Source organism: Macrotis lagotis, chromosome X, assembly GCF_037893015.1.
Source record: "Macrotis lagotis isolate mMagLag1 chromosome X, bilby.v1.9.chrom.fasta, whole genome shotgun sequence".
Lineage (NCBI taxonomy): Eukaryota > Metazoa > Chordata > Mammalia > Peramelemorphia > Peramelidae > Macrotis > Macrotis lagotis.
The window spans coordinates 691,441,638-691,563,533 of NC_133666.1; the positions used below are offsets into that span (position 1 = coordinate 691,441,638).

Here is a 121,896-nt window from a genome sequence, read left to right on the forward strand (position 1 = left end):
TTATGTGCCCACACAAATCTGTCTAGACATGACTCTCAGGGAGTCATAAATAGACATCTCTTGTATCTCCTTCCTCCAATCTTCTCCAAGGAAGACTTGGATTCCTGGAAGGAGGGAAAGCAGGAGGTTGGAATCAGAGGTTGGCTAATCTGCTGTCCTCAGAAGGAGGGGATACCACACTAGAATTATATCTATTCACTTCCATAAAAACTATTAATCCAGGGAAAATAATTTCAGGTTCAAGCAACGCTCTTGTTCACTAATGCTTAATGGAAAGGAAGACCTCAAGTTATAAATCCAATGCTTGATCCTCTTCCTATAGGTGCCAGTTCCATAATGAACACCCGAAGCAAATATCAAGCAAACTCATTTATTGAAACAGATAGGAAAGTAGAAATCAGAGAAAGTAAACATAGGAGACTATATACCAGACAATACTGAGAGAAAGAACTCTTCAGTTGAACACAAGATAATTCCAAGCAATAGAGACTCATGTTACACAAAGGGAAATTCCTCAGAGTCACTACTGTAGTAAATTGGGGAAAGAGACATGATATCCATCTCCTCCATGTTATCTCCTTCCCAGAGTTTTTCTCTCTTTTCAGGTACCTGAAGACAGTTTGGAATTGTATATCTTCTCTCAGGGTTGGAAGGCCCACAAGCAGGATCATTCTTCAGTCCATCACTCACTAATTCCCTTGCTCATGCAGGCAAGGGGCATTGCGTAATCAATCTTTGCTAATTAGAAAAGAGTCACAAAATTGACTCTTTAAATCAAAGGCAACGCATTTAAAATAATATTTCTAATCACTATTAAGAAAAAGGCATCTAGGGGTGGCTAAGTGGCGCAGTGGATAGAGCACTGGTCCTGGGGTCAGGAGGACCTGGGTTCCAGTCTGGCCTCAGACACTTAATAATTACCTAACTGTGTGGCCTTGGGCAAGCCACTTAACCCCATTTGCCTTGCAAAAAAACCCCTAAAAAATGCACCTCATAAAACTTTAGGTCTTAATCTCACATCCAGGAAATTGGGAAAACTGATTTAACAAAAGGAATAGTTAATAATGGAAGGGTTGTGAAAAGACTAGCATACAATGAATTGCTATCAGAGTTTTGAATTGATCCTATCATTCTACAAAGTAATTTGGAATTATTTGAAGAGTGTGACTAAAATGATGAAATCCTTTGACCTAGAAATTCCACTGCTAGGCATATACTCCCAGTGAGGTCTGTTACAAAGAGAAAGGCCTCATAGACATCAAAATATTTGTGGTTGTATTTTTTAATGGTAAAGAATCAGAAACAAGGAAAATTTCCATGTATTATTGAATAGCTAAATAAATTGTAGTTTATACTATTGCACCATAAGAAAATTAATATTTTTAATCCAAATAATAATGGGAAGAAATATGAATTGATGCACAATAAAGTAAAAGAACTGGGAAAACGATAATACACAGTGATTAAAGCAAAGAAAATGGAAATATCTACAAAACAATAAAAACGAATACTTTTAAATTATAATATCCAAGCTTAGATCAAAGGAGAGCTATGAAAAGACACCAGTCCTCATTTTTTACTTTGGGGAGGGAGAAACACTGCATAAGACTTTTTTTATATATATATTGGTTAATCTTTTTTTTTTTTTTTTTTTTTTAGTTTTTGCTAGGCAATGGGGTTAAGTGGCTTGCCCAAGGCCACACAGCGAGGTAATTATTAAGTGTCTGAGGCCGAATTTGAACTCAGGTCCTCCTGACTCCAAGGCGAGTGCTCTATCTACTGTGCCACCTAGCTGCCCTCCCTGATAGTTTTTAAATGGTATGGAAGATATCTTGAGAGTATCTAGGTGGGAGCAGAGGTAGTACCCAGCTATTGAGTCTTCTTTACATTCCCATTTGACCACCATGTGGATATAAATGTATGTCTCCTCTGTTTCTTTTGCCTCTTTGTGATTATTCTTTCCTGATCTTAGATGAATGAATAATAGAAATGGAATAGACTTGGCTATGACTGAATTTCAGTAAGTTAGAAGAGTTATCAAAAGTCTTTTCAGCAACCTGAGTCAGTAACTAAATAACAACCTCCTTGCCCAGCCCAGCAGAGTCTTACTCTGCCAGATCTGCCATACCATATTCTTCAAGGTGTGTGGGATGTCCAGGGGAACTAATATCTGTCCATCCATCCATCATCCATTCATCCATCAAACTATTTATTCACCTATCTTTATAGCTATTCATTAATTTCTCTATCCATTCATCTATCTATCGCTACATTCATTAATCTACCTATCCATTCATCTGGTGGGTATATGAGTATTCAAAGAAGACTACCCCCTCTGATGTGAAGGCTTGCTGAGCCCTTTTCAGGGTTGTATATCCACCATTAGCGTCCACCTGCTACCCAACTTCCAACCGTGACTGGGCTGATTGTGAAGATTAGAATAATTTTTTCCAATGGACCATGAAGGTGACTGAAGCAGGCTCTATGAAATGCTTACAGCTTGGTCATTGAAGACACCAAGGTCATCCAGTGGGTCATTGTCCATCATCTCGGCTTTTGCCTTGCCACTGGACTCTAGAAGAGTTCGACTCTGTCTCACTTAAATTCAACTCACACACAAGTCAAAACATCACCTTTGATGTCATTTGTCCTCTTCAAAATCAAAGGATGGGGGTGGCTAGGTGGCACAGTGGATAGAGCACCAGCCCTGGAGTCAGGAGTCCCTGAGTTCAGATCTGGCCTCAGACACTTAATCATTGCCCAACTGTGTGGCCTTGGGCAAGCCACTTAACCCCATTGCCTTGCAAAAAAACAAAACAAAACTAAAAAAAACATCAAAGGATGGATAACAATAACATGCCGTCCAAGCTAGGAGTAACATATCCATCTGCCTTGCCACACCCTAAAATGACCTTGGCTGGGGAAGCATCGAGCAACAACCGCAAGTTCAACTCTTCCCTACCCTGGACAAAATATGTAGAAGAGACAATATCCCGCCATCTTGGGACATTACTAAACTGTGTGAAATGAACAGAATGATAGCGGCAAAAACTTGCGTGAGTTTAGATGAGCAGAACTAGGAAAGCAAGGTATACAATAATAGTAACACCATGAAGCACAGTGAGGCTTGTATTTCCAGGCGCTACCGATGCAAATTGGGGGGTTAACTCTATTTTTTAACAGATTTTCTTTTTCTTCTATAGAAAAGGGGAGAATTGAAAAAAATTCAAGTCAAGTAGTCACGTAGCAGTGCAATGCTAACAGGGACACAGAAAAGCAATGCAATAGTAATAATAATAATAATAATAATACCTCCTCTCAAGGCACGCATGGTCTAATAGGCTGAAGCGAACAGCATGAAAACAATATGCAACTACGTCTAAACAAGATATATGCAAGATAAATTACAGATAATCATAAAGGAAGGGCACTCGTTTCAAGGAGGAATGGGAAGACTTCTGCAGAAGATAGACTATAGCTGGGACCTGAAGGAAGACAGGGAAGGGATCACAGAAGAAAGAACTGATAACCAAGGGTGGGACATTCACAAAGGCAGGTTTAGGATCCAAACATGGAAATTTATCCCAGCATGGAATGGGCTGCTTCAGAAGGTAGTGGCTTCTTCTAATTGGAGATGTGTGAGTAGAAGCTGCATTGCAGACAGAACAAACTGGAGGCAAGAAGTCAACTTATAGGGGCGGCTAGGTGGTGCAGTGGATAGAGCACCAGCCCTGGAGTCAGGAGGACCTGAGTTCAAATCCAGCCTCAGACACTTAATAATGACCTAGCTGTGTGGTCTTGGGAAAGTCACTTAACCCCATTGCCTTGCCAAAAAAAAATTAAAAATAAAAAAAAAGAAGTCAACTTATAGTGGTCTACACAAGAGGCAATGAGGACTTGGACTAGGAGTGGTGACTGTGTGAAGGTAGGGAAAGGAGTGGAGGTGAGGCATTGTGGAAGCACAAACTAACAAGATTTGGTAACTGATAGTTAAAGGATGTGTGAAGGAGTGATGATGGAGGATAGGTCCAAAATGGTAAACTTGAGTGGTGGAAAATATGGTGGTGTCCTCACCAGAAATATGGAAGCTCAGAGAAGGGTAGGTCTGGAGAGAAGCTGATGACCCAACAGTCCACCTGTCACTTGTGCCAACACAGTTTCTAATTTTGATAACTGTGTCATTTCCTGTGCTTGTTTTCTTTCTAGTGCCTTTATCTCCCAAGGTTGTGGTTGTATCTTCTGCTGATAGCTTGAGGTTTTTCTTCAACAGTTAATGATGCCCTTCAACATTTAATCACCCCCTCTCCAATACATCCTCTACAGAAACCCCAAAATCATCTTCTTAAAGCAGAGGTCTCACTGAGTCCCTCCCCTGCCTAAGAGTCTTCCTATCACCTCTTGCTTAAGATAAGAACTTCTAAACCTGATTTTTCCTATTAGCATCTTTCATACCCCCTCTGTTTCAAACTGATCTACCCGCTGGTCTCTGTACATAATGTCCCATCTCTCATCTCCTTCCTTCCCCTCCTGGACCTGGACCTGGCTTTCTGGACTTTTTTTCTCTCATCCTGAAAGCTGCTTTCCATCCTCCGGCAGCCTTCTCACCCTAGAAGATCCTTCCACCTTTGTGGCCCCTTCTTCTAACTGATCAATTTTTCCTAGGACCTACATTTTAAAGAAGGGCCCAAAACAGTTATGTTTCCTCCATTTCTCTATCACCCTGGTTTTTAAGCTCCCTTTTCCATGTTGTCTTCCCTCATTAGAATGCAAGCTCCTTGAGGGCAGGGATTGTCTTTTATTTTACTTCTATATGTATTCCAAACATGGCATAGAACATAAAAAGAGTTTAATAAATGCTGAATTGAATCCATTTCTTTACACAAATAGTTCCCCAAAAGGGAATTCACTCTTTCTGCAACTCTACTGAGTAGAATTCCCAGCATCCTTTAGAACATAACTCAGGGACCACCTTCTAACCAAGGTCTTTCTTGATCCTTCTAGTTCTTAGCAACCTCTCCCTCAGGAAACTGGACAGCATAGCAGATAGAGCACTGAGCTTGGAATCAAGAAGGCTGATCTTCTACTCTTACTATCTGTGCGACCCTGGGCAAGTCACCTCATTTGCCTCAGTTTCCTCATCTATAAAACGACCTGGGGAAAGTAATGATGAACCATTCCATTATCTGTGCCAAGAAAATCTCAAATGGAGTCACAAAGAGTCATATATGACTGAAGCAACTTAACAGCAGTCAGGAATCCACATCATATTACTTCTATATAATTTGTATTTATTTTCTCTTATCTCTTCTCCACAATATAAGTTCATTAAGATTCCATTTGATACTCATAACCCCAGTGCCTAGCACAGTGCCTGGTCCATAGTATTTTTTTTTAGGTTTTTGCAAGGCAAATGGGGTTAAGTGACTTGCCCAAGGCCACACAGCTAGGTCATTATTAAGTGTCTGAGGTCATATTTGAACTCAGGTCCTCCTGACTTCAAGGCCAGTGCTCTATCCACTGCGTCACCCAGCCACCCCCTGGCCCATAGTATTAATAGGTACATAATAATTGCTTATGGACTTACTGATGGATGCAATCTAAGCTTAACCTGTAGGATGTTGAGTCTTTGAAAATAGGAACTGCTCTTCATTTTTGTCTTAGTCTTTGTCTTTGTCTTATATAGTCCCTATAGCAATGCCATACACATAGTAGGTATTAAGTAAATGCTCACAGAACTGAAGTGATTTCACGTACTATTATGTCTCCTATTGGTCAGTCTTTCAAATTATTTCTTACCCGATTTTGTTTGTTGTCATTGTTGTTGAGTCATATCAGTCATGTTTGACCTTTCGTGACCCCATTTGTGGTTTTCTTGGCACACATATTAGAATAGCTCACCATTTCTTTTTCTCCAACTCATTTTACAGAGGAGGAAACTGAGGCAAATAAGATTTAAGTGACTTGTCCAAAGTCACCCATCTTGTAAGTGTCTGAGGTCAGATTTGAACTCAGGAAGATGAGTCTTCCTGACTCCAGGTGCAGTCCTCTATCCACTGCTCTACCTACCTACCTGGCCTCAAACTTTATTTAGTATTATTTAATTCTAGCTTGAGTTTCTCCAATAATTGCTTATTTAAGTTTTCTGTCCTCTTCTTTGGTGGGTTCTTGTGGTTTTTCTTATTGCGTAAATATTTCATGACTCAATTCTTTCTATGTGCCATTAAATGTCTTTAACGTATGAGAAATACTTTATAAAAACTTCATGCCTTTTACAAACATCAATTAGTATTCTTTTGTTCAGAGAACATATCAATAAATTTGTTGAATTGAATTAAAATCAGTACCTAAATGAAGAAACAATTTCAGCACCATACCAATCCCCATAATAGTGGGATGCTTCATAGAATTAGAGAAAATAATAATGAAAGTTTTTTGACAGAATGGCCAAGGGTATCAAAGGAAACTATAAAGGAACAAAATGAGGAAGTGAGACTTCCACTACCAGCTTCCAAATTACACTCCAAAGCAGTACTGACACTGGAGAGAAAGCAAAGAAGTAAAAGAGCCTTGTTAACAGAGAAGGAATCCAAGATCACACACACACACACACACACATTCACACACACACCCACAAACACACACACACATCACATACACACTCACACATTCACTCACAAACACACACACACACATACACATACACATATACATACACACACAGAAGAATTCAATATCTAATAAATTTGTTGAGAAATTTAGATCACAGTTGAGATGAAATGTTGTTTTGTTTTGGGAAATGATCAACAGGATGCTCCCAGTAAAAAACTTATATGAGCAGATGTAATGGGAAATGTAAGCAATATTATAAGATGATTAACTATGAATGACCTACGTTTTCTCACCAATACTATGGTCCTAGAGATCTCTGAAGGACTTATGATAAAGAATACTGTCCATCCCAACTACAGAGCTGTTGGTGTCTAAATACACATTGAAGCATGCTTTTTTTTAACTTTATTTTTCCTGAGGTTTGTCTTTATTTTAGGGGGGAGGTTATATTTACTTTTACAACATCTCTATTTTTGTAATGTTTTTCATGACTACACATTTTTAACCTATACCAGATAACTTACTTTCTCAATAGGGGATAGTGGGATGGGAGAAAGGGAGAGAATTTGGAACTCCGGGTTTTAGTTGAAACTTGTTTTTTGCATGTAATGAGGGGGGAAAATAAAATTAAATAAAATTTAAAATGAAAAAAACAGAATGGCAGTAAAGACTGTTTGACCAACATCTCCCACTGTTCACTATAATCAATGCCAAATGGCTTGATCATCTCCAGGTAAAAGTAACACTTCAAAACTCCCATGGACCTCTCATTCCATTGGTGAAAATGTCCCTCTTTAGTGATCCAGATGCATTCCATCATTGACATGGTCCCTTAGGAGAATCTGTGGGATTTCCTAGGTATTGTGGTCCTAGAATCTGGACTTTAAAAAAAATAGGAAGATATCCAGGGCAGTATTAGGTTAAGGTATGCCTTGTAAGAAATACCAAGTTTACAAAGTCAGAGATCTGGTCTTAGATACCAAAAAAAAAAAAAAAGAAGAAGAAGAAGAAGAAGAATTTTCCTTAGCAGCATGGAAAAAGAAGAGGGTGGACAGAGCAGCCCTGGAGTCAGGAAGACCTGAGTTCAAATCTTACCTCAGACACTTAATAATTGCCTAGCTGTGTGGCCTTTGGCAATTCATTTAACCCCATTTTCTTAAATTTAAAAAGAAAAAGAGGGTGGTGCACATGATAGATAATAGTGAAAAGAACAACAGCAAGAAATTAAAGCCATGACATTGAAAAGCCAGGGTTAAGAACCTTGGTAATCCCTGATCTTATTACACTGAATTATTGAAACAATACAAGTCCAACAGGAAAGGGGATTCATTTAGCAGCTGCCCAATGGATTTTCCTTTTTAGGAGAATCCAAACAATATGGTGGCTCTGTGAATCTGGGAAAAATGTCTAGATACATTCCTATATAGGGAAAAGGGTTTTATCAGAATGTTAGTGTGTTGCCCAGTTTGTAGCTCCAAATTCAATTCTGCACTCTGGGAAGTGATCTTGAGTCAGACGGACTTTAGATCTCTGAAAGGAAAGTTAAGGGTCACAAAATAGGGAAGAAAGCTGTGTTGATTACTGATGCGCTATTGTGAAATCCTTTAATTGTTTCTGCATTTTTCTGTGGGCTTAAAGGCTGTCCACTAACCCAAAAGTGCATGTGCTACCTTGAATGCTTGTATAGGAGCATATATGTTTCCCATATTTATGAAAATGTAAAACAGAAATTTATCATAAATTGTGTTCAGTAGTATAATGCTGGGTGAGAGCATGAATCAAAAAATGAGCACTATTTTGTGGCAGTCAACAAACCCAGACCCAACCTGTGTAAAGCCAAAGCTTTGGGAGGGACAAGGGGACCACAATGCACATTTTGAAAATCAAAATATTTTATGCAACAAAAGTAACATATTCAGAATGAAGGAGAAAATATAGATTGGGAGGGGAAAAAACTTCACAATAAACTTCTCAAACAAGATCTACAAGAAATTCACATAAATTCACAATTATTGTTCACTGATAAACTACCTAAAAGGCCTTAAACTTTCTGAGAGAACAACATTAGTTAAAAACAATTTTGAAATATCCCCTTTAAGACCATCAAATTGGCAAAGTAGAAAATGATAAAATCCAATGCTGATGAAATTGGAAAAAAAAGAACACCAATATTTGACTGACAGAGCTGGAAACTGAGGTAAACTTTTTTGGAAGAAATATAACAACTTACAGTAAGAGCTAAAAAATGTGCTGATGTCTTCTCATGCAGTGATTCCATTACAAAAACTATACCCAAAGAGGATGTTACTGATAGGATAAAAAAACTTATCTATAAGTTCATTTCGGCCTACAGTCCCCAGCTGATACCACTGATAGAGGGTGGTTGGAAAAAATAAGAAAGGAAATGGCCCACACAACGTGTGTTTGGTTTTAGAGAAGGGGAGAGGACAAAAGGCAGACGATGGCCTCACCACTTGCTACAGACTGGCCCAGACCCTTGAGGGCTGAGTAAGGGATTAAACAGCTGGCCCTTGATCTCAGCATCTGCTCAGAGCAGGAGAAAGGTTTCCCATTGCATTCTGGACTGGAGGGCAGTCGGCCAGAGGGCCTGGATCCTCTAGCATCCCCAGCAGGTGCCCTTTTGAATAACCCCCCGATTCTTCTGAACCCAGCTCTAGTCCTAGCAAGTGCCATCTCTGAAGACCATTTCCCCAGGAGCTCCACAGAGGAGTCAGGGAGGTCGTACTTCTGACTCAAGTTTCCATAATGATTCCCTTAAGCCCTGCACTTCCCACTCACCATAGAGTTTCAAATCGGAACCACAGGAAGGGCCAAACCTGTCAGATTCTGGGAAGGCTGATCCAAGATTCTGGCATTTTTAAGGTCATTCACATTTCTTGTTCTATTCTCCCAACTCTGACATCCCCTGTTCTACAGCCCCTCCCCCGTCCCAATTTCCCTTGTTCTAAGGCCCCTCCTAACCTCTGATAGTCCCTGTTCTAAGATCCCTCCCAGCTTTGCCACTGCCTGTTCCATGACCCCTGCCTGTCCTCACTACACTTATTATCTAAGTATAGTTCACTATCCCCAACTGAGTTGACAATCTCAAACTCTCACCCAATCCGAGATCACCCATACTATCTGTCATCTTCAACCCCTACGTGTATGTATGTATATATATATGTATGTATGTATGTATATGTACATATGCATATATATATGTAAACTAAGATGAAGAAAATCAAGCAACTATTCTGATTGGGTCCACAACAAATTTATGCTGTATAACCACAGCTGGGTTCTCCCTGCTGCTAGATAATGCTTTTACACATTCCTAACTGACTCACTATCCCACTCTTCCAAACCTTCTCATCTCTTCTCAAACTCCTCAGGGCTCTCCCTTTCCTCACCCAATTAGCTGGAACCTTGCCCATATCTTGCTGAAAAAAATTGAGCCCATCCACTATGAGCTTCTTCTTCCTCATTTCACATCATCTGATTGCCTTCTGCCATTTTTTTCCTTCTTTACTCCTCACTTGAAGAGATTGGCATGCATATAGACCTGAATTCAAATCTGCCCTCAAACATTTGTTAGTCTGTGTGACCTTGGACAAGTCATTTTATCTGTATCTGCCTTAGTTTCCTCTACTGTACTCAACTGGAAAAATTATAGTACCTAGCTACCAAGATTATTTTGAGGATCAAATGAGATACTATCTGTAAAGAGCTTGGCACAGTTGCCTATATAACTTAAAAGGATGGTTCACGAATGTTTAGAAAAGTTAAGTAGCAATCACAAAGAGCCAATGGGTATAACCTGAACAAAAATAGTAAAACAAGTCAGGAGCATGGTGACCTTGTAGTAAAACACTCATATAATTGGGAACCTAGCCACCCCCCGATAAGGAGGAGAATGTTTACTGGGAACTTACCAGTCGCCCCAATTTTCTGGAGAAGAAACATCCCTCCTGAAACCTGAGCTGTTTCAGTATGGATCTTCCGAGTCCAGAATCACATAGATACTTGACACTATACCTTCTTTGTTTAGAATCCTATAATCACACAAGCCTTGCTCGGACCCCTTTGAAATCTCACTCATGGAGAGAACACTCTGCCTGGGACCATTCTGATCCGAACTGTGAAAAAGGTTGTTTGAAAATCAGGGTTCCGCAGCCTGATGTTTCACAGTTGGGGCTTCTTGGATGGCCTTGTATGATTGTCTGATCGGTAAAAAATCGTTCTATCTTGTTTGATTATCTTTGATAAAACTTTCTCTATCTTTTGATTATCTTTAGTAATGTTTCCTATCTCTTTCATTATCTTAATTGTAACTGTTATTCTTACAGTTCTCTCAGGAATCATTAGTTATCGTTGTTACAAGCTTTCTTCGACTTTACTTTTGTTATAATAATAATAATAAAAAACTACTTTGTGTTTTTCCCCCTTTGGGAGTATGTCTTACTGTAGGTGCCAAACCGAATTAAAACCATTAATCACACACATGAACAGATCCTGCCTGCCAGACTAATCTCATTTCCCTTTTTAATAAGTGACTAGACTGGTAGAACTGGGAAATGCTACAGATTCAACTAACCTCATAGGTATCGGGAACAGTCTTTTATGTCCATCTTGTGGATGAGGTGAAGCCTGTGGGAAAGGCTGTGACAACAGCTCCCAGTGTATCACTACTGCTTCATCACTTCCCTGTCTCCATAGGACTCTCAGATAAGTAAAAATGGTAAAGTGGTATGGGTAATATCTTTTAATTTGTGTGTAAATTGGATTTGAGTGAGGCAAAGTTGCACAAAGTCGTCAGTCTCATTCCTTCAGAATACCTCAGTCCAGTGGCATGACGGAGTCAAAGACAACTGGTGATAATTCAATGTAGTGGTTGACCTTGGTGTCTTTATTTTTTTTAGGTTTTTGCAAGGCAAATGGGGTTAAGTGGCTTGCCCAAGGCCACACAGCTAGGTCATTATTAAGTGTCTGAGGTCATATTTGAACCCAGGTACTCCTGACTCCAGGGCCAGTGCTTTATCCACTGAGCCACCTAGCCGCCCCCCTGACCCTGGTGTCTTTGATGTCTTACCAGGTCTAAGGCTCCACAGTGCTTGCTTCAGTTGCCTTCATGACAATTGGAATAAATTGTTCTCATCCACCCATTCCACCCATTCCCATCCACCATCCACCATCCTTCACATGTTTGGGGTAGACATCTCTCTAATTCACGGATGGATTTGAGACCCCTTGGTTATCCTCATTTGTTAAAATGGTTTACCAGGGTGAGATTGCTATGCATGTTATAGCTTCTTGAAGCCGGAGGTAAAAATTAGGTGGATCGGGTGGACACCAAAGGTGGAGAGCAACTTTAAAGGAATGGGCAGTCTGAGAACATACTCTGAAGTATGGACCCAACAACTACTGCCAGCCGAGAGGATGGTGACATTCTAGAATTATGCCAAGAGACAAAAATCAAACTCATGGCATATTTCAATCTTTTTCCTTCTTTAAAAACAGGAAATATTTGATCTTCTACAATCCTGTAGGACTTCTCTCATTCTCTATAATCTTCCAAAGATTCCATCTATCAGTTCCCTCAGAACCTTAAGATATAGATCTATGGGGCAAGGGGACATCTATGAGTAAAGAACTTAAATAAGACAATGAAGTCCATTTTGATGGACAAACCAAAGGTGAATGTGGTATGAGAAACCATCAAACTAGACCAGTGAAGAAAAGTTAAACCTGTATGGATTTTTATCAGACTTAATAACATGTGGAGAGTCCTCTGAGCCAATATATGAGCCAGGCATATGAGACCTTTTTTACCTCTTGTGACCTGACTTGGACTATGGAATAATCATTTTTCTTTGGGTCAAAATGTAATCATTAGTATTGTAGATATATGGGAGCTTTTGTGAATGAGCCCAGTTAAACAGAGTGGCCCTAGGGATTCTCTCAATTTTCTTGGCTCACCCATTTGACTAAGGGAAAAACCAACCTTTTGTGAAAGATATCTTTTTTATCCAGAGAGGAGCTTAGATTGGGATGATCTACCTGGAGAGATTCATATCGAAACATTCCCGAGGGACTTTGTCCTAGGCAAACTAGAAAAATCAGAATGTAAGATATCGTTAGAAGAATCTGGTCATCATCAACATCTCCATTGTGGTTGTTGGGTTCAAGGAGTCTAGTTTGGAAACGTATTTTTCTGCTAATCTGATGAATCTAGTGGATCTGATTGTCCTGAAGCATTATACTAAGTTTTACAATAAGGCAGATAAGCCAGAAGGAAAAGAACAGAATTGGCTGAGTCTTTGAACCACTTCATCAGAACTTCTCACCTTTCCCCTTTCAGAAGAGGTAAGAGATACTGCATCTGTTATTGGCAGGTAGCTGGGAGCAGCAAGGAGGAAGAGAAAACTGCTTAGAAATTCATGAAAGGCCATTGGGAAGCACCATATAATCAATACCAGGGAGGGGTCCTAACAGTAAGACTAACAGAGCTAGAGAGAGGTGTTGGCTTTATTCAAGGGTACCCCAGCTCTCTCAGCAGAGCATCTCATCCACCTGGGGTGTGAACAGAGCCTCCTGAATACTGTCCGACTGAAGGATCCATCAATAACTCCTATAGCAAATGACCTCCCAAGTCATGTGGGAACCTCCAAGTATGCAGTTCCTGTTGTGCTCCTCCCTCAAAGCAGGGAGAAGGTGCAGCTACCTTCCAGCTGATTCATGTGCCAAGAATCTGGAGTCTTTTCTCAAACAGAGATTAGACAATGAAAGAAGTTAACTGATTCCTGCCCATGCTCCAGAATTAAATTTGATTTTTAGAAAGGGAACTATCAGTTCAGTGGAAAAAAAGAAGTAAATAGGATAGTTATCAAATAGAACGATGAAACTGAAACAAAAATAGTGTTAGGAATGCATTAATTTCAGAATGAGCTGAAACTGATAAGGAAAAATGTAAGGAAAAATAAAAGATTGGGGGAAAATAGTCAGTAAATAATTTTTTATTTATTTATTTATTTGTTTGTTTTTAGTTTTTGCAGGGCAATGGGGTTAAGTGACTTGCCTAAGGCCACATAGCTAGGCAATTATTAAGTGTCTGAGGTCGGATTTGAACTCAGGTACTCCTGACTCCAGGGCCGGTGCTCCATCCACTGCGCCACCCAGCTGCCCCCAGTAAGCAATTTTTTAGCTGGGCACTATATGCCAAATGGTGGGGATACAAAAAAGAGGCAAAAGATGGGCACTGCCTTCAAGTAGCTTATAATCTAATGGGGAAGACAAAACACTAACCATGTATAAGCATGCTAAAGACAGGAAAAATAGGAAATCATTGAGACTGAAGGCCCTAGAATTAAGAGAGTTTGAGAAAAGAAGATAAAAGAAGGCATAGACCCAATGCTTGGGCTAGATAGGATAATGATAATGGAGGACCAAGTGAAAACAGACCTCAACTCATTTCTCTTGTTTTCAATGATCTTTGGATTAGAAAAGGACAAAATGAAAATGAACTATTGCTTCTTAATATAAGTTAGAGGACATCAAACTTCCATTGATGTGCTCAAGCCATCGAATTCAAATGAATTACATCCCAGGGTCCTGAAAGAACTACTGGATGTGACTGTTGAACCCCCACCAGATACATATATAGATAGATAGATAGATAGATAGATAGATAGATAGATAGATATAGATATATATAGATATATATATGAAAGGCCAATAGAAAAAAGTAGAAGTACTAGAAGGTTAAAGAAGGGTTACTGTTGTCCTGATTTTCAAGAGAGAGAGGAAAATAAAGCCTAAAAATTATAAGCCAGTAAATTCAGTTTAGATTCCTGATACTACACTAGATTAAGGGGATGGTTTGTGATTAGCCAGAAAAGAGCCAACATGGAATCATCTAGACCTGCTACCGTCAAACTTGCTTCATCTCCTTATTTGGACAAGGTTAGTGGATGGTATGAGCAGAATGTTGTATACAAGTTTTGTAGATAGATTTTTTTTTAGAATTTTACAAATATTTCATGCTAGTTTTGTGGAAAATGAGAAATATGGCCGAGAAGATGATGACACAGGTAGGATTTGAAACTGGTCGAATTGAGCAGTTAGGTGGCGCAGTGGATAGATCACTGGCCCTGGTGTCAGGAGGACCTGAGTTCAAATTTGACCTCAGACACTTAATTCCTAGTTGTGTGACCTTGGACAGGTGACTTTACCCCATTGCCCTGCAAAAAACAAAAGAAAAAAAAAAACTGGTTGCATTACTGCTCCCAAAGAGCAAGTGGCTAGATGTCAGTGGAAGAGTCCAGGGAACCTACATTGTTTCACCTTTTAATCAGTAGTTTGGAGGGAGGCACTGATGGGATGTTTAAGACTCTAACAAGCTAGACAAGGCACAGAACTCAAAAAGATTTTAACAGGGCAGAAGACCAGGCCAAATCTAAGATAATGTCAACAAAGGAAAACTTTATACTTTAGTTCCAAAGAGTAGTTTTACAAAATGAGGAGGAGGAATACGGCTAACTAAGCTGTTCTTCTGAGAAAGACTTGTGGCTTTCAGCAATCTGCAATCTTGATATAAGCCAACAGGGCAATATGGAGTCCAAAAATAAGTAATGAGATCCAAAGTCTCATTAAGAGAGGCATAGCCTCTAGAAATAGGGAGATGACCATCCCACTGTGCTCTGCCATGGTCAGAATACATCAAGAAAATTGTGTTGCCCTCCCCACTGTGAATAGTGAATTTTGTGGGCACTCTCTTTGTCCCTGTCTCTGTCTGTATGTCTGTATGTCTCTCTCCTCTGTCTCTGTTTCTCTCTCTCTCTCTCTCTCTCTCTCTCTCTCTCTCTCTCTGTATATATAAAATTTTTTCTAGACCTTTAAGAGCAGAATTGGTGAATGAGATCACCTTCCCATAGAAGTCTGGTAATCAGATCAATTTAGCAACTGTAAAGGGTGCTTTGAGAAAGCTTCAATTGTAAACAAGAATAAAGTTTTGAATTCTTAATTTCATCAAGATAGCCTCCCAAAGTTATTTCCATGTTTTTAAGGTCTTTTAGCATGGGGCACACAGGCTCCCCTGCCCCATCTTAGATTGGAGGTGGGGGGGCATACCCTTCTTTGATTGGGTAAGACTGAGGTGATGTTCAGATCCTGCCTTCTGATGGGCAAAACTATAAGAAACTGACCATTGGGCTCCATATGTATGTCATGGAACACTATTGTTCTATTAGAAACCAGGAGGGACAGGAATTCAGGGAAGCCTGGAGGGATTTGCATGAACTGATGCTGAGGGAGATGAGCAGAATCAAAGATCAACCTTGATGGACTTGCTCATTCCAGCAGTGCAACAGAGACAATTTTGGAGTATCTGCAATGGAGAATACCATCTGTATCTAGAGAAGGAATTGTGGAGTTTGAACAAAGACCAAAGACCTTCAAATTAGGGGGGAAAAACCTGATATCTTATTATATAATTTTGCCATCTCTCATACTTTATGTTTCTTCCTTAAGTATATGATTTCTCTCTCATCACATTCAGCTTACATCAGTGGATACCATTGGAAACAGTGTAAAGACTGACAGACTGGGTGGGGGGGAGGGAAGCAAGAATGGGGGAAAATTGTAGAACTCAAAATAAATAAAATCTTTAAAAAACAAGCAAAATGTTTATTCTCACAAGCCAAAACTCAGTGAGGACCCCTCTTCATCTTTGGAGGACCTTTTCACACCCCATTAGATTATAAGCCCCTTGATGGTAAATCTTTCTTATTCCCATTACTTAACAGAGAGCCTGGCTCAAAGTAGGCACTTAATATATTTTTTTTTCTGGCTATCACAGTTTGGGGAAGATTTTAAGCTGGCAGGTGCCAAAGGGAGAACAATCAGACTGGCAAAGGCCCTTGAGTCCATATCACGCAAAGTTTAGTTGAAAGAACAGGGAACGTTTAAGGTGCTAAGTAGAAGACTGGCCCAGGCACCATAGCAATCACTGCCTTCTGGTGTGTGAAAGCCTGTCCTGTGGAGGAGTCTTCTCTGCTTGGATGCTTAGGGCAGAATTAGTAATGTAGCTTGGAAGTTGCATAGAGGCCAGTTTGGACAAACTTTCCAGCTGTTGGAGCTGTCCCAGAGAGGGGAGCGCTGCCTCAAGAGCACATTAACACCCCCCACTCATGGAGCACAAACTGGATGGGCCCATTGCAGACTCATGGGGTTCCTGCTCAGGTCTAGGCTACCTTAGACGGTCGTGAAATGTTGGAGATTCTGAGACTCCTCCATTCTAGGATTCCTTGACTTGAACAAGTCTCCTCCCCTATCTGGTCCTCAGTTGCTTCCTCTGGAATGGGGCAAAGTTGAGCTCCATGATCTCTAAAGAACTCCCCTTATGAACATCACTAACATCCAAGGCCCTCGGTGTTCCACCATCCTGTGCCCTATGTTCCCTCCCTGGCTCTGTTTTCCGATTTGTTGTTTTAACATATTAGTTCTGATAGAGTCCATTTCTAGAATGCCCTCAAAGCTGACTTTCCATCAGGGAGATGAAAATGGGATGGGATGGGGTGGACAAAGGAAACCAGTAGTATTTATGAGGAGAGAGGCAGACAATGTGGCCCACTCCCTACCTGACACACACACACACACACAAACACACACGATCAAAGCTGAGACTGCCCACCATGCCAGACTATACAAAGAAGGTGATTTCCTTCTAGATGCAATGAGAGAGTATTTTGTGCTTGAGGCAAGGAAAAAAAGAAGGGAAGGGGGAGTATGAGGACCACACCCAGGGAGGGAGCTGAGTCACCCTGGGATGTTTTGGTTTGAGGTAATGAAACCTTTCTTCTAAAAAAAGAAAATTTTCCATTGATGATTTAAACATCAGTGAAGGAGACTACAAATATTTACATTTGACTTAATGAATTTCAGCCCATAAAATGCCTACAACATCAGCTAGCTTCTTAGAGTCTCTATCAGCCTTCTTTGCTTAGCTGTGCCCTGATTCCTGTTCTAGCTTTCCTTGCTGTAGGAGGATGGAGCTCCCTACCTCTGCCTTGTTTTTAACTTTGAGTCAGTGCATAAAGGACTTTTCAGATGTCTTTAAAGCCTTCATGCTTATCAGTCTTAATTGTGCTCCATTACACCATCACATTCCCCTACCGCTGGAGATTTGTTACCTTTTCCAGGGATTCCTGATAGCAAATCACCCGGCTATAATTATCTTTGACCAGCTCTAAACATCTTGGAATCAATCGCTTCACCCCCTCCCCCACACTATTTTTTTTTGACTATACTCTCAGGGTATATTCCCAATAACAGAAGATTGAGTCAAAAAGTGCAATTATTTTTGTAAGTTTTGCATGATGCTTCCAAATCATTTTCTAAAAAGATTTCCCTAGTTTTTGCAATTTCACCAGCAATGGATGAGTGCACCTATTTCTATTAGCGCTGAGTTTTGCTGCTTTCAAGTAATTTTGCTTTTAAATATATTTATCTTGTATACTCTGAATAACTCAGAAATACATGCATTACATTTGCGTTGTTTAAAAAGTAACACCCGGGGCGGCTAGGTGGCACAGTGGATAGAGCACCGGCCTTGGAGTCAGGAGGACCCGGGTTCAAATTCAACCTCAGACACTTAATAATCACCTAGCTGTGTGGCCTTGGGCAAGTCACTTAACTCCATTTGCCTTGCAAAAACCTAAAAAGTAACACCAGGGATGAGCCTGGGAAGAGGTTCCCAGTTATTGAATCAAAACCAAGCACAAGCTAGTATTTAACTGTCATAAAAAACATCAGCTCAAGAAAGGATTCATGGGGCAGCTAGTTGGTGCAGTGGATAGAGCACCAGCCCTGGAGTCAGGAGGACCTGGGTTCAAATCCAGCCTCAGACACTTAATAATGACCTAGCTGTGTGGCCTTGGGCAAGCCACTTAACCCCATTTGCCTTGAAAAAAACCTAAAAAAAAAAGGCTTCATTATCTAATAGTATTTATTTCTTTGTACTTTCAGCACTTAGGAAACTGCCTATTTAATAAAGGTTTGTTAGCTATTGATTAATAATTAAATATGGGAAATCTGATTAGCAAATATGGGAAATATATTTGAGAGCACATCTCATACCATATCCCAGTCTGAATTTCCACATTAACATAGATTTTTTAATAGTTAAAAAGTATATTTATTTTATCTTGTATGTCACTTGTGGAAAGGAGATAACTTTTCATCTATTTAACAACAATAGGCCTAATATAAAGTAAGCTCCCTGAGGGCAGAGACTGTTTCATTTTTATCATAGTTGCCCCAGTGGTGCCTAAGGATGTTTAGTAAATCCTTTGGTTTGATTTGATAAGTGTGAGATGATACTCGGTGCTGTTTTAATCTTTGCCTCTTTGGTTCTTCAAGGAAACTAAGCATTTTTCTAAGTGATTATTAATGATCCGAGTTTCCTCTTAGATAAATTCTAGATTCTTATATTCTAACTACCTGTGCTTTGGATATAGCCTTTGAATATCTTTAACAGTTCTTTATGGGAGCAGGGGAAGGCAATAGTTTATCTCCCCCCAGCCTAAATGGATGAAATCACAAAATCAAGGACAGATAACAGAGAGAAAAAGGGTTAATTTTGTGGGGTTTTTTAAGGCAGTACAAAGACATTTCTAAAAATGTGAGAAAGTTTTCTTGATGAAGTTGAAAGGCCACATATGTTTTCTATGTATATAGAGCATACTAGTGCACTCTATTTGTACCCACTCTTCTCTTGGACATTTATTTGTTTTGCAATATTTATATTGGAAGTGTACCCCAAGTTTATGAGAAAGAATGTTATGAGAGAAAATGCCACTGTTCTATTCGGCCTCAGACACTTAATAAAGACCTAGCTGTGTGGCCTTGGGTAAGTCACTTAACCCCATTGCCTTGCAAAAACCTAAAAAAAAAAAAAGTATGCTCTTCTGTGTGGAGGCAGGAATTACAGTTTTAGGAGTTGAGAGGATATACAGAATGCTCACCCTCCAGACATCCAATCTGCAAATCTTTAAGTGCTGAATAGGGAAGATGGTGCAATAAGTGATACTTATAAATTTTAGATGTCAAGCTTTTATGCAACATATTTGCCATAAATATTTTCCCAACTGTTCCTTTTCTTTTGCTTTATCATAATGATTTTGTTATATAGTTTTTCCTTGAGTAATCAAATACATATCTTATCCCTAATGATTTATTTTATTACTTAATAAGTAAAGTTACCTTCCCTTCCCAATTGACATACATTATGTAATAAACATCCGAATAAAGAATGATTTAAAACCTTTTCTTAGTTTATATTACAATGGAATTGTAAGGATTGTTTCCCAAAGGGCAACAAAAATGTGCACCTTCCTTTGATCCAGCAATACCACTACTGGGTCTATACCCTGAAGAGATGATGAAAAAGGGTAAAAACATTACTTGTACAAAAATATTCATAGCAGCCCTGTTTGTGGTGGCAAAGAATTGGAAATCAAGTAAATGTCCTTTAATGGGGGAATGGCTTAGCAAACTGTGGTATATGTATGTCATGGAACACTATTGTTCTATTAGAAACTAGGAGGGATGGGAATTCAGGGAAGCCTGGAGGGATTTGCTTGAACTGATGCTGAGTGAGATGAGCAGAACCAGAAAAACACTGTACACCCTATCAGCAACATGGGGGTGATGATCAACCTGGATGGACTCACTCAGTCCATCAGTGCAACAATCAGGGACAATTTGGGGCTCTCTGTGATGGAAAATACCATCTGTATCCAGAGAAAGAACTGTGGAGTCTGAACAAAAACAAAGACCAAGACTTTCAATTTAAAAAAAAAAACCAAAATGTTATCTTATTATGTAATCTTGCTATCTCTTATACTTTATTTTTCTTCCTTAAGGATATGATTTCTCTCTCATCACATTCAGCTTAGATCAATGGATACCAGGGAAACAAAGTAAAGACTAACAGGCTGCCTTCTGTGGGGAGTGGGGGGAGGGAAGCAAGATTAGGGGAAAATTGTAAAATTCAAAATAAATAATTCTTTCTCATAAAAAAGAACATGGATTTTTTTGTTTTTTTCTTTGCATTCTTTTCAACATATAGTCTTACACATAATTGGGGCTTAAGAAATAGAGACGGGGGGGTGGGGGTGCTAGTAGGTGGTGTGTAAGTAGCGCAGTGGATAGAACACCAGCCCTGGAGTCAGGAGGACCTGAGTTCAAATCTGACCTCAGATACTTAATAATGACCTAGCTGTGTGGCCTTGGACAAGCCACCTAACCCCATTTGCCTTGAAAAAAAAAAAGAGAGAGACAGGAGGTTTCACTAAATGGAGCAAAAGTTTCCCAGGTAACAATCATGGTTTAAAATTGGAAGAACATTTGGTAAAGTGAGGTAGGGAAGGATTATTGAAGCATAGGTTCACTTGAATTTCTAAAGTTCTGATGTCTTAATTTCTCTATTTTTAAAAGTAAAATCAGATAGTTTTGGTGGTAACCACTTTGCCCCATATTTACCAATATGATATTCTCTTCCCTTTGTTTTTCAATATAAATCTTATTGTGATTTTATATAGTTCAGTGGATCAACTCATTGACATTCCAAATGATATTGTGTTAAATGTTTATTTATTGAAATCAGTGCTTTTTTCTTTATTAATCAACCAATTCATGAACATGAATACATTTATGTCCTGCTGTTGATTTAGGTCTTCCTTTCACTTAGTCATTGATGTTTTTATGTTTTCCTTATAAAAGTTATGAAAATATCTATTTAACACTCAAATACTTGATAGATTTTCTTATCACAAGTGAGTTTTATTGTGTCTTCTTTATTGCAAGGAAATAAGTTAATCTTCAATGCTGAAGCAGCTAGGTGCAGTGGATAGAGCACCGACCCTGGAGTCAGGAGGACCTGAGTTCAAATGTGCCCTCAGACACTTAATACGGATTTAGCTGTGTGACCTTAGGCAAGTCACTTAACCCTTTTTCCTTGAAAAAAACCCACAACAATCTTCAATGCTACAGTTTTCTGAACTCATATTAACTTAAATAACTTTCTGGTTGACATGGTTCTGTTTTCTAGGAATACAATCATGCCTTAAGCAAATAATGATTTTGACTTCTTCCCTTCTAATGTTCATTCCTTTGATATCTTTTCCTTGTATTGTTGCAATTACCAGCATTTTAAATATCATGTTAAAGGGAAGTGGTGTAAGTGATCTGAGTCATTATGCACCAATTCATTTAACAAACATTTATTTTATATTCTATTTTCCAATTACATGTAAAAATAATTTTAATATTCTTTTTTAAAATTTTGTTTTCCAAATTCTCTCCCTCCCTACCACCTCCTTGAGAAGTAAGCAATTTAATATGCACTATACACTTGCCATCATGCAGAAGGTTTTCGTATTAGCCCTGTTGTAAAAGAAAACACAGACCAAAAAAAAAAAAGAACTCTAGCAGATTGAATCTAAGATGACTTGGCTGACCCTAGAAAAGGGGAAGCAAGGAATCGTGCCCAACAGAGACTACACGACCAGCCACTAAGATACACAACATTCACCAGAGGGCCAACTAGGGCCTGTAGAGACTAAGTACCCAGCCATCAACATGTGACGCCAGGAATTCGAGATTATAGAAGAAATAAACCCAGAGAGCCAGGGAAAGCAGCAAGATAGCATCACCAGAAACAACAAATGGAGGAATTGTCATGGTCACATGTATTTCCAAGATGCATGGCTCTTATGTGGTTCCTCTATGTGCTCAACTTCCTCTCTCTCTCTCAATGGTGAATGAATTTATGGGAAAAGATATTCTCAATTTGTGAAGGGAATGTTGTTCATTTTCTGTCATTTTCCTCAAATTCTTTTTCTTTGAATTAATTATACCCTTTGACTGGAGAAGCAGTAGACATGTCAGTAAGGGCTCATGAACTGTGGTTTTGAATGTAAGTGGTTCTGGAAGGTATCTTGAACCTGAATTTGCTCATGTGAGAGGACACTCTGAATAAATTCAAGGTAGATAACAGGTTACTTCCAATGTAAAGCAACTATCAGTGGTGCAAGGGAAGGTTCACAATAGATTTCATTTCAGAAGTGGCCCCTGAGCTAAAGCTTGGAGGAGCCGCTTTTTTTTGGCTAAAATTAGTAAGCTGGGGCAGCTAGGTGGCGCAATAGATGGAGCACCAGGCCCTGGAGTCAGGAGTACCTGAGTTCAAATTTGGCTTCAGACACTTAATAATTGCCTAGCTGTGTGACCTTGGGCAATCCACTTAACCCCATTTGCCTTGCAAAAACCTAAAAATAAAATAAATAAAATAAAATAAAATAAAATAAAATAAAATAAAATAAAATAAAATAAAATAAAATAAAATAAAATAAAATAAAAAATATAAAATAAAATTAGTAAGCTGAAATGTTGCATTATCCTGATAGTTTTTCTGATAATGCATATCTCGTACAAATCCTGCATGGCTATGATGAATAAATTTAGAAATATTATTGTGTTCTGTCAGATAACATTTTAAATCCACATTCATTAGGGAAATTCATCTATAATTTTCTTTTCATAGGATTTCATTTACCAGGCTTTAAAATCTCTGCCATATTTGTACATAGACGATAATGAGTAGCAGTTCCCCTAGTCTTTGCTTGGAGACCTACAATGAAGAAATTCCTATCTCCCCTTTAATTGATTTAACTATTAAATTAATTGATTTAATTAAGAACTTTTTCCTTATATTAAGACAACTAAGTGAATAGAAGATTGTATCTGGGATCAGGAAGACCTGAGTTCAAATCCAGCCTCAGATATTTACTTGTTGTAGGACTTAGGAGAAGTTATTTAATCTCTACCTGCTTCAGTTTCCTCATCCATAAAATGGGGCTGAAAATAGTACCTATCTCTCAGGGTTAAATGAAATATTTGTAAAGCTCTTTGAAAACCTTGAAACACTATAAATACTGTTGTCATTGAGTTGTTTTGGTTTGTTTGTCTCCCTGTGCCCCCATTTGGGGTTTTCTTGGCAAAGATATTGGTGTGGTTTGTTGTTTCCTTCTCCAGCTCACTTTATGGATGAGGAAACTGAGGCAAACAGGGTTAAGCCCAGGGTCACACAACCAATAAATGTATGAGACTGGATTTGAGTTCAGGTCCTCCTAACTCCACATCCATTTGGGCCACTTAACTGTCCCTTTAAAAACACTACTATTATTAAATCTGCCCTTTTACAACTTCTACCAATGGATCCTGTTTTTATGCTTTGGCTTCAAGAAGAACAACTCTACTCCCTTTTCTCCATGAGAGTCTTTCCAATAGTCATTCTGCACCTTCCTTCCCCAAGTCTCTGATCCACTTAGAATTTACTGTGGTGTGTCCAGTGGGATGCAGGTCTAACCCATTTTTTGACTACACTGTTATATTTTCCCTACTGTCTTTATTGACTAATAAATTCCTCTCTCTCTCTCTGTTTTGTAATTGATTGCATACAGAATAATGTGCCTAATAAATGCTCATTTACTCTCAAAAAATAGTGAGATTAAGCAGAGGGACAACCAAGTCCTGCAGATGGAAGCCTTGGCCACAAACAGTCCCTACATCTAGGTTTCTAAAAAAAATCCTGACTGTTTGAATTCCCTACTCTTATGCCTCTCCATATATGTTCCCTACATATGTCCACTCTTTCCACTGATGTATTTGCATGAGATTACACAAAAGATTTATGGGGAAAATGTTTATTGCTACTTTTCTTACTATTTCATCAAATGTCTTTGCTTTGAACTAATTGTGTCCTTTGGACGATTAGTAAAATTGATGCATCGATGGGGGCTCACAATCTATAATTGAGTAGACTCAATGAGTCTACTCAATGACTCAATGAGAACCTGGAATATATGGAGCCGCCATCTCTGCAGCCTTTACATGTGAGTAGAGAAGGAAGCCTCAGTGTTACACTGTCAATTTATTGCTTTGTACTGACTTTGAACATATTAATTTATCTGATTTCCAGTAGTTTTTAGCTACAAACTCATTTCTCTTCCTTTTCTGCTTTCATTAAAATTAGCCTACAAGAAGATAAATTTGCCTCTAGAACTGCATCCCATACATTAACATGTTGTGATGATACTGTCATTATCTTTAATGTAATTTTTGATTAGTTCTGTAATATGGTATAAAAGCTTTTGGTCTTTACACAAATGATTCCACAAATTACAACTGAGTTTCCATCTGGACCAGCTTATTTTGCTCCTATTTACTTTGCTGATTGCTATTCTCTTGAATCATTCTGAATGGAGTGATTAAAATTTCCATCTTTCTGAATTTTTGTCTGTGAATATTTTTTAATATTTTGATAACTATATTTAAGTATAATTGATTTCCTTTGGGATTCTATATAATTTCTTTTATGCATTTAAAAATATGATTCCAAGCAAGACTCCATAGGTTTCAGCAGCCTAGTGGTCCATGGGGCCACGTTGAAAAGGTTATAGGTTCTAGCATGGAAACAATGTAAAGGGACGGCTAGGTGGCGCAGTGGATAAAGCACCAGCCCTGGAGTCAGGAGGACCGGAGTTCAAATGCAGCCCCAGACACTTAATAATGACCTAGCTGTGTGCCCTTGTGCAAGCCACTTAACCCCATTGCCTTGCAAAAAACAAAACAAAACAAAAAAAGACCAACAGACTGCCTTCTGGGTGGGGAGCAACATTAGGAGAAAAATTGTAAAATTCAAAAAGAATGTTTTTTAAAAAGGTTATAGGTTATGAACCTGTGACCTAACTTCCTTTGATCCACCTCAGATGGGTTAAGAAATGGTCATGAGAGAACCCCACATTCCTGGGAGGTTACCAAGTTCCTACTTCATGTGACAGTGGAGATGGATGACTGATAGAAGCCACCCTGACCAGTTTTTCATCTTTGCCCAGCACAGGATTAAGCTCCCTTGATCTGGTAAATAAACTAACTTTCCTTTTGTCTCTCCCTCCCTCCCAGACAAGAGGAAAGGCTTCCTTGCTTCTGTGAGTGCACAGAGAATTGGCAGAGTTGGCAGCTTTGGAGGATCATGGGCACACAATTCAATTCAATTCAATATACCAGTATTTAAGGGCCCCTTAGGCATTGTGCCAGGAGCTAGATATTAAAAAAAATGAAACCTAGCCTTCCTCAAGAAATGTATGCTCTATAAGGGAAACAACATAGATATGACTAAGATCACATATAAATATAAAGTGAATACATCTTGAAAAATTTTGTTTGCCTTTTTATCACTTTGGACTTCTACCCATATGTGGGCAACAGGATGCCCTCCTTCAATAGTATTCAACAGGCAATCAATCAAGCATCGTTCATTGCTGTATCACTGAGCTAAGGGTTTGGGAAACAAAGGGAGGTTAGAAGCAGTCCCTGCCTTCAGAGAGCTCACAGTCTGATGGGGGAGACAACATGCAAGCAAATAAATACACCGAAAACTCTTTATGGGAAAAATACAAAACAATTAACAGAGAGAAGGAACTGGAATGGAGGGGTTGGGGAAGGCTTCCTGTAGGAAGTGGGATTTTAACTGGGACTTAAGGAAGCCAAGAGAGACAGCTGTCGGAGAAGAGGAGGGAAAGCATTCCAAGCATGGTTGGCACCAGAGAAAATGCCTGAAACCTAGAGAGGGAGATCTTGTTCATGGAACAGCCAGGAGGCCAATATCAAAAAGAGCATGTCAAAGAGTAAGGTAGAAGATTGGAAGAGTAGAAGGAGAGTAGGTTAAAAAAGGATTTGAATGCCAGCGCATTTTGTATGGGACTTTGAAGGCAATAGGGAGCCACTGGAGGTTATTGAGGAGGAAGTAAGTGATATGGTCACACCTACATTTTAGAAAAATCACTTTGAATGGAGGATGGATTGGAGTGAGGAATGATGTGAGGCATGCAGACCCCCCCCCCAGCAATACTTCTTGATATGCATGTCTATGACATGAGATAACCAGGGCCTGCATCAAGGTGGGGGTCGTGTCAGAGGAGAGAAAAGTGTATATCCAGAAATATTGCAAAGATGAACTCAACAGGCCTCAGGAACAGATTGGTTAAGAGAGGTTTGGGAGTCCAGAATGACTCCTAGGGTATGAGCCTGATGGCCTGCCCTCCTCCATAATAAGAAAGGTAGGAGGTGGGGAGGATTTAAGGGAAAGCTAACGAATTCTGTTTTAGACATATCGAGTTTAAGCTAGCCACTTGCCAACCAATTCACAACGTTGGAAAGGCAGGTGGAGAAGTAAGCCTAAAGGTGAGCAGAAATTGAGATAGGAGAGTCAATCTGAGAATCATCAGCATAGACCAGGGATGACAAAATCCAAGACTGTTGATCAAGTGAAGCAGTAGAGAGGAAGAAAAGAAAAAGGAGAACCCAAGACAGAGCCCTAAGGGGACCTATGGATGGAGGGTGTGATGTGGAGAAGGACCCAGCAAAGACAAAGAAGTCAGATAGGCAGGAGGAGAGCCAGGAGACAGAGCCATCCTGAAAACCTAGGGAAAAGAGAAGATCAAGGAGGAGAGAGTGATCAAATGAAGAATGAGGAAAAGCCATTGCACTTGACAACTAAGAGATCATTGGTAATTTTGGAGAGAATAGTTTTGGTGGAATAATAAAGTGGGAAACGAGATTGTAAGGGGTTAAGAAAAGAGTGGGAGGAAAGAAAGTAGAGGCCCCTATTGTAAGGTATTATAAGGATATCAGGTGCAGAACAGTCTTTATTTCAGCTACCACTGAAAATGTTTAAGACACAAAGGACTCACAGGCAAGCATGAACAAATTCAGAAACATGAGATGCCCAAATTGCCCATTAGACTCCTACCCCCTTCCCACCTCACACACATTCTGAAGTTAAAGATCCTTTGTGGGACAGCTGAACAAATAGTTCCCATTCATCTTGGACCTGCCATTCACAGCACCCATCCCAGCAACTCCCAACAATGTCATGGAGAGCTGGTGAGGTACAGATCTCCTGGCCCCCTCATATCACAGCTTTAATCCTTGAGCTGCAGACTGATCCCCTGGGGAAGATTCTCTTTTCCTGTGAGAAACATGGAAATGTTCTCACATGGAATAATTAATGTCTGAACCTTGTGAACTTGATGAAATGAGGAAATTGGGCAGGGAAGTCTGTTTAGATTTAACCCTTTGGCTTATGCACAATATTCTCGGCTTACTGCTAAATTAACACAACTTTTGAAGTTAGTTCTTCATAACTTAGAATTGGTTCAGTATGATGATAAAAAATCTGGTTGGCTGGGGGGCCAGGTGGTTGATTCCACAGAGGCCAAGCCTGAATATACAAAAAGTTTAAGGAGACAATTCCTTTATCTCTTCCTGAGGGTTTTTGAATGAGTTGCAAAGATGGGAAGAAGCAGTGGAAAACTATATTCTCTCTCCTGGCTGCCATGTGTCCACGAACACATATTTGTCTTTCTTGATCTTAGGTGAATACATGTCTTGATATAGAAGTGACAAAGCAATAGGTGAGACCAGGTGATCCACCAAAGTCATTAAAGGAGCCTCTCACCAGCAATTGGACTTGATAGTCACAGCGGTTGAGTCTTTCAAGTGAAAAAGAAAAAAAAAACAGAACAAAAACTGAGGAGTCTGCTTCATCAACTCAGTAGTGGAGTGACCTGTCAACTGAGACACAAGGTGCCAACCCAGATCTTGCTTCTATTTCTTTGTATGTTTCTCCTCTATTAGACCGTGAGCTCTTAGAGGTGAGGGCCTACCGCTTCTCTTTCTTTGTATCCCCCAAGCCCAGAGCTTGATTCATTGGAGGTCTCTTATTGACTGTATGATGTACTGAGCAAGGAATAAATCATTATCATCGACAATGAGCCCTAAAGTAAGACTGGTGGGGACTCCAGAAAGGAAGAAACACTTCCCAGATGTCCTGATTGCACCCTTGCCAGCCTCATTATTTTGTGCTTTAAGTATGAACCTACTCTCCCTAGAGACCAAAATGTGTTCAAAGAGGAGAAAGCACCCCTAAAGCTAGGGGATATTTTTGGTGACTTCTGTCCTTACTATGGTGATGTTTGTCCTTAGTTCTCAATGAAGACCTTGACTTCAAGGAAGAGATGCCATGGTATGCACATGAATTGGATTTAAGTCAGGGGATGCTGTGCTAAGTTACCAACCTCACTTTCCACTCCAGAGCCATCTGGGTCCAGTGGTCAGATAGGAATCAGGATAGCTAGAGATAGCCCTGGATCCAAGATAATCAGGGTTAAGGGACTTTCCCAGGGTCACACAGCTAGTAAGTGTCTGAGACTGAGTCCTCCTGACTTCGGAAAGGGTGCTCTACCCACTGACTTATCTGGGTTTTATCTTCTTAATAAATGTCCCTTTATAAAGGCTAATTAATATCAACTAGTTGGTTGATATTGGGAAATACGTAAGATGGAAATTCATGAGTGCTAGCACCAGAGACCCGAACCGCTCAGGATTGTCCCAAGAACTCTGAAGGGAAAAGCAGTTTTTACTTTATGAGAATTCATGCTGCCAGTCCAGAGTAAATAGGGAACCCATCCCCAGAAGGATTGCTACATCAGGTTTACTCATGAAGTAACTGTTTTCTAGATTGCTAGCCTCTAACTTTTACTTAGAAAAGGAAAAGGAAATAAGGAATTGGAGAGCCAGAAACTGGCATCTAAGAAATTGCATCTGAGTCCATGAAAGTCACTTACTGTATGTTTCTCTTATGAGTAGCCATTTTCTGCTCTTAGGGGCAGGGATAGGGGAAATACCTTCCTTGCCCCCCCTCTTTCTATACAGTAGTCCAGGGGCTGGTATGGAAGGAAAAAAGGGAAGAGGGAATAAGGGGTGAGCTATTTCATAGATTGACCTTAGAGTATAGACAATGACTATGATGATGATGGAGAGGGCAGCTCTTCCGCTGAATTCAGTCTCAGTCAACCAGTTGGTTATCAGGAAACCCAGCCAAAAAGATGTCAGTCTGCAAATATGCCTATGTGGAAGAGACCTTTCAAGAAAAAAAAAGTCCATGTCTTATCATCTCAACAAGACGGCTGCAGGGGGAAAAGGGAGGATTCACCAAGCTGATTGGAGTTTCCCTAACCACCACCATTACAAGATATTTATTGTTTTTCCTTGGGTTCAGGGAAACAATTCACAGAAAGAATCTGGCCAAGCAGTTTCTGATGATCTCCCTATGAGAAATTCACTATGCATCATTCAGAGTTGTGGTTTGAAGCCATGCTCCATGACAAAAGGAGTCTTTCTGCACACTTCCTGTGTGGGAAGTCTATGCTTCTCTGAAATCATAGCTGGTCATTGTGATGTTCAGGGCTCTTGAGACTTTCCAAGTGGTTTGTCTTCAGAGTGCCAAGATCATTGTGCAAATTGTTTGTTGCTTCCTTTGCATACTCTGCATCAATTCATGGAGGTCTCCTAATTTCCTTTGAGAAATTCCATTTGGTCATTCCTTATGATGTAATAATAGTTTATTACATCCATCCACCACATTTGCTTAGCCATTTCCCAATAGGTGACTACTGAGTTAGTGTCAAGGTTCTTTGTTACTACAGAAGTGTTGCTCTAAATAATTTTGTCCAAATGGGTTCTTTTATTCCTTCTCTGACCTCTTTGGAGTATATCGTAGAGCAAAGGTTATACCCAGTTAGTGACTTGGGGTGGAGACATATTTCCAAATTACTTTTCCAGAATGATAGCTAGTATTTACAAAACAATTTGCATATGTCCTCTCATTTGATCCTCACTACAACCTTATAGAATAAGTGTATTCTAAAACTAATTCATTTTTCAGATGAGAAAATTGAGGCAGGAAGAAGTTAAGTAATTCACACTGGGTCACAAAATCAAAAAGTATCTCAAGTAGGATTTGAACTCTGGACTTGTTGAATCCAAATACTATGTTCTGTGCTGAGAGTCCACTCGATGCTGACCTCATCCACAGCCTCACCAACATACTCCATTAGAGACCAATTACAAATTATTGATGATTTAAAGTCTGAGTGAATATCCCGTATCTATCTTTATTCTTTAAAGCTTCTTGCATTAGTCACAAAGAAGAGGACAGATTATCACAGGAAGGCTCTTCTCTAAAGTCATTAGAATCTTGACCATGCTAGGAGAAGGAAACCATCTTGGATTAACTAATTCGTAATTAAAGTATGTTGGGTTCACTCTCAATCGAACTGTAAGAAGAATCCTTGCCAGGAATGGCCAAAGAATGGAATGGTTTGGGAGAATACAGCTTTAGAAGGAACCGAAAGTTGAGGGGCTATTATTCTGGTTGGTGAATCAAAACTGTTACCTAGACCCACTGATTGTTTTCTTGTTTTGACTGCAGAGTATTTTTTTGTTTTGATTGAAGAGTATTATAAATTGTAATGGAAATGATTTGAATGGAAGGAGATTTTCAAAGACAGGATAAATCTCTCTCCCTCAGGATTTGTCTCCCTGAACGCAACCAACATTTATTAAACACAAACTGGATGCCAATCATTGTGCTAAGGGCTGGAGATATTTTTATTTTTTTATTTTTATTAAAGATTTTATTTATTTTGAGTTTTACAATTTCTCCCTAATCTCACTCCCCCCACACACACACAGAAGGCAATTTGTCAGTCTTTACATTGTTTCCATGGTGTACATTGATGCTGGAGATATTTTTATAAAAAAAGGCAAAAAATGGTCCTTCTCTCAAGGAGCTCACATTATAATGGAGGATCCAACTTTCAAACAACCATGTATAATCAAGATAGAGATAGAAAAAATGGAGATAACTGGCAGAGGGAAGGTGCTAGCATAGACGGGACTGGGGAAAAACTTCCTGTAGAAGGTGGAATTTTAGCTGGACCTTGGAAAAAAACCTGGGAAGCCAAGGAGGTGGAGAAGAAAAAAGGAGAGTGCTCCTGGCACGGGGCACAGTCAGAGAAAAATGTCTGGAATCTGGAGATGGAATATCTTGTGTGAGGATACAGTCAAAATGCCAATGCCACTAGATTATAGAGTACATGGGGAAGAATCGAGTGTAAGAAGACTGAGAAAGGGGGAGGGGGATGGCAGATTGCAAAGAGTTCCAAACTCCAAATGGAGGATTTTATGTTTGATAATGAAAATAATTGGGAGCTCCTGAAGTTTATCGATGCTTAGAAGGAAATGAAATTCATCTCTGGCAGGCTTGTGCCCAAAGTCCATTGCACACTTCCAAGAGAGAACTGGGAGTAAGCACCAGCAGGGGAATGCATAGAGAGGCACAGGTATAGTACAATGACCAAGGGGACCAAGAGCCTGCCAAGAAATGCTCCAGGTCTGGAGAAGAGACAGAGACCAGGAAAAGGAATTTCTGGTGTCTGAGACTACCAAGTACTGTGAACACCATTGGACTGGCAAACAAAGAAATAGATTTTCCTTTTAGTCCATGAGTCAGAGACTGGGAATATTCCTTTTCCACAACCCTAGGAGAAGGAGCCCAAGGATTCTGTCTGTCCTAGAAGCTCTGGGGGGCCAACATGGAGGAGGGAGAGGAGAGGGTTGGGAGTGACTATCTCCAGACAGTAATTTTTAGTCTAATTTTCCTCATTCTATCATTAATCCTAGTCATACTTAGCACATTATTAAGGTGTATTATTATTTAGTCATTTCAGTGATGTCTGACTTCATGACTTGTCATGACTTCATTTAGGCTTCGTTATTTTTTTAACCCCCATTTGGGGTTTTCTTGGCAAAGATACTGGAGTATGGGGACAGCTAGGTGGCGCAATGAATAGAGCACTGGCCCTGGAGACAGAAGGACCTGAGTGCAAATTTGATCTCAGACACTTAATAATTACCCAGCTTTGTAACCTTGGGCAAATCACTTAACCCCATTGCCATAAATAAAAAAAAAAAATTAATTTAAAAAAAAGAACACAAGGGGCAGCTAGGTGGCTGAGTGGATAGAGTACTGGCCCTGGAGTCATGAGTACCTGAGTTCAAATCCGGCCCCAGACACTTAACAATTAATTATCTAGCTGTGTGGCTTTGGGCAAGTCACTTAACCCCATTACCTTGCAAAAAAAAAACCAAACAAAGAACACAGTGGGTAGTGAATGAAGTAAAAAGAAATCCTTTGCTAGAATGGGGGCTTCAACTGATTGTTCAATCATGAGGCTTTTATTGAATATCTACTCTACAGAAGCAATACTGGGAATACATGAAAATAAAATGAAACTATGTTCTCAGAAAGTTTACATTCTGTCTGGGCCAGCAGGTTTTGTATCTCAATATTGTGAACAAATCCTATTTCCTCCCTCAGATTACTTTTGAACCTAGTCAGCAAACTGTTGTCACAGGTTTAAGCATCATCCCTGGAACGCAGGGGATGTTGGGGTGCAGGGACCAACCTAGATAGATTTCTGCTGAATGATCGCCCTCTCATGGCCAATCTAGAAACTGCGACCTCTTAGGTCAGGGCTCTCTGCTACTCAGGTGGTTGAAGTACTCTGCCATGCTGGCGGCGCCGGTACATCTCCCCCTAGTGGTGGAATTGGATATTGCCGCTCTTCTAGCAAAACACAGTAATAACTAATGTTTATAGAGGGATTCGATGGGACAGACACAGTGACAAGTGCCTTACAATTACACTTGATCCGTGCAACAGTCCTGGGAGGGAAGGTGATATTTCTATCCTCCTTTTACAATTAAAGCTGATGTTGAATGCATGACTCCAGGTCCAGCTCTCTGTGCATTTCACCTCCTAGTCGCCACTCACCCCCTTGGTTTTCTGGGGCTTAAGGAAGGCAATACTCAGATTACACAAACTAGGGGTTCCACTATGTAGACAGATAAGGAATTTGGAGGGGATGAGGGAAAATATCACAAACTGCAGGTAGCAGGGAAGACGTCCTAAAGGAGGTAGTATTTGAATTTGGGGGGTTTTCTTGGCAAAGATACTGGAGTGGTTTGTCATTTTCTTCTCCAGTTCATTTTATAGCAGAAACTGAGGCAAACAGGGTGAAGTAAGTGCCCAGGGTCACACAACTAGCAAGTGTATGAGACAGGATTTGATTTCAAAAAGCTGAATCTGACTCCAGGTCTGACCCTCTTATCCATGACAGTACCACCTAACTGCTTTGAAGAAAGGTAGAGATTCCAAAATGTAGAGTCAAGGACAGAGGGCATTCCAGGCATGGAAAGAGATGGAATGGAGCCTTTCCAAGTAGGTTGAGGCAAGATCGGCCAAGGTGTTAAATACAAAACTTATCTGGGGGTCCTAGGAAGTTACTGAAGTTTCTTGAAGGACATGGTTAGACAAAAATAGTGTCAGAGGTAAGATTTGAACCTGATATCAAGTCCATCGCTCAGAATCATAGAAGTGGAGAGGCAGATGGGACTCGGTAACCTTGATGCCAACCTACACCCAAAAGGGATCCCTGCTACAACAGGTCTGATGAATGGGCCCTCTAGCCTCTACATTGAAGGCAGCCACTACACTTTTGAACAGTTCTCATGATCAGTATGTTTTTTCCTGATATCAAATCTAAATTTTTATTTTTGTTACTTGTAGTATTCTGTCCTAAATTCTGTCCTAAGAAGCCAAGCCAAGCAAAGCCAACCTTTCTTTCAAAATTTTTTTTCGTTTTTTGCAGGGCAATGGGGTTCAATGACTTGCCCAAGATCACACAGCTAGATAATTAAGTGTCTGAGGCCAACTTTGAACTCAGGTATTCCTGACTCCAGGGCTGCACCACCTGGCTACCCTTCTTCCATAAATTCTTGAAACATGTGCCCTCCTATTCTCCCACCTCCCAATCTTCTCCTCTCTAGGGTAAAACATCCCAAGTTCCTACCCTTCTGGGGATCTTTTCTGGATACTCTTCAGCCCATTAATTTCATTCTTATATTGTATCACCTAGAAATGAGCACAGTATTCAAAATGTGCTCTATCTAGGGCAGAGGACAGAGAGCCTGGAAGTTCTACCCCTTTCAATACAGTCAAAATCTTAATAGCTCTTTTAACTTCCATCCAACCTGTAAATTTTTACTGAATTTGCAATCCCCTCCCCCCCAAAAAACTTTCTCTGACAAACCATTTTCTAACCATACTTTCTCCATCCTATATTTGTGATGTTGATTTTTTGAACCCAATGGTTAGACTTTTCATTAATCTCTAATGATTGGATTCCAAACAATGCTTTAGCCTCATAAGGGTCCTCTTGGAGTCTGATTCCATCATCCACTCCCAGGTTGCTGTCACTTGCAAATCTTAAGTACAAATTTTATGATAAGAATGTCAGTTAGGCCTGGGCCAAGCCTAGATTGGAGAGATGCCCTTACCCAAGCAAGATGGTTTATCTATCTCCTATCTCTCCAGTGGTTGGATTATCTCATCCCATCTCCCCCATCCTCTCCACAAGACTAATATGAGCCACTTTATCAAGAGCCTGGCAAACACTCCGGCAGCATTGACTTATTTAGTCATCCTTTCAGAAAAAAGGAAATGAAGTTAGTCTGGCATGAGCTGTTTGTGATGAGCCATACTAATTCTTGGTAACCCCCACTTCCCATTCTAGGTATTCACCAACCATCGCTTTAATGATCTGCTTTAGTTTTTCTCAGGAATAAAAAGCAGGTTCAGTTCTCTTCCCACTGGGCCCTGCTCCCTCTCCTGGGTATGCTTCAATTGGAAAACACGGATCTTACTAAAGTGAACTAAGAGCTATCATTGACATGAAGTACTTTTGTTTTTACTCTGCAAAGTAGGTCATGAAAAAATTGTTTCTATATTACATATAAGGAAACTGAGATCGGAGAAGCAAAGCAGGTAGTCTGAGGCAAGTTTCAAAGGCAGGATTAAACTGAGGAAGCCAGATAGTACAGTGGATAGAGCCCTGGGCCCGGAGTCAGGAAATTTGTTGTTGTTCAGTCCTTTTTCATCTGTGTCTGACTCTTCATGACCCCATTTAGGGTTTCCTTGACAAAGATACCAGAGCAGTTTGACATTTCCTTCTCCAGTTCATCTGACAGATGAGATAACTGAGGCAAACTGAGTGAAATGGTCTGTCCAGTCACACAGCTAGTAATTTGAACTCCCCAAGACTGGTCTTCCTGACTCCTGGCCCAGCACTGTACACACTAAATCACCTATCTGCCCTGGATATGTACTGGTTGTGTGAGCCTTAACCTCTGTTTGCCTCAGTTTCCCCATCCATAAAATAGGGGTTCTAATTAACTCCCAGAGCTGTTGTGAGGATGAAATAATAATATTTGTAAATGTTTGACAAATGCTTGGCAGATTCTAGGCACTATATAAATATTAACTATCATCACCATCTATCAGTCCAATACTGTTTTTTTGTTTGTTTGTTTTTTGTATTTTGTTTTTTAGGTTTTTGTAAGGCAAACAGGGTTAAGTGGCTTGCCCAAGGCCATATGGCTAGGTAATTATTAAGTGTCTGAGCCCAGATCTGAACCCAGGTACTCCTGACTCCAGGGCCCATGCTTTATCCATTGCGCCACCTAGCCACCCCCCAACACTGTTTTTTCTTCTTTTTTAAAAATTAAAATTTTCTTTATTTTTCCAACTCCATGCAATGATAGTTTTCAACAATCATTTTTGGTAATATTTTTGAGTTTCTCATTTTTCTCTCCCTCTCTCATCCTTTCTACCCCCATCCACCTGATAGAAAGCAATCTAATGTAGGTTATTCAGCTAACTATGTTAAACATTATCTATTTTATGTGGTGAAAAAAAGAATCAAATCAAAAAGAGAAAAAATGAGATAAAAAAACCATAATAACATATAAAGCAAATTTTAAAAACTGAAAATAGTTTGCTTTGGCCTGCATTCAGACTCCATAGTTCCTTCTCTGGATGTGGAGGGTGTTTTCCATCCCAAGACCTTTAGAATTGTCTCTGATCATTGTACTGCTAAAATGTGGTACAATGTTCTGGTTCTGCTCACTTCACTCAGCATCACAACATTCTTTCTAATACACCTCTGTGGCCTCCCTTATTTCAACTATTGTTTCCATGAGAAGGTGGAATTTGGTTTGCCAGTGACATATCCTTTCTACCAGATCCTTGCATCCTCTGTTCTTTAGATGGTCTCTTGAGAGGCTGAGATCTGTCCAGCTCAGGGCTAGCAAGATGCTGCTGGGCTGAGGCCACAGGGGCCAACAACCTTCATCAGTCCCTGGCCTTGACCTGCTTGCCCAGTTGGCCCTGAGGTCATTGCTCAGGGGTTGCTTGTATCTCATCAGAAGAACTAAGCTCCCTAGTACTATACACACCCACCTTCAGATAACCAGGAAACAGTTCTATTTTGGGTTCACAAATACTTTGGGTGGAAAGCAAAAAGGCATTTTAAGTACAAACATCAATCAAGTAGGGGACAATTAGTTTTATTCCCACACAAAAAAGGGAATGCTGCCACAAAGGCACAGAATGCTTAGAACCCAATTCAGCCACTTATCAGTACTAGATGAAATTATTTGAAAGGCTAATAATCAAACCTCATCAGAACATTTGCCATTTTTTTGAGAGCTACTAGTTAGCCATTTTACTTTCCACCTCCACAGAGGAGATAGCAGATTAATTAATGCAAAAGTCACTGTCTCTATCCCTCTCTTAATCTGTCTGCCTGTGACTCGGTCTCTCTGTCTCTCTCTGTCTCTCTCTCTGTCTCTCTCCGTCTCTCTGTCTGTCTGTCTGTCTGTCTCTCTCTGTCTCTCTCTCTATCTGACACTGACTCTGCAGCTTTGTCTCTGTTTCTTTCTCTTTCTGTCTGTTTCCCTCTCTCCTCTTTTTCTCTGTCTCTTTATCTCTCTCTCTATGACTCTTTCTCTGTCTCGGTTTTTCTGTCTCAGTTTCTCCCTTCTCTATGTCTCTGATTCTGTCTCTTTGTCTTTGTCTATCTCTTTCTCTATCTTTCTCCTTTCTAGTAGGTCCCTTCTAATATTATCGCCAATGACTCTAGAAGCTGTCCTGTTGGTGTGTACCTAGAAAGGAAAAGAGGCTAGCTGCCTTTTGGCATCTCTTCCAACAAACAACAGAAGACACAAACACAGATGTGGCTGATAGTCCCACACTAGATGCAATCATGACATCATGCCGTTCTAGTATGGGTGACCTCCAATACTCCAGAGCTCAGTGCCATCCTCATACCTCCAGCTGAAGAGCCTTCTGGGCGGCAACATGAACTTCTGGCTCAGTCACCCAGGGCAGGGTGAAGCAGCAGACACCCTGAGGGAGAGATCGGAGATAGAATGTTCCAGTCCTATCAAGTCCCTATCACTACCTGGACTATCATCTCCCCTCAAGAGACTAATGGGTATTGTCCAGGATCCTAAACCTAAAAACTTTGGGAATAATGACATTAAATAATTATAGTAGAGAAGAGACATAGCCACAGACAGCTAGGTGGCACTGCAATGGATAGAGTGCAGGGTTTGGAATTAAGAAGACTCATCTTCTCAGGCACTTAATAGTGATGATACCCTTGGCAAGTCACTTCACCCTGCTTCAGGGTGTCTGCTTCAGTTTCCTCATCTGTGAAATGAGTTGGAGAAGAAAATGACAAACCATTCAAGTATCTCTGCCAAAAAAGCCTTAAATGGGATCATGAAAACTGAAACATGACTGAGCATTACCACTCTCCTAAGAATCATGAGACCTTTTTTTTAGGGGTTTTTTTTTTGCAAGGCAATGGGGTTAAGTGTCTTGCCCAAGGCCACACAGCTAGTTCATTATTAAGTGTCTGAGGCTGGATTTGAACCCAGGTACTCCTGACTCCAGGGCCAGTGCTCTATCCACTACACCACCTAGCTGCTGTGAGACTTTTCTATGTGATTGGCAGTTGAAATCTTTCATATGGGTTTTCTCCCCCATTAGGATGGGAGTTCCATGAGAGCAGGGACTGTCTCTGCTTTTCTATTTGTATCCTCAGGAACCTAGTGTGTAATAAATGTTTTATTCATTCATTATCACCTGCCTCTGGAATCTTTAGGATAGCAGCCCTTGCTCCAAAGTCAGCAGCTGGAACAAAGGTTCCATCCACCTACATGGAAGCTTCCAGGTAAGGACAGAAATGTCCACTGAACATGCTCCAAGGAGAAAGGGGAAAAGATCCAAGGGTGCTGTGCCTGAGACAGGGACCTGCAGGGAGCTGTCTAGTCTTCCATCTTCATTAGTCTGACTGTCCTTGTCTGTCAAGAGTCCCAGAGAGCCCCAACCCATTCTTATCTTCCTAGGAGAATAACAGCTGACATTCCTGTAGAGCTCTTGGGTACAAGACTCAGTTGAGCCTTACAGCATCTCTGTCTTGTTTATATTTCTACAGATAAAGAAACTGGGGGACAGTTAAAGACTTTCTCAGCTAGAAAGTATTGAATTGCGTTGGAAACCCAGCTCTTCCAAAGTCTCTTTAGATTAAGTGATCCCCAAATATGTGAACCAGTCCATAAGTGTTTATTAAGTACTCACTCCATGACAGATACTGTGCTAAACACTGGGAATATAAAGAAAGGCAAAAAAAAAAGGCATCCTTTATCCTCAGAGAGGTCATACTCTATTGGAAGAAAAAAATTTGATACCTAGGGCCAGGTGAGAGAGACAAATGGGGGGGGGGTGAGGGAAGAGAAAGGTGGGGGAGAGACAAGAGAGAGGAAGAGAAAGAGAGAGACTGAGAGAAACAGAGACAGAGACAAAAATGCAACAGATGAAAAATGTGGAAGAGAAATGAGAGACAGAGAGAGAGAAGGAAAGACAGAGAAAGAAACAGACAGGCAGACAGGCAAGGAAAGAAGATAAAAAAGAAGGTGAGAGACAGAGGGAGAAGGTGGGATAAGGAGAGAGGGAGACTGAGACCAAGACTGAGAAAGGAGACAGAGAGAAAAGACATGGGAAAGAAATGAGAGACAGAGACAGAAAAAGGAGACAGGCAGAGAGAAAAGATACAGGAGAGAAATGGGGGACAGAGACAGAGAGGGAGGGAGAGAAGGAGAGAGAGAGAGAGAGAGAGAGAGAGAGAGAGAGAGAGAGTAGGGAGAGAAAGGAGAAAAAGAAACAGAGAGACAGAGAGACAGAGAGGATTAAAAAAAAAAGACATGGTCCAGGAAGTAGGTTTGAGGTGCATCTGAAAGGAGGTCAGAGGCCAGGCCCTGCTGGTGAGGAGGGAGAGTATTCCAGTTGGGGGGCTGGGGGGGGGGGGGGTAGGGAGGTGTGTGGTCAGGGCACAGTAATGAAATATTCTTAAGATCCAAGGCCAGAGGCGGCTAGGTGGTGTAGGTGGCACAGTGGATAAAGCACCGGCCCTGGAGTCAGGAGGACCTGAGTTCAAATCTGGCCTCAGACACTTAATAATGACCTAGCTGTGTGGCCTTGGGCAAGCCACTTAACCCCATTTGCCTTGCAAAAACCTAAAAAAGATCCAAGGCCGGTGTGCCTAGATCACAAACTTCACAAGGGAGCTGAGGTATAAGAAGCAGGGAAAGGTCCATGGGGGCCAGGTTGTGAAGGGCTCTCAAAACCTAACAGCCAGCTTTCTATTTAGTCTTTTTAGTACAAATATGTAAGAATTCACCCCAAATATTTGTGCCATCACCATTTCAAATGTCTATAGCACAGAGACTCAGTTACTGAAGTTTTGAGAGACAGAGATAAGGGAAAGATAGAATGTTGGGGAAATGAGCTTTCACAGACTCCATTGTCCTCGCTGGCTGCAAAGGGCTCAGATTTAGAGATCATTTTACAACAAGGTGTCTCCCATGCATGAAACAAGACCATTCAGGATTGTCTGGAAGTTGGAACAACAGAAACAGGCCTGTTGAAAACGAGTATCAGGAACGATGCAGGACAAGGAGGTGAATGTTTGCTCACCGAGAGCAGTCACCATTGTGATGACCGAGTTGAGAAGTTCAGGCTTAAGGATTCTCTGTGGCATCCTTCATCATCTCTCCTCTCAGTATCCATGTGGATCATGAGGCCCTCCAGATCCTTCCATATTTGTACAGGATCCTGGACCACTAGAATCAGGCCCCAAAACAGTGCAGAGTCTCCTGGAGGCCAACTGTGGCTACTTGAAAAGGTTTGGCCTAAATCATCCACACGGGATAGACCAAGTGGACAAAGAGCGTCTATTGTCCAGTCTACACCATGCTTCTGGGTGGGTGCATTAGAGACCTTGTCCCATAGTACTTGTATCTGGTCAGATAGGATGATGAGGGGCAGCTAGGTGGCATTGTGGGTAGAGCACCGGCCCTGGAGTCAGGAGGACCTGAGTCTCAGACACTTAATAATGACCTGGCTGTGTGGCCTTGGGCAAGCCACTTGACCCCACTGCCTTGCAAAAACTAAAAAAAAATGAGATAGATAGGATGATGAATGGGAGGCCAGAAATAAAAAATAGAGGAAGATAGAAGGTTAGATTGCTTTGAGAATTTTAATTCCCTTCTCCTGACTCCAAATTTCCCATAAGAGCACAAGCCCATGTGTTTTAAACAAACATTTTATCAGTGATACTATATAGCAGTGAGACCTGGACTCCTATTGGCTACTCAGAACTAAAGATGAGGGCAATGGAGAGGGGCATGGTGGGTGGGAGCAGGTTCTCACATATAATCAATGAGGAATTCTGAAGAATTGTATGAAAAAAGAGAAGATGAATTGACCACACAATGAGTACTGGGAATGATGGGTGTAAGGCCAGGGAGTCCTCTGAAGAGGAAAGGATGGGGGTTCTCTTAACTAGGCACTCTGCAGAACAGGACCAAACACAGGCTCATCTCAGGGGCAGAGACTTAATGGAAAAGGGGACTTAGGGATCCTCAATGCTGTCTTCTTTATTTTGTCAGTTGAGGAAATGGAGGTCCGACAAAGACTTGCTCAGGGTCATAGTATCTGAGGTGGGATTTGAACCCAGGTCTTTCTGATTCCAAGTTCAAAACCCATCAAGGGGGTGAGGAATGTTTTCAGGACAAAAAGTGGGTATATTGGAGGAAGGGAATTTTGCCTGTGCCGCTGGTTCGGGTGCCCAGGTTGTAGTTAGGTTACGAGGAGAGAGGTTGGTAATTTACCCAGCCTTGGGATGCCAGTGATAGGAGGGGCATAGTGGAAGGCTGTTGGGCAATAGTGGGTGAAGAGGGAACAGGGCTGTGCTGGAGACAAGCCTCAAGATTGGCTGTTGCAGTGGGGTGAGATACACGGCCTATCTTCCTGCCCTCCAATTGGGCAGCCTTGGGGGGTCATGCCAAGGCCCCTGCTCAGGAGAGCATTTCTCTAGATGGCTTGTGGCTCAGCATGGGGCCCTGGGGGATGGTCAGTCTCGGGATGGTAACAGAAGAGCAGATATTTCTAGGACATTCTAAAGTTTCCAAAGCATCTCAGTGCCCAAGTCTTGTGAGATAAATACCAGAGGGAAGATTATCTCCAACTTACAGAAGAGGAGAATAAAAATCAGAGAGGGCAATGACTTGGCTAAGGTCACATAGCTCTTTAGCATCTGAACTCAGGTCTAACACCTCCAAGTCAGCAGTCTAGTATCTCCATCAGTTAATGTTTAGGGTGCTTCTCCCCCCATGTTTGCACCCAAACAGGCTGCCTGCCCTAAAGCAGTGTTTCAAGAAGCTAGTCATCAATGTTCCTGATGTTAAACCTCAACTTCAAGCTGTAAATACCACCCCTACAAAGCTTCCCTGATCTGCTCTCTATTCCTACCCCAAAAGACTATTTGAGGCAGTTAGGGGATAAATGACTTGTCCAGGATCACACAGCTAGCAAGTGTTTGAGGATGGATTTGAACTCAGGTCCTGTAGTCCATCCACTGTTCCATCTAAATTCCTCCCCCCTCCTCCCCCCCCCAAAAAAAAAAAACACACAGTTTGGATTTACCCTGAATAGAGAAAGTATGGTTAGGAAAAAAGGAATTGGGCTCGAGTCCTGACCATATTGGCTGGCTCACCCAAGCAAGTGACCTCACTTTCCAACACTCATAAGTTACATAAAATATGCTACCTATTCCTCCCCAAAGCTGCCTGTACTAATGAGATCACAGAGCTAGACCTGAACTTTAAATCTGATGTTTAGGTGAAGCTAGGTGGCTCAGTGGATCAAGGGTTCAAATTCAACCTCAGACACTTAATAATTACCTATCTGTGTGACCTTGGGCAAGCCACTTAACCCCATTGACATAAATAAAAAAAATTTTTAAAAATCTGATGTTTTCTCATTTGTGAATTTGTTATATTCCCAGGGGAAAGAAAGCTCCCTGAGGGCAGAGGCTGTCTCAGTTTTATATCTGCATCCCCAGGCCCCAGGACAGAGTTTAGGACATTGCAGGCATTTAATAAAGTGGGCCTGTTATTTGATTGATTTAATCCAGCCTTCCCCAGGAGAATAGAAATCCCTTGAGAGCAAAACTGTCTCATTTTTGCCTTGGTGCTGCCAACACTGGGCCTGGTAAACAACAGGCACTTAATAAACACTTGTAGTTTTTAAAGCCCCCCTCTGCTGTCTCTCCATTTTGGGACTTCTAGCTTGGGGTTCCCAAGCCCTAGCAGGCAGGTCCTGTTCCTGTCTGCGGCTAGTAGCTGACGGCGTCTGTTGGGCAAGAGCCAGTGATGGGCAGTCATCGTGTCTGCTCCCTGGGCACCAAGGGCAGGACCCCAGTCACTTTCAGAGTCAACCTCCCTGGTCAGAGACACAGTGACCCATCGGAGGAGATGGTGAAATTACAAATCCTCAAAGGACTGAAGGAAGAATTGTGTAAGTCTGTGGCATCTGCTATTAGCCAATCTTTGAGATCCTTTAGAGTCTGGATGCTTCCATTCTAAGATTCAAACATCTAAATCTCCTAGGGATTTTGGGATCTCTTAACTGGCCATCCAACAGTATGACTTGAGTCAGTCTTGGGTGCTGAGATTACAAAAAGCAAAAAGGAAATTAGTTCCCCATCTCATAGGAACTTACATTTGAATGGGACAGACAAGGTGAGCCCCTGCTGAGCTCCACCCAGAAGAGAGCAGCAAGAACATCCCAAGGGAGTTCTTGGAACTGGAGATCCAACTTGAAATATCCTTTTTAAAAAAAGTTGTAGGGGCAGCTAGATGGCATAATGGATAAAGCACCGGCCCTGGAGTCAGGAGTACCTGGGTTCAAATCTGGTCTCAGACACTTAATAATGACCTAGCTGTGTGGCCTTGGGCAAGCCACTTAACTTCGTTTGCCTTGCAAAAACCTAAAAAAAAAAGTTGTACGTAGTAGGCCTGCAAGAGCCCCAGCCTTCTCGGAAGGGAATCCTGACCCAGCCAGACTCAGGGGCAGAAGTGAGCCACAGACCACAGAGTTGCCACATTCCTCTGGAGACTGGCATGGGCCAGGATCAAGGCGGGGTCAACGTCCTGCCCAGGATGAGGGGACCCAAGGGGCCAGTGTTTACAGCCCCAAACATTCAGTGATCACCAAGACACCAAGAAACTAGTTTCCACATCAAGGAAAGTGAGGGTCATACCAGCGCACACAAGAAGACAATGCCCAAAGACACACACCCAGAATGACACATCCAACCTACTTGAGAAGACATGCACAAGTGGAGATAATCCATAGGGTTCTGGAGGATCCTGGGTTCAAGGCTTACCATCCCCACTTCCTACCTCAGCCAACCCCCTTCCCCTCTCTGGACCTCAGTTTCTTTCTGGGTTAGATGAGGAGGTTGGACTACATGGTCTCTAACAGCCTTCAGTTCTGGAGTCTATGATCCCATGAGACCAAGTCTCTGAGGCTGGAGGCTGGAGGTCATCAATGAGCATTTATTAAGCTCCTACAGGGTTTGAGACAATGTCTAAGAGTCAGAGGTACAAAGAATCCAGAATTCTGGCTCTCGAAGTTCACAGTTTAAGAAGGGAAACCACATGGGAAAAACAATTATACACAATCAAGATCAGGATAGGTGGACCAGGAAGTATTCCTGAGGGAAGGCAGCCCTGGGAGTAGAACCAACCAAGAAAGGCTTCTTGGAGGAGAGCGGATTTTAGCAGAGACAGGAAGGAGGGTGAACATTCTCAGTATAGAGGATGGTGATGCCAAGGCCCAGTGGAAGGAAGCCATTGTCAATGGATTTGATGAGGAAACTTGAGGCAAACAAAATTGAAGTGAATTAGCCAGGGTGCCACAGCTTGTAAATGTCTGGTGCCAAATCTGGCTCCAGGATGTGTGTGTGTGTGTGTGTGTGTGTGTGTGTGTGTGTGTGTGTGTGTGTGAGTGTGTGTCTCCTGTTGTAATCCAGACCAAAATGCCAATTTAGACTATCAATGAGACTGTCCCAAGGTTCATGAGGTCCTTGCAGAGACTACATACCTAATTAGTCCTTATCTATACAGGTAAGAGTTGTACTGAATATTTCTGAGACTCTTTCCAGTTTTGAGGTTCTGAGATTCGGGCCTGAGACTCAACAGAGCCAGAGACCAGGACCAAGGATGAGAGATACCATCAGAATGAGAGGATGATGTCACCCACTTCTCTCCCATCTCCTACTGGGAGGGACCAGGGAAATCACCCAGGACAGGGTTTTTGTCCATAGCTCTCAATCTAAGATGTCCTTGGGTACTTCCAGAGAGAGTTCCTTCCCTCTGCCACTCCCCACCTTCTCACAGTGATAAAGAGTCCTATATCAAGTTTGGGGTTCTGGGACCACCCCAGCTGGGAGAGAAGACACTTCCACATGATTGTCCCAGCCTCACTCCCTAGCCCCCATGGCTCCCCATCCCTTATCTTCTCTGTTGAGAACTTTTGTCTCATATTTTACATCAAAAGTTGAAGCCATTTATCTAAGAGCCTTCTTCTCCATCTCCTCTCATTGGCTCTTCTACCCTAGTCTCACATGAAAGTATGGCCTTGCTCCTTACAAAGGCCCAGACCCTTCACCTGCACAAGTGATCCCCTTCCATCCCTTCCCTCCTCCAACAGATCACCCTCCCTCTGTCTTTTGACTCCTTCCCTTCTGCCTACAAACATGCCCATGGCCCCCCCATCCTCCCCTAAATCTTCAGTTTCCTGCTAACTATTGTCCTATATCTCGTCTACCTTTTGTAACTAATTTTTTTTTGCAAGGTTGACTTGCCCAAGGTCACACAGCTAAGGAAGTATTAAGATCTGAACTCAAGTCTTCCTGATTTTCAGGGCCAGTGTTCTACCCACTGTGCCACCTAGCTGCCCCAAAAGGCATCTCTAACAGATGTGTCTCTCCCCTCTGTCCCCTGACAATCTCCCAACTGCATCCCACCCCAACTGCCCTCTTCAAAGTTCCTACGCATCTCAGATGCCAAATCCACTAGCTTTTTCTCAGTCCTCATTCTTGACCTTTCTGAAGCCTTGGACTCTGCTGATCACCCTCTTCTGCTTGATCTCCCTGTTTCCAAGGCCTCTCACTGACCCTTCTGTCTGTCTCTTTTTTCCCTGTCTCTGCTGGGTCTCCCTCCCGGTTCTCCTCTTCTTGGGTTGCTTCTCCAGGCGACACCCTCTAAGTGTGGGGAGTCCCCCAAGATTCTGACCTGGACTCTCTTCTCTATCCCCTCTACCTGGCGACCTCGTCAGTTTGCAAACTTACTGATCTCTATGCTGACAATTCTCAGATTGATCTGTTCTGCCCCATCCTCTGTACTGGCCTCCAACCATCTTTCAAACCTCTTGCATTAGACAGCGAGATGTTAACACAGAATTCATTTATCTTTCTCCCTAAACCTTCCCCCCCCCAGCTCCCCTTATCACTATAGAGTAACACCCTCCCACCTCTGGCTCCCCATCTTGGAGTTAGCCTGAACCCCTCACTATCTTTCACCTTCCTCATCACTAAACTTGCCACTGACACTGCCCTGATACTGGTACAGGCCCTAATGACCTCACCTAGACTATTGCAAAAGCTGCTGGGGATGGGGGGTGGGGGGTCTACCCGCCTCATCTTTCCCTGCTCCAATTCATCCCCCATTCAGCCACTAAAGTGATTTTCCTAGAGTGCAGATCTGACTGTATCATCCCTTAGTCAGTAAACTGCAGTGGCTCCCTATCACTTCCAGGAGCAAATACAAAATGTTGGTATTCAAAGCCCTTCCTAACTCAACTCCCTCCTACCTTTCCAGTCTTCCATCTTCATCTCTTGATACACATTCTTGGATCCAGTGATACAAGTCTCACAGATGAAACCCCATCTCTGAGTCTGGCTCCTACCTGGAATGCTCTCCTTCCCCCTTTCTGCATTCTGGCTTCCACCAAGTCCCAAGGAAAATCTTTTCCAAGGTCTTTCCCAACCCCTTACTTTCTGTGTTTTCCCTCTCAATCCGGTTTATGGTGTGGCTCTGTATCTTGGCTGATCATCTCCCCCATTAGCCCAGAAGCTCCTTGAGGGCAGGGATTGTCTTTTGCCTTTTGTATCCCTAGGACTTAGTCCAGTTCACAGTAGGTGCTTAAGAACCCATTGGGCCAAATTAGGAGCATAGAGTGGGTTGAGAGCTAGGCTTGATGAAAGGAAAGACTTTCTAATCACTGGAACCATCCCAAGGGGAAGGGGACTGCTTCATTAGATGGTGAGTTGCCCATCACTGGATGTCTTCAAATTGGCCAACACTTATCAGGAACATTATAGAGGGAGGAGGTTCCATTCAGGTTGAGTGGACTAGATGGGCTCAGAGGAAAATCCCAGCATGGCACCCTGGGCCTCTATTTAGAGTCCTCAAGGTGGGTTCTGAAGGTAGAGGGGAGGAGGAAAGGCAAAGTGAGAGGCAGGACCAAATAGCCTCTGCCCATCCTAGATGCTACAGGGTCTTTGTCCTGGTCCAGTTCTAGAGTGTTCTCAGTCTGGAAACTTCAGCTTCCATTTCTAATTTTCTGTGCCCTCCTTTTCCCCCCACATTACAAGAAAAATTCATTTTAAAATTAGAGAACCAAGAGGGAGAAGGGGGGTGGCCGGATGGTGTAGTGGATAGAGCATGGACCCTGGATTCAGAAGGACCTGAGTTCAAATCTGAACTCAGACATTTAATAATTACCTAGCAGGTAAGGCAAGTCACTTAACCCCATTGCCTTGTATGAAAAAGAAGAGGGAGGAGAGCTTTGGAGGCAATTTTAGTTCAACTCCAACCCTAAGTTTACAGAGGGAGAATATTGAGGCCAGGAAGGTTGTGACTTACCTGTGGCCACCTGGGGCAGAGCTAAGATTCAAACCCAGAGCCTACAACTTGAAATCCCATTCTCCTCCCACACTAGCTTCCTTAGGGATCAGAGATGGAATCTGGAAGGGATGCAGCCCAGCCATGAGTGCAAGGCCCAAAGAAGGGACTTCCCAAGGCCATTCAGGAAGAATTCTAACCCAGGTTCTACACTACTAAAGCCCATGAGGCGGCTCCGCCTTGCCCTTCCTGAGCTCAGGTTTGGAAAGATCTGCCTTGATGTCCCTTAGGGAGGGCAGGCAAGGGCATGGACACATCACTGATGTCTTAGACACAGTCCAGAGATGGCAAAGTGCTTTATTGCCGAGGAGATTTTTTAAAAATGGAGATGTAAGAATGGAGGGTGTGTCAGAGGGCCCAGGTTATCCCCGAGGAGAGGAATGATGTGGGGACCAGCCCTCTCCAGGTGCAATTTCTTCTTGGGAACATGGAGAGGGGCTGGAGATGGGATAGAGAGGGGGCAGCCCCCTCCCAGGACCATGGATAGGGGCAGAAGATAGGACAGAGGGGGTCAGCCCTCTCCCAGGGAGCCCCTGACCCCACCTGGAGGGGGTTTGTGCAAAGACATCTTCCAGGGGCCAGGGCCAGGGAGTGTTAAAGCTGGAGGCTTCCCACATGAAGCCATCCACAGCACCATGATTCCACCCTGTAGGTGCTCATATACGCCCACATAGCTTCACGGATAAGGCACACATGAGTGTTTTGTGCAGTAGAGGCCAGGCCTCTTAGGTCTCCTCCAGGGGAGGACATGGGGGAGCAGAACTAAAGGGAACCAGCCTTGGCCTAGAGTGAAGGCCCTCCCTGCCCCGTACCCACTGGGGTCCAGGTCTCAGAGCAGGGCCAGCTCCAAGAGGAGGCCAAGAAAGCAACCCAGATTCTAAAGGATGGAAGGGAAGACTTGAAGTCATCTCCCCTTCTCCCCCTTGCCCCAGGGCATCCAGTCCCCTACCCCTAGGTAGGAGTCCAGTCCCCTTCCCCTGCTCAGGCAACAGGACCAGGAAACAGGACTACGTGAAAATGAGAGTGAAGGTGGCACTAGAGGACATCCCCATCATGCACACCTCTACAGAGGGGGCACCAGCTCAGCCCCGTGCCAAGGGGTAAACACCCATGAAAGCTTTGGTTTGGCCTTGGGAACCACCAGAGTCCCACCGAAGAAGAGGATCATGGTAGGGATTATCCAGGGAGCTAAGTTCCAATCCTGTCACTACCGGCAGCTTTCCTGACGTTTCTGGAGGACCTCTATGACACTGTCGATGCCATCCTCAGGTACCTGTGAACACAAGAGGATGCAGCCATCTGATCCCTCCCCAGGACTCAGAGGACCTTTGGGCCCTGCTTCAAAGAGAAGAGAAATGAGGAGAGGAAGGGGAGGAAGTGACCAGACTTCCTGACACCAGCAACCATCTGGAGAAAGGAAGGCCATAGCGCTAGAATCAGGATTTCAGAACTGGGAGGGAACTTAGGCCAGAAAAGTGCCTACATGGGAAGTACCTAAGAGCAAATCCTTGGCAGGGCCTTGCCTGGCTAGTGACAGCAGCAAGTCTCCTCAATTCCCTGGGTCCATTTCTGTCACTTCCAAAGAAGAGATCTGGACCAGACCGTCTAAAGGTCCATCTATGATGCCCATACGAAGTTAAGGGATAATCCAAGTCTCCCAGGGGGGCCAGGCTTTAGGGAAGGGGGAGCATGAGAGGAGGAAGAGACTCACCAGAGCATGGTCAAAGTTGAAGGTACTGATGTAGTAGGCCGAGATGTCCGCGGCGGCCAGGGGCCCGGCTATCTGGGCCACAATCCCACACTCATCTGGGACAAGGAGAGACAGAGGAAGTGAGTGAAAAGGGGGGCAGTGGGGGACTGTGCCTAGGGCTGAAGCCCAACACTTACTGGCCTTGTTGGGGAGAACACAATTAAACCTGCTCTGAGACTTCCAGGGAGCTCGGATGAGTCCCTGGGACTCACTTTCCTCTTCTGTAGAATGCAATGGATCTGTTCCCCATATGACATTCTGATCCCTCCCCCAGTCTTTGCCTTTCTCCAGTGTTTATTTAGCTCCATTGCCACCTCCTCCAATTGAGCCTGGCCCAGTCACCCCAAATGTGAGAACCCTCTGGTATTTCTTTACATGTGAATGGGTCTCCCCCAGCAGATTGTAGGCTCCCTGAGGACAGGAACTGTCTCATTTGTATGTCTGTCCTCAGAGACTAGAACAAAGAAGGCATGCCTCCCAAAAGAATTCACTGTGAGGTCCCAACCCCCCTCTGCCCCCCCAAACAGGCTGAGCTGGTCAGGAACCTCACCCAGACCTAGGTGCCAAAGATGTCTGCAAGTTTCAAGACCTCTGCCCACCGCTAGTCTGGTCCCAGATCCAATCAGGACTCACCGAAGCCCAGGGGCTGGCCCCCTATTCGAACCATTCTCCAGAGTTCTCCACAGGAACTGGTGAGCAACAGGTCACTGGGGAACCTATGGAGGGAGAAGGTGGAGTTGGCAGCTCCCTCCCTAATTCACCCTCTTTACTTCCTTCCCCAGGGCTGCGGCAGGTTTCCAGCCTCAAGACAAGGTCCGGCTTTTGGTTCCAACCCTGGGTGACCATGGGTGGTAGACTTCCCCTCTCTCAAAATGTTTCTGCCTCTGTAAAAGCTGGAGGTTGGCCTAGATCATCCTGAAGAGCTCTCCCAGGTCTGTTCGTCCATGTTCCAAGGCCCCACTCCATTCTGTGACTAGCAGAGGGATGCGTCCCCCCGCCCAAGGCCTTGGATCTCACCCTCGCCTGAGAAGTAAAGGCCTTGGCCTCGACCCCACCCAGGGTCAGAGGGTGAGGTTACCTACTTCTTCTGTGTCTCTGCATCCATCACAATAGAGATGTAGCCCTCGATCCGGGAGAAGGCAAAGAAGGGGATGGAGTCAAGGTCCGGATCATCAGAAGCCCCTTCCTTTGAAGCACTGGGGACGTGTGGAGAGAGAGTACAGTCAGCTCACCCTCCCCCCAAACAGCCCCTTCATCCCTCTGAAGGGACTGGGAAACAGCCAGAAGCTCAACTCAGCATGGGGGTATGCAAATGGGTGAGAAAGGGAGGAATGACGCTAGAATCGCTGGAGTGACCTTGGGAAAGTCCCTTCCTGTCTCAGTTTCCCCATATGTAAAATATTCTCTTAGATGATCTGAAAGGTCCCTTTCAGTCCTGACATTCTATACTCCAAGGTCCCTCCCTAGCTCTGGACATTCCCTGTTCTAAGGGCCCTTCCTGACTTCATTTTCTGTATTTGCTCTGTGACCTTCCCTAAGTCAGACCTCAGCTTCCCCATCTGGAAAAATGAAGGGGATGGGAAATATAAGAGGTCCTTCCAATTATGTATTTTCTGCTCTAAGTTCCCTCCCAGTTCTGAAGTCCTATGATTCTAGTGATATGGCCTTCCTTTTCCCAGTCTGGGTCTCAGTTTCCCCATGTGGAAGGCAAGGGAAAGGGCTGGGGGACAACAGGGGGGCAGAAATGCCACTTCCAGGTCCCTACCTGTGGGAGTAGAAGAGAACATCCATGAGTGTGGTGGCAATAGCAGGGAGGGTTTCGGGGTCCAGCGTGAGGATGCAGAATCGGTTCTGGGGGCTCTGGATGGGGTGCACAGTGGGGCTGGGTCCTGACTCAGGGAAAAGGGAAGAAGCCTTAAAAATCCTGTCTGGCTCGCAGCCACGCCCCTGCCACGATTGGGGATGTGGCACCACCTGGTGGCCACACAGCATGAGCCCACGTGGCCAAGGAAAGGCAAAGATAGTCTATTTCCAGCCCCCCTCCCCCAAGACCCTCTCCATTCCTGTCCTCATCCCTGTCTCCAGACCCCCTGCCAATTAGCCATTAACTTCAGGACCCTTCTCTCTGGGTCAAGGTCATCTCACCTGAGGAGCCAGGCTAGTGCCCCCCCGCCCCTCAGCCTTCTTTGGTTAATAATGCCACAAGAGGGGATATGAATATTATTATTATAGGTAATAACATGCCCCCCCTTTCCAGAGAGAGGGAGCTGTGGGTGAAAAATACAGCACACATGTTTAGATTAGGTTGAGGTTTGGGTGGTTTTACTGAACTAATTTCCCCACTTCCCTTCTTGTTATGAGGACTGGCTCTCTAAAAAATATTTCTTTTTAATTAAAAAACCAAACAAGGGCTGGCTCTGGGGAGAGTGAGGGAAAGAAGTGATAACAATCATTTTGTTTTTTTAGGTTTTTGCAAGGCAAATGGGGTTAAGCGGCTTGCCCAAGGCCACACAGCTAGGTCATTATTAAGTGTCTGAGACCAGATCTAAACTCAGGTCCTCCCGACTCCAGGGTCGGTGCTCTATCCACTGTGCTATCTAGCCATCCCCATTAATAATTAATAATTTTTGAAAGGGCCTTTGGGACCAGAGTCTGAACAACCCAGACCCAGTAGCCCGACCCCTTTCCCCCACCCTGGCGGTCCCTCACCCAGTTTGGCTTTGTGGAAGCCATTGCTGGCATCATCACAGGTCACGGGCACAGGCTCTCCATCTACCTCCCGGTAAATGGCAAACTCCTGGGCCAGAGTGTGGATCACCACAGGCAGGTCCTGCTCCCGAACCTACGTACCAGAGCAGAGGCTGAGCAGCCGGCTCATTGGTGGGATGGCTTCCCTGCCCCACCCCCAACACACACACAGATCCACGGGGACAAGGCACCCGCCTCCCACATGGACACATGCTTCGTACATATGATGGATAGACTACCCAATCTCCTCAGCTTATTCCTACATAGACTGCGGAAGCACCAACTCTCACATTCATTCATTCATTCTCTCCCTCTCTTCTCTGTCCGTCTCTTCATCTTTCTCTCTCTCTCCCTTTCTCCCAGTGTCTCTTCCTCTCTGTCTCTACTTCTCCTCCTGTCTCTGGGTGTGTCTCTCCCTTCTCCTGTCCCTGTAAGCCCATGGACCCCCCTTGGATTTGGAGTGGAAGAAACAATCTTGTCCAGGAGATCCTTGGGAAAGGGGAATGAACGACTGGTCTTCCATCTTGCTTCTCCCAGTCTTGCCCTCAAAGCCTGGCAGAACTGGGCTGAGGCAGAAGTTAAAAACACCACCCTCCCTCTCTCATCAAGGCTGCGGGGCGAAGATAGACACAAGCTCCTGCAGGCCAAAGGATCCGCCATGGTCTGTGATGCTCCCCCACCCCACCCCTGGACGTCTCACCAGGATGAAGTCGGTCTGGTACGTGGACAACATCAGCACCGAGACATGATGCTCAGCCAGTGGAGCAATGACAGACCTGGCGATTTTGGTGACGCCGACAGCCTGAAAATTGGTGGCTGAGCTGCTGTTGGATAGGACATTGAGCACTAGCCACGTGGCCTCGGCCACCTGCAAGAACTCTGATGGGGGAAGCTCTGCGGAAAAGAGAGAACTGGTCAATGCATGAGAGCCAACGCCTTCCTCCTCCTCCTTCCTCTCCTCCCCCAACTACAGCACCATCTTGGAAGGGAAGAATCCCAGCAGTAGGCATCAGAAGATCTTGACCTGGGGCAGCTAAGTGGCGCAGTGGATAGAGCACCGGCCCCGGAGTCAGAAGGACCTGAATACAAATCCGGCTTCAGACACTTAATAAATGCTTAGCTGTGTGACCTTGGGCAAGTCACTTAACCCCACTACTTTGCCAAAAAACAAAACAAAAATAAAGATCTCGATTAAGCCACTGATCTCTTAGCCAAGTCACTTCCCCACTGTGGTCCTCTTGGGCTTCTATCTTTTTTTTTTAGGGTGTTTTTTTTTTGCAAGGCAAATTGGGTCAAGTGGCTTGCCCAAGGCCACACAGCTAGGTCATTATTAAGTGTCTGAGGCCGGATTTGAACTCAGGGACTCCTGACTCCAGGGCCGGTGCTCTATCCACTGTGCCACTTAGCTGCCCCAGGCCTCAGGCTTCTCAAGGGCCATATGGATCCCCTCCAGGAGTATCACACAGATGAATGATGCAGTATGTGTGAGCAACAGTATCTCCTAGGGAGTAACAAGGACATGCGAACCACTGAAATTTCCCCTTTGTCGTCCCAAAGAAGGACAGACTGCTTGGGAAAAAGAGGGTTCTCTAAGCCAGAGACTTAGACCCCTTGAGGCAGCCAATCCCATTCCTTCTTTTTATAGAAAAAGAGCTCTGTAAGCATGTTTTTTCCCCCTTTGCTCTGATTCTTCTTTCACAACATGACTAATATGGAAATATGTTTAACATGTATAACCTAGATTAGATTATTCACTGTCAAGGCAAGGGGAAAGGAAAAAAATGGGGACCACAAAAGCTTACAAAAAATGAATGTTTGCATGTAGCTGGAATAAGGAAATTTATTTATTTATTTTTGTTTTTATTTAGGTTTTTGCAAGGCGATGGGGTTAAGTGACTTGCTCAAGGTCACACGGCTAGGCAATTATTAAGTGTCTGAGGCCACATTTGAACTCAGGTCCTCCTGACTCCAGGACCGGTGCTCTATCCACTGTGCCACCTAGCCACCCCAAGAAATTCATATTTTAAAAAATACTAAAGGGAGAGAAATAATTATGGACTTGGAACAAAGAAAGACTATTACCATCAAATGGGGGGGAGCATTATATTATTATGTAATTTGACTATCTCATACTTTGTTTTTCTCCCTTAAGGATATGATTTCTCTGTCATCACATCGAACTGAGATCAATGTAGAACATGGAACCAATGTAAACTCTAACAGAATACCTTCTGTGGAGGGTGAGGGCATAGAAGCAAGAATGGGAGGAAAATTGTAAAACTCAAATAAAATCTTTCTTTAAAAAGAAAAACATGGGGGCAGCTAGGTGGCACAGTGGATAGAGCACCGGCCCTGGAGTCAGGAGTACCTGGGTTCAAATCCAGTCTCAGACACTTAATAACTACCTAGCCGTGTGGCCTTGGGCAAGCCCCTTAATCCCATTTGCCTTGCAAAAACCTAAAAAAAAAAATAATACATGGGGCAGCTAGGTGGTGCAGTGGATAGAGCACGGACCCTGGAGTCAGGAGGACCTGAGTTCAAATCCGACCTCAGACACTTAATCATTACCTAACTGTGTGACCTTGGGCAAGCCACTTAACCCCGTTTGCCTTGCAAAAAAAAAAACCTAAATAAACAAAAAAAAGAAAAAAGCTGAAGAGCCAAGGCCCACACAAATTTAACAACTTGTCCACAGTCATACAGGGAGATGATTACAGAACAAAGATCGGAACCCAGCACCTCTGACTGCAAAGTAAGGAGGCTTTCCATTGTGCCAGTTTGACAGAAATCTCTGCTCTGGTATCAGTCGGAAGGAAGGACCTCTTGGGTCCCCTTCCAGCTCAGTGATTCTAAGATGCAAGTAGTCCTAGCCCATCTTAAAGCTTCAGAGTATAAACTGAGGCTGAAACTAGCCAAGAACTGGATCCTGAATCTGCCTCAGGTCTCCCCCGCCTAGTTCCAGGACAAATCTTGTGATTGGAGGCCCAGAGAATCCTTTCCACCTCCTCCAACTCCATGTGGCCCAAAGACAAAAAAGATATGCTCTCACCCAGGGAGGGGCTGGGGTTCAGGGCGAGGGGTGAAAGAATAGCAGGCCATGGGAGAAAAGTTCCCAGGCCTTGGTGCCAAGTCCCTGGGTGCCAGCAAGAATGGCCAGGCCAAGCAGCCAGCATCATGGGGAAGAGGGTGGACCCTCACTAATGAGGTGACACCAACCACCACAAGAGGGAGGCAGTGAACAGGAGCGGGGAGGCCAGACCCACCACTCTGGCCACTCCCCCCCAGCCCAGGCACTGCCAACAGCTCTGATGGCCCCCTGACCTTCCTGTTGGAAATGGGAGGGATGGGCCTGAGAGCTGAGGGAACTAGGGTTGGATTCAAAAGCCAAAAAGCCTTTCAAAAGCCTTCACACGGGCTGGGCTGGACAACCTTGGAGGAGATAGAGTTTTCTGGACTATTTTGTCTTTGGCAAAAGCAGGTGAAGGGGGATGGAAAACGCTTCCAGATCTAAATCTGTGACCTCATGATCCCTCTGGAAACTAAGCCTGGGCAGGGAGGGGATTGCCCAGAGGAAAGATCCTGGATTTGGAGGCAGCTAGGTGGTGCAATGGATGGAGGACCTAAGTTCAAATCTGGCCTCATAATTACCTTAATAATTATTTAGTCTTAGTAATTACCAGCTTTAATAATTACCTAGCTGTGTGACCTTGGGCAAGTCATTTAGCCCCATTGCTTTGCAAAAAAAAAAAAGATAACACAGAACCCCTGATCCCAGACTGAATCCCAGAGCTTGGAGGCACCCCAATGGCATCTACTCCAACCCAAGTCAGATCAAAAAGGTCCATCAAGCAGTCATTCAAACTTTTCTTGAAGACTTCCAGTGATGGGGAGCTCACTACCTTATGAAGTCACCCATCCCACTTTGGAAAAACTGCTTTCTATCTTGAGCTAAATCTGTCTCTCTGCAAATCCCAAACCAAGAAGGTGGGAGATGCCCCCCAGCAGCCTGAATAGCTCTGAACATTCCATCCAGTTGGGGAACTGGATAGACTGGAAAGAATTGGCTCAGGAATAGGCTGAGGTCAGAGGCTGGGATGGGTGGGGGGAGGGCAATGGAGATGGGGGTAGGGCCCCAGTCTCCCCCCCCCCAGGGTTGCTGGGCATGTATAAAAGCTGCCTTTGTTGGCATCAAGGCTGCCCAAGCTGGCTTCCTTCCTCTCACTCCAAATGGACTGGCCCTGACCTCGCCATGACCCTGGCAGTCACCCCACACCATCTCAGGCATCTTAGGCAGAAGAGGAGGGTCAGAGCCAAACCAGGAGCCAGCCTGGACAATCAGAGCTCAGTGGAAAGAACCTCAAGTCAGACCTCAAGTCAGAAGCTCTGGGTTCAGATCCTGTTCTGATGTTTTATTTACTAGTTATGGTCTTAGGAAAGTCCCTTCTCCTCGCTTTGCTCCTCCGTAAAATAAGGGACTTGGAAGAGATGACAACTAGGAGTCCCTCCAGGAGACTGAGTCCCAGACTTGAGAGTCAGGAAGAACTGAGTTCAAATCCAACTGTAGGCTTGTACTAGCTGTATGACCTTGGGCAAGTCACTTTACCCTGTGGGTCTGTTTCCTCATCTGAAAAATGAGCTGGAGGGGAAATAGCCAATCACTTCAGAATCTGTGCCAAGAAGCCCCACATGAAGAGTAGGATGCAACTGAAAAGTGACCGAGAAACCAAAAAGGGGCCCTTCTGTGGCTAACATTACTGTTCTGAGTTCAAGAAAAAGCTGTCTAGTGCTGCCTTTGGGTCTAGTCTGGTACCAGCTGGGTCTGGGCAGCTGGATTGGAACAGAAACCCTGTTTTGATGCTCTGCCTTCTTGGTTCTAGGGTAGCAGGCAGCAGCTGAGAAGGTGGTTGGAGTCTGGCAGGCAGGTCCTAATGGACCTCACGGTAGGCAGGCGAAAGAACAGAGTCAAGGAGGAGGAAGGGAAAAGTCAAGGGGAGAGTCCCACCCTGCCAGTCCCAGGTTAAGGCCTATGTGGACCCCAAGGTCATGAGCCTTGCACCTCCCCATGAGTAGAGGACCAGAACTCCAGAGGTGAGCAAGTCCATTCTCCTTATTACACATAAAAGGAAACTGAGGCCCAAGGAGGTTACATAGATAGCATTTATATAGAGCAATTTACAGTTTGCAAAACACCGTATGTTAAGCTCTTTGATCCTCAAATGACTTGTCCAAGGTCACAAAGGTAAAAAAACAAGAGTGGGATTTGAACCCAAGATACTGGGGATTTAGAGCTAGTGGGATCTTCATGATCATCTAGTCCAAGCTCCTCCTTTTGCAAAGAAAAGAGACGGAGACCAAGAGAAGTTGGCAGCCCTGGAGAAGTTGGCTGCCGAGGCTAAACTATAGGCTGGGTTAGGGCCAAGGTTTCAAATATACCACCCACCAAGTTGCAACCTTTGGCACAGAAACAGATTAAAATGGGATTGGGAATTATTTCACAAAATAAATAAAAATACAACAGAATAGAATGTGGTTTTCTAATCCAATTTGCAGCTAGCAGGGATCTGATTTGGTGGCCCCATTCTTTTTGAATTAGATGAGCTCAGGAAATGATACCCAGGTCTCAGTCTGGTGGATGTTGTGAGTTAGGGTTAGGGTTAGTCACTCCAGGGTTCATCACCAGATAATGGCAACAGGATTTGAATCCAGATCCTCAGGCTGTCTTCAAAGCATGGATTTGCACAGCCAACCTGGGACCTTTTATAAGATTCCCTAGTTCTGAGGCAGAGCTTTGGGAAGAAGAAAGGGAAGGAAGTCTTCAGATCAACCCTGGGAAGACAGGAAAGGGAAACAGGTTATCTCTCACCCAGGTTTGGCCAACTTGTGGACTTGAAATGAAGGACCTGAGCACCAGCCCTGGAGTCAGGAAGACCTGAGTTCAAATTTAGCCTCAGACACTTAATGATTGCCTAGCTGTGTGACCTTGGGTCCATTGCTTTAAATTTTTTTTTTAAGAATTTTCAAGGCAATGGGGTTAAGGGGCTTGCCCAAGGCCACACAGCTATGTAATTATGAAGTGTCTGACACCGGATTTGAACTCAGGTACTCCTGACTCCAAGGCCAGTGCTCTATCCACTGCTCCACCTAGCCGCCCCTTTTGCTTTAAATTTTAAAAAAAAGAAATGAAGGACCTGTGTTTCATTACTCCTCTCCTCACAACATCCTCCCAGGGTCCTTCCTAGATTCCACCCCATTCACTTACCAAATTAATCACAGTTATTAAGCTTGGTGCTGAACTGGAGAAAAAGAAAGGCAAAAATAGTTCCTGCCCTCAGGGAGCTTACTTTCCAGAAGAGCAGACAACAGGTAAATAATCAAGTAAAGGATCCACACAAATCATCAGCACTCCCAATAAAAAGGCCTTCCCTTCCCCCAATAGATAGGAGGCCCCATAAGGGAGGTGGGTGGGAGGAATGTAGACAGACAATTCAGTTGTGGCCCCAGGTGGAACACAGACCCAACCCTTCCAGTTCACAAAAACCAGCAGCAGCTACAGCTTAGGAAGCCTTTCTAAATGAAGATGGCCAAGTGGTAACTGGGGTGAGGAGGCTGGGACAGGGAAGGAGAGTGGCCAGAGAAGAATAAAGTCATCTGTGGGGGGGTGGGGGACCTGTAAATTTTCCCTTTTACCCTTTCCATCCGTGAACTCTGAACCAGGCCCTCTCAGTAAGTTCTGAGCAGGGCCCCAGGGTCCCCAGGTCTAAGCCTGCCCAAGACTAGAAGACAACTCACAAGAATGGCAAAATGGACCAGACCACACATTTGGACTGTCCCCCAACAAAGCAAACATCAGACTTAGAAAAAGTCAACTGGGGTGGCTAGGTGGTGTAGTGGATAAAGCACTGGCCTTGGAGTCAGGAGTACCTGGGTTCAAATCCGGTCTCAGACACTTAATAATTACCTAGCTGTGTGGCCTTGGGCAAACCACTTAACCCCATCTGCCTTGCAAAAAAAAAAAGTCAACTACAATTTTTACAGTAATTGAAAAGAGAGTCAATGTTCATGATCAGGTACAGCTAATATGGTAAAAAATGGCAACAGTAACTTAAGTGACTTATACTATGTTCCCATGCTGTTGGTTCTACCACTTGAAATAACTTTGTATCACTTTGCATTTACTAGTCTGTGTTTAATCAAATGAGATAAAAAAAATATTTTGGGAAGGAAAAAAATTTGGAACTCTCAATACTTCAAAAATGAATGTTATGACTAATGTGGAAATGTTAAACATGACTGAACACGTATAATGTATATTAGATTGCTGCTTTGGGGGGGAGGGAAAAGTGGGAGGTAGAAAAATGTGAAGCTCAAAAGTTTGCAAAAAAAGATGAAGGTTGACAACTTTGCATGTAATTGGAAAAAAGATATTTCTAATAAAAAAAGAATATTGAAAACTGTCTTACATGTAATTGAAGAAGAAACAAAATACTATTAAGGGGGCGGAAAAGCTTTATGGGGCAGCTAGGTGACAGTAGTGATAGTTCATAGAGTACCAGCCCTAGAGTGAGGCAGACCTGAGTTCAAATCCAGCATCAGCAATACTAGCGGTATTACATAAACTAGCAAGTCACTTAACCTAGATTATCTCCGAAAGGAAAATACTTTGCCAACCTTAAAGAACTATAAAAATGTTCATTGTGATTGTTATTACTATTATTATTAATAGTAATAATAATGTGCTACACCTTAGCAGTAGAATGTAAATTCCCTTGGGGGGCAGATATTTTGTTTTTGTCTTTATACAGTAGGTGCTTAATAAGCTTATTGAATTAGCACTTTGCAGTTAGAATAATAATAATGTTTGTCCTTCATTCTTGAAGACAAGACATCAGGGAGGTGATGCCATGACAAGCACATGAGCTGGATTTGAGTGACAGGGGCTGTGCTAAGTTCCCAGCCTCACTTTCTCCTATAGTGACCAGACATGAATCAGGATGACTGCAGATGGCCCTGGATCCCCGGGCCATCAGAGTTAAGTAACTTGCCCAAGGTCACACAGCTAGTAAGTGTCAGAGGCTGACTCCCATCCTCCTGATTCCAAGGCCAGGACACTATGCACTCTGCCATGTGGGAAAGACACAGAGTGGCCTTGGTTCAGATCTCTCTGCTCTGCCAGAGGAAGCTCCATAGGAGACCTTGGGGAAGTCATTTTTCATCTTAGGCTATCAGTTTCCTCATTTGTAAACAGAAAGGTTTGCACAGATAGATTGTGGAGTTTCTCAGTTCTAGCTCTTTCTATTCTTCTCCTGTGACTCCATTTGTGAGCAGTGCCTAGGACTGAGAGCCTGGCATCTGGGGAGGAAGGGGGCTGCTCTGAGATGAGCTCTTGTGAAGAAGGCAAGCCCAGCAGAAGCTTGCAGCCTCACCAAGCACCAGGCCCTGCCTCAGAGGCCACAACAGGAAATAGCAAGGGGGCTGAAGGCAAGCAGCTTCCAGCCCAGGGACCAGGCTCCTTGCCACATATACAGCCCCCATGTTGGGTCCAGACTTTGAGAATCTTCCATCTTATCTCCCTCAATCACCTAATGGCTCCCATCTCCCTTCCCTGCCCCCAGCTCCTAGACCTTCAGCTACTGGCAAATGGGGGAAGCAAAAGGGGGGCACTCATTCTGTTCCCTCCCCTGGAGGTAAAGATGGAGGTAGGAGGGCCTCGGAGGCCAGCAAAGGGAAAGAGCAGTCATCAGAACCCTCCATTGCCAGGGAGGTTCCTTCCCTTTTCCCAGCCTACCTTCCCCCTACCCGAGGGGGGGGCTCTCCTGGCTGCTCTCCTGGTCCAAAAGCGGTCCTTAAAGCTATCTATCAATGCAAGCTATTATGAGTACCTAACCAAATTTCAACCAAAAAGGAAACCACAATCTTGGAAAAGGGAAGTGACTTGGCCAATATCACACAGCTGCAGAGGAGCAGAAGAATCAGGATCCAAAGGAAATAGGCAGAGCTGAAAAAGGCACCCCAAGACTTCCCCAGGATGTCCTCGGCAGGATCAAGAAAGAATATTCACTCCCCTGGCCTCTGTTGGAAGGCTCCCACCCCTCTGGGGTCTCCACTTCACTCAGGACCTGCGGCTTGGATCCATTTCACTGGGCCCTGTGGCCTCCGATCTTTCTCTCCTGCACATCTGTCTTGCTTTTTTTTGTTGTTTTGCCAGGCAATGGGGTTCAGTGACTGGCCCAAGGTCACACAGCTAAGTATGATGTGTCTGAGGCCAGATGTGAATCCTCCGGACTGGAGGCTCCATTTGGCCTGTCTTAAGCAAACCAGGGGAGCCCTTGGCAGGGGTCTGAGAGCAGGGCAGGGCAGAACCTACCTTTATAGCCTTCTTCATCTAGCATCAGCGTGTAATCTTCTGGGGTTTCCGTCAGGCTGAAAAACTTGCACCTAAGGAGCGAGGGGGTCCCCCATGAGCCACGAAGTCCGGGGCCTCGTCCCCCCCATCCCAAAGTCCAGGGGGGGAGGGGGGGGCAGGAGTAGGAGAGGGAGCGGACTTTGCTCAGGCTCCATTCAAGAAGAACAAATTGGGTCCCTGGACAGCCTGGGCCACGAGAGGGGGGGTTGGGAGGAAGAAAAGCCCAGGAGGGCGCCGGGGCCCCTGGCAGCGCCCGCAGCTGGGCCCACAGGCCCCCACCCCAGGCCCTTTCCTACTCTCCGTGGAGTTGGGTCGGGGGAGCCCTGCTGGTACCCACCGCCTGACCCACTGACCCACTGAACGTGGGAGCTGGGCGGGCCCCTGGCGCTTAGAATGGCTCGGGGAGCCCAACCCCCTGGCCTTCCAGAGGAGAAAAAGGAGGCCCAGAGAGGGCAAGGCACTTATCCAAGGTCACACAGCCTCCAAGGGCCCTGGGCCGGCCACGAGATCCCCCATGAAGGCCGGGCCGTCCCAGCGCTCCCCGCTCCCGTGCCAACAGCCGGGCACCAGGACGAGCCCCAGCAAGCTGGGGGGCGGGGAGGGGCTCTCCGGGCGTCTCCGGGCAAGTCGCCGCAACCTCCCGGTTCTGGAAAGTGGGAGAATGGGGGGGGGCCCGTGCGGGGCGGAGGCCGTGGGGGAGGGGGCGGTCATCGGCTGCCCCAGGCCCGGGGGCCCCGGCTCGGGTCCCCCCGCCCCCAGGCCGGGCCGGCCGCAGCCTTACCGGCTCCGCTGCCGCAGGAAGAGCAGCTTGACCAGCGGGTGCGTGTAGAGCCAGAGGCCGGGCCGCGCGATGCTCAGCACCCGGACCCGGTGCTCCAGGATGTGCAGCTCCATGAGGGCCGGGGCCGGGCCGGGGCCGGGGCCGGGCCGGGCCGGGCCGGGCCGGGAGGGCTGCTGCACGGACTGCCGAGGCCCCGCCGCCACCTCCGCCCCGCGGCTCCGGCTCCCCTCCGCCCCGCCCCGCCCCGGGCCCCGCCCCCCAACCCGCTCGGCTCCAGCCAATGGCCGAGCCAGAGTCCCGCGGCCACGCCCCTCGGGGAGGGGGCGGGCCGGGCCGCCGCCCCGCGGGGCTCTGCCTGGGCAGGTTGGGAGCCGCGATCCCCAAAGTGAGGGGGAGCCTGCGTGGGCCGCGCCGGGGAGACCCGGGGTCCCGTGCTGGCCTCCTAGCAGGAGCCCCAGTGGAGGCAGGGAAGGGCTGAGGAACTTGGGGCCCCTGGAACCCTCCAGAAGCAGAGGCTGCCAGCCCAGCGCCCTCATCTAGCTGAGGAACCCCCGAACGGAGGACGGTGTGAGACCCCCTCCCCCAGCTGGGGGAAGCCGGGGGACCCCCACGCCGCGGCAACAAGGCGCTCCGGGGGGGGTGACATGTACAAGTCCGTGTTTAAACACGGCCCAGGCATGACACAGGAGCTCAGCCCTGGAAGACAAGGGATCTTCGGGAAGGGAGGACATGTAGTTCAACTGAAAGCCAACACCAGGGCAAGGACCCTCCTCTCCCGGTTCCAAGACTGGGCCCGAGGGCCGCCAAGTCGAGAGTCCGGGCTCTTTGCACACATAGGCTCGGGCAGGCCAAGCCCCGCCCCCTTCCCGCCAGGCTCTCCCCCTCGCCCCCACCCCCACCCCCCAGACCTCTTCCCTTAGACCCAAAGTCGGGGTCCGGGATCCTCCTGGGCAAAGGACGAAGGGGAAACTTGGCTCGCAGGCCTCCCCTCCATGCAGCTCCCCCTGCAGGCTTCCCTTGACCTGATCCCCTCCATCTTGCCCCCTGGGAGGGCCCGCCCTCCTCCTTCGCTGGTGTCCTCTCCAAGGTCCACTCTCCGGGCTCTTCCCTCCCGGCCACCCACAAGCCCTGCACAAGGACCCTTCACTTCCCTTCTGAACCTGCACTTGACCCTGGTGCCACTCCCTGAAGCTCAGCCTCCCATCTCTCCTGCCTTTCCCAGCCAAACTTCTAAAAACGATGATGCCCTTGCCCTTTCAAGCCTCCACTTCCTCCACTCCCACTGGCTGAAGGGTGCTTCGTAGACAAGCTGGCTTCTCTCTCCCAGTCTAGTCCACTCTCTGGCTCTCCTGGGAGCCAAAGCTGGAAGAGACCTCAGGGGCCATCTCCATGAAGTAGTGCTAACAGAGGTGCACCACCTCAGGCTCACCCTCAAGGGCTCTCTCTCAGATGACATACAATTCCCTCCACTTCATAGATGATTTCAATCATATTAGAAATGTGTGTGAGCTTGCCCAGAGGATTAGACTAGTTCAATGGATCTCTTGTTGATTTCTTGCTCCTTCCTAGCCCATTTCTTTGGATCCAGTTCAGACTAATGGGTTTCCCAGGCTCTGAGTCAGTCATGAATCCGGCCTGGACATCCCACTTTTACCCATGTGAAGGGGGGCCCAATGAACCTCTCCCTCTTCTCTTCAAGCCTATATGAGGTCTGGGGTGTTCAAGGAGGTGGAGAGCTTCTCTGGTAGGACTTGCCAGGCCCTTTTTTCCCAGGCTACTCATCCACCTTTGGTGCCCACCTCCACCCAACTCACTCAGAATGCCAAGCTTTATGGAGAATGCACAGGGGCCACATCCCAGTCAAACCATCTCAGCAGACAGGTTAAACCAGGTTGACCTTAACTGATAGTCTTCCAACTGGAGTTATGAGGTTGGCCGAGCATGTGAAGACTTCTCCACCCCCACCCCCATGGGATGGAGCTGTGAGAGACTTCAGACTCCCCCACCCACCCCATCCCACCCACCCCCACCCCACCCCCACCCCCGTGGACCAGGTGGATGAGAACAATTTGTTCCAATGGCCGTGAAGGCAGCTGAAGACGATGAAGCAAAGTGCTGAGAGCTTGGTCAGACATGAAAGACCTCACAGACATTCATTGCAACCCAAATCAGTTTTGACTTTAGTCCTGACACTGGACCTGGATGGGTCTCGGCCTCACTTGAACCTAATTGACTTGGGGAGTCATGTCATTGGTCCTCTTCCTAAAGAACAAACATCAGGTCTTCCTAGGATCATTACAATCCTCTCCTCATGGACCTCCCTGCTCTGGGCCTTTAAGCCTTGGACTCCACTGTTTCCCAACTGGCCCCAGCCTACCAAACCCCTTTTTTTTTGCATCTTCTGCCCTAACCCTCAGTTCCAGTCAAACTAATCCTGGATTGGAGTCTTCTCTTCAGTCTGTGTACAAAATCTATCCTGCATGCTCACAACTTTCTCTTTCCCCTTTTTTTAAAATTTTTTTAAGCAAGTCAATCAAGGTTAAGTGACTTACCTAGGATCACACAGCTAGTGTCAAATGCCTGAGGCTGGAATTGAACTCAGGCCCTCCTAAATCCAGTGCCTTCTAGCTGAGCTGCCCCCACGTTACTCTTGATTCACCCCATCCCTTGTAGAAGCCCTTATTTTTAAGGCTTAGCCTGGGCACCATCTTCTACAGGAGAGCATTCCTGATTCCCATTATTATCGATAGCAACTTTCACCTCTTTCCCAACATGGAAGGCTCTGCTTCCTTCCCTCTACTCCACAAGCCACGTTCTCTCTGGTAATCTCTCCAACTTGTGCCTACCTCCTCACGCCCTACATTCAACCTGCCTGTAAAGTTTTTAATAGGCTAAATAATTAAAAGGCTAATAATTAATAATAATTAAAATAGGCTAAAACAGCACTAAGAGTTTTGGACACACTGCCTATCTGTCCATGGCTCCTCAATCATTTGAGGGTTGACTCACTTCTGCTTTCTATCTCCAAAGACACAGCATAATGACCATAACATCAAAGATTCTTATGGACTGATGGAACAATGTATTAACCCTATTATCCCCAGGAGAATAAGTTCATTGTTTTTGTCACCTTGTCCCCAAATGGCTGGCCCATAGATGAATTGAAGGATGGGGTCCCAGAATGTCCACGATCCCTGGAGGTATTCTCACCTCCAGACCTAGACCGCAGATTTAGTCCCAAATGTAAGGAATCACGGTCTGCTCCCAAGACCCGTTCTGATTTACACCCCACCCTCCCACACCCATTGGACTCGGGGATGGAAACTAGTTGCTCAACTTCTAGTTGCCAGGGTCCCTCCACTGGGTCCAAAAGGCTCCTCCACCAGGTTCCCACTTTTCCCAGGGGGCATCCAAGCTGGGGGTTGTCCGTTGGCCCCAGCTGCTCACAAGAGGACATTCTGTCAGCCTTTGCATATGTGGATGGATAGGTTCTGCCATGATGGGCTGCTGGATGGGCTGCAGCATGGGCTGTTGGATAGACTGGGTGAGTGATTGCTGGACGGGTTGGTGCATGGGCTGCTGAATAGGCTGGTACATGGGCTGGTACATGGACTGCTGGATAACATGGGTCAAGGGCTGCTGAATAGATTGATGGATGGGCTGGTAGATGGAGCCCAGCATGGGTTGCCATATATGTTGATTTATGGGCTCTGCTATGGGCTGATGCATGACTTGCCCCATGGTTTCTGGCCTGCTTGGTTGCCTGGACTCCGCCATAGGTTGATGTATGGGCTGCCGAGGGAGCTCCACCATGGGCTGCTGAGCAGGTTGCAACATGGGCTGCTGAGTGAGCTCCACCATGGACTGGTTCACGGACTGGTTCATGGACTGCCGAGTGAGCTCCGCCATGGGTTGATGCATGGGTGGCTGAGTGAACTCCATCATGGATTGGTGCATGGACTGCTGAGTGAGTTCCACCATAGGCTGGTTCAGAGGCTGCTGAGTGAGCTCCATCATAGGTTGGTTCATGGGCTGCCGAGTAAATTCTGTCACGGGCTGCTGCATGGGCTGCCGAGTGAGCTCCACCAGAGGCTGGTGCATGGGCCCCACTATAGGTTGCTGAGCAGGTCCTGCCACAGGCTTCTGAGTAGACTCCTGCATGGTGTCTCCCTTGGGCTGCCCCATGTGTTTTGGTTCAAGATGAGACAAATTGTGTTTTGTGGTTTCAGTGGTCTCAGTGGGCTCCTCCTCATTGGCATGGGTGTCTCCTACACTATCGGCTGCAACCACCTGGAGAAAGCACACGGAGAAAGGAGAGTCACACAGGGAAGAGCAGAGCCCAAAGAAAATAATGGGGACGAGGAAGGAGAGGATTGTAGGAAGCTGCCGACCAAGGGTTCTAGAGAACCTCCAATCTACCCTTCACTGTTTGACTGAATTCCAGAAAATGATGTGGTAGAAAGGGAAGAGAAAGGGCGTAGAGGCAGGGAGACCCCTCTCCTCAGATCTATGCCCCCACACCAGGGCTTACCGGGCACCCCAAGGTTAGAACCAGAAGGGAGCTGAGGTCAAGTGCAACCCTCTCACTTTAATGAGGAAGTGAGGCAAAGTACTGTGAGATCCCAACACAAGATATGAATCCAAGCCATTCACAGAGAACAGAGATCTCAGATCGTGTTCTCCTGGTCATAGACACTCTGGGTTTGGGTCCTTTCTTTGGAACCCTAAGTAGGGGTAGCAGGGAGGGCAGAAGGTAGGGCTGACAACAGGCTGGGAGAGGAACCAGGACTGAGCCACACTGAGACCTAGAAAAATTAGCTAAGAGAGGCCCAGGCCCAGCACTCACATCAAAATGGGAGGGAACCTCCTGGGGGCCCCTGGGCTTGCGGCCATACAGTAACTGGAAGGGGCTTCTCCTCTTGTTCTTTGTCACTGCTGTCCTCAGGGAGAAGAGGGCTCTGTCCAAAACTTGGTCCCACTTCTCCAGCTCCCCCTTCACCAGGTTCCACAGGGTCCTGAAAGCAACCAGGAGTCCTTTAGCCAGGCCCAGGAAAGTGACCCCTTGCTCCCCCTGCACCCCCCCCCAACCCGCCACTGTAGCCTCCTCAGGGATTTTGGCTTTCCAAGGAATTCCAAGTCAGGAAACCTTTGTTCAATACTACTCCCCTCCCCCTACTCCAGTTTTACAGATACAGAAACTGAGGAGAGTGCAGTACGACTTGTCCTAAGTTACCCAGCTAGTGGAGGTCAGAATTAGGACTTCAACCCGAGTCTTCTGGCCCCCAGTCCGAGACTTTCTCCATCACCCCACCCTGCCCATCTCCAAGCGTGACATCCTTCCTCCCGGTTAACAGCACCCTGGAAGCCCAGGACAAGGTTTGTCAAGCTGAGCCCTGGTTATGACCAGGCCAGTTCCATCTTCTCAGACCCACCCCCTCCCGTTCTCTTACAAACCTACCCCCAGCCCCCAGCTCCTCTATTGTGAGGGAGCAGGCAGGAGCCTGGGGCCCCGGGTTCCAGACATAGCCCTACCACTTGGGACTTGTTTCCCACTACAGCGGCTAAGGACAATCTCTATTCCTCCCTCCCCAATAGGAACCTCACTTCCTTATACAGCTGGAAGTCAAAGACAAGATGCTATTGATCTTTGGCTGGAACGCTGACATGACGATGTCTAGCTTGCCAAGGGGCACACCCATGCCCTGGAGTTGGCGCTGGAGGCTCCTATTCACCTGAAAGCAAAAGGGGTCATTGTAGAGGAGCTGTGAGAGACTGGAAAGGTGGGGGCCACAGATGCTGGAGCCAAGGGAGCTGAAGGGCTAAGGGGGGTCTTCAAGACTAATAGGAGAAATGGAGACATGGGGCTGACAGAGGGGCTGACGGGAAATGGGCAACCTGATGGTTTCAGAGGGTAAGGACAGCCCCCCCAAGGGAAGATGAGAAGAGCCCACCCCCAAGCCCTCCTTTTCTGTTCTTACCTGGTTCACAAATGGAACCCGAAGAGTGGTGACTAGGAGTTGGGGCCGACCGAAGCGGAGAAGAAAGGGAATCAGGGCCGTGGCCACTTCCACAGGATTTTGTTCCTTCAGTGGGGCTGCCTCCACCCATCGGGAATAAGCATCCACAGACAGAAGGATGAAGCGGAAGCCTTCAGCCGTCTCTTCCAGGGGCCCCACCACCCCCAGGCCCACCTGCTCAAAGGCCTGAGTAACCTGAAGTGAAGAAGCCCATGAAATTCAGTAAGGAAAGGGCCCTGGGCTCTTGAGAGCAAGTCAGGGTGCCCTCCCCAACCCCCAGTTTTCCAGGATTTCCAAAGCCCCTTGTTGGAAATGGTGAGAGGCTGGTCTCTTGGCTCATTCGTTCAGGGAGAGATCCCTACTCACTTCTTCCACCTGAAGCACAGGCAGTGGGTCCTTGATGCGGTGACTCTTGCTAACTCCCTGTGGAGAAGAGGAATGCATTTATCTCTGTCCCAGAGTCCCTCATGCTCCACAGAGGGCAGACACTTAAGATTTAGGCTAAGGACCAGAGAGGACAAGGGATCTAAGGTCACACAGCTAAGAAGGAGAGCAAGATGCTAATTCTAACTCAAACCTAGATTCGTCCCTCCCCTTCTCTTACACACACACCTGAGTCTAACCTAAACCCAGATGCTGACTCTAAGTCCAAGGTTCTATCACTTTGGAGGTTAGGGAAATTCAGAGAGAACTGGGCAACCAGTCTAAAGATGAACCCTGAGTCCAAGGTGGCAATAGGGTTGACTGTCCTTCCTTCTCGTTCTCCATCCCTGCCCTGGCACTGTTACCTGAATGGGCAAAGACTTTTCTGAGCGGGTCTTCTGACAGCTGTTACACGGCTTGACCTGTTGTGAGAAATGAGACCATTAACCAAGCTCTCCTCCTTCCAGTGAACCCTGGCCTGGGAATGCCAACTGAGTGGAACTATACCAAGCAGAAAAGGGACCTTGCAAGAGAATCCCCATGTTTCATGGCAAAAAAAGAGCCCTCCCCAACCTCTCCCTCTATCCCTTGAAAGTGATGCTAGTGGGGGGGGGGGCAGGGAGGGAAATATGCCTGTGGAATACATAGGGAAGCTCCCTCCTTGGGTGGAGAATCTGGAGCCCAGTGAATAGGAGTTCCAACAAGTCTCTTCTGTCAAATGGATTAACTAAAGCTCAAGGAGGTCAAAGAAAGATCCCATTTAGACCCAAAATATTCATGGAGCACTTTTTGTGATGACCCCGGCCTGGAAATGGGTACTCATCCTTTGGCGGATTGCCTAAGAAGTGGGAGGGAAAGACCCTAAGTTCAAAGATATTTTTGTCACTTTGGACAGAACTGGGTAGAACTGGGTGACCAGACAAAAGTGAACCTTGAGCCCAAGGTGGCAATAGGGCTTTCCTTCCTTCTTGGTTCCCTTCCCTGCCCCACCCCCACCCCGACGCCCTTGGGACTGTTACCTCAATGGGCAGGGATTTTTCTGAGCGGGACTTCTGACAGCAGTTACACTGTTTTACCTATGGGGAGAGGAGATGAGACCATTGGGGATTGACTAAGCTCCCCAACTCCCAGGAGGATGCTATACTACTTGTCCTAAGTTAGGACTTCAACCCAAATCTTCTGGCGCCCAGTCCAGGACTTGCTTCATCACCCCCAAGAGTGACGTCCTTCCTTCCGGTTAACACCACCCTGGAAGCCCAGGACAAGGTTTGTCAAGCTGAGCCCTGGTTATGACCAGGCCAGTCCCATCTTTTGACTTCTCCCCCTTTCCCTTACAGACCTAACCCCCAGCCCCCAGCTCCTCTATTGTGAGGGAGCAGGCGGGAGCCTGGGGCCCTGGGTTCCAGACCTAGCCCTACCACTTGGGACTTAGTTTCCCACTACAGCGGATAGGGACAATCTCTATTCCTCCCTCCCCAAAAGGAACCTCACTTCCTTATACAGCTGGAAGTCAAAGACAAGATGCTATTTGGCCAGAACACTGACGTGACAATCACAGTTAGAGATGAAAGAATTCAATCCCTTTATATTTTACTGGCAAGGAAACTGAGGCATAGGGAGATGAAGTAACCTTCCCAGGGTTCTACAGGCAAACAAGCTGCAGAGATAGCAAAGGAATCCATGTCTGTTGCCTCTCCTTCCTGCCAGCCTGCCCCATCCATGCCCTGCCCCAGGGCCCAACCTCAACTGACCCACTTGGTGACATCTCGGACAAGGCTGGGCCAGTAGTAGCGTGAGGAAACCTTCTTCTTGGTTTCCTTCAAGGTGCAATGCAGACCTGAAGAGGTGACGTGGGCCTGCTTTATGAGCTCCAGGCGGTCCTTCCGGTCCAACACCACCAGGGACCTCTTGCCCGGACGAATAAAGATCAGATTGTGGCCTGGAGATAAGACACCCCGAATTAGTTACTGAAGGAGTTCAGTTCTCCAAGAGCTACCCTCCCCTGGGGAAGGAGCACACCACCCAGGGAGTGACCCAGATCTAAGGGGATGACCCCAGTCCCCTCCCATGGGGAAGGAATCAGTCCCATTTAAGGGGATAATATAGACTCTCTCCTGGGGAAGGAGCCTCTCATCTAAGGAGATGACAGATCTCCCCCTGGGGAGGGAACTCCCCCATCCAAAGGGAAGACCCAGACTATCTCCTGGGGGGGGAGCAATAAGTCTGAGGGAGGCTGCCAGTTCAAGCCCTCAGGGCGATACCTCCCACATTCATCCAGACAGAAGGGTGGATAATGGCCACCCCAGAGATGCTAGAATCTTGGATATGGAACCCATATGTTCAGATGGAGCCCCTGCACCAGACAAGTTCATGGATTTAGCTTGGCTTCACGTTCCTCTGGGTTAAAAATGGACAGGCTTGGTAACTTCATCGGAAAGTTCCTCCCACCTGCACGACTATAAACCTGGGGTCATTCAGAGAGTAGCTCCTCCTACTATGAAGTCCTCAGTCTGATGGGAAAACATGCAAAAATCATTAGACCTGTGAGAGGTGGTGGTGGTTGCTGAGTTATGTCCAACTCTGCATGACCTCATTTGGGGTTTTCTTGGCAAAGATATTGGAATTTTTCAATTCTTTCCTCAGCTCACTTTACAGATGAGAAAATTGAGACAATCAGGGTGAAGTGACTTGCCCAAGGTCCCACACCTAAACCATGATGAAGTGTCTGAGGCTGGATTTGAACTCAGGTCCTCCTGACTCCAGGGCCCATGGTCTATCCACTGTGCCACCTAGCTGCCCCGATGGCAAGGTTTTGAGTGAAGGTTTCCTAAGGACAGCAGGTAAGGCTTCAGTGAGGCAGAAGGAGAGAATATTGGAGTGGATAGAGCATCTCTTGTCAGACACTTCATCATGGCCTAGCTGTGGGACCTTGGCCAGGTCACAACCCCATTGTCTTGCAAAACTAAAACCAAACAAACAAACAAGCAAAAGACAATAAAGGAAGGGAACCAGTTCCCAGAGAAAACAGAAAGACAAAGAATTGTCTCAGTAAGCTTCCATGGTAGCTAAGGATAGCCACCTGGTTTGGAAAGTCAAAAAGTCCTGGATTCAAAATCTGCCTCCTCGTGCATTCTCTGTGACTTGGGCTAGGTCCCTTTACCATGTCTCTGAGCCTCAGTCCCCTTAGATGGGAAAAGGCCTGGCCCCTAGCTGAAGGGATTCCTGTGAGGTCCAACCTAGAAGCTACTACCCTTAATCTTGCTCGGACTCAGAACAGAGCAGGGGATGGGGGGAGGAAAGGATGCTCAGGAGGGAGTGCATACCTAGGAGAGTCCAAGTCGAGGCAGAAGAAGCCAAGGATGGGGGAGCAGCCTGAGGGCCCAGCAGAGGAGAGAATAATAGCAGAGACCATTTCCGAACAGCTTTCCATGAGAGCTATACATATGTTAACGCATTCCATCTTCACAACAAGGAGGAGCAGGGCTCTATTATTATGCCTACTTTACAGAAGGGGAAACTGTGACCCCTCGGCTTTGCAGTCGCCAAGACAGGCTCCATAGATAGGATTTAGAAGTGGGCTTGAGGGAGGGATTTTCTCCCATTCTCTGCTGGTGGGTGATGGGAGTGATCCAAGGGTCCATTTGGAAGGAGAGGAGTAGGGATATTTCCCCAAGTGAACAGCATAAACTTGGAGTAATTCTAACTAGTATGTGAAAGACTTCCAAGAGAATAAAGTGAGGGGGAGAGACAGAGAGACTGCAGATGGAGGGAAGGAGAGAAGAGACTAGAGATGACCCAGTCCCCTTGGGTCTTCAGAGGGAGGGGGATGAACAGTGGTGATGAGGATGAGGTCAAAGGCCTCATCACCTCCGACCTGGCCTATTACTGTAAGCAGCAGGTGAGTCTCCTAGCTTCAGGTTTCTCCCCAGCCCAGTCTAATCCACAGACACTCAGTTCAAACTTATCTTTTTGAATTGCAGGTCTGACTATGTCGCTTCACCCCCAGGCCCACTGGTCCCCCTCCTGCCAAGGTCAAAGCCCCCAGTGCCCCCTGGTCCTCATTACAACACTGGAGTCAGAGGGGGCCACTGTCACGTAGGCCAGGGGAGCCTCACCCCTTGGGCACATTCTGGGACCTCTCCCCCAAATAATGTCGCCGTCAAACCATTTTAAAAACGTAATTCCTATATTTTACTTATGAATCCCTGGCCACGTTATCTTATTATAGAATTTTACTATCTCATACTTCATGTCTCTTCCTTAAGGATGTGATTTCTCTCATCACACTCAATTTGGAGCCCTGTACACCAGGGAAGCAAAGTAAAGACTGACAGGCTGCCTTCTGGGGGGGGGGGGGGCAGGGAAGCAAGAATGGGGGGAAAATTGTAAAACTCAAAATAAATAAAATCTTTCTTAAAAAAAAGAATCCCCAACCACTTCGTATGGAACATGGAAGGAATGCCCAGTCACATGCCCACTGCCATCCCTTCTCCAAGGTTTCAACCAACGAGAGAATACTCTCAGGTAACAGTGATGGGGAAAGGGTCTAGATGGCCCTGAGGGCTACGGAGCCCTAAAGCCGAAGGCCAAAGGCCAAGGCCTCAAGGAAGCCCCCCAGACCTGCCATCTGCATACCCAGAGATAGGCAGTTAAACGAGGCGGGGAGATGAAATAATAAGGCTCTCCCCCTCAGCCGGGGGCCATTTGGATTTGAATTGGAGCAGCTGGCTTGGCATTCCGTCTGGCTTAGGCTCTGGGGGTTTCTGTCTGCCTGCATCTCCCAGCTCCCCCTCCCCCCATGGCCGCCACCCCTTCCTCTAGCTCCCATCACTACGCCGGGCTCCGATCCCCCCGCCCTTCACAGTGAAGCAGGAAAACTGATGTCTAAAGTTCAAGTCCCACCGTGTCCCTCCCTTGCTCTACAATCTGCCGTAGCTCCCCACTGGTTTGAACAGTAAAGAGCCCTTCAGGACTCAAGAGCACTGCGCCCCCCGCCCCGGCCGCTGATCCCACATTCGGCCTTCCGTGCCCCCCACCCCCCAAGTCTCTCTCATCTCCTCCCTCCGCTGCCTCCAAAGCTTCCCAGGCTCAGCCTCCGACCCAGAGCAGCGCAGGGCGCCCCGGGGCCGCAAGAGCGGGAGCGGGGGGCACCGCGGATAAGCCGCAGCCGCGCGCCTCACCTTCCAGGGCGAAATTCTGGGCCCGCCGGCGGAAGTCGCGCTTCTGCGTCGGGGTGACCAGGCTCTCGGGCAGGGCGCCGCTCTCCAGGAACCTGCGGACTTCGAGGATCCTGTGCTCCATGACTGCTGCCGGGGAGGCCCAGAGGGGGCGAGGGCCGGGCCAGCCCCAGCCAAGGGCTCCGGATTCGAGGTCCCACTCAGGCCGCCGCGGGACGGCGCGGTCCGGGCCTGGGGGCCCCCATGGGCAGAGACGGAGCCTGGAGTGGAGCCAGAGGACAGTGCCGAGCCCGGCCCGGGGGCCAGGAGAGAGGAAGGGCAGGCTGGGGGAGGGGCTCCGAGGGGCGTGCCCTCCCCTTCCCCTCCCCGGGCAGACTCAGCCCCGAAGGGGGGAGGTCGGGCTGGGGGCCGGGGAGCCGGGCAAGCGCATACAAGGGGGGGCAGGCTAGAGAAGCCCCCATTGGCCCGGGCGCACGCGGGGCCCTCGAGGCTGGGAAGGGCCTCCCTCCGCCCAGCACCCTGGCAGGCCCTGGGCTGGGGGGCGGGGAGGGGGTCCCCTTCCCTCCTCCTTCCCCAGAAAAGAAATCGAGTCTCAGCTATTAAAAGCCCCAGTGTCAGGGCCCCGAAACACCCAGAAATGCCAGGACCTCGCCCTTAAAGAGCCGAGACCCCAGGAGGAAAGGGAGCTGATGGGGGGGGCAGGGGAGCTGCCTGGCACGGGGGGCACCAGGTGGAAAGCCCAAAGAAGCCCCACCGTCGGGCCATAGGGTGAGACGCTGTTCCGGCCCAGGCGGCCGCCCGCCGTGAGAGCTTTGGAGTTCACGGCCACACTCCAGTGGAGGGCCGAGCATTGGAACTCGCCTCTTGCTGCCACACCCATAGTCCCACGGGGCTTTGAAGCTTCTCTCGGGAGGTCCTGGGGCCGGAGAGTCTGTAGGGCCTGGGGTGTGAGACCGGTGGGATCTTGGCATCCCCAAGGGGAGAGGGGGCCCCTGGACGCTCCTGAAGAGAATTTGAACCCAGGTCAGCCCAGTTCTAAAAAAGCCACTGAATCCTGCTTTTTCCGGGCAAGAATCCTCATCCGCCTGGCTTCTGACCGCCGAGCCATTAGCTTTGGATGCGTTTCCCGGGTGGCTTTCCAGGGAAGCTTTGGGTGGCGGCTCGCTGGGATTCCTATTGGGGACCTCAATGGGCCCTTCCAGTTCTGAGGGTCTGGGACTACCCTTAGCTCTGGAGGTAAGCTTCTCTTTTTCTCCGGTACCTCTCCCACTCCCAACATTGCAAGACTATGTAGAGGCCTAGAGCTGACACTATTTTGTTGTTTTGGGGTTTTTGCGAGGCAATGGGGTTAAATGACTTGCCCAAGGTCACACAGCTAGGCCATTACTCACAGTCTGAGGTCGGGTTTGAACTCAGATCCTACTGACTCCATGGCTGGTGCTCTATCCACTGCCCCACCGAGCTGCCCCCGTTCTGAGACCATTGAATGTGTGGTCCATAGGCCACCAAGCTCCTTTACAGGATCTCACTCCTTCAGTTTTCTCATCTGTAAAATGGGACTTCGGCGCCCTCATTCTACCTCCCCATATTTACAGACTCCTTCCTCAAAACATGATGGTGAAGGGGTTTCAGATGGGGGCTGTGCAGTATTAGATTTCTCTCTGTATTTGGGAAGGGCCCTGGGATTTCCTAGATTTTAGAAACCTCTTTCTTTACCCATGCAGATTAGCTGTTGGTTTTAAAGAGGGGCCCTGAGCAGCTAGGTGGAGCAGGGGGTGGGTCTTTGGGCCAGAAGCTGGGAAGACCTGAGTTAGTAACTGTGTGACTGTGGGCAGGTCATTTAACCCTGCCTCAGCTCCTCATCTGTTGTTTTTTAAAGGGCACAGAAGGAAATGGCAAAGCACTCCAGTATTTTTGCCAGGAAAACCCTCAGTGAGGGCCCGAAGAGTCAGATCTGACTGACAACGACTGAGCAACAATTGGGAAAAGAAGGAAGTTAAAATCACTGAGCTTGGTCTGGGATTGGATTTGAACTCGCATCTTTCTGCCTTTTCTGTATCTGCACCTACAGTCAGTCCTGGGTGGGTTCTGAGCCTCCCAACTAGATGGAGAGGTCCTGAGGCCAAATACTGAGAGGCTGTACAACTGTAAAGTAGGCGATCACACACACACATTTAACCACAGAGACACATACACACCCAAAGACATAGACACACACACAACACACAAGCACTCACACATCTGGAGAAACATCCACATACATAAATTCACACAAAACACACACACACACACACACACACACACACACTCTAAGACAGACACACACACAAAACTCACACATTCAGACACACACACACATTTAACCACAGAGACACATACACACCCAAAGACATAGACACACACACAACACACAAGCACTCACACATTTGGAGAAACATCCACATACATAAATTCACACAAAAACACTCACATAGACACACACATAAACACTAAGACAGACACACACACATACACACAAAACTCACACATTCAGACACACACACAGAACCAGACACAGATACACACAAACCCTCACACATCCACACAACACACAAACTCAGAGACACATACACACACACATACACACACACATTTAACCACAGAGACACATACACACCCAAAGACATAGACACACACAACACACAAGCACTCACACATCTGGAGAAACATTCACATACATAAATTCACACAAAAACACTCACATAGACACACACATAAACACACCAAGACAGATACACACACACACACACACACACAAAACTCATACAATCAAACACACACAGAGAACCAGACACAGACACACACAAATCCTCACACATCCACACACACACACACAAACTCAGAGACACATCCACACACACAGAGGCTAGATTACAAAAGGGTTTGTGGATTGGATGGGGGGAGGGGAACAGAAAATGTCTATTTTCGGGAGCCTCTAATTGAAATTTAGCATGTCTCTTTTCAGTGATTTAAACACACGCTTCCTCAACCTGGCCCCCAAAGGCAGCCCTGCTCTAGAGGGCTGTGCCAACTTTGGGCAGAGAGCCCGGGTGAGCTAGCTGGCCGGTTAGCTTGCTGTGTGCTGCCAGGCTGGTCACCCCTGGTCTCTGAGCCTCCAGGAAATGGGACCAGAAGCCAGCCCCCAGCCCTGCCCTCCCTAGGACAGTACAGCATTATGCAAACCGTCTAGTGCCAATGTCTGCTGGGCTAGCAATCCCTCCCTCCTTTCCCTTCTTCCCTTCCTCCCCCTTCCTTCCCTCTCTCCCTCCCTCTTTCTTTCTTCTCTGCCTCCCCCTTTCTTCTTTCTCTCCTTCTATCTTAGTAGCTTTTCCCCTACTTGGGAGAGGGCCCAGGCCTGCCTGCCCTGGCCTGCCCCCCTCCCTGAGCCAGTTCTGAGGAAGGGGCCCAGCCTGACCGGGCTTCACCTTCTGGGGCTCCGGGCTGCCAGTCCCTTCTCCCCCATGACCTCCCCCCTCCTTCCCTCCTGGTAAACAGGGCCAAGTGCTGGCCTGGGCCCCTAGCTCTCCCTGGCCCCAGTTCCAGCTAGTTCCTGCGAGGCATTGTATTGGCCAGGCCTCTCTTCCGGGCCTCTGCATTCCCCTATCCAGGGAAGGACTTGGGGGAAGAGAGGAGGGACTGGACCAGATAGCAAAGGGATCACCGGGAGACCCTGAAGGCCAGCCTGGGGGAGCAGGAACCCTTCAAATCTAGCTGTGTGATGATGCCAATGTTCCTTCTACTTCCTAAGCCTCAGTGGCTTCAGCTGTAAAATGGGGGTAAGCATGCATGCCTTTGAAGACTGCTGTGAGAGGAAACATGGTCAACCTTCTTACACCAAGGAATGGAGGGATGGAGGAGATTAAGGGGTATTGGGGGGGGGGGGGGACAGAGACAGCAAGACAGAGAAGGCTCAAGAAAAGGGCAACAGGGAACAGGACTTCCCAATGCTAGTTAGGGCTGGGAGGAACTGCAGAGTCCCATCAAATCCAACCCCCTTATTTGACAGATGGGGAAACTGAGGCACAGACAACAGTGGCAATGTGGTCTCCTTCCTCTCAGGGGATCTTGCCCATGCTTCCCAACTGGGGTGGGGGGGTCTGAAGTACGGGTGTACAGTTTTAAGGGGAATGGGGGGCTGGAAGTCGAGAGATCATTCCCCAGTCTCCCAGAGAATGGCCCACCCTTTGCTGTACTTAGAGGGCAGAAGGCAGTGGGTCCAGATTTAAAGGGGGAAGGGGAGATGGTGGTGGCATTGTTTCCCTTTTCCAAAGAGCTAGGCCGAGAGATATCTGGAGGAGTGCGAGATTGGAGAGCAAACTGGCCAGGGTCCCTGGAGGCTGTGCCCAGTCCTTTGTCCAGCCAACTGGCAGAGGGTGCCCCTCCCTGGCCCTGGCACTCCTCGGCCTCCCCTTCCAGGAGACACAAGCACCCTCTGCTGGAGGCAAAGAAGCAGCTGCTTCCCTGGCCTTGCTGTCTTTTCCCAGGGCCCAGCCTGTGGCTGGGATCCAGGAGCAGCTATTGTTTGGTTGGAGGCTGCTTCCTCCAAGGGAAGGCCAGTTCCAGGGACACCCTGTTCTGGCCCAGCCCCTTCCCTCCTAGGCTCAAGTGAAACTACCTGATCTGTTCTCTGGGTGGAGAAAAGGGAAGCCAAGCAAACTCTCTAACTGCCTGGGTTGGGGTACCCAGCAACCCACGCCTCACTCCCCCCCAGCTTCCTATGGTTGCCTCACCAAGTCAGTGCAGTCCTGCGAACCCTCTGGGCTCTGGCCCCATTGTCCTCCAGGGCAGGCTGATCCCCACCCATTCACACACACCCCAACCCAGAGAAACTGAGGCACAGACAAGGGAAATGACTGACCCTTCCCAGCAGAGAGAGGAAGGAAGTTGGCTCTTTAAGGATCTTATTCTTGGAAATGCTAGTGAGTGGGTCAGTTGTGGGGGAGGCCCTAGAGACCTCTGGAGTCAGACTGGCTCCTAGCCTCAGGCCTCAGTTCCTTAGAATGGGCGTGATTAGACCTGGAGGGGGAGAAGGGGGAGGAGAGGAAATAACTAAATAAAAGAGAACTCTTAAAAAAACCTGGGGGGGGAGAGGGAGAAATGCTAGAGGGCTAGAGAGGATTACAATAGAGTCCACAAGAAGTCTGTGAGTGAGGCAGGGGCCTTCTGAGGCCTTAATTAACCTTGTTTATCTGTAAAATGGGATAATAGCTTGTATTTGTACAAACCTCAAAAGCACCATCTCCAGGCTCCCGGATCCTTGGGTAGGGCCCCTAGAAGTTTGGGGGTGGGGGGATCCATAGCCACAGCTGAGCCTCCTAACCAGCCAGCCTTAAGGCTCCAGAAAAAGTTTCTGGAATGGTCTAAAGACCCAAAGGCCCTTTCCTCCTCCCTCCCACCCCCTATCTGGGGAGCTCTTCCTAGAAATTATTCTCCCAAGTCTGAGAAGTCGTAGCCTTTGTTTATCTGGGTCCCAGCTGAAAGGAAAGGAAGCTCCCTGAGGGCAAGGCCTAATCCCCATTCCTTTCTTCTGGAATCTGCGGGGTCTGGCTCTTAATAGGTGATTGGGATCTCCTAGCAGACAGGCTTTGTGTCTGCCCTTCCTTTATAAACTGGAGCTAAGAGAAGTTGGCAGTTAATAAAACTGATGGACTAAAAGAGAGTAAATAGGCTGGAGCCTAAGGAGGGCTGGCACTTAATAAATGCGTGTGCATTGCACCTGGCAGGTAGTTAATAAACACTTGCTAATTGATTGACTGGTAAACGATCACAATTGAGAAATTCCCAACTTGATTTTCTTCGTTGGAGTTTTCAGCTCTAAAGCATTGGGAAATTAGCCGAAATGACGGGGCGGGGGCAAAGAGGGAGGGAAATTTATTCACCTTACAAACAGCATTCATTCATTCATTTATGCTTGTCTGGCATCTTGGTGCCAGAAAAAAAGTGAATTTAAAAAAAATTAATTAACATGCAGGCTGTTGGGTGAAGGGGCCAGGAGTGGTGGGGGTTAGAGATTCCAGTTTCTGAACTCCCCTGGGATGGATTTGGCAGGTTTTCTGGCCATTTTTGTTTTGTTCTCTTCTGGTTTTGTTTGCAGGGGGAAGGGTGGGGACTGTGGAGATTCCCCCTGCTGAGCCTTAGAACATTGTAGTTTTTGAAATTTGGGGGCCTCTTGGAGTGAGGAGGAGTCACGGTAAAACCCATCCGGAAATTTACCGGATCTTGGATTATTATTTACAATAATGACCATTTACAAAGGGCATTAAGGTTTGTAGAGTGCTTTTTACTGATCACCAACAGCATTTATTAATCTTCTTTGTGGGTGGGTGGCTAGTGGAGGAGCTGAACTCAAATTTGACCTCAGACACTTGACAGTAGCTGTGTGACCTTGGACAAGTCACTTCATCCTGTTTGCCTCAATGTCCTCATCTGTAAAATGAGCTGGAGGAGCAAATGGCCAAGCATTTAATCTCTGCCCCTATCTCTATCCTGTCTCTCTGACAAAACAAAACAAATGGGGGTCCCAGATGGATGTCCCCTTCTAGGGCCATCTCCAGTCGTCCTGATTCATATCTGGCCCCGGATGGCTCCAGAGGAGAAAATGAGGCTGGTGACTTAGTATCCATGGCAGCCCCTCACTCCAATCCAATTTACTCGCTTGGTATGGCTTCCCCTCCCTGATGTCAGGGTCTTCCACAAGAACAAGGGACAACCATCCTATGTGGTGAGCAATGGGTATACAAAATAAGCAGAAACGTTTTATGTATAGGAAGGCTGAGGCAGCCCGGTGGGCCTGGTGGTCTCCAGGAGCTCAAGATCCCATGGGGAAGATGACTTGCCCCATAAATAAGTCATCGACTGGACAAACCTGGGGGTAATAGAAAGAGGGCATTAGCATCCAGGGAAATTCTAATGGAATTTTAGCTGAGACTTAAAGAATGGTGGTGAAGTTCACTGAGCATTAGACTTGGAGTTGGGAAAGACATCTTCCTGAGTTTAAATCTGGCTTCAGATGCTTCCTAGCAGTGTGACCCTGGGCAAGTCACTTCACCCTGTTTGCCTCAGTTTCCTCATCTGTCAAATAAAGTGGAGACCAAAATGACAACGCACTCCAGTGTCCCTGCCAAGAAAACCCCAAACAGAGTCCAACAAGACTCAAAAACGATGAACAAAGGAAGCCAAGAGCATGTGGTCTCCCTCTTTAGATTGTCCAGAAGATCCATCTTCCTGAGTTCAAATCCAGCCCAGACACCTACTAGCTGTGTGACCCTGGGCAAGTCACATCACCCTGTCTTTTGTTTCTTTTTCTGTTTCTGGTACCAGCACATGGTGGCACTTTAGAAATTTTTACCGACTGAAGATGAGGAGGGGAAAGGATTGTAGCCACTGGCAAGTGCCAAAGAAATGTGTTTGCAATCAAGGGGTGGAATGTTCTTTTTAAGGAGTAGCTAGGCCAATGTGGAGCATAAAGGAATAAAGGAAATAAGCATTTATTAGATGCTGATTATATGCCAGGCTCTTGGCTAAACACTTTACAGATATAATCTCATTAGAGCCTCAGAATATACAGTAAAGGTACAATTGGTGCCATTACAGTAGCTCATTTACAGATAAGGAAATTGAGGCAGGCAGAGGTGAAGCGGCTTGCTCAGGGTCACTCCACCTCAGGGAGTGAGATTGGATTTGAACTCAGATCTTCCTGACTTCAGAATTTTTTTTAAGTGGTGGGCCACACAGTTGGAAGACTAGAAATGTAGGAGGGGGACCAGTAGCAAGGGCTTTGAATGTCACAGGATTGGCTATTTGTAATTGGAGGTGCTAGGAAGTCCCTGGCGAGGGAGTAAGGGGTCATGGGGTTAAGTGACTTGCCCCAGGTCACACAGCTAGTGAGTATCAAAAATCTCAGGTTCTCCCAATTCAGTGCTGGTACGCTCTGCACTGCACCATATAGCTGCTGCCCCTAAGACCTGCATCTTAGAGAGACGGATTTGACTTCTGAGTGGTGGACGGACAAATGGGGAAAGACTGGAGGCAGAGAGAGAGCAACCGGCAAACTACTTCAATAATCCAGTTAGGAAGAGATGATGGTGCCCTGGGGTGGCAAAATCAGGAGAGAAGAGGAAGGTGTTATTAAGTGTTTGCCAGGCCCTGTATAGAGATCCTTTGGTCCTCACAACCGGGAGGTAGGAAGTAGGAAGTGTTATCCCTATTTTATGGTTGAGGAAACTGAGGCAGAGGCTGAGGGGGATACGTGGAAAATATGTCCTCTTGGAAAATTGACAGGACTTGGCAATAAATTGGATTTGAGGTGAGAATGAGTCTGGGTGACTGGGGGTGGCTATGCCCTAGAAAGAAAATGGGAATTAAGGTAACGAGCTTAGTTAGGGATGAGGAGCGGTGGTGTCTGGACAGATCAAGATGGCAGCTGGGGCTTCCAGGGGAGGGCTGGAGATGATAGATCTGGAATCAGCATGAAAACGAACATTGAAGCCACAGGTGACAGGGCACTGAAGCTAGACTAAGACCTGGGTTCCAATCCAGCCCCAGACACTTAGTAGCTGTGTGACCTTGGGCAAGTCATTTATCCGCCATCTGTAAAATGTCTTCCCCCAAGTGCGATCATGATCGCACTCATCTTCCAGGATTGTTGTGGAGAATACAAGAAATATTAGAAAGCACTTGGTTGGGCTAGTACAAAGTAGGTGCTGAATAAACTATTATTGGGCAGCTAGGTGGAGCCACAGTGATTAGAGTGCTGGGGATTTAGGAAGATAATCTTTCTGAGTTCGAATCTGGCCTCAGACACTTACTAGCTGTGTGTCCCTGGTTTGCCTCGGTTTCCCCCTCTGTAAAATGAGCTGGAGAAGCAAATGGCCAACCATTTTATCCCTGCTCTATCTCTGTCCTGTATTTCTGCAGAAAAAAACAAAAAACAAATGGGGGGGGGTCACAAAAAAGTCGAAAGAAACGATTGAATGTTCATTATTGTGAGAATCCAAGAAATATTTATAAAGTACCTGGTTGGCCTGGCACACTGTTATTGGGCAGCTAGGTGGACCCATAGTGAAAAGAGTTCACTATTTATTTATTATCATTTTCTTATTAATGAATATTACCATTTCTAGCTGTGTGACCTTGGGCTTCCATCCAGGGCTTATCTTGCTGAGCTTCATTTTCCTCCTTCATGAAACAGACTTTTTCCTCCTCTGTGGCTTGGGGGCGGCTAGGTGGGACAGTGGATAGAGCACCAGCCATGGACTGAGAAGGACCTGAGTTCAAATTTACCCTCAGACACAACACTTACCAGCTGTGTGACCCATGCGGGTTGGATGCCACATTTTAAAGCTCCCTTCCCACCTCTATGTCTATTGGATGTTCTGTAGGAGCAAATGTGGTCTGAGGATACTGGTCAGGGTCCCAGGACCTTTCTGGTGGCCCACAAGACTAAACAGTATCAATCACTAAAGAGGTTTTCATTTCTAATATTAAAGCTAGATGAGACTCCACAAAAGGGGGACTCTCCAGGGACCACCCCTAAAGAAGAGAATCTTGGTGTCCAAGATGGGAGGGACTTTGGGAATCAAGTTAGCCCAGGCCTTCAATTTTGTGGTCAGCATCTCTCCAGCTACCTCGTTCTCCTTCCCTTTGGACAGATTTCTCACCCAATTCCAGATCCTGTGGCCCCAGTCATTCCCTGTCCCTTGGTGCTCAGCTCAGTCCCCTTCGATCCCAACTCCTGCCCTATCATCGGGGAGACTCACACGGGTTCCCCAGACGTCCCACCTTCAGTCTCCTCCCCTGCCACAAGTGACTGCAGGAGCTGGTCATCCTGCTCCAAGGATGTCCTGTTGCTTCCAGTTTACACATTTCCTCTATCCAATAACGACTCGGCGTGCCCCCCCCCCCCCCGCCGGCCATGGCCTTGGTCCTCCCCAGGACCTCACCCGAGACTATTTCCTGCCCCCCCCCATCTCTAACCTCAAGGCAGCCTCCAGAACCTGCCTCTAAGCAGCCTGAAGCCAGGGTGATTCTGACAGCCAAACTAGAAGCTGCCCCCATTCGGCCTCAACTGGTTTAGGGGATGTGGGGCAAGTCCCTTTCCTTCCCTGGGCCTGAGGACTGCTGGGACTGGGTGCTAAGGAAGGGCCCTTCCACATATAAGCCCTTGAGGCCTACCTCCCCTGAGTAAATAGGTCACCACCCCTCCTGAAGAAGTCCGGAAACATTTGTGGGGAGGGAGGAGCCAGAAGTCAACTTCCCCTTTCAGACTTAGCATTTGGGTGGGCTCTTTGGTGCCAGGGTGAACTGGGGCCATCGTTGGCAGGCTCCTCAGTCAGTCCCATCCAGGAGCAGGAAATGTATGTGTGTGGGGGCAAATCCTGGCAGCCTTGTAGAGGGTGGGAGAAGCCCTGAAGGGGACAGGAGACGGGGGAGGGAAAAGAGCCTCCATTTCGCAGCCTGAATTGGGAATACCCACATGGGGGTGGGAGGTCCTCCAGCTTGAGGACTGCAGTTCTGCAACTGGGAGGGTGGAGACTTGGCACCTTTTACAGTTGGGGAAAATGAGGCCAAGGTGGTCTCCCAGGTAATGAGCTTCAGAGGTAGGATGTGGTCCCAAGGAATGAATGGGGGTTTGGGGAGGGCCCAGGCCCTGCCATGTCACCACCCCACCGCTCAAGGGAGTGGTCCCAAAGCTCTTTATATAACCCAGTTTATTTCTGTACAAAACTGTTAACTTTACACAAAGAGAACCCATCCCTCACCTCTTCCCCACCCCCCAGGGAATGGGCCCCTGGTGCCCAGCTTGAGGCCCTTTCCTCATGCCCTGAAGTCCATCCAGTGGGCAGAGCCCAACCCCAAGACAGGCGTTTTCTGAAAAGGGCTAGAGGCGAGGCCGGGCCTGGCCCCCCTTGATCTCACTGGGACCAAAGTGACCTGGAAGCCCAAGGACACAGGGTGGGGGCAGGCAGGCCCTTCAGGCTGGATGGATGCTTGGTAATCCTCTGGAAGGGGTCTCTCAGGGCCCCTGTGTTACCTGGGCAGTCCAAGGCCCACAGGGCCCTCTCCTGAGCACTGCCCGGCACAAGTTTCTATGGGTGGGAGAGGACCTTGTCACCCTGCCCCCTGTCTGCCCCCCAGCCAACACAAGGGGATACCCGATGCCCAGGAGCCAGCTACCGGCCTAGCGGGGAAGTTGAGGCTCTCTGAAGTTCCCTTTCCCCCACCTCCTGGAATGTCCCCTCGCAGCCCAGTTCCCAGCATTTCAGAAAAGGGAACTGAGTAATCGAGGAGCTCAGATCCCTTTACAAATAAGTGTCTTCACTCTCCTGGGAAGTCAGGCTCTCCTTGGAAAGATGTGGCGAGTCCTTGGTGTCAGTATGCTCTGACCCCTGTGCAGCCTTGGGGGCCGGGTCGGTGCTGGTGCCAGGGCTGCTACCCTCACTGGGGTACGGCTGCTGCTGCCCTGTCTGTGGCTTGGCCTTCTCCTTCAGTGCCTTCTCAGCCTGCTTCTGCTGCCTGCTTTTGGTGCTCGGGCCCAGCAGTTGGGTCCCCGGGGGCAGGCGGATGGAGGGCGAGGGCTCCAGTGCCTTGCGGGGAGCCGGCTCCGCCTCGCTGATGGCCTTGGCGCCGTGGAGCCTCGGTGGCGACTGGTACTGGAGCTCGCCCCGTGTGTCCTTCCACTTCCGGAGCTGGATCAGGTGCTCCCGCTCGATCTGCTTCTCCGTTACGGGCAGCTCAATGACCTGGTGCCCGAGGCCGGACCGGGAGAGAAGACCCAGTGAGTGCGCCACCCAGACAGCAGTGGAACTCTGCTGCCACTTCCTGGGCCCTAGGCCCCAGGCTCCCGGCCCCCACCCGCTGCTTTCCAGACCCCTCCCTACCTCCTGCACCAGGAAGGTCTCCTGCATGATCTTGGGGTTCAAACTACGTAGCCGTTCCATGGTCTCGTACTGGCCCTGGCAGGTCTTCAGCTTCTCAGAGGAGCCCAGGGTGTGCTTCAGCAGCACCAGGCCCACCCGGAAGAGGATCTTGACCCCTGTGAAGAACGGAGGTTAGAGGTCAGCCGTAGCCAGCACTGGGCACCTGATAAATTCTGACTGACCAGACGACCCTGGGTCACCAAGAAGGGGCTGGTCAGCCTGCCAGAGCCCAGGGAGTGTCCCCATCCCTGTGGCGACTGTAGGAAGGAAGGAGTTCTCCAGGGAGGAAACTGAGGCTGACAAGAGTATGAGGGGTGTAAAAAAAGAAGAGTAAGAGGGGTGCAGAGTGGCTTAAGGGGAACAGTGCTCTGGTCAGGGTCAGACCACCATGTTTGGGGGAGGCAAAAGTGCAGGCATCAGGCCTCCTGGGGGGTCCTCTCTTCAGACCCCCAGTCAATGGAGGTGGTCTTGCCAGGGTACAGGCAGAAAGGAGGCTTCTATCAGCCCCACGACATTAGTTCAGTGGGGTTGGGGGTCACAATCAATGTTGGCTTTAGACCCAGGAGAGACATGGGGGCATCTAAGCTGCCATGCTTCCCTTCCCACACAATTCATCCTCTTTACAGAGGAGAAGACCCAGGCCCAACAAGGGCCACTGCTCCACTGGAACCCAGGGCTCAGCACTTCCAATGTTCTTCCCATTCTAGCAGCTGCCTCCTCCTCCTGGGGGCTGGAGGAGGAAATGGAGAAGGGAGCCTAAATGTCCCCTGGACAGAGACAATCTGGCTTCAACTCAGGGGTGATGGAGAGTGGGGGAGGGCAGAGGCCTTTAAAGCAGGAGCCTTGTCCTCCCCAGGGGCTCTGTGACCTCAGGTTCAGGCCCTCACAGTGGCAAGCCCCCACTGACCCTGTCCCCCATCACAGCATGAGCACCACCCCAAGTCTTGGCTCCTCTGCCTCTGCTGCCCTGGCACCTCCTACCATGCTGCTCGCTTTCCTGGGGCGGGGGGCTACAAGTCCACAGTGAGATGCCACAGACCACAGAAATCACTGCTATTTGCCCTCATGAGCAGACTCCCCGTGATTTTCTGCCTCTAAGTCCTGCCTCCAGACCTCTGTTCCGGCTGTGACCACGGGGAGGGATTACTATTCCCTAAGAGCACCCTTTGTACCCAGGCCTCGCTTATCATAGCGATAATCTGAGCTGGCATCTTGGTACTGCCCCCCCCCCCATGAGGACAGTGCTAGCACTGGCCAGGGGCCCAGAGCGGAGCAAGGGAGATCCTGTACCTTCACAGAAAAACATGTCCCAGACGCGGAGCACGGAGCTCCAGGGCAGGGTCCGGGAGAAGGCGCACATGAACCACTCCGTCATGTACAGGATGGGGTCTATCTTCTGCTTGTTCAGGTGTTTGTAGGCCACGGGTGACACTTTGTGCAGCAGAGAGAAGAGGATCTCCCCGTCCAACTGGATGGCCTCCTGCAGCCAGGGCAGGGATGAACGGCCGTCACGGGGTGTCCAAGATGCCCAGCACACACCCAGCCACACACACACACACACAAACTAGCATTAAGGCAAATGGGGGGAACTCAGGGTGGACACCCTCCTCTCCCCTGCCCCAGGCATTTCTCACTGATCTCTGGCCAGTTCAGCATCCTGAATCTGCACCTGGGCCGAGCCAGGGTAGCCTAAGAGTAGGAAAAGGCCCTGCTCTGGGGTCCCCGGGGGGCAGGGGCTGGGTCTGGGGCCAGCCACAGCAGCTCACCAGCTTCTCACTGTAGTAGCCCGGCAGGTACTTTTCGCAGATCTGTACGAGGCACCAGAATGCTTGCTGTGACAGGGAGAGGAAGAGTCAGTGCCACCAACAAGCTGGGCACCATGTCCCAGTCGCCCTCAGCCTGTTGAACATTTCTACCTCCCAGGGATGGGGCCCAGGCGGGTACCTCAGCGGGCATGTGCATAAGCAGGACGGCTGCCACAGGGGCCTGGGCCTGGCAGTAGCCTTCCTCCGGCCTGTAGAGGGTGTAGGCCTTCAGCACTCGGAACAAGTCCTGTTGGCTAGAACAAAGGGGCAGAGCCGTGAGACAGCGCCCAGGGTCCTGGTCTACTGACGAGAGGCCAGGGAAGTGCCAGCTGTCACCCACACCCCAGCTCTTGACAGATTCATCACGGACCAGTGTGAGGCCCAAAGGGTTCTGAGGCCAGCTTGTCACCCATGAGCAAAACGAGGCCACAGATATGTGACTTTGCCCAAGATTCTGTCCCAGGGACTCCAGGATCTAGTTAGTCCTGGTGCCACAGTCACCAAACAATACCCCCCCCAAGAAGGGGAGATGCAGAAACAAGGGACACCTCCGGGGTCATTCCCACCTCTCCCCCAATAATAAGCCAGAGCTCAGGCTCCAAACCCAGACCCTGGTAGTCCTTCCTTCTCACGCATCTCTTTGGCATCTCTTCTCTCACTGGGGTCCTCACAGCTACCCAAGGAAGTCACCAGGCTTCCAAGTCAACCAGCATCACTGGGAGGAAGACCCAGGCCTCGTGACTCCCAGCCTCTGTTCTTTCCCCTACCCTCAGCTTGGAGTCAGGGAGCCCCAGCCCAACTGGATCAAGCAGTTCCATCCCCAGGCCCCCACCTCAAAAGGTGGTGAAGCAAGTCCGGGATTAAGTCCAGACCTGGCTCCATGGCATGGCCTTAAACCATGCCTCAGCCTCAGGACTGGGGGCAGAACTCCAAAGCAAGGAGTCGGCAATGACCATCTCGTTGGGGAGGCCAGGCTGCCATTTGTGTTCTGAGCCTCGGTGCCCTCCAAAGGCACAGGTTTGAAGTGGCCCTGGGCAAAGCTTCCTGGTCTCCTGCCTTTTCCTCAAATCTCCTCCCATCTGCAGGGCCCCACCCCCTGCCTCCTAATCCCAGCCCTCCACCAAGACCCCCAGGCCCTTGCCCTTCACCAGGACTTGGGTCCAAGGTGGAGAGGTTTATAGTCATTCCTCTCTAGGCTTCAACTCTGGGCCCAGTGGACAGTTCACCAGGCATCAGGCCAGGAAGACCCGAGTTCAAATCCAGCCTCAGACACCTCTGTCTGCTTCCATTGCTAATAGTGGCGCCTGCTTGTCAGGGTGGGTGGGAGGTTCAGCCTCTCGAGAGCAGATGGGTCTTGTTCTGTGGGCCCGGCCCAAAGGAGGGACTTCACAAGTAAGCTGGAACCAAACAGCACCTTCAAGTCTTATGGGGGCCTGTCATCCCCTGTTCTAAGCCCCCCCCCCCCCCAGTTCTACAGTCCCCTTTAATGGTTCCTTTGGGCAGAACTGGGCAGCTAGGTGGCGCCACAGAGGATAGAGCCCTGGGCCTGGAGTCAGGAAGATCTGAGTTCAAATGTAGGCCCAGACACTCACTAGCATTGTGACTGTGGACAAGTCACTTCACCCTGTTTGCCTCAGTTTCCTCAGCTATTAAATGAGCTGAAGAAGGGAATGGTGACCCACTCCAATGTCTCTGTCAAGAAAACCCCCACTGGGTCACAGGGGCTCAAACACAACTGAAAGACGACCTGAACCATATTGGCAGAACTAGCCCGACTCCACAACTCAGAAGGGGTGCCCAGGTGCCCTCCTGCTCTCCTTCCCTGATCCTTCAAAGGCCCTGCCCCAGCTCTCAGGAAAAGGGCCAATCGACTCATTCAAACTGAAGGAAGGCTACTTAGCAAAGAGGAATGTGCTGGGATCCTTGGGACAAAGCTCTACGGGTGGATTAGCACCCTTAGCAAATTGAAAGGACTCTATTTTGCTGGGTGAAAAGGAGGGATCAGTTTAGAACTCCCCAAATGCTGGGCTCCTTTTACCCTCCTCCTCCTGGAGCTGTCAATTCCCCAAGGGCAGGACCTGTCTTTGCACCACTCCCCCTACCCCCCCCTGCATGCAGTAGGTGCCTAATCAACAGCAGCAGCTCTCTTTGCTTACCCATGGCCCCCACGGGACACAAACATCTCATGGAAGGGAAACTGTCTGTGCAGGTCTCTCTCAATCACATCCAGCCACTTGGGGTCTCCTGGTGAGAGGTCCAGCTCCTAAAAGGAGAGGGGCTCCATGGGAGGGGAATGGACTGTGTCGAGGGTAGCCGGCCTAGACATTCATGTTCCAATGTATAGACTCTGGAGGGACTCCTTGAGGCCCTGACCTATAATCTGAAAGTCTTTTCAGCCAGGGCCTCCAGCTCATCCTCCTAGTGCCCAAGGAGCCTGGCAGGATGCCCTCCCATTCCCTTACAGTGTGAAGAACTATGGCCCTTTTGGCCTCAGTTTTCTCCTCTGTAAAAATGAGGGGGTAGAATAGTTCATTCCTTAAGGCACTAAACTGGCTGATTCTGGAGAGCCCTTCCAGCTGACACCAGCCGTTGGTCCAGTTGGAGCCCCGGCACATCCTGGGCACCCAGGGAACCCTGACAACTAGGGTCGCTAGTCCCATGCTGCCACTCCTCTAGTCCTTGCTTGGGAAGCCTCCAGCCCACTCTGCACTGCTCTCCTTGGTCAGAGAACAACGAATGCCCTTTGGGCAGGGGCCATCTCCCTCTTTGCTTTGTGCCTCAGACATCTGCCCTGCAGGTGGTCTGAGACCCAGCTCCTAGTGGGCACACACAACGTTTGACTTAGTTTCTCATTGCTGGGTCTTTGTGAAGGAGGCAGAACCTCAGGAAAGAGGCCAGTCCCAGCTCACCAGATCACAGAGATAAACACACACACACCAATTCTCAGTGATGAAAGGTCTTGGAGGAGGGGCCTGAGAGGCACTGATATTTACTGGCATTTAGTCTGCACTGGGGCTTCCCTTCTGGAATGCCCTCCTGCTGCACCACTTACTGGCTCCCAGATTCCCTACTTTCCTTCAAAACTACCTTCACCATGAGGCCTTCTTGGAAGGAAGCTCCAGCATGCCCGGGATGTTACCAGGAGCTGGCTGACAGGCCCTGGGGTATGCCCAGTCTAAGGAGCTGGGGAAAGGGTGCCCTTTGGAAAGCATGGGAACAAGCATGGCAATGCCCAACCTTGCCAGACAGAGCCCTCAAGCCACTTGAGCTGCCCTCCCTTGGTGCCTGAAGAACTCTGGGCTGCACCTAGCTCTGGCCTGACCACCCTTTTATCCTTATCTTTCATCTGCCTCTGACTCAATTGCCCATCATTCTCTCTTCCCAACTAAGACACAGGACCCCAGTGTCCAGCTGGATCTGGACACAAGGGAGGGGGAGGGGAGGGGCACTCCTTACATCAAATTTCCCAGGATTCTGCTGGAGTTTCACCTTCCCTCCTGACAGGTATTGCCAGGCCCGGCCTCGCAAAGATGGAGGAATCCCCTTCTGGCACCGCAAACGGATCTGGAGAAATAGAGAGCAGATGCTGAAGGTTGGAGGGGAGCAGAGAAGGGACACCCTCCCCTAGAGGAGCTGCCTTGGGTGCAGACTCACCAGGTCAGCAGCCCTGGCACCTGGCCTTCCAGGGTCACCAAGGCTGCTGAGGCCTGGCTGCTCAGTTTCATGTCCATGGTCTTGGAAAGTCAGCTGAGAACCACTTGATACTTTTTTAAGGTAAAAAAAATCACACCTCCAACCACAAGTCAAAACTGTTTCATGGGATTACAAGCCGTAGGCCTTCCCCATAGCATTATTTGGGAAACATCAAGCTTCTAGACTGAAGCCGCATGGAAAACCTTGAGGGAGGTCACTGTAGGGTGAAGAGTCAGACCAGGTGGCTTGGCCCAGGGCAGACATGCTCACTCCTTCCCTTTTCACCATCCCCTGCAGGGTTATTGCCACCCCCACCCTCTGGTTCGAGATTTCTTTTCTCATGTCCATCTGTCTCCTGCTTTCCTTTTTCCTTCCCTCCTCCCTCTCTTTCTTTCTCCCTTCCTCTGCCCTCCCTCTTCACTTTCCTTCTCTTCCTCCTTCTTCTCCCTCCTCTGGTCTCCTCAATCCAGTCCAGACTAGAAGCTATTCTCAGGCCTAGCTGCAGAACTTCAACCCTTTCACCTCCAGCCTGGTTCAATTCACACATCCTTAGACATGTCCCCCTCCTCCCATATTCATACAAAACTTAGTTCAGATGCACAACTGGCTTAGGCCACTGAGGTCCTGAACCCAGGCGCCACACTGGCCTTGGCCTCCCAGCTGGCTGAGCCTATAGGCCCAGTTCAGGACAGTGCTCACTGAATGCTCTCTGACTTGGTTTTTCTCAACCAAGGATCTTGGGAGGAATGAGGCCACCAGGCAGCAGCAGGACCATGGGACGTTGGTGGAACATTCTTGGAAGGTTTCCTCTGGGACAAGGAAGAGAAGACCTGAGCCTGGGGCTGCCTTGAGTGGCGACCTGATCTGCCTGGGCTTACTGGGTCTGTGGCCAAGGGGAGCCTAGGCCAGCATCACCCACAGGGACTCACCCTGACCCAGGGCTTTCCTTCCAAGCACCCAGAGGCAGGAAAGGCAATGACTTTTTACAGGTGAGGAACTTGAGCCCCAGAGCAGGCCCCTATTCGCTGAAGGTCACCCTATGAGGAGACTGAGCATCGTCAGGGCAGGGCTTCCAATGAAGGCTCTTCTACCCTGGTTCCCAAAGGGGACATATAAGCAGCTGTCAGGAAAGGGCATCTGCCTGGAGCCTGCTCCAAGGGGAGGGGAGGACTGGCCTGGGTCAGCTTCAAAATGGGAATTCCCTGTCCAACAGGAAGAAGATCTGAATGAAGGAGATGACCAAGGCCTTTCCCAGGCCTGGGGTGGAAGAGGGGTGTGCCTTAGCAACAGGCCTGTCTCCCACTTCCCCTCAGCCCCAAAGCAGTCAGCTGGCCCCCCTGGGTCCCATGTGGCAAACTGACCTGCTTCCCTGCCTGTCAAGGAACCTGGGTTTCCCCTGCAAACACTGCCCATCCCTGGGTTCTTCTCAGCCATGTGAGCCCCAGGGGACAAACATTTACATCATCGGATAGGTCCCTGGCACTGGTACTGAGGTATGCTGCCAGGGACAGAGCTGTCAGATCTGAAGAAAGCTTGGAGAATCCTGGCCAAATACTCTCCAGGCCATCTGGGCAGAAGCTCCAGGGCCAGACCCCTTTCCTCCAGGGCTCCTCAGAATCTAAAGAAGCATGGAAGTGACTTCTTGGGGTCCAGGGAACCCTCAAACCTTGGAAAGAGAATGGGGCCGGGACAGATGGGGAATACCCAGGTCCAGGGGGGCCAGAAGAATAAGCCTCTCCAAAGGCAGCACACACTCCAGATAGAAGGGAACGATCTCCTGTGCTCTAAGGGCTACCCTAGCTGAAACTGAGGTCTCTGGGGTCTAGATCCCCAATTCTTCCCCAGCTGCCCAGAGGAGCCCAGACTCAGACAATCCTTCCCCTAAATGTTCTTTGTGGGGGTCCAAGTTGTATGGTCAGGAGAACGCTGGAGACAAGGGAGATGAAATAGGACACAGAGGGTTGTGCCCAGGGTGGAGTGGAGCCCACAGGGCCAAGGTCAGCAAATGTCCCATCACAGTATCAGGATATTAGAGCCAACAGGGACAGCTCAGAGATCACCAGGTCAAATCTGCTCGTTTCCCAGGGAGGGAGCCCTGACCCAGAAGGGAAGCGGGAAGCCCCAGGTACTGCCCAAGCAGCTAGCCTCCAGAACTCCGCTTTCCCTCAAAGCCAGGAGAGCCACTGAGGTCCCCAGGATCTGGAGACCCCATCTAGGGTGGGACAGGGCATATTCAGGGAAGGCTTGTAAGCCTTTAGATTGAGGCAGGGAGGAGTGAGATCCGGGGGTAAGGGAAACAGAGACACAGAGACCTCATGGACAGGGCAAGATGGGCAGTGGAACATGAGTAACCACTGAGGAAAGAAGATGAGACTTCTTGGAGGGGGAGCTCAGACGCCAAAGGGAATAACTGGGAGAAAGAAGACAACCCCCAGATCCACCAGAGCACCTGCAGCAGCGAGCCTCCTGCTTAGGGACCTCCTCAAATTGGAAGCGACCTCCGCCTTCTGGTCTTGTCTGGTCAGGGAAGGAGGGGGTAGGGGCTACAGGAAGAAGGAAGATTCTGGGGTCTAAAGGCCAAAATGTCCAGAGAATAAAAGCCCTAAAGCCTGGCTTCTGTCATGGAGGCAGACACAGAGAATGCCCTTCCACAAACCTCCTCATGCACAAAAGAGAAATGAAACTTTCCCTCCTTCTGTTCCCTTCCCAGCGTTACCATGAGGATCACTGGAGAGAATGAGGATGAAGGAGTTCTGGGAAAAAGTCCTCAATAGGATGCTGAGTGAGGAATTCTAATCAAAGCATCAGTATGCTATGGGGAAGCTGCTGGCTCAGCCAGAGTCTGATGCCCAGGCAGCAGAACCACCAGAAGGAATGAGCTGGGTTGGGGCTTCCAGGTCAGTTAGACAGAAAAGAGAGGACCCAGGGAGAGACATGGGAGGTTAAGAGCCAAGAGGAGAATGCAGCAGCAGGGGAGGAGAATGGAATAGGAGAATGACCCAATGAAAATGAGTCCAAAGGTTCGTGAAGCATGCCACTCAGTGCTAGGGAGACAAGGATGGGGAAGGCGAGAAGGAAACTGAGGCCCAGCATGGGGAAAGGCTACTGCTAAATGGTTCACCCCATTTAGATCTGGACTTTTCAGTCTTCTGGCCATTGGTCTCCACCAATCCTGCTTCAGTGGAATAAAGCAAGAAGGCCCTGTCCAAGGTGTGACATTGCTAGGGACTGAGATGGTCTAAAGACATGGGAAAAAGGCCGCAAGGTTTTGGGGGGACACAAGCCAATACTGGGAACTTAAGCAAGAGCCCATTCCCCAGGTCAGAAGCAACCCCAGAAGTTTCCAAGGTCACAGAACAAAGAGCTCTTTGAAATGAAACCCTCCAGGAGAAAGTGTGCCTTTTAAGCAAAGAAATTCTACTCCAAAGAAGGAAAGTGATTTGCCCAAGGTCACCTGAGCCCTCTGCCCTATCTGGATCCAATCCCCCTCCTCCAAGTTTCAGATTTTCTTGCTTAGGAGCTAGGAGGCTCCAGGGCCTTACGGAGGGAAGAGGTCTGAGGGTGCAGACATAGGATCAGTACTGATAGCAGCAGGGAGCCAGATCAGAGTCACACCCAAGAGGGCTATTGGCCTAGTCTGAAAGGGCTTAAAACTCACATTCATGGGGTGGCAGAGCAGCCATGAAGAGAATGAATGAAGTGGATGCCAATGGCCACTCTGGACAGCTTCACTTCAAGAATCCATCCCCAGGTGGGCAGCAGCCACCTTCATGCTCAAAGGGGATTTTCCCCTCTTTCATTGTTTTTTTGGTTCTTGCAAGGCATTAGGGTTAAATGAACTACCTAAGGTCACAGCTAGATAATCAGTAAGTGTCTGAGGTCAAATTTGAACTCAGGTCCTCCCGACTCCAGGGCTGGTGTCTGCACCCCACAGCTGCCTCTTTGCCCCTCTTTCAAATTGCCTCGGGAGAGGCACTCTAATGGGTAAACAGGTGGTAGGAACAGGAGAAGGCCCCATCACTGTTGAGACACCTCCCGACAGGCCTCGTTGGGCCTCTAAGACAAAGCAGGCCCAGCAAACTAGTGGGGGACGAGTGGCGGGAGCTGCAGGGAGCACAGGGCCTGCTAACTGTGTTCTGCCTTAGCCTGACTGGAGAGGTCATGCTCTCAGGAAAAGGGCTGGAGATCTCCAGGTTCACCCACCTTCTTATGCTTCTTGGCCATCCATTTGTCCCAGCTGTTAAGCATGTCCAGCCACTTGGACTCCCTCTGCCTCAGCACTTCTAGAGGGACTTCCTCTAATCTACAGGAACAGAAAACAACGTGTCAGAGTTAATCCACGGCCACTGGGCCCGATCCACCCTACAGGACCCCCGCTACCTGGCTCTTGTCAACTCTGCTCTCCTTTTGAACCCCCCAAATTATCCTTTCCTGGCACCACCTCCAAAAAAAATTGATAAAACATTCTAAACCAGTTCCTTTCAAAGGAAAAACCAAAAAAGAATTCCCCAATAAAATACATTCAAAAATCTACTCTTGTGACTTGGGAGGTAGAATAGCCCTTCACTGCCCAGCTCTGCTGCCTCCTCCCCAGGGGACCCGGGGTAAGTCCCTGGCCCACTCCTCTCAGTTTCCACATCTGTAAATTGAGGGGGCTGGATGATATCATCACTAAGGTCACTTCTAATGTTAAATCTATAATCAAAGTCACAGTGAGTCATGGTAGACAGAATCAAAGCATCCCCTTTGACCTGGCAATGCCAGGGCTAGATACAGACCACAAGGAGAAAGGTCTGTTCTTACAAAAATATTTGGGGAATAGCAAAGAACGGGTAAAAACGAATGTCCACTGGCTGAGGAGTTGCTGAACAAATGGCGGCTGTAGGAACGTCATGGAAGCCGAAGAAGCAACATACAGAAAGAATCTGACACTGGAGCCTGTAGGAAGGCGGAACCAAGACAATGCTGTCTAGATGGAAAGACAAGCCTGGAAGATTTCAGCACACCCATTAGTGCCATTGAGAAATGAAACCCCCAGGCTGCCGATCTGGCCTTCCGTGTAAGCAGGGAAGGAAAAAGGAGTGAACAACAGACCCCAGAAGGAGCCCCAAGCACTAACTCCAGGAGGGGAATACCAGGGTACGTCTGTCATGCTGCCCTGCCTCTGGCTGTTCTTCCCATGGGTCTCAGCCCAGTTCCTTCCAAAGGAAAAACCAAAAAGAACCTCCCAAAAAAACCACATTCAACTATCCATTCTCATGACTTGGGAGGTGGAATCGCAACCAGGGTCACACCTCATCAATCACCCCTCCCCTCTCTGGCTGTGGCTCTGCTCCTCACTGCCCCTTCAAGAGACTCTAACACCACCACTTTTCAATCTATTTTTGGTTCACTCTAACCAACTGCATCACCTCATCCAGATGTTGGCAGCTGTTATCGACCCCCCCAGGGTATTTTACCCCTCCTTGCTCACAGAATGCCTTTTCACCCCAACTCCTACTCCCACCATAGGGGTCTTCAGCATACATGTGATGTCCCTCAAACACTCCAACTTCCCAATTCCTCAGTTTACCAAATTCTCAGATCTAGTCCTCTGCTCCACATAAAAGGGATGATCCAACCTCTGATCACATCGTCACCCCATAAACATCTGACTTCCATGTTTCAAAGACTCCCCCGTTCCTGCTGTACTGATTTATAAATGATGTCTGCCTCGCTCATTCGAGAAGCAGCTCCAGGTCTGTTTTTACCTTCCCCCCGTATTCCCTGTAGCCTGGTCACATAGTGCTTGGATACAATCAGGTATTCCAGAAAGACGTATCCCATGTGGCCGAACATCCTAACTAAATGACAATCCCAGAGGATGGGTTGGGCTCAGACCATACAAGGAAGACCAGCTCCTGCATGCTGGGCTTTTTATAAGGCCCCCCAATAACTGGCAGAGTCCCACCCCCAAGCTGAGGAGACATTCTCTCCTTGATCTTCAGAATTTGAGAGTCCCACATTAGGGAATATGAAATGTCATTAAAAACCAAATTTAAATGGGGCAGCAGGCACCATCTTTAGCCAGTAGACTGACACCACACATCTGTTGAGGGTCCTCTGGGGATGGGACTTTCCTTCCTCTCAAAGCAGCTCCACTGCACTTCTGAATTATTTATACTTTACAGTCAAATGATTCATTACTACAGATGGCTGAAATGGCCTCATTAACAAGTGATGACCCAGTGTGGGACTGATCTTGGGTCCATGAAGCCTAGTGTGCCCTGCCCAGGGCAAGCATGGTGGGGAAAAGCAGCCAGCCAGTGACACCCCAGAGTCTATCCATATGATCTGGTCAGACCCGTACTTATCTTGGACGGGATTTATGAGGTCATTGGCTTCCTTTCTCTAGTCACTGGGCCCAACCTTAGGAAACCGGAGGTGGCACAGTGGTCAGAGTGGAAAGAAAGTCAATTTGAAATGGGAAAGTCATGGTTCAAAACCCAGCTCTGATGCTGGTGCCATGCTGGGTGTGGCGTTCTCTTCTGAAAAGTGAAGGGACTGGACTCGGCCATGTCCCCAGGCCCTTCTGCTTTAGAGGTGGTGATGGGCAGCTGCGGAGACACGAGGCCCAGCAGCCTCTGGAGCCAGAGGACACTAACCCCAGGTGACTCGGCAATGCGTATAACAGGATGTGTCTGAGCCCTTGGCACCAGCTCGGACTCTCTCTGCCGGAAACCTGTCATCATGACCTTTACGAGCTGGAAAAGCAAAGCCCAGCACCCAGGCTTAAGGCTACCAGCGGAGAGGGGGTGTCCTCTATCCCTTCTCCCCCAGACTGAATCTGGGGAAAGTAAGGAAAGCCCTAAGGTAGCTCAGAATGGAGACCCATGACAATGGGGCGGGGAGCCCAGGCCCCATTCTGGCCTGGCCTGAACCACTTTCTGATAGTCCTAGCATGCAGGAGGCGACCTCTCTCAAACATGCTAAATAAAGACAGCACATGGAGCTGGTGCCTGGCCCCCAGGTGTGTGAAGATATTCCTAGTGACTTGTGATCACACTATCTGCCCTACCCCCCACACTACAGGAACACCCATAGGGCCTTTAGCCAGCCATTTCTGGAAGGCTTGGAAAAGTTGGTGGGCTGGACAACAGCCACATCTTCTAACCTGCCAACAGGCCATAGCAGCGGGTGCCCCACTCCTCCGAGAAGGCAGAAAAGACCCTGGCCCCGTATTTCCCCATTCCCAGGGGAACACCCTTTGTTCTTGAGCAAGGGTGAGGAATAATATCGTGTTCAGTAACATGATACCACAAGGAGATGAGGTTCAGACTTCAAAGGCAATAGCTACAGTCACTCCTAGCAGAGTTTACAAAGCGCTTTCAGCTTACATCACAATAATCCTATAAGGCAGGTAGTGACGGTATTGGTCCATTTTACAGGTGAAGTAACTGAGCCAGGATCATCTGCCAGAAGAGAAACCCTGAAATGTTACTGAAGACCAAACACGAGTCATGCGCAGACAGGCAGAGGCGCCAGAGAGCCGGGGCTTGGGGCCTAAGAGGGAGCCAGTCAACATGATCTGCCCCAGAGTCCGGCATGAATGGAGCTGGGGTGGCCTGGGCCAACCCCACGGCTTCCCTACACTCCACACCCCCTTCACAGGAAGGGGGCCCAAGGCCACCCGAGCCCCTTCCAGGAAGGAACCAGAAGAGGCCTGCCAGCTGTCCAGCACGCTTGACCGGCCAGGCTTTCTCCTTCTCCAGTGGATTCAGTCACATTAGCAGCCTCCCAGCCCCGTGAGTGAGCCCGCAGCTCTGAGCAGGTCTGGAGGCTGGCCAGGCTTCACTTCCACCTCACCCCACCCCCTGGCTCGGATGGGCAGCCGGCCGCACCAGCTACAACTTGGCAAACCTGACCAGCTGAGCTTTGTACTCACTTTTGCTGATGTGATGCTTTGTTTAATTACCTAGTAAAGTTTTATTTTTAACCTTACTGGATTTGTGAGTTTAAGAGGGAAAGGGTTCTCACTCTTTCTTGGCCTGGGACGGCTTAGGAGGTACTTCCCTGGGGGACCTGGGTGATCGGGGAAGCCTGATCACCCCATCTCCCCTAGAAGAGAGGGCAACCCAGGGGTCAGTTCTAAGTGTTCACCTTCTCCCCTCCCCAGAGTGTTCATGAGTAACAAGATGGTCAGAAAACACCAACCAGGAGAGGACAACCCCCATTGTTTCATCAACAGGAAAAAGTTGAGCTCACATGGATTTTGCTTTATGGGACAGGTGCTTTCTCAGGTGGAAAAAAGATTAAATCAAATTTCTTTTCACAAAACTGCCCTCTGAATGTCAGAGCCCAAGGAAAGGGTTCTGAGCCCCTGGGTCTGGCTTCCAGGCTCGCCCCCTCGTACCTCTGGCCCCCATATGCCCAGGGCTTCATTCCCCTTCTCAAGTGACCAACTCCTCAGGTTCCCTCCCTTTCCAATCTTCAGGCAAAGGGGCCTGCTTGGGGCTTTGCAACCCAGCTAGTCACATCAGGTCCCCCCACTTCCACTGGGGGGATGCCAGGGCTGGCCAGTCAGGACCCTGCTGCTACCTAGTTCTTGTGGGCACACCTCGCAGGGAGGGGGAGGGCAAGGGTTGACTTTGTCTTGGTAGCTCCCAGGTGGGCCATGAACAGGCACTTCATTAAGTTTGTTGAATTCTAGTCCTAACCCCCATAAGCTCTACAGTCTTGGGCCTCGGTTTGCTCCATCTGAACCAGCCCCTTCATGGCTCCAACTCTAGGAGCCTGGGTTCTCCAACGGCTAATGCTCTTATAGCTCTGTGAGCTCCCAATTTATTTTTTTCTTCAGTAAGTTGGATTTTTGAGAGATCCCCATCTCAGGCTGGGCCCATCTCTTCCATGTGTGCTCATTACTGACTCCCTGGCATCACACGTGCCTCCACCTCCCCAAAGCCCCCATCAGCGGAGGCAGCACTCTGCCCCTCTCTGTATTGTTCCTGGCTTCCTGTGGGTGTGCCTCTGCTCACATGCGTGTGGCTTACTTCCCTCTACCTCTAAGCCCCATGGTTCTGGTTCCCTACGCAGGAGATGGGGCCCATAGGACACCCCACCTCAGTTTTAGAGAAGACTTATCCAAGGTCTTTCACCCAAAAGGGGCCTGAGCTGAGACTCAAGGCCAGGGAAGCTTCCCCTACACCTCTTCTGGATCTCTGACTCACTTAGCCTGGCAGCCTGGGCATCCCAGGAACACACCACACAAGTTGAACTGATTCACTTCATCTACTGGTTTTGTCCCAGTGACCTTTCTAGAGTGATGTCACCCCAAATCCCTTGCCTCTGCCATATATTAAGGACCCTGTAGGCCAGGAAAGTAGTGTTTTCCACTTCCCCACCCTCCTCAAAGTATCTCTCACAACCTGCCAGACTCCCCTCTGAGAGTCAGGGCATCCTCAAGCATAAGGAAGAGGCTCAACAATCTGGCAATGGGGGGCAGCTAGGTGGCACAGTGGATAGAGCACTGACCCTGGATTCAGGAGGACCTGAGTTCAAATCTGACCTCAGACATTTACTAATTACTTAGCTATGTGATCTTGGGTAACCACTTAACCCCACTGCCCTACAGAAACCAAAAAAGAAAAACAACAGGGAAGCAAAGCAAGAGATGATGGATGCACAACTGGACTAGCCCCAGCCCGGCTGGGCAGCAGCCCCTTTCCTTCCTGGGAAAGGTCACAGAGAAGTGGCCACACCTACCCCAAGGCAGCTGGGAGGATGCAGGAGATAAGGGGATCTCTGACCCTTTTGGCCTTTAGACCAAAGGATGAGCTTCAAACTGCTTTTCCTGAAGCTCAGGGGGCAGCTTTCAGGGCTACAGAGCTGGGTGAGGCCTTCACATTGGTTCCTTTCCCCTAAAAAAACAGATTGGTAAATCAAGTAGAGTCTACTGCCAGGTTCCTGCTGTTGCCTGCCCTGGCAGAGTGAACCTTCCTCATTCACCCCAGGGAGTCTCCATCGCACCTGCCTCAACTCTGGAGATCCCACCCTGTACCCTGGGCCAAGCTCATCCAACTTAAATTCCTCAGCCTGGTTCTCAAGGCCCCCCAGCTAGGCAGCAGCAGCTCCCCCAAAGCAAGGCCAAGACTTTCCCTTCCTAATCGCCTGCTGTGGTCAATAGTCACCACCCAGCATTTTTACAAAGATCCAGTTAGTAAGAGGTCTTCAGACTGGAGGGCTTCCAGCAGAGGCCCCTGCTGACCAAGAGATACTTGTCCAGGTCCACTTTGGACTGGATGGCCTTCACAGCCTCCAAGGTCAGTCCAGATCCTCCACAGCCAGCTATTCTGGCTCTACCAGTCTGGACTCCTCCCGATTTAACTGTGGTAGAGACCAGTGCCACTCTCCCAGGTACCAGGAAATGATGTCAACATTATTCTACCCCTGAGCCTGGAGTCAGGGCCCTGAGCTAGAAGCGGGGGGTGGTGTCCATGTGGGAGCAGAGACCTGAGACATGCAGTGACTTGTAGCTGAGGAGCGGCCCAGCCAGGGCTAAAACTCTGACCTCTCTCAGTCATACCTCAAATCTGGGATCACTGCCCACACCATGACCCTGGCCCAAGTCCTGAACCCAGAATCCTGAAAGACCACACCTACTGCAAGTCAGGCACTCAGGTTTTTCAACCCCAAACAGTTCCCCTTCCCTTGTTTATTCTTGTTGATGCCCCTGCCTACCAGGTACAGAGCTTCAAAACCTAGCTTCCAGGATGACAGACCTGGATCTCAGAAGGGTCCTGAGAAGTCTGAAGTTAGGTGACTTTTCCAAGGTCCCATGGCTTGCTTCCCATCCAAGAGGTGCCATCCTCTCTGGCATCTATTCCTTCTCTACTCCCACAAGCCCTTTGTGAAGGCCCAACTATCATAAGGGCCAAACTAGGGCACCCCTCTCCCATCCCTCCTTTACACCTCTCTTGAAAGGCAAAATCTGAAGCCTGCAGACTACCAGATAAAATATAAACTCCATCTCTGCATCCAAGGTCATCCACAACTGGGCTCTAATAGATGCTCCTATGACCTCCCAAGCTCCCCTCTGGAGCACTTCCTTCCTCTCCTCCGTTGGGGCAGTGTCTCCACCATGAAGCGCCCCACCTGCCTGCCCCTAGACTGTACAATTGGCACCACGTGTGACCCTCTTCTCCCTTTCCCTTATAGGCCAGGTATTTGCTTCCCCATCCTAGCCTCCCAATTGGATTATGAAGCCCTGAGTTCAGTGCCCATGCCTCTTCTTGTGCTAGAGTTACTACTCCAAGGAACTAGGCCCTTAATCAATATTTGTGGAAAGTACTTCCCAGAGGGGTAGGCCTGAAGCCAAGATGACCTGCATTCAAATCCAACCTTTGACACTGACTGACTGTGTGACCCTGGGCAAGTCACTTCACTTCTGCCTCAGTTTCCCCATATACCTTTCAAGACTGATGTAAGGATTCAGTGAGAGAATATTTATAAGGGACCAGATTCATGCTAGTTATCAATATTTCAAGGAGGAAGGGAAGGGAAACAGGAGGACCCCAGAGAAACACTGCCTCCTGCAAGTTGAACAACTCCAGCCCAGGATCTGTGTCTGGGCTGGAAACCAGAGGCATCGGCTCTCGGACGAGGGGACGAGGCCTCAGGAAGTAGCATATGTCTTTCAAGAGAGACTTGGCAGTCCTGTTCTCATTTCTGCTTTGCTTTCAAAAGCCAAGAGGAGGGTGGAGTCCTTTGAAAACAGGCTGACTCAGAGAGACCACGGAGGCAGGCCCAGCCCGTCCTCCCTTAGAGGCAGGCAAACACAGAGGAACCTATTCCTCCGCAGGAAGCAGGAAAAGGTCCCTGGGAGTCCAGGACTGGCCACAACTCAGCCAGAGCTCCCTCTCACCTCCACAGCCCTGGCCGGGCTCACTCATGCCAACCCCTCCCCAAACTCTCAACTCCATCTTAAAGCCCGGCAGCCCCTTACAAAGAGGATTTTCATGAAAGTGTTGCAGGGGAAGCCCTGGCTACAGCCAGGTGATGTTCTCAAAAATTAAAGGTCTGAAAGTCACCAACAGTATGGGGGCTGGGGAAGAGAGCCCTGGACGGAGGAACTTAAGTTCTGGGTTCGAGCTCCGTTCTTAGAGTCAAGCTCCTTCCTTTCTCAAGGTTTTCATTTCATTTTCTGGAAAAGAAGTGTCAAGCTAGATAAGGAATGAGTGCTTCCTAAGGACTGAACCTAGAATGGTTTTTAGTTTTAGAGAAGGCCTTGATGAATTTTAGAATGTCAGGGCCATTCTTGGCTAGCAGTCCTGACCAAAAGCTGGCCGGTGGGCAGCTCTGGCCAGCAGCTGACCCCTGGACCAGAGACCCCCTGAGATACCTTCAATCAAGTGAGAGAAGGTGGTTGAGACACTGCTGGGTCCTAGATAGCTCTGCCACAAAAGGGAAGGAAAGTGGGACTCATACTACCTCCAAACCTGCTTGATTCCATGCTCAGAGGGAGGTGCCCTCCTGAAGAGGAGAGTGGAGGACATGCAGACAGACCAAACAAACCAAGAAAGGTCAGCAGTGTTGCTCAGGTTCCACTGACCCAGGTCCTGCAGCAACCTGGGAGACCTTGGCAAAGGGAGAAAGGGTTGAGAATTTCCTAGGTCCATCAGGTGGCCAGATCACAAATCTGGCCTCAGGCACTTCTGAGCTGGGCATTGTGGGCAAAGACTTTCACCTCTTCCAGATGTGGGTTTCTCCTCATCTGTGACCTGGGGCGGGCAGGACTCGCACCAGCTTCCTCCCTCACTGTTTTGGTAAGGGATGTGCATTCATTCAATCATTCCCCCATAAAGAGGAGTTGTCCTTTAGTCACTTTGTCAACCTCCTCCAATCCCTCTCATGCCGGGTTCCCAAAGGCTGGGCTAGCTGCGCATAAGCCCAGGAAGGCTGAGCCCTGGAAAGGGTAGCCTGGAGATGATGAGCCAGTCGCATGTCTGGTTGCTGTCTAAGGATTGCCTGGCGACATTCCAAGAGAGTCATCACCAGAAGGAAATGGCGGGGTTTGGGCTCTGTTAATTCACAGAGGCTATAATCAGCTACCTGTAGGCACCTATCCAATGAAGGATTCTCAGAGTCCTGGGGCCAAGACTTTCTTCAAACCGCAGCAGCAGGGGGCACATGCCCATGGCAGCTGCCAACAGGCACTTCTGGAAGTAGGGGAGAGGAACTAGCTGAAGACACTGTGGGGTGTGGCGCCCCATGAGAGCCATGAAGAATTCAAGAGAGATTGACCTGGACTTCCTTTGACTGATGCGGGGGGGAATGAGCAGAACCAAGAAGGAGCAGTGACTATCAAAGACATAAAGGCTAAGAGCTGAAGGTCTCCAGAGAACTTGACTGGCTGCGAGGACAAAAGCGATGGGATGAAAACGGGTGATCTTTCTGTTTTGAGTAATAATTGATCGTGGGAGTGGGGAAGGATCAAAAGAAAAAAGCACTGATAAAAAACAGTGTTAGAGGGAAAAGTGCTTATGAAGGAAAAACTGCAGCTGTTTGATCTGAAGTCACAAGACCCAGGGAGGTGGGAGGAACAAAGGCCAAAGGCCCTATGACCCTGGGACAGATGAGGGAACTGGAACCCCCAAGGGACAAGGGACTAGTCTAAGGTCAACCAGGAATTGCAGCTCCTGCCTCACCCTCCTCAAAGTAACTGCCTGGCTCTGCCCTGAGACCCCCCAGGACCCTCTCCCGGGATGCTGGAAGTCACTGCGGAGCCTGGGTCTGGCTACTTTGCTAGGCTGGAGGCTCCAGGCTGGATCCATGGGCTTTCTTTGCCAAGTTACACCCTCGGCTAGCAGCTGGCTCCCCATCTCATCAGCCTCCACCCAGAGATCCCTTGGTCCTCCTCCTCCTCAGGCGTGGTCTCGCCATTCTGCTCCATTGGTTCTCTCCAGGCCCCACCAGAGCCATGCCCCAAGGCAGGGAGGACCTGCATCACCTCCTAGGGTTCTCCCTCTGCTGTTCTGCTGATGGGGCAGGAATAAAAAAGCCTTACACAGCTCTCCCTCCCAGCAGCTACCACAAGATGCCCACTGGGGCTGCCCAGCCCCTTTCAGCAAAGACAGAGGGGAACCATGGGGCTGGTGGAACCCTTGGCATTCTCACGATGCCCAAGCTAGTCTGGCATCAGGATGAACTTCAGGCTTTCAGAAAAGGGATGTCTCGTCAACACTAGGCCAAACTCAAACCCTGACTTCCTGTCTTCTTAGAAACCAGAGGCAATTTGGGCTTCTTGAGGGAAAAGGATGACCAGGCTAGCCAGGAATGGGGAACGAAAGCTGGGTATCCCTCGATGGCATTGGGGTGGCCTTACACTTCCTCCAATGTTCTTTTCCTATGTCCCTGGCATTCCTCAGGGGACCTCTTCTAATGCCAAGCAGCTAAACATAAGCAGAGGAATAATTTCAATACCTACTAGCTTCACAGGTCCCATCAGTCAGAAACCTGGCCCTTCTTCCCCAGTTCTTGGGGTATCCCAATGGAGAAATTTCTCTGGAAGCCAGGAAGGTCAGGTCAAGAAACCTGGAGATGTTAAGACACACTGGAGTTCCCAGAGGTGAGTGGACATTGTGCCCAATGCTGTGGCTGTCATCAACACAAACCATCTCCTCCCCAAACTTAGAATTAGTCAAAGTCCAATTGGCAAGAAGGTAGATTAGTAGCACAAGGACCTGCAAACAGCATGTTGTCTATGCTCCAGGCCACGTTTCAGTGAGTCATTCTAGAATGGACATTAGTCAAGCACCTTGCCGAGGGTGGAATCTACTTGTGAGCTGGAGCCAGGAAGACTCCCTTCTTAAAGAAAAAAGGATGATTTGGTCCTCAAAGAGAGTAGGAAGGGCTGAGGACAGAGGTCCGCTGAAAGGCCAGCTCTTGGCAAGGGGAGTCCCAGACTCAGATAACAAATGCATAGCCTCAGTCTGCTAGGATGCCTTGGCAAAGCCAGCTGCTCCACAGATTGCAGTCTGAACTGCCTGGGCAATGAGGAGAAGCATTCAGCCTCATTTCTCCACACATTCATCCTCCCCGGATAAGAATTCTTAAGAGCAGTACCTTGGAAATAAGGAGGAGGGGAAAAAAGCAAAGAGGCAAGATATCACTATCAGATCAGATCTCAGGATAATAAAGGCCTCAACCTTTGGGCTGTGCCAGAACCTTGCTGCAACAAGGACAGTCAATCCTCAACTTTCATAGGGGTGACATTCCTAGAAAGCGAAATCAAAAACAAGAACATGGATACATCCCCCCTATGGGAAATAGGGGATCGGGTTCCAGGGATCACCAAAAACTAACATCTTTCACTAACGATTGTTGAAAATATTCTTTTCTGCACTTTTCTAACAAAACATTCATTCTCATATGTATTTATTTTAACACAGTAACCAAGAAGTAATGATGTTTGTCCTTCATTCTCGAAGACCATGACATCAGGGAGATGGTGCCATGACAAGCACATGAATTGAATTTGAGCGAGGAGATAGCCCTGGATGTGAGGCAGTCAGGGTTAAGTGACTTGCCCAAGGTCACACAACTAGTGTCAAGAGTCTGAGACTGGATTCAAACTCCCATCCTCCTGACTCCAAGGTCAGTGCATCATTAGCTGCCATAGAACCACTAAGTAATCCATGTAATGGCAGTACACAAAATAAAGTTGGTAATATGCAAAACATTTTTTCTTGCTAGTAATTGCTTTCATGCTAACATCTCAATTTTTGTTTTGTTTTATTTTGTTTTTAGTTTTTACAAGGCAATGGGGTTAAGTGGCTTACCTGAGGTCACACAGCTAGGTAACTGTTAAGTGTCTGAGGCTGGATTTGAACCCAGGTCTTCCTGACTCCAGGGCCAGTGCTCTATTCACTGTGCAACATAGCTGCCCCAACATCTCAATTTTTAAAAAATTGATTTCGGACACTATTCACTTTCCATAATACGTGAAATCTCCCATAGCAGAAATACTGAACAACAAGTGAAATTCCTAAAACTAAAATGTGTTTTAACCTCAACCTTCCCTTCCACAGAGAATACTATAAACCTCTTGACTATGACCAGCCACTGCTGGGAGAGGCTGCTGGGACTTTAGTGGCTGCTATCAGAAGAGACTGGGACTGGCAAGGTCTTGACCTTACCTTAGAACCTAGAAGACTTGCCTCATGCTTTGGGGGCATAACTGCAACACAAAACTTGAATTTTCAAGGCAAACTATGAAAATATGTAACAGATGCACAGAGGACTCTTTCCTCTTCAATGGCAAGGTGACAAGAGCAGAGAGGCAGACTAGGACGCAGATGCATAGCACCTCATTTTTTTCTCTACTTCACAGTGATGATCGTCAATACAAGTGAAAATGAGGCTACTAATAAAACCACAAATGCCAGAAGTCACAGGAACATGGAGGATTGGCTTTATCTTGGAAGCCTGAAGCTGAAAAGGCCCTTCAAAGCAAATCTCTGTGCTTCCAGCGTCCATGGAGGGAGGGGTCATCCCACCTCCCAGAAGGGGCCAATGAGAGGGCCTACGACCTGCAGTGGCAGCTCACTATGTCTGAGGACAGCATCATTGTCAGAAGGTTCTCTGTCCATTAGGAGTCTCCCCCATGGCTTCTCATTCTGCTCTCTTCAACTCAATAGTCTTTCAGCAGACTAAAGTTGATGCTTAGGTCTTCCTGACCCTACTCCAAGTCTTGTCTTCTCTTCTCCGGGCCATCTATCCCCAGTTCCTTCATCGACTGCAGATATGCTTCTGGATAGGTCTTTCACCCCCTGCTCACAGTCCTCGGGATTGACTCAGACCAAAACCACAAGAGCCCTACTCTGGGGAGGCGGAGTTAGGAGGGAGGAGTACAGGAAGCAGTTTGGGGAGTTCCCTCCCCCCTCCCCAAACTCTTCCAAACAGCAAAGAAAAAACCCCAGACTTAAACTTGATGGGGAAATCTGAGAAAAGTCAAAGCCCACGTTTGTCTGGCCTCAGAGACAGACAGAGAGGTCTGTGGTTATTAGGGTCGAGATCTGGCCAGGGTACTAATGCCAGGCCTCACAACTATGTACCAGGGAATGCTAGGGTACTGGTACCAGAGGCAGCTCTGGGTCCCAGAGCTAGGATGAATTGGGGGAACTCCCACCGGTGTGTGTATGTGGGGGAGGGCTGCAGAAGGCCCTGGGCACTGCACTGAGGGAGAAACAGATCAGGGTGCCACTCCCAGGACCTAGACCAACCTGCAGAGGAATGAGGGCAAGAATGCTAGACCAAAGGGAGCCTGCCGGTCTATAACAAGTCGAATTCAACGGCATCTATTATTGCTCAGTCCCTAAACAAGGTCAGGAATGGGCAAAGCAGATGAGGGAGATGGGGAGGCAATCTATTTTGGCCCAGATCAGACCAAAAGTTTGTAGGCCTCCAACCTGAGCTGGTCCTGAGGTCCTGGAAAAACACTACACGTAACACCCCAGAAAGCACTTCCCAGACCTTCTCTTGAGAAGTGTACAGAGTCTGACCTTGATGTTAAGTCCAAAGTCAAGAAATAGACTGGAAAAACAAACGATATGCCACTATAAAAAAAAGGTCTTATTTTATATTAACAGCAACATACAAGACACAAACTTAGAAGAAAAAAATGACTCCAAAACTTCTATAAGTAAAGCTTCAAAAGAAAATACACAAATTCAACTACAATTCCTAAAAAAGACGAAGAATGTTTCAAGAATGTCTAAAATGTTTTTTATAAATGAAATGAGAACCCTGGAGGAAAAAACCGGAAAAGAAAAAAATTGAAGAAATCAAAAGGAAATTAACAGCTGGCACAAGAAATACAAAATATTGCCCAAGCATCCTAAAAATTAGAATGGATCAAATAGAAGTCAATGACTCTTCAGATTAGAAAAATTAAAGTAAAGTAAAAACTAAAACTGGAAAAAAAATTGAAGAAAATTTTATGATATAGCAACTAACCTAGAAAACAAACTGAGGAAAAAATTAATAATGATTGGATTCCATCACCACTATGCATAAAATGAGATCCTAGATATCACATTTCAAGAAACCTTAAAAGAGAATTAACAGATTTCTCAGAACCAGAGGGCAAAGTAGAAATAGAAAAAATCGATCAGTTATCGCCTGAAAAAAAAAAGCTCACATGAAAATTCCCAGGAATGTTATAGCCAAAATCCAAAGATTCCAGGTCAAAGAAAAAAAAATACTGTAAACCTCTAGAAAGGTGTAACAATTCAAGTACTGAAGAATCACAATCAAAGTCACCAAGATTTAGTAGCCACCACCATAAAGGAATGAAGAGCTTGAATACTATATTCCATAAAGCAAAGGATATGGGCTTACAATGGAGACTAATTTATCCAGAAAAATTAAGTGCATTCCTACAAGGGGGAAAATGGAACTTTAATGAAAAAAGTACTTGCAGAAAAAAGACTAAATCTGTGTAGAAATTATGAAGTTCAAAAACAAGAGTTATAAGAAATATAAAACACAAGTATGGAGGACTAAACAAGGATCAATGTTTACATTCAAATATGAAACGATACATTTGTCCCCTCTGAACGCTATCATCATCAAGGGTCACCAAGTCTAATAAGACAAGGCCTGGAGGTGGTTCTCTTACATCTTTAATGATCTTAAGAGAAGAAAAGGGAAGTTAGGAATCACATAATCAAAGTGATCAAGTGAACAGCTGCAGAATAAATAGGGATGTGGGGAGGACACTTGAGTCTCATTTACTCTCATTTGAAGTGGAGGGAAGAATACATATTTACATTACAGAGAAAGAGGAAAAGAGAGGAGAAAGAGAAATTATAAATAAATGAATGAATGAATGAATAAATAAATAGATAGATAAATAAATGAGGGAGACTAGGTGGCACAGTGGATAGAGCACCGGCCCTGGAGTCAGGAGTACCTGAGTTCAAATCCGGCCTCAGACACTTAATAATCACCTAGCTGTGTGGTCTTGGGCGAGCCAACTTAAGCCCATTTGCCTTGCAAAATTCTAAAACAAACAAACAAATAGATAGATAGATAGATAGATAGATAGATAGATAGATAGATAGATAAGAGAAATTAAACACTGGGGTAGATCCCTAACTAAGGCTATACAAAAATACCTATATCTCAATTTGAAATGGAAAAGAATAGGAATTTGAGGGGAAAGCTATCTATTGCAATATAGTTGAACAAGTTAAGATATATAAATGCTATGTTTTATGTTATAAGACTGTTATGAGACATGAAAAAGGGAATAATTTCAAAACCTAGAAAGATTTGCATGAACTGATGCAGAACCAGGAGAACAATTTATAAAATAACAATATGATAAAGACAAACAACTTTGAAGGAAATAAGGGCTCTGATCAGTATGTAACCAAACATGATTCCAGAGGACAAATGATGACACACGTTATCCACCTCCTGCCAGGGAAGTGAAGTACTCACAGGGTAAAATGAGACAGATGTATATTTTTAGTTTGGGGATACAGTCAATGCAGAAATTTGTTCCACATGTTTGTGTTGGCAAAGGGTTTTGTTTTACTTTAATTTTCTTTCCTTTTTTTTAGGGTTTTTTTTTTCCTGCAAGGCAGTGGGTTAAGTGGCTCGCCCAAGCCCACACAGCTAGGTGATTATTAAGTGTCTGAGGCTGGATTTGAACTCAGGTACTCCTGACTCCAGGGCCGGTGCTCTATCCACTGCGCCACCTAGCTGCCCCATACTTTAATTTTCAATTGGGGAAGAGGGCTGGGGAAAGAATCAATATTCCTGATTGAAAGAAAATATGTGTGTGTGTATACACACACACACACACACACACACACACATATGAAATTAGAAATAAAAAAGAACATTGATCTTGATTCTTTAGATTTAGGTCATCCCTGGAATGGGATGTTGGGAAGTTCTTTTGATTTTCACATCTAGGCACATCTTAGATGTCCTATCTCAGAACAAGAAACACAGAGAAGACAACAAAGTCTTGTCCTATCTCAGGACAAGAAACACAGAGAAGGTAACAAAGTCTCACAACAGCTTTTCCCAATTCCTTTGACTGAGATGAGTTCTTTCCTGTCTGCCCTGTGGCAGGAGGACCTTCTGTCATGGCGAGCTGTAATTTGGTCCAATGGAATCACATCATCCAGCAGCATCTGGCGGCATGCCACTTACATGGCCTTAAGTAAACCCTTCCACCTTCTGGTGCCTCCATTTCCTTATCTACAAAATGAAGAGGTTGGATCAGATGAGCTCTAAAGTCCTTTTGCACTTTGAAGCTGGATACTAGTGGCTACTTTATGATCTCTAGGATCAAAGAGAAACTCCTATTGGGCATTTAAAACATTTCACAGTTGGGCCCCTTCATATCTTCCCAATCTCATACAGACGTTCTCCCTTCCACAATCTTGACAATAGAGCCATATGCTGGTCTATTTGCTATTCTTCACATGCTTTGCTCCACCACTTCTTATCTCTATGCCTTTCTACTAGATTCCCCACCATTCATCTTCCCCCAGTTCCAAATGTCTATTGGCCATTTCCAATATCTCTGGGACCCTTCTGGATTGTCTGCTCATGCAACTTAGATAAGACGGGAATTGCCAACTCTAGTCCTTCTAGAAAGATGGATGACCACCATCTTTCCTACAACTATGTCATAAGGTTTTACCATTTCCAGACTTACTATTTCCATTGTCTCGATGCCCTCCAGACCACCAGCAATTTCATATGACCTCTGATATAGCCTTAAGTAGACCACTGGGTCCTGCCATTCAACCTATCTATAGAAACTCCAGGACTTCAAGGTCTTTCTATCTGCCCTGCAGTTCAGTCCATCTCTAGAATGTGAGGCCCTTAATAGCAGAGACCATTTGGGGTGGCTGGGTGACACCGTGGATAGAGCACCAACCCTGGTCAGGAGGAACTGAGTTCAAATCCGGCTTCAGACACTTAATTACCTAGCTGTGTGGCCTTGGGCAAGTCACTTAACCCCATTTGCCTTGCAAAAACCTAAAAAATAAAATAGCAGAGACCATGTCACTTTCCTGAGTGAGGATATCTCTAATGCTTGCCAGAAAGCAAGTCCTTAATGAATGCTTTTGAATTCACCTCAATCTGGGCAATCAACAGATCCCTCCAATTCAACATATCTAGCACTCATTCATTCTCCTTCCCAATTTCTGTCTAGTAGCTATCAATCTCTTTAGCCTCCTCCTCCTCAGCTCCTAACTCTCACTCAACCTACTCTAGCCAATCACTTGCCACATCTTGCCTCTACAACCCTCCCCTTCCCATTATTCCCATAAGCAACTACCCTAATTCAGGCCCACTTCTCGTATGGAATATTACAATACCCTTGTGATTGCTTTCCCTATCTCAAATCTCTCCCCTCTCCAATGAATCCTCCACACAATTGCCATACTGTTCTTTGGGGCATCGGTCTCCCAGAGTCATTTGTGGATGAAACAAGACAACATGAGCAAAGTACTTAGCATGATCTGGCATACAAAAGATGACTAAGTGACTTTCCTGATTTTTTTCTTATTCAGACTTTGGAGGCAGCCTCATCCCCCAATCTCCCCTCCCCCCTACTCTCTGCTGCAGACAACCAGGCTTCATGGTCACCCATCTGCCATCTTGGTCAGTCCCTTAGGCCAATACTGCTCTTCCCCCTCCACCATCACCTCACGGTTTTCCCCAGGCATCACCTTCTGCAGGAGACCCTGAGCCATCCCTGTCCCTGGCAGGCTGGGCCTGGCCTTCTGAGATTATCTTTTATCTCCCTCATAGATATCTCATCTATATCCAAATATGGACAGGTTCTCTCCTCATTCAACTGTAGAAAGGGAATGTTTTTTCATGTTGTTTCTGCAGCCTGAGTGACTAGTGAGGGCCAGCACGGCACAAAACAGATGCTAAATAAAATGCTTGCTGAGTGACAGATTCACCGGCCAATCCTCCCAATGTGACTGAGGGGGTTTCAACTTCCAGTCCCCCCACCAAAAGACAGGAAGAAAAGAGGGGGTTATATGTATGGCAAGAAAGTCAACATGGCAAGAAAGATCCCACACATGCACAGCAAACTCTAGTATCACTTCTTGTGGTAACAAAACCCTAGCAGACCCATCGGGAAATGGGTGAAGGAATATGATGGAATGTTATTGAGTCATAAATGGCCAATAAGGAAGATTTTTGTGAAGTGAGATAAAGGAACAAATGGAGACCAAAGGAATATATATTCCTGAATCATGAAAACAAGCCCAGACCTTAAAGCTTCAAAGTTACTTAAATGCCCCGACCAATCTTCCCTGGAGAGCCCAGAGAATAGGTGTCCAGGGCTTAAGGGCTCAGATCTCAGGACAAAGGAAGCCTAACACACTGTTGGACAACATCACTTTCTCCATAATGAGTAATTAGTTTTGATTTGTTACAAGGCAGAGTGAACAGCTGGAAGAGCACCAGCCCTGGAGTCAGGAGTTAAATCTGGCCTCAGACACTTAATAATTGTCTAGATGTGTGACTTTGGGCAAGTCACTTAACCCCTTAAAAAAATAAAATTTGAAAAATAAAAAATAAAAAGTATCAATTCTAAAGGGGGAAATGAAGGCACCAATAATGGGGTGAGGGGGAAGGACCACTCCTTCCCAAGCATTTCTGTTTCCATCTGCTGAAATGCAAGCCCTTTTCCAAGGCTCAGATCTCCCCTCCTGGAGGAATTTTCTGTTTTTCCTGCAGTCAAATATAATCTTTTGCTCCTCTGAACTTGTCCAGGACACTGGACCCCTCTCTTTTACTTAAGGTGCTATTATCTTCCTCACCAGCCTCCAAGTAGAAGGCCAGAAGCCAGTCTCTCATTTGTCCCCTGACCTGGACCCCAGGACCCCACAGATGCTCAATAGACAGGTCTGAAATGAATGGTTCCATAAATAGCACTTATTGGAGACTCTCCTGGGTCCATGGAGAGGCTGTGGGGAGGCTTTGTCCTATCCGGTGGCCCCTGGCTCCTGCAGAGGCCTACCCCCTTCTTGGGATCTTGACCCTGGGCCTGGTGCCATGGGCTGTCTAGAGACTGGGAGAACAAAACACCAAACAAACAGGTCCCGCTGACTTTATCTCATTCCCACAGCTCAAGACTGTCCAGTTGAGGCAGCCCATGAGGGCAGGGGCTGCTAAGTCAGCCCCCTCCCCTTCCAAGTGGGCTCCTGTCAGAGACACAGTTTAGGATGGGCTCTTCCAGCAGGCTACAGCAAAAAGGAACTAGCTAACACCCACGTGGCTGCCAAACCAGATTTTCTTCTGAGACTGGAGTGGGGAGCGAGGGAAGGAACAAGGGAGGCCCAGCAGCCTCCCTCTCTAGGGTTCTCCCAACATCCCCCGCCATCGTCTGTAGCTGTCTCATTCCAGCTGGGCAGCTGAGACCTGAGCCTGTTTGTGGGGGGCCTCAAGAGGAAGGCACTTTAGGTTGCTGTTCAGAGACCCTCCTTTCCCTCTCCATCAGGATGCTTTCATAGGAAGTCTGTTGGGCCACCCTTGAGGGGGTGGGGAGGAAACATGGGCCAGCACTACAGAAATAACCTCTGGCATCCACAACTGCTCCAGATGTTCCCTGGGTTTGCAGACCCCCCTGTTGCCCTTGCAGGAAACAGGCACCCAGGGGAATGAGGGAGAGCATAGTGATCTTGGTGCAGGGAAGGGAATGAGAGTCCTCAAGGGCCCGAGAAGCCAACAGATGGAAAAAGGAGAGGCCAGGGAGGCAGGGCCACAGTGGCCATCCCAGCCATGAGCCTTGTGTCTGCCCAGTTGGTCTGTCTCTTCAGCTGATTGCTGTGCTCACTGGACAGCAAAGAGGGAGTATGTGTGGCTTTGCCCCTCAAGGTGGGCTCCTGGGCATCAGAAGTCCTGGACTTCAACTCCACCATCTAGCAAGGCCTTTTCCCCCTCAAAACCTTACTTCTTCACCTATAAAATAGGAATAGTAACTGCACTCCTTGAAAAACTATGGAGATTAGAGGCTTCCTCATTCTGGGGGAGCCTCTACCATCTGGGCCTTAGCCACATGAATCTTCCTTTCTAGCTGCCTGCCACTCAAGGCTCACCAGCTCCAGTGAACCCACTCTCCTCAGGGGTCCCTAAAGCCCTGGGATCATCCCTCCAACCAAGGAGCCCTGCCCCCTCTGAACTCCTCAGGCTGCACTGCCCACAGCTCTGGTCCAGCCATTAATATATTGAAGGCTGTTGGTCATGTCTCCTGCCCGCCAGGATCCTCAGTCATACTGGCAGCCCCTTGAGGGCAGAGCTTGCCTCCTTAATTCCTCAAGTATCCCCAGGACTGGGGCAGAAAGGGTAAGGAAGGGAAGCCTGACAAAAGAGCTCTGGAGTTGGGCTGATGAGCTCCAAGAGCCCACCTCTGTCCTGATTCTTATAAACACTTCTGTACCTCAAACATTCAAAGACCACCATGGGGTGGATAGACCGGGGTAGGGAGTCAGGACCACTAGACTTGATGGTCTAGCCTAAGACACTACCAGTCTGGTGGGTATGGGCAAGTAAGTCACTTAACCTCTGCCTTCCTCAGCTTCCCTATCTATAAAATGGGGATCAAAAACTGCAGCCACTCCCCTCAAAGATCAGAGATACATCTGTAAAGCACTTAGTCCTTCCCATCACCAGCACAGAGGACAGCCATCTCTAGCAAAGACTTTCCCAGATCTGAGTGTCCTCAGCTGTTACACGAGAGGCAGACGAGGTGACCTAGCTGGAGCACTCTTGGCCCCTGTTCCCTCGGGGGCTGGTCCCGTGACCATCTGGCTGAGTGAGCCACTCTAGGTGTGGAGAGGCAGCCAACAAAGTCCACCCCAAAGGACCTATGGCCAGCAGGATCTCGGTGGCCCTTCCTTGCCACCACTCAGGCAGCTTCTCCCGCTGTCTCATTCCTCCGGGGCACAAGGAGGGTCACGGGCCATCAGTCACCCCAAACCATCCTCCTTATGGTCGCCAGGAAGGACCTGTTTTCCACCTCAACAAAAGTCAAGCAGGCAACACCCAGATTACCAGTACAGCACCAATAGATGTAGGTCAAGAAAGGGAGGTGAAAGAGGAAAATACAGGGCCTTCTTACAGAAACCTAAAGTCAGGCCAAAGCTGCAGGGAGTCACAGCGTGAAACAGTATGGAGGGAGCCCAGGCACAAGGCCCAATCGACTAGGCTGAGTCCCCCGGGGGCCTCGAGGCAGAGTCCCCTGGGGCCTCAGGGGCAGAGTCCCCCTCTCCTCTGGCCCCCTGCTGTCTCTCCTCGGACTCTCAAGAGTCCAGGGGGGGGGGCAGCCAAGGGCCAAGCTGGCCCGGCCGACTGCCTCCCACCCTCCAGCTAAAAGGAGGGGTCTCTGGCTACTAACAGCAGAAATAATGGCTCCCTTCTCTGACCGGGCAAAGGGCAAACGTTCCTCAGCTCTACCCTGTGTCCACCCCCACCACGCACCTAAAGAGGTCTATCTGCAGCTCTCTCGTACCCTGGAAAAGGCATAAGATCCTGGGTCCCTCCCCAACACCCGAATAATGGCCCACCATCTCCCTTCCCCCACCCCTCCCGCGTGATGAGTTCCCCATTTTAGAAATCTGAGAGCATCAATCTATGTCCTTACTCCTTGCTAAGTTTCAGACCTCCATTAGGCACAAGAAGACATTGGGGAGAGGGGTTTCGGGGTGTCGCCGCATGGCCAGGGAAGAAGTGAGCAGAAGGCTTGGCTGGGCTATCAATCCATCAGTGAGGGGTTACCATGGTCTGGTGCCAGCTGAGGATTTCCTGTCACCACATAGATGGTGAGAAAGGTGAGATGTCAGAGCTCCCTCCTGAAGGGTGAGATGAACTTGAAACAGAGGGCACCTTCTGGGGCAGGTGGGCAGAAAATAGCCCCCACTGCCAACCTGCCTCAAATGGGCCTGAGGACCTAAAAGCTTTTCCGTGACCACAAAGCAGAGGTCAGGGCTGGGAAAGGAGCTCAGAAATGGGGGAAAGGGCTTGTCCTTTATCTGGACTATAGAGAGGCACGTCCTGCCTGGGGCAGATGGGGGAAGGGGCATGAGAGGCACAGCCACATGTGTGGCGTGGGGGTAGATAGCACTGGATGGACCCACATGTCATAGCTGATGTATGAGGGGAGAGTTGAAGGGCAGAGGCCTATCTCTATCCAACATCTGTATTTGAGCCTGGGAGATGAGTTTGCCTTTGAGGGGTCTGGATCGGTGTCTGTCTCTGGGAGGGAATGAGGTTCTGGGCACCCTTTGTAGTGCATCTACCTTTGTGGGAGGTGCAGGAGGGCTAATTACTTCACCTGGTGGAAGAGCTGAGGGCATAGCCGGCCTTGGAGGGGGAGAGGGTGGTCAGCTAGCCCGCTGTGCAAATGAATGGGGGGAAGCAGTACCCATCTGGAATTTGTCTGGGGGAAGGGGCAGTGTAGAATGAGACCTAGCACTTGGGCAGAGGGAGGGGAGAGCCGCCAGCACCAGTCACCCGGCTGGGTATGAGACCCTTGCCATCTGGGCCCTGGGGAGTGGGAGAGTGAGAACAGAGCCAACACCTTCCTCTAGAGAAGCAACAGCTGGGAAAGCTGGGATTGGGGGTGCAGAGGAAATGCTCCAGTGTGGGGGGTGGAGAACCTGGAGAAGGACCTTGATGAAGCGCCCTAGAGGGCTTCCCCCTTCTGGAGAGTTTCAGGACTAATTTCTGGAAGGAAACTGGGGGGGCTCCCAAGGCTTGGGAGAGTAGCCATATTACTCATATTTCAATGGGGGGGATTCCAGGGAGGGGGACGGGAGGGGGAGGGGCAGAGTGGAACTGTGTCTGAAGCTTAAGGCCTGTTGGGGGGGATTTCCAGACCCTTCCAGGATCCCAGTGGGGCTGTGTCCTCCACTTCTCCTGGAATAGCTCTGTGGGGAGGGAAGGGGCTCTGTGAGGACAGGGCAGTGGGGGTCCACCTTCCATGGAACTGGCACAAAAGTCTAGGGAAGATGATCTCCGGATGGGAGCCCCGCTTCTGGGCTGGGGGTGGGGGGCCCTCGGCAGCTGGGCTGGGCTTGGGAGAATGAGTGAACTGGGGAAATTCCAGAGAGGCCGGGGAAACTGAGCTGTCGCCCTAGTGATGGGGGCTGGGGGCTGAGTCTCTGGGCCTTATGGGGGGGATCGGGGGTCCCCAGGAGAAACTCAGGTCTGGCCGGCGGGGTGGCGGGGCAGTGGAAGTGGCCCAGGAAGCCCGGCCTCCCAGGTAGGAGCCTGGGGGGGGGGGGTCAGGTGTCAGGGTGTCCGGGCCCCGAGTGTGTGCGGATCGGGCGGGGAGGGGGGAGAAGGGGCGCCCTTCTCCCTTGTGTTGAGTCACAGGCCCCCGCCCAACGGGGTCGCCCAGAAATTGCCTGAAGGCGGGGTCACGGATGTCTCAGGTGGAGTTGGGGGGAAGGGGGCCCCAGCAGTGTGGGGGAGAAAGGCGGCGGTACTGGGGGGTCACGGCAGTCACGGAGGGTTTTGGGGGGAGTCGCGGCGCGAGAGGGATGGGGGCAGGGAGGGGGTGCAGGCGGGGTTTTCGGCAGTCTGGGGGGGTCATGGGGGTCACGTGGGGAGGCCGGGAGTCTTGAGGGGGTCTTAGACAGTGGATGGGGTCGTGGCTCGGCGGAGGGGTTCTGGGGGTGTCACCGGGGGTCGCAATCTTGGGATCTCAGCGGGGGATAAGCCGGCAGTCTGGGGGGGCCCGGCAATCTCGGGGTCACAAGGCGAGGAGACGGCCATCTCGGGGTCACAGCGATCTCCGGGTCGCAACAGTCTGGGGGTCCCGGGGGTCCCCGGCAGCTGGGGGGCCGCGCTACTCACGCTCCGGGGTCGCCCTGCGCGCCCACCAGGAAGCCGAACTTGTCGGTGCGGCGCTCGGCGAAGCCGTTGGCCTCCGAGTCGGAGCCCAGAGAGCTGAGCTCGTCGGCGGCCGAGGCCGCGTCCGGGCCCGGGGCCAGGCTCTCCCGCGTCCCCGCCAGGCTCCCGGCCGGCCCCGGAGAGCGCGGCCCGTTCTCCCCGCGGCTCTTCGCCATCGCCCGCCCGGCCCGGCCCGGCCCCGCCCGCCGCCTCCGCCGTCTCCGGGGCGGCCGCCGCCGGAGCCGCCGCCGCCGCCCGGGCCCCGCCCCCCGAGCAAGCCCATTGGCCCGCCGAGCCTCGGGGCGGGCCCGGAGCCGCGCCCCCGCGGGCGACCCCGGGGAGGGCCAATCAGAGCGGGGCATGTCGGCGGAGCCCCGCCCCGAGGCTCGCCCCGCCCCTCCCCGGCTCCGCCCCTACCCCCCCGCGTGAGGCCGAGCCTCCCCCCGGAGCGCAGGCTCCCAGGGCCCGCCCCCGGGCTGTCAATCACCGGGGCTCACCTGGACCGGCCCGAGGCCCTTCCCGCCTCCTCGCCCGGACTTCCGGGCCCGGCCCCCCCCCCCCTCCCAGGAGCGCCCCCTGGGCCCGCAGAGGCTCTGAGTGACCCGGGGGGGCTGCCACGCCGCCCCCCACCTGCAGACCCCCGCCCGGGCCTCGGCCGGGGCCGCAGCGCCCTTCTGCTGGGCCGGGCCCCGCCTGGCCCGCTTCTCCCTTCGGGGTCCCCCTCCCCCAACGCCCCCCGAGGCAGGGCCCCCCCCCCCGCAGCCGGGGCTCAGCCCTTCCTGGGGGCGTCAGGTCGGGGGGTCTCCCCGCTGTGTGGCAGAAACCATGTGGTCTGCCCCCCCCCGTCTCCCTCCCCCCGTCTCTCTCTGTCTCTCTCTCTCTCTCTCTCTCCTCTGTCTCTCTGTCTCTCTGTCTCTCTGTCTCTCTCTCTCCTCTGTCTCTCTCTCTCTCTCTCTCTCTCTCTCTCTCTCTCCTCTGTCTCTCTCTCTGTCTCTCTCTCTCTCTCTCTCTCTCTCTCTCTCTCTCTCTCTCTCTCTCTCTCTCTGTCTCTCTGTCTCTCTCTCTCTCTCTCTCTCCTCTCTCTCTGTGTGTCTCTGTCTCTGTCTCTCTCTCTGTCTCTCCTCTCTGTCTCTCTCTCCTCTCTGTCTCTCTCTCTCTGTCTCTCTGTCTCTCTCTCTCCTCTGTCTCTCTGTCTCTCTGTCTCTCTCTCTGTCTCTCTCCTCTCTCTCTGTGTGTCTCTGTCTCTGTCTCTCTCTCTGTCTCTCCTCTCTGTCTCTCTGTCTCTCTCTCTCTCTCTCTCTCTCTCTCTCTCTCTCTCTATCTCTCTCTCTCTGTCTCTCTCTCTGTCTCTCCTCTCTGTCTCTCTCTCCTCTCTGTCTCTCTCTCTCCTCTGTCTCTCTGTCTCTCTCTCTCTCCTCTGTCTCTCTGTCTCTCTCTCTGTCTCTCTCTCTGTCTCTCTCTCTCTCCTCTGTCTCTCTGTCTCTCTCTCTGTCTCTCTCTCTCTCTCTCTCTCTCTCTCTCTGTCTCTCTGTCTCTCTCTCCTCTCTGTCTCTCTCCTCTCTCTCTCTGTGTCTCTGTCTCTGTCTCTCTCTCTGTCTCTCTCTCTCTCTCTCTCTCTCTCTCTCTCTCTCTGTCTCTCTGTCTCTCTCTCTTCTCTCTTCTCTCTCTCTTCTCTCTCTCTCCTCTCTCTCTATCTCTCTCTCTCTCTGTCTCTCTGTCTCTCTCTCTTCTCTCTTCTCTCTCTCTATCTCTCTCTCTCTGTCTCTCTCTGTCTCTCTCTCTCTCTGTCTCTGTCTCTCCCCTAACTGGTCTGACAGCTCCTGGGCGCCCCTGGGCTGCTCTCGGCCGGGTCCACCCACTCTCTGCAGATGCTCCTCGGCCCTCTTCTTTCCTCGGGCCTTGGGGTGGGGATCTCACCTTCCTCGCCAGCTCACCTGAGGTCGGGAATCACCTCTCTGGAACTCTGTCCATCTCGCCCAGCCCCCTCTGTCGTGGCTAGTTGGCTCCAGCGCTGCCTGTCCACCGCACAACTCGTGTTCTTTCTCCCCAACCTGGACCCAGCCTTGGGGCTTGTTCACCCTCTCTCTCAGGGAGAGAATGGATGTTCCCTTCACTCGGGAACCAGCCTGGTTTAGGCCTCCGATGAGGCCCCTCTTAAACCAGCGAGCTCACCTGCTCATCGATGGCCTCGCTTCAGTGTCTCCCCACTGCCATACATCCCCCACTCAGCCACCCAAGGGCTCTTCCCAAGCCTGTGTCTGACCGTGCTCTATAAACTCCCATGGATCCCTGTTCCCACCTCCTGACCCCTTCCTACCTTCTCATCCTTCCGACTCCCTTCGGTGATCTCCACTATCCAGCCCACAGACCT

At 48.0% G+C, this 121,896-nt stretch overlaps 2 protein-coding genes and 2 long non-coding RNA genes across 5 annotated transcripts; 1 reads left to right on the forward strand and 3 right to left on the reverse strand.

Moving 5' to 3' along the window:
* Nucleotides 1-48,124: 48,124 nt before the first annotated feature.
* CASTOR1 (cytosolic arginine sensor for mTORC1 subunit 1) lies at nt 48,125-62,741 on the reverse strand. Its single transcript, XM_074206333.1, has 9 exons — nt 62,530-62,741; nt 61,710-61,780; nt 53,046-53,239; nt 52,307-52,439; nt 51,363-51,486; nt 50,680-50,793; nt 50,231-50,313; nt 49,559-49,653; nt 48,125-49,120 (listed from the first exon to the last, which is right to left on the reverse strand). Exons 1-9 carry the CDS (start codon nt 62,640-62,642, stop codon nt 49,055-49,057), a joined length of 993 nt encoding a protein of 330 aa, XP_074062434.1. The 5' UTR covers nt 62,643-62,741; the 3' UTR covers nt 48,125-49,054.
* A 6,191-nt stretch (nt 62,742-68,932) lies between these two features.
* Nucleotides 68,933-70,997, reverse strand: LOC141498090 (uncharacterized). The gene is made up of 4 exons (XR_012471552.1): nt 70,721-70,997; nt 69,989-70,045; nt 69,335-69,391; nt 68,933-68,969 (listed from the first exon to the last, which is right to left on the reverse strand). It is a non-coding gene; the product is annotated as an uncharacterized LOC141498090 (long non-coding RNA).
* A 6,648-nt stretch (nt 70,998-77,645) lies between these two features.
* On the forward strand, nt 77,646-98,825 carry LOC141501907 (uncharacterized). The gene is made up of 3 exons (XR_012472331.1): nt 77,646-77,961; nt 91,413-91,682; nt 92,335-98,825. It is a non-coding gene; the product is annotated as an uncharacterized LOC141501907 (long non-coding RNA).
* TBC1D10A (TBC1 domain family member 10A) lies at nt 84,169-119,746 on the reverse strand. 2 transcript variants are annotated; one of them, XM_074206335.1, is made up of 9 exons: nt 106,059-109,368; nt 95,805-95,904; nt 91,365-91,472; nt 90,065-90,171; nt 88,048-88,162; nt 87,870-87,935; nt 87,394-87,583; nt 86,065-86,219; nt 84,169-85,926 (listed from the first exon to the last, which is right to left on the reverse strand). In XM_074206335.1, exons 1-9 carry the CDS (start codon nt 106,250-106,252, stop codon nt 85,486-85,488), a joined length of 1,476 nt encoding a protein of 491 aa, XP_074062436.1. In that variant the 5' UTR covers nt 106,253-109,368; the 3' UTR covers nt 84,169-85,485. The 2 variants fall into 2 exon arrangements, with proteins under 2 accessions (XP_074062436.1, XP_074062435.1); XM_074206334.1 differs by lacking the exon at nt 106,059-109,368 and adding an exon at nt 119,490-119,746 and having other exon boundaries at nt 84,170-85,926.
* Nucleotides 119,747-121,896: the final 2,150 nt, after the last annotated feature.

Bases quoted from the DNA above. Each gene is read 5' to 3' on its own strand.
- CASTOR1 (XM_074206333.1), bottom strand. From the start codon at position 62,642: ATGGAGCTGCACATCCTGGAGCACCGGGTCCGGGTGCTGAGCATCGCG. The intron at 53,240-61,709 runs GTAGGTTCTGCC...TCTTTTCCGCAG, and splicing joins AGATGAAGAAGGCTATAAAG to AGCTTCCCCCATCAGAGTTC. The intron at 50,794-51,362 runs GTAGGGACCTGG...ACACGTCCCCAG, and splicing joins GTTCTCTTCTACTCCCACAG to TGCTTCAAAGGAAGGGGCTT.
- TBC1D10A (XM_074206334.1), bottom strand. From the start codon at position 119,701: ATGGCGAAGAGCCGCGGGGAGAACGGGCCGCGCTCTCCGGGGCCGGCC. The intron at 88,163-90,064 runs GTAAGCAAAGAG...CCTTTGTTCTAG, and splicing joins GTGTCCCGTGGGGGCCATGG to CCAACAGGACTTGTTCCGAG. The intron at 85,927-86,064 runs GTAGGGAGGGGT...CTCGGGCACCAG, and splicing joins AGACCTTCCTGGTGCAGGAG to GTCATTGAGCTGCCCGTAAC.